This window comes from Phyllobates terribilis, unplaced genomic scaffold, assembly GCF_046119375.1.
Source record: "Phyllobates terribilis strain yellow unplaced genomic scaffold, ASM4611937v1 Scaffold_11__3_contigs__length_659146591, whole genome shotgun sequence".
NCBI classification, from domain to species: Eukaryota; Metazoa; Chordata; class Amphibia; order Anura; family Dendrobatidae; genus Phyllobates; species Phyllobates terribilis.
This window is the reverse complement of record NW_027362771.1, coordinates 482,275,994-482,420,172: the sequence shown is the minus strand read 5'-3', so window position 1 is coordinate 482,420,172 and position 144,179 is coordinate 482,275,994. Positions and strand designations below refer to the sequence as shown.

Genomic DNA, 144,179 nt, shown 5'->3' with positions numbered 1-144,179 from the left:
CATAGGGTCAGGGAACCCAGAGGAGGTTTGACCACTAAGAGACCCGAGGGAGCCGGCCAAAGGTGGATCCCTGGTGGGAACGGCCAGGAGAAAGAGAGGGAGAAGGGAGCTCAGGACCACGCTCCAGAACTGCCTGGGGGTTAGCCGAGTCCAGGACCTGGTGGACGCAGCACGGCTCGGGTGGTCACTCAAGGCCAGAGTGACTGAGAGAACAACCGTGAGTAAAAACCCTGAAACTGCACCTCAAGTCTCTGACTCTCCTTTCTACAACATAACTACACCCATCATCCACACCTGCTGCCCTGAGGCCATACCCCTCCCGTTGGGGGTTATACCATCACTGCTGCACATATACCACCGGCCTCAGCGGACTGCTCTGCAGCGGCGGCTTCAAAGCCGCACTCAACGGGTGGCGTAGTCGATCAAATTAACATCTACTGCCATAGACTGCCACTTAGTTTGACACCCTGGGCACGGACCGGGTCACCGCCACAAGGACTACTACCCCTACCCAGATCCGGCTCCGGATATCCCCTGAACATGGCCCAGGGGGTGCGTCATTGGCACTTGGCGATAAATAAGTGGGTTTTGGATTGCAGTTTGGGCACCCAGTCTCTAAAAGGTTCGCTATCACTGAACACAAGAATAAATGACAAAAGAAACAAGGGATCTATCAGGTTTGGACAATCATAATCATAAGCAATATGCCGGGTTCAGATGGCCATGTGAAAAAAAAACAACAACTAACCAGTCGCATCCATCCTTGCTGGTTCGCATACCTGATAGATGCAAGAGCTGCCATTGAATGGACCAGATTAGTGTATGCCACAACTTTTTAAATTTACACCTTGTATCCATGTGGAAAATCACTAGTGTGCACTGACACAATGGTTATTATTGGATCAGTGTGTTGTCCGTTGGGCACAGAAACAGCACACTCACCTGTGCCGGGGACACGGTTCACCCCTATTACTGAAAGCCTGAGGCTGACAGGAGGAATAAAGTTAATTTCTGCCTGGCAGCGGGATTCTCAGTGCAGGTGCCAGGTAGCTTCAGAACGCTATTTACCTGTGGATTAACCACATATGTGTAGATTAATAGCAGTTTTTATATGACAGGTTCCCTTTAAATAACTTGTTTCATTTTTTAGGCATACCATGTGACCCACAATAATGTATGCAGTGTTTTTAATGCCAACACAATACATTTTTAGTGCAGAAAAAAAGCAGCAAAAAAGCACTATGTGAACATACCCTTAAGATAGTTATCAATTGACTCAAGGTAGGTTGTGTCAGGAAAATGTTCTTCCATATTTGCCTGACATAGACGTTCACCCCCCTCCCCACTTGTCAGCACTGAGCTGTCCCATTTTCCTCAGCACAAAAGCCCCTATTAACACACGCCTGAGTGTAGCAGGGCAGGAGGCAGAGACGCTGTCCCACCTTACCGCCGCGGTCCTGCTCCGGCGTTTTCTGGCCTCCCTGCAGCTGCTGCTGGTGCACGCAGCTTCTCGGGCTCTGTGCTTAGGGCACGCGCGCGCACTCCCTCCCTCTTAAAGGGGCCGCGTGAGCCATCCTAAAAAGTCCCCGGCCAATGGCTAGAGGACTTCCCCTATAAAAGGCACCTCCTCCAATATGGAGGTGCCCGTGCAAGGTTGTAGCTTTGTGTGTTATACTCTGCTTCAGCCCTCAGGTCCCGCTGCTAGCTTGACTACCAGTCCAGCCCGCCAGCCAGACTACCAGTCCAGCCCGCCAGCCAGACTACCAGTCCAGCCCGCCAGCCAGACTTCCAGTCCAGCCCGCCAGCCAGACTACAAGTCCAGCCCGCCAGCCTGACTACAAGTCCAGCCCGCCAGCCTGACTACAAGTCCAGCCCGCCAGCCTGACTACAAGACCAGCCCGCCAGCCTGACTACAAGTCCAGTCCGCCTGCTTGTCTACTCTCCAGACCGACAGTCTGTCTTCAGTCCAGGCTGCCAGTCTGTCTAGGGTCTCTGTCCGCCTGCTTACCTGCAAGTGTGACACCCCAGGGGTCTGGTTGCCACAGTGATAGAGATATTACGTCTGAGAGCAGGTGGGAGGTCCTTTGGTCAGGGATCCTGTGCATGCCACACCTCCTGCCCAGTCTTGGGAGGGGAAGGACTTCCCCTATATAAACCCGGGGCTGAGGCAGGGTTAGGGAGAAAGAAGATCGAACAAGAGTAGAGAAGAGAAGCAGCATAGCAAGAAACATCAGGAGCTCTGTGGGGAGCAGTGTTACAACGAGTCAGGGGCTGGCAGCTGCAGAGCTCGCCCTGACTGAGAAGATTTCTTACCGGACCCGGAGTCCGAGGCTGTGGGGACTAACTCCTACCCAGCAGCAGAAACCGTCCGGCAGAGGATTTCAGGTCCTCTGGCCCAGAAGCCCGAAGGCACGGTCACACGCGTGGGACCAGCACCGCCATCATGGAGCGGAAGCCATTAGAAGGCCCCGAGTCACCGGCCATACGGGTGAGCACCACACGGTACACTCAGGGACGTGGGCTACTTATTCCCGCCTCTAGCAAGGTAGCCAGAAGAGTACAGTTAGTTGGGAAGGCCTACAACTCCGCCTGGCCAGGGGAGATCCCATCTGCTCAAGGACTGACCAGGCCCCAATTGCTAGCAAGTACTCCGGGAGGGTCTATCGTTGTTACCAGTAAAGACCCTGAATTACACCGCACCGTCTCTGAGTGGTTCCTGCTACCCCCATCATCCACATCCGCTGCCCTGAGGCCATACCCCTCCCGTTGGGGGTTATACCATCTACGCTGCACCATCCATCCACCGGCCTCAGCGGACTGTCCTGCAGCGGCAGCTCCATAGCTGCATTCAACGGGTGGCGTAGTCGTTCTACATCTACCGCTGTTACCTCGCCGCTCAGTTTGACTCCCTGGGCACGGACCGGGTCACCGCCACGAGACTACAACCCTCAAGAGATCCGGCTCCGGGTAAGCTCCCGCGTGCGCAACGCAGCGCGACACAGGCCCAGGGGCGCGTCAACTTTGGCGTAGTCGGCAGGATTTCGTGCCCGCAACCACCGGGTACTGCGTGCCTGAAAAGCAAAGACTGTTCAAACTTACCAGTGGTGAAGATTCCCGCTATCCGTGGAGGTTTCCCGCCATCCGGCGCCATCTTCTACCTTCTTCCCGCCATCCGTGGAGTTTTCCCGCCATTGGACGCCATCTTGAGGACGCCGCGCGGGAAGAAGAGGGGCGTGGACTCCGAAAGCGCGCGAGAACTGAAGCCCCGCCTCACGTCCGGACGTTGCGTAAGGTCCTGGAAGGAGCCCAGCAGACGCCGACGTCACCGGAGCGCGACGGAAGGTCCTCAACCCTGACGATCCACTGCGGAGCCGCGGCCTACGGAACAGGATCATCGCAAGGTAGGCCACGGTCCACTAGGGGGGAGGAAGATGTCGGATACGGAGGAGAGCTTCACTGCCTCAACCCCCGCCAGCGCCACCGCTGCTGCAGTTATGCCCTTCACCATGCCCTATATCCCGGGAGCAGCTTGGCTACCCCAGTACTCAGGGGAGTCACATACCCTGCATGACTTTAGAGAAAAGCTGGATAGCCTCTTCCAGGTGTACCCCCTCACAGAAGAGCAAAAAGTGAGCATCCTGGTGGCCCAACTAACTGGGGCAGCCAAAAGGGAAGTAAAATCCTGGCCACCTGGGAGGAAGACTGTCGCAGGGATACTAACCCGGCTGAAGGACACCTTTGATACCCGCACCTCAGCCGAGATTAAGCTTAGATTCTACGGGTGCAAGCAGCGAGCGCATGAGAGTATAAGGGACTATGCACTAAACCTACAAGAGGCCCTGAGGGCCATAAAGCAGACCGACCCTGATGGGGTGGGAAACGAGGACAGGCTGTTGACTGAACAATTTATAGAGGGTTTATATTGCAATGCCCACCGAACCCAGTTGCGGGCAATGGCCATACAGGATCCCCATCTGGACTTTGCACAGTTCAAGGACAGAGCCATCCGGGTGCTCCGAGAACCGGCACCGGGTGGCGTTGTGACCCACAGGCGCCCAGCTATCACTTACCACCAGGAGGCGGCGCCCTTGTCGGCAGGGCCTGTGGGAGCTGATGCGCAGGCTTTGGACAATGACCCGGCTCCAGACCTACGCCATCAGGTCCAAGAGCTAGCTAAGAGCGTTGCTGCGCTAACCCGAACTGTGCAGTCTTTACAGGTTTCCACCCCAGGGAAGATCCAGCTGGCATCCGGACCGGAGGACATCCCGTGACGTCGACCAAGGAGGACCCCACCGGCCAGAGGAAGACCCAGTGACCGATACAGCGAGGACGGACGACCCATCTGCCGCCGCTGCAATCAACCCGGACATATGGAAAGGTACTGTTCTTTAAACGGGCACAACCTGGGGTAGAGGGCCAACCCCCAGGAAAAAGATCACCAGGACCATCGAACTGGCGCGACAGATATGTGGGAGGACGTCCAGTCTTGCCTGTGGTACTGGATGGCATTCCCATGAGTGCCCTACTGGACACCGGGTCACAGGTCACCACCATCCCGTACGTGCTCTTTAAGCAGTACTGGAATGACTCGGATATTACCCGCTACCCTGACGACGACTTGAGTATCATCGCCAGCAATGGCCAGCCCGTGCCACAGATCGGATTTAAAGAGGTGACCATCAAAATCGGTAGAGTCGAACTGGCAGCACAGGGACTGATCATTGTAGACATTGACAAACATGAGAGCCACCCAAAAATAACTCTAGGAACTAATGTAATTGAAAATTGTCTTGCAGAGGTGATTTTCCTTCTACAGCAGGTTGCCAAGAACGCCAGCTCCGGCGAGCAGCGAGTGCTCCAGAAAGAGATCCGGGCACTGATGCGACGGCAACAGGTGGAACTCTCCGGCGGTGAGATTGGTAGCGTAAGAATGTGTGACCCTTTCCCTATTGCCATGCCCCCAAAAAGTGAAATGATGATTTGGTGCCGGGCAGCTATTGGTCTGAGAGGTAGAGATTACCAGGCAATGGTAGAACCAGTTTACTCAGACAGTAGGCCCACCATTTTGACAGCACGGGGGGTGGTCAATGTACGCCATGGGAGGGTGCCCGTTCGCATAATCAATATCGGGGAGAGGGAAGTGTACCTGCCCCGGTATGCCACGCTAGCAAAATTATATACCATCAACCAAAACTCTATACAGTCTGTGGAACCCTTGCCTCCATCTCACCCGGAGGAAGGTAACGGCTCTAAGAAAGTAATGGAGGATTGGTGTCAGCAACTACACTTGGGAACTGACTCCACTCCCTCCCACCAGAAACAGGGAGTCTACCGGGTGGTTCAAGAGTATGAGAGAGTGTTTAGTAAACACCCGTTAGACTTCGGGCGAGTCAAGGGGGTAGAACACCGCATCCCCACGGGAGATCATCCTCCCATAAAAGAGAGGTATCGACCCGTACCCCCTGCACATTACCAACACGCCAAGGGGATGCTTAGAGACATGAAGGAGGCTGGGGTAATCCGGGATAGCTGTAGCCCCTGGGCAGCCCCGCTAGTTTTAGTCAAAAAGAAAGACAACACCATGAGGATGTGTGTAGATTACCGGAAAATCAACCGTATCACACACAAGGATGCGTACCCCTTACCAAGGATAGAGGAGTCATTGGCTGCTTTAAGGTCTGCTAACTTCTTCTCTACCTTGGATCTCACTAGCGGGTACTGGCAGGTTCCTGTAGCAGAGGCGGACCGGGAGAAGACCGCATTCACCACCCCGATGGGACTTAGCGAGTTCACCTGCATGCCGTTCGGACTCTGCAACGCCCCAGGAACCTTCCAACGATTAATGGAGTGCTGTTTGGGCCACAGAAACTTCGAGACGGTCCTGTTGTACCTGGACGATGTCATCGTATACTCCAAAACTTATGAGGACAACCTGAAACACCTGGCGGAGGTGTTCGAAGCTCTGGCGAGTTACGGCCTAAAGGTGAAACCCTCCAAGTGTCACCTCCTGAAACCAAAGGTGCAGTACCTGGGACACGTGGTGAGCGCTGACGGAGTGGCTCCCGACCCCGATAAGATCACCGCAATTAAGGGATGGCCAAGCCCCTCCAGCGTAAAAGAAGTGCGGCAGTTCCTCGGGTTGGTAGGCTACTACCGAAGGTTTATTCCCGGTTTCACCAAAAAGGCAGCGCCTATGCAGGACCTCCTGATAGGCCAGTCCCGGAAGGCCAAGAACCAGAAGCCGCCCTTCAAATGGGAAGAGCTAGAAGAAGAGTCCTTCCGCCAGCTGAAGATGGCCCTCACGGGGGATGAAATCTTGGCGTACCCGGATTATAGCCAGCCCTTCATCCTCTACACCGACGCCAGTAACATCGGGCTAGGAGCCGTACTGTCCCAGATCCAGCAGGGGAAAGAACGAGTAATCGCCTACGCCAGCCGAAAACTGCGACCCACCAAAAGGAACCCCGAGAATTATAGCTCATTTAAGCTAGAGTTCCTGGCCGTGGTATGGGCAGTCACTGAGCGCTTTAAGCATTACCTTGCTTCTTCCCGGTTCACCGTGTACACGGATAACAACCCGTTGACACACCTGGACACGGCAAGACTCGGTGCCCTGGAGCAGAGGTGGATGGCCCGTCTGTCCAACTACGAGTTCATAATCAAATACCGGGCAGGGCGCTCCAATACTAACGCGGACGCCCTGTCCAGGATGCCCAACCTGCCGGACGAAGGAGAAGATCCGGAGGGACTGGAAGAGATTGAACTCCCTGCGTTCCACCGTCATGGGACTATCCAGTATTCCCACCGGGTAAGGAGTAAGCAGGCTGCTACGTTGAACCCCTTACCTCACTACAACTGGGCGGAAACGCAAGACAGCGACCCTGCCGTCCGACTGGTGAAGGAGATGCTGACTCGGCCGGAGGCTCGCCTTGAACCAGACGCTCCGGAGGAAGCCAAACAACTATGGGCAGAGAAGAGTCGACTGTTCCTTTACAAAGGGAAGTTGTGCCGCAGAATGGTTAACTCCCGGACGCATGAATTACTCTGGCAAGTAGTGGTGCCACGAAGAGACGCAGCCATGGTGATGGAGGCATACCACGACGGAGCTGGACACTTCGGGTGGAAGAAGCTGGAGTTCCTGCTGCGCGAGCGATTCCACTGGGTAGGCATGAGGGGAACCATTGAGAAGTGGTGCAGAGACTGTGGCCCGTGCAACCTGAGAAGGAAGGACCGCGCCAGCCAGAAGACTCCCCTGCAGTCCATCGTCACCCGTTGGAACTGGTAGCCTTGGATCATGTAAAACTGACCCCAAGCAGAAGTGGCTACGTCTACGCGTTAACCATCGTGGATCATTACTCCCGGTTTCTGGTTGTCGTCCCCGTCAAGGACTTAACGGCTCAAACAGCAGCTAGAGCCTTCCAGCAGCACTTTTGCCGTCCACACGGGTACCCAGACCAAGTGCTGACGGACCAGGGACCTGCCTTTGAAGCGGAGGTCTTCCAGGAATTCTGCAATCTGTATGGCTGCCGGAAGATAAGGACGACACCCTACCATCCGCAGACTAATGGACTTTGTGAAAAAATGAACCAGGTGGTAATGGATCTTCTAAAAACGTTGCCCCTGGAAGAACGCAGTCTGTGGCCTGAAAAGTTGCCCGATCTGGTGGACCTATACAACCACATCCCGGTAGGTTCCACCAACTGTACCCCGGCTTACCTAATGAGGGCAAGACCTGGCAAGTTACCTGTTGACCTGGAAATGGGAGTCCTGACACCCGAGGACACTTCACCAGAAACAGACTGGGACACAGAGAGGCGGCAGCAGTACCGGAGAGTACAGGAGAGCGTGGAGCGAAGTCTCTGTCAGGCTAGGGAAAGACAAGAGAAAACTTACAACCAGTATGCTCCCGCTGTTCCCCTGGTACCCGGAGAGCAGGTCTTGAAGAGGAAGAGACGGCTCCACAAGTTGGACGACCAGTGGGAGAAGGACCCGTACACCGTACTGCCCTCAAGCCACGAAAACCCGAAGGTCTGTACCATCAGTAAAGACGGAGGGGAAACCACAGCCATTGTATCCCGGGACCACCTGAAGAAGTGTCCCGAACAACTGAGGAACCCTGAAGAGGAACAAGAAGACCATCGACCCGTAGAGGAAAGGGAAGATATGGTTAGTACCGTGCTCGGGGACTTCCCTCGGTCTTGGACTCAAGTCAATGGTGCAGTTGTGGTACCCGTACTCACCTTCCTCCAACCATCATCCCAAGAACCTACGGAGCAACCGGTAGAGCTGGAAGAACAGCCGGTCCAGGAGGCAGAAGACTCTACACAAGCAGACCCGGAAAATCAACCCTCTGCTTATAGTGAGCCTGCCATACCCCTAGTGAGCCAGAGGGCCCATAGACAGCTGCCCAGTTTACCCTTGACAGCTCCTACACCCTGTAGTTCAGGGCCAGACAGTCAGCTCCGTAGGTCCACTAGGGCCACTAGAGGCCAGCTACCCGCACGTTGGAGGATCTAAATGTTTAAGCTATCTTATAATGTTTACTTGTTTATAGTTGCTTGTGTATAATTTTGTGTTTCTAGTTCTTTTTAGGAGTCCTTGGTGGATTTACCGGGAATCCTTGTACATAGTTGGAGCGTAACCCAGGATGGACTAAAGACTGTTAAGGACTCGGGGCAGGACAGGCCCCTACCTGGTTACGTCTCCCTGTTTTGGTGAAATGGACACCTTGCTTTTCAAAACTGCACCCGGTTGCGGACACGCCGTAACCATCTTATGTGTTTTTCTTATTGTATTGTTATTGTTATACCTTGTTATGTTTTTCTAAAAAAAAAAAAAAAATATATATGTTTAGTCCCGGAGTACTAAATTTCACTAGGGGGGAATGTGACACCCCAGGGGTCTGGTTGCCACAGTGATAGAGATATTACGTCTGAGAGCAGGTGGGAGGTCCTTTGGTCAGGGATCCTGTGCATGCCACACCTCCTGCCCAGTCTTGGGAGGGGAAGGACTTCCCCTATATAAACCCGGGGCTGAGGCAGGGTTAGGGAGAAAGAAGACAGAACAAGAGTAGAGAAGAGAAGCAGCATAGCAAGAAACATCAGGAGCTCTGTGGGGAGCAGTGTTACAACGAGTCAGGGGCTGGCAGCTGCAGAGCTCGCCCTGACTGAGAAGATTTCTTACCGGACCCGGAGTCCGAGGCTGTGGGGACTAACTCCTACCCAGCAGCAGAAACCGTCCGGCAGAGGATTTCAGGTCCTCTGGCCCAGAAGCCCGAAGGCACGGTCACACGCGTGGGACCAGCACCGCCATCGTGGAGCGGAAGCCATTAGAAGGCCCCGAGTCACCGGCCATACGGGTGAGCACCACACGGTACACTCAGGGACGTGGGCTACTTATTCCCGCCTCTAGCAAGGTAGCCAGAAGAGTACAGTTAGTTGGGAAGGCCTACAACTCCGCCTGGCCAGGGGAGATCCCATCTGCTCAAGGACTGACCAGGCCCCAATTGCTAGCAAGTACTCCGGGAGGGTCTATCGTTGTTACCAGTAAAGACCCTGAATTACACCGCACCGTCTCTGAGTGGTTCCTGCTACCCCCATCATCCACATCCGCTGCCCTGAGGCCATACCCCTCCCGTTGGGGGTTATACCATCTACGCTGCACCATCCATCCACCGGCCTCAGCGGACTGTCCTGCAGCGGCAGCTCCATAGCTGCATTCAACGGGTGGCGTATTCGTTCTACATCTACCGCTGTTACCTCGCCGCTCAGTTTGACTCCCTGGGTACGGACCGGGTCACCGCCACGAGACTACAACCCTCAAGAGATCCGGCTCCGGGTAAGCTCCCGCGTGCGCAACGCAGCGCGACACAGGCCCAGGGGCGCGTCACAAGCACCTGTCCTTTACCTGCCGTGCCTGCCAGCCAGCCTACCTGGAGGCTCCTGCCTGTTACCTGCCGTGCCTGCCAGCTCGCTTACCTAGAAGCACCTGGCTGTTTCCTGCCGTGCCTACCAGCCAGCCTACCTGGAGGCTCCTGCCCGTTACCTGCCGTGCCTGCCAGCCAGCCTACCTGGAGGCTCCTGCCTGTTACCTGCCGTGCCTGCCAGCCCGTCTGCCCGGATCACCCGTCAGCCTGCCTGCCGTGCTCATCTGCTGTACTGGTCAGTCCCTGCCTTCTGACCCGTGGGAGTCACCTGCTCTCATACAAGGTCGGTACCCAGAGTAGCACCTGGTCCCTCTGCTCGGTCCTTCCCTGGTCACGGAGTCGATTGAACCGCCGTACGACCTTGGTCGGTCCGAGTTCATACCTAGTTACGCCCCTCTGGTCCCTCCTTGCACCGCAGCACAGAGGTTCCACCACCCGGATCCGTAACATTGAGAAATAGCTTATGCAAACAATACCAGCCAAGGAGTGTTATAACTTCATCAGGATGCAAGCATCTTGTCTCTGAAAGACGCAGGAGGTAATTAAAACGCTGGCTTGCACTAATTTGCGTGTAACCGTGAGGCTGCTTCCCGAGCCTCAAAGGGAAATTTGCAGACATACTGACTCTGATATGAACTATGAAATATTGTGAGTTCCATACGTCCGACAGTAACGGGACCCATATGTTTAGTGACTAAATCAGCCCAGGAATGTATAGGTAGTTTTACAGGGCTGTAAGCAAAATCAGGGAGCTGTAGCGCAAAAACACCAGAATAGCAGACTGCAGCTATGCAAAGTGTGGTCTCTAAATAAAGATAAAATCATAAGGGAAAACATGGCGTCGTTTGCAAGCCTCTGCGATCAATGAGCGATAAGTTAACGACAAAGTTAGCGTTTTTAATAAGAAATGTACAGGCTGGAGACCAGCCACATGATGTCACCACAAGGGGCATGTGGCCAGATCTCCCCTTAGGTATAAGAGAATCCATGGAAAAGACAGGAGCACCCATTGCCAGGGGGGGAATAAGAATTATAAGCAACGGGTCCTGTTCAATAACAGCATAATCCAACTGGGGAGCCCCTCCTCCACCTATATTGAATAGTCTCCATGATCGTATAGTGTAAGTTGTCTTCTTTCATCCTGTTTATTTTATGTAACTGCGTATGTATTTTAATGTCTCCCTTGTAACATCCTTATGTATATATTTTTCCTAAAGACTGCCTCCCTTTTGGATTAAACATAAAATGTAATAGTTCTGTTTCTTTTGTTCTGTAATCGTTCCCTTCCCCGAAGCCATATACGCTACCAAAACGCAGGTGTCCGGCCAGGCCTCTATTATATTTCAAACTCGGCCGGTGGTGGCAGCGAATATTATTAATTTGGCTATCGTGAAGCTGACAGTGACCGTACGGAGGGCGTTAAACATGGGATCCAGGTTTTGGAATCCCTGAGGTGTGACACCATACGCTCACTTGTCTCTTGCCAATATCCACGTAGCGAGTATTCTGGATCTCGTGCTCGCGACTCCGGACGAAATACGGACAGCGTGACGGCACGGTGAGATATTGCGTGATCTCCCCGGTGTCATCCCTCGGTGTGTGTTGGGATCCCTGACAGGTTGGAGCGCAATTTACCTAATCTGCCTAGGGCACCAAAATACATTGTCCCGACCCTGCACAGAGATATATTGCTTCTTGCTCTACTTTCTCAGTAGCACACACACAGAAGCAGCATCATATAGGACACTATAAGACAGGACTGAGCTGTGTAACTGAGAAATCAGCACTAAAGTGAAATACATTTGCTGAAAGCTGCAGCACGATCTGCCTGTGTCTGTCTGGTCTCTCCGTGTGCTGAGGGCTCCTCCTCTCAATAAAGTGTAATTGGCCGTGTAACATGATAGCTCACTGTTGTGGCAGTCTGTCCTTGACCAGGACAGATTTAAAGGAAACCGGTCAGGTCAGGATTGCCTATCTAAGTAAATAATAATCAGGATAGAGGTTAGACCACGTTCACACGTTCAGTATTTTACATCAGTATTTGTAAGCTAAAACCAGGAGTGGGTGATAAATACAGAAGTGGTGACGTGTTTCTATTATACTTTTCCTCTGATTGTTCCACCCCTGGATTTGGCTTACAAATACTGATGTAAAATACTGACCAAATACTGATAGTGTGACCATAGCCTTATAATTAGCATCCAGATCATGTCAGTGTAGTAGGTAGCAGTCAGCAGCGAAAGGATAAAACAACATAATAGTTCCAGTAATAAGAGCGGGGCACAGCACTGAGCAATCACGGCCGTTCTCCAATCATGCCAACTGTCCATTTCATTCCGTTCCGCTAGTCCTAGCCTGCTCTGCCTTTACTTAGATCTGACAGACTTTAACCCCTTACTGACCTGTGTTGTACATTTCTGTTGCAGGTTCCTGTAGGGTCCGTTTAGCTGAACCCACTTCATACATGGCAGAAGCTGGCTGCAAGCTCTAATCCCTGCTGTTAGTCATTTAAATGCCGCTGTCAATCATTGACAACAGCATTTAGATGGTGTGTTTTCCACCACCGCCTGTGATCTGATCGTGGGGAGCTGATGGGTCACAATTACAGCCAGGGGTTTGCTGAAGGCCCCTGTGGCTTCCATCTCAGTCCTCTTGTGAAGCTCAGCCAGAAGCTCGGTTTCATATGAGAACCACAATTACACTATACAGACGTGGAAAAAAAATTGTTGGTACCCTTCTGATAAAGGAAGAGAAACCAACAATAGTCACTGAAATAACTTGAAATTGACAAAAGTAACGTTCAATTTAAATTTACTGATTATAAACTAATGAAAATCAGATATTGCTGTTCAACAGATAAATAAATGTAAAAAAAAATAATGAAAGTGGCTTGGACAAAAATGATGGTACCCCTGGAAAAGATTTAAAATAATTTGACCATAGGGACATGTTAAATTAAGGTGTGTCCAGTAATTTGTCTTACAGGTGTCTACAAACTTGTAATCAGTCAGTCTGCCTATTTAAAGAGTGAAAAGTCACTGTGCTACTGCCACTGAACATGGACCAGAGAAAGTTAAGGAGAGATCAGGAGAGAGTTGTCTCAAGAGATTAGAAAGAAAATTATAGACACAAGTTAAAGATAAAGGCTAAAAGGTAATCTCCAAAGAGCTTGATGTTTCTGTTATTACAGTTACACATATTATTCAGAAGTTTAAGGTCTATGGGACTGTAGCCAACCTCCCTGGACGTATGGAAAATTCTTGAGAAATTGAAGAGATGGATAATAGGAATGGTAAACAAAGAGCCCAGAACAACTTCCAAAGAGATTAGAGGAGAACTCCAAAGTCAAGGTACATCAGTATCAGATCGCACCATCCGTCGCTGGCCAAAGTGGACTTCATAGAAGACGACTGAGGAGGAAACCACGGATTAAAGCAAATAATAAAAAAGTTAGCCTGGAATTTGCCAAAATGAATATTAACATGACACAAAGCTTCTAGGACAATGTCTTTTGGATGGATGAGACAAAACTGGAGATGTTTGGCTAGTCACATCAGCTCTATATTTACAGACGTGAAAATGATGCATATAAAGAAAAAAACATTGTACTTGTGACACTGAGTCACTTACTCACAGGCAAGCTGTGAGGCATGGTAGTCCAGAGGTCCGGGGTCAGATACCAAGAGAGCTCGTCATAAACAGATGGGTGAAACAAAGGTGTAGTTAGGTCACAGTCTGGGGTCAGAATTCCAAGAAGGTAGTGGATCAAGACAAAGGGGCTAAGCAAACAGATGGTCAAAGGCAAGGTCCAAGGTCAGGCAACAAAGATCAGAAAACAGGAACTTAGAGCCCATAGCAAACGCACGCCACTTGAGCTTAGCTACAAATTGCAAGGTCTGACAATAGCTAAACAGTTAAAAAGCCAGGTAATCACCCAGAACAGATGACACCTGGAAGACCCTGCAGGCCCGACCAGATTGGGCAGATGGCAGCACGCCCCTGCCTCAGATGATTGGCAATTGGACTGTCACTCACAATACTGACCGCTCAGCAGTTCCCTATCCAAAAGAGCGGTTGAGCTGTCACTCACAGCGTGGTGGAATCGTGACAGTACCTACTGTAAAACATGGAAGAGGCTCGCTGATGTTTTGGGGCTGTTTTGCTTCATCTGGTACAGGTTGTCTTGAATCTGTGCAGGGTACAAAGAAATCTCAAGACTATCAAGGCATTCTGGAGCAAAATGTGCTGTCCAGTGTCAGAAAGTTTGGTCTGAGTCGCAGGTCATATGTCCTACAACTGGATAATGACCCAAAATACATTGCTAAAAACATCCAAGAATGGCTAAGAGCAAAGCATTGAACTATTCTAAAGTGGCCTGTTATAAGCCCTGATCTAAATCCTAATAAACATCTGTGGAAGGAGCTGAATCTTGCAGTCTGGAGAGGGCACCCTTCAAGCATGGCACAGCTGGAGCAGTTTGCTCTCGAGGAATTTGCCAAAATACCTGTGGACAGGTGCAGACATCTCATTGACAGTTACAGAAATTGTTTGTTGCAGTGATTGCCTCAAAAGGTTGTGCAACAAAATATTTAGTTAAGTGTACCATTATTTTTGTCCAGGACATTTTCATTAGTTTGTTGTTTTTTAATTTTTACTTTGAAACACGATTCGAAAGCAATGTCTGATTCTCATTAGTTGATATTCAGTAAATTTAAATTGTAAATTAAATTGTAAATTACTTTTGTCAGTTTCAAGTTATTTCAGTGTCCATTGTGTGTTTTTCTTAGTTTAATAGAAGGGGACCAACAAGTTTGTCTACGTGTGAATACTGCAATACTGTGATATATAAGCGAGCAAACAAATGCAGACTCATGTCTTGTAAGGGAACTAAAAATTATAGTAAAAGAAAAAAGAAAAGTTTGAAAAAATATTTAAAAGAATAAAATATAACAATTTAAATCACCCCACTTTTCATAGGTTCAAGAATCCCAGGAAGACTAAGACATATAGTAAAAAAATGGTTAAATGTGGAAAATATAAAAATAGAGATTCCAGAATTGCAGATTTTTAGGTGTGACACTTCCCTAAAGAAAATACAATAAAAAGCAATCAAAATGTTGCATCTTCCTCAAAATTGTATTAATAAAAACTACTGCTCAGTTCTCGCTCAGCTGCAAAAAAAAAGAAAAAAGTTATGGTAACAGGTCATTTTTACCATACAATTAATGCCAAAAAAGAAACAAACCCCCATTTCACCCCACTTGGATTTTTTTTCCTGTTTTTTTTTTTTTCAGTGCATTGTATGGTAAAATGAATGGTAGTTCAAGACTACAACTTGTGCCACAAAAAAATAAGCCCCCATATGGCTATACATTGGCTTGCGAAAGTATTCAACCCACCCCCCTTGGCTTTTTAACTTTTTTTTTTATATTACAACCTGTGTTTAGATATTTTTGCAATCCAATTTGTGTGTGATGCATCAGCACTAAATAGTCTAAGTTGGTGAAGTGAAGTGAGAATAATATTGGCATAAATTAAATTTATGGGATCAAATAACTTAAAATTGTCATGTGCATGTGTATTCATCCCTTTTGCTATGAAGCCCTTAAAAATTACTGGTGCAAGCAATTGCTTTCATAAGTCACATGATTAGTGAAAGGAAGTCCACCTGTGTGCAATCTAAGTGTCACATGGTCTGTCAGTATATACACACCTTTTCTGAAAGGCCAGAGAGGCTGCAAAACCATGAAGCAAGAGGCACCAATAACCAAACAACACCATGAAGACCATGGAGATCTCCAAACAAGTCAAGGACAAAATTGTTGAGAAGTACAAGTCAGGGTGGCCTATAAAAAAATATCCCATTATAAAAAAATATCCCAACCTCTGATGATCTCCCATCAAATCCATTATCATCAAATGGAAAGAACATGATACCACAACAAACCTGCCAAGAGAGGGCCGCCCACCAAAACTCTCAGCCCGGGCAAGGAGGGCATTAATCAGAGAGACAGCTCAGAGACCAAAGGTAACCCTGAAGGGTTCCCAAGCAGAGACTGGAGTATCTGTCCATGTGACCACAATAAGCTGTACACTCCATGGAGGTAGCCTTTATGGAAGAGTGGGCAGAAAATCCTTTACTTACCCACAAAATCTATAAAGCTCATTTTCATTTTGCCAAAAGACACGTGGGAGACTCCCAAAATGTATGGAGGAAGATGCTGTGGTCAGATGAGACCAAAATGTAACTATTTGGACACCAAGGTAAATGCTATGTCTAGTGCCAAAACAACACAACTCATCACCCCAAGAACACCATCCCCACAGTGAAACATGGTGGTGGCAGCATCATGCTGTTTGGATCTTTTGCGTCAGCAGGGACAGGGAAAATGGTCCGAATTGAGAGGAAGATGGATGGAGCGAAATACAGGGATATTCTTGATCAAAACCTGTTTCAGTCTGTCAGTGATTTGAGTGAGACTGGGACGGAGGTTCACCTTTCAACAAGACAATGACCCAAAGCATACTGCTAAAGCAACAGTCAAGTGGTTTAAGAGGAAACATGTAAATGTTTTGGAGTGACCTAGTCAAAGCCCAGACCTTAATCCAATTGAGAATCTGTGGTCAGACTTGAAGATTGCTGTTCACCAGAGGAAACCATCTAACTTGAAGGAGCTGGAGTAGTCTTGCCTTGAGGAATGGGCAAAAATCCCAGTGGCAAGCTATGGAAAGCTCATAGAGACTTATCCAAAGCCACTTGCAGCTGTAATTGCAGCAAAAAGAGCCTCTACAAAGTATTGAGTTTAGGGGGGTGAATAGTTATGCACACTGAAGTTTTCAGTTATTTTGACGTATTTGTTGTTTGCTTCACAATAAAATATTCACAGTTGTAGGCATTTTATTTACATGAACGGATGCAAACCCTCAAAAAAAAAATAGCGAAATTCCAGATTGTTAAGTAGCAAAACTCTCAAAAGGCCAAGAGGGGTCAATACTTTCACAAGCCACTGTATTGATGAGAAAAAAAAACAACAACTCAAAAGCAAAAAATGTCTGTCTGCTTAAAGGGTTCTCCAGTCATATGATTATGCAAGTAAAATAAATGAATATGATAATGAGGATCTCCTCTTTGAATAGCTATCTAATGGAAGCATAGATAGATGTCACCTCTCATGCTGCAGGGTTTTAGTGTATCCTAAGTGATGCAGTTTCACCTAGTCTCCTCGCATCCCGCTTGTGATAGGTTTCTCTCTGTCAGTTCTTACAAGCAGGAGGCAGACAGACAGACTAAAGTTTCATCAAGTAGCATACACAAAACACGCAGACAGTATACACAATAATGTGTCATGGGAATAATTGTTGTATGGACTCACATATTATATAACTTCTCTCTTATATGAAGCAGAAATTATATTTTCACCTGTCTGGGAGACATACATGGCAGTTAGAGCTGGGTGAGAAGGAAAGGGGATTGAGATCTGCCTTGAGAGATTTGATGTAGTCAGGTAATGATGATGTCATCCTGTACTTGAGAGGAAGTCAGAGACTGATTTTCTTTATATGCAGGGCCGGCGTCAGCACCTGGCGCACCTGGGCAAGTGCCGGGCCCTGAGCAAGCAGGGGGGCCCACTCGCCATCAGGGACTCGGGCACGCTATGGGACTAGTGAGTTGGGGGAGTGCGGTTCCAGCGCCCACATTTCCACCCCCCTGCTTTGCTAAGGGCCCCGGCACTTATACTTACCTCTCCTCGATCCTCCACAGCTCCAGCATCTTCTGACACTGTAACGTGTCAGGTCAGAAGGCGCGATGACGTCACTACAGCGTGCCCTCTGCCCTGACAGTGCAGAGAGCCGGAAGACACTGAGGAGTCCTGACCTGCCGTCAGCGAGGAGAGGCGAGTATTTGATTTTTTTTTTAAATGTATGGAACATTATGGGCGCATTCTCTATGGAGCATTATATGGGTTCCATTCTATATGGAGCAATATATGGGGCCCATTCTCTATGGACCATAATATGGGGCCCATACTCTATGGATCATAATATGGGGCGCATTCTCTATGGAGCATTATGTGGGGCCCATTCTCTAAGGAGCATAATATGGGGGCCATTCTCTATGGAGCATAATATGGGGCCCATTCTCTATGGAGCATTATATGGGTTCCATTCTATATGGAGCAATATATGGGGCCCATTCTATATGGAGCAATATATGGGGCCCATTCTCTATGGAGCAATATATGGGACCCATTCTCTATGGAGCATAATACGGGGCCCATTCTCTATGGAGCACAATATGGAACCCATTATAGGGCCCATTATTCTGTATGGAGCATTATATAGGGTCCATTATTCTATATGTAGTATTATATGGGGCCCATGATTCTGTATGGAGCATTTTATGGGTTTCACTATACTGTATGGAGCATTATATGGGGTTCATTATTCTGTATGGAGCATTATATGGGGTCCATTCTGTATGGAGCATTATACGGGGTCCATTCTGTATAGAGCATTATATGGGGTTCATTATACTGTATGGAGCATTATATGGGGTCTATTATTCTGTATGGAGCATTATACAGGGTCCATTATTCTGTATAGAGCATTATATGGGGTTCATTATACTGTATGGAGCAATATATGGGGTTCATTATACTGAATGGAGCACTATGTGGAGCCCATAATACTGTATGAAGGACTATGTGGTGCCCATAATACTGTATGGAGGAATATACTGTCCTGTCTAAAATGAAAACGTTTGAATCCCCCCAGGGCATGCACTGTGCGCTGCGAGGATTCGCCGGTTTCTAAACCTATTGTAGAATTTACAATAGATATCACTAATATAATGTAAGTAGTAAGTAGTAAGTGAAATATTTGGCACTGTACTTATTCCTATATTTCTCTGCTGTATTTGTGCATCATGAATCGTGGTATCCCACTGAAACTCACTCGCCCGGGCCCACTAAATCCTGGAGCTGGCCCTGTTTATATGGAGAGGATCGTTTACTGATTTAAAGGGTTTGTCCATTACATTAAAAAAATACTCAAACTAGTTAAAAATAATTAAGGAAGGAATCTTCCCTGCAGCACTTGTTAAAAACTCTGATTTGATTTATGCTGATCTCTACTTCCAGGGCTCATTTTAGAAATGAAAAAGTGATAACCGTGTAAGCACTGTAACAGGAGCTGTGGGGGATCATTGATGGTATTAGTGCTTTTTTTCCTTTTAAAAAACATTTTATCCCCTAGATAACACATTGGAACTATTCACTAGTTTGGCAAAACAACAACGAAATTTACATTTTCCAGGTTCAAACCCTTTCCTTTAGAATCTAGGATTAGACATCTCAGATATGACAATATGAGAACCCATGACTGTATTCACACTGTCCATGCACCCCTCCCAGCATCCTCCGCATTACATTCTGTGGGCTTCAGCTGATTCATCCAGCCTGGATAGTTCTGTTTTGTTTGGAGTTTTGCTGCAGCAGAGGGACGAGACCCTTCTATGGGATTTTGCTAGGTAGAGCAGAAGTGGTACTGTTTGCTTTTGGTGCAATTTATTGGATGTGATTTTATGGTAACAACTGCATGAAGACATCACCGAAGATTGCAGGTAAGTGAATGCTCATCACATACACTGACTTGATTTACTAGACTATTTTGATCAAATATGATAAGATAGTGTAGCTGCACGTAAGGAGACCACACTAAACATTAAAGAGCTGTCATAAACTGAAAGGTATTGTTCCCATTCAGAAAACGTTTCCCTAAGTGCAGTTAGTTTTATAAAAGAACCAAACTGTTTACTTACCTTCACTGGGTCCAGCGAATTGTCTCCGTCGCTGAAATGTCCATTGTTTGGTTTCAGCAACTCTGTAGATGTAGACAGCACAAGCCGCTACGCTCAGTGATTGGCTGCAGCGATATCCACATGATATCTCTACTACAGCAAAACAGTGGAGATCGGGGAACAGTGGAGACACAGCTCTGGACCTGGGGAGGGCAACTAAAGCACAGTCTGTTTTTTTACAACAAACTATGCATACAGGGAAAAGTTTTCTGAAAGCGGACAACCCCTTTAACTTGCCACAAGTTTTGGTCTATAGGCATTTGTTCTCCATACTTCAGATGTTGAATTTAATTGGTATCCACTAGACAAATGAAATCATGATTATCTAGACCAATTTGCAACATCAGAAGCACCGACTTAATATTGTAGGTCCTCCTTGTTGCCCCAAAACAAATCTGACCCTTAGGGACATGGGCTCTTCAAGACCTCCAAAGGTGTCCTTTAGTATATTGTACAGTAGATCCCTTGGGCTGTAAGATTGGGCCTCAATGGATCTGGCATTTTATTTTTATTTTTTTGAGCTCATGTCACAGATGCTTGTTTGGATTGAGATCTGAGAGATTTGGAGGCCAAGTCATTATCTTAAAGTCTTTTGTCATGTTCCTCAAACCATGCCTGAACAATTTTTGCAGAGGACTCAATATACCTGTAATACCATTAGGAAATATCATTCATATGAAGTGGTATAATTGGTCTGTACAGTGTTTAGGTAATTGGTATGTATCAGCGTAACATTCACATGAATGCCAGGACCCAAAGTTGCAGGCATCACACTGCCTTCCCCAGCTCACCTTCTTCCCATAGTCCATCTATGTACATGTGCTAACAAGATCATATATCAAAAAGTTAATCATATATGAAATTGAGTGAAATTGATGGGGATAAGTTTGTCTTTCTGTTTTTCACAATGCCTTGAAATAATATAGACATTTTATCTGATTAATTAAGCCCAGCTACTTGTTCACACCTAGTAGAGGAGCCAGTGGCACAACTAGCATAGTCATACTTCAACAATGTTTTCACATACACATTAGTCTAAAGTCAGTCGAACCTGATAATACTGGTGGGATTGACCAACAATCTAAGGTGTATGGAGGCCTTATGACTTTCCCTTGACAGATGATGTCAGGGAGAGAATTTCCACTGATTGCTTCTTTATGTTTTCTGGAAAATAAGCCAATACCAGAAGAGTCTGGAGAAGTTGGAGGGAGATAGCTGTTGGCTGAATGATCGTTCTACCTAAAGCTATCTAATGTGTAAGGGAAGCTGAAGACGTTGGGGAACTCAAGTGCAAATTCTACATTTTTTAAATAATGCCCATTTCCTGCCCCACTGATGATCTGCAGGGCTGTGTTGCCTGGGTAGGCACAGAGATCAATGATCTGGGGCACAAAAGAAGACGTATGCATTAATATTTTTCTATGGAGACCTCATTCCATGTTGTACCCTTCTGATGGGAGAAATCTGTCCTCTACCACACAATAAGAAGTGAGGTGTGTGAGTGAGATTTTGCAATATAAACATTTCCCAGCTGCATTATGGCTTCTTACAACTAGCGGCCAAAGCCCTATAAACAGTGTAAATTAGAAGGCCCTATAAAGAGAAGCTTGACTGCAAAGTCTTACTGCCCATAATAATTCCATCAAGGAAATTCATTTTAAAGCCACTATCCCCAATGCTACCTACATACAAGTAGTAAGAACATTTAGATGGGATTTCCTTAAATCATCAACCCCTTTTTCTTACATCAATCTCTTTCATGGAACAGTAGTTCAGTTGAGAAGTCCTGACATCTTAACCCAATTCTTTGTTAGGAAATGAGTTCTTGGCAATAGTCCCTAAAAATATTAATTATTCCATTACCCTTGATAATCCTGCGAGAGATTAAAAATTCACTGACATTTCTGTATTTCAGGCTGCATACATTATCCATAGGAGTTTAGGTGGAAACATGTAATGAGAGCTTTGTAATCTCATGGACATTCCTCAAACTTATGAAACTAGGAGCCGCTGGATTTAAAAAAGGTGTTCCCTCTTACTTACATTGATATCCTAAAAATCATTTTGCTTGTAATTGTTTATAACATAAAACTTTTTACACTTGTTTAGTAATTTGTTCCATAGCGAAATACATGGGAAGGGGGGAGAATACATCTTTCCCTTTAGGCCAGTTTTCTGGCATCAATAAGTAGCAAAATTTGGTGTATGAGATATTTGTGCTAAAATTTGTGAATTTTTGCTCTTTTGCACCTTCCCTGTCACTTTTCTTAAAAATAGCAGAGTGACATGCCTGACATACCAAGGTCAGGAGACTTATAGGCCATGCACTGCTCCTCTGGGAAATGAAGTAAATTGTCTCTTCAGAGAGGAAAAGGACTTGAACTATAGTGCCACCTATTGGAAGTAGCAATCCTAAAAGCCAATATCCACCTTTAATGAGCTTTGCCACATAACATAGGATAAAAGCCAAACCAGAATCTCAATTTGCAGACATGTGTTTTGGGATGTTGCCCCTCCTCGGTGCAAAGCATGAGATGTGATTTCGCTAGGTGAAAAACCTGTGATTGGGGTTAAAGGGTTGATATTGACTTTTAGGATTGATACTTCCTATAGGTGGCACTAGAGTTCAAGTGCTCTTCCTCTCTGAAGAGACAATTTGCAAGTTTACTACAATTTATGCTAGAACATTGTCATACATTGCAGTTTAAATCTATTTCAAATTACGCTTAATAAATTTGTCGCACCTTACTCCAGCTCTTGATCAAGAATGATACATTTCCTCCATAGTGTCCTTGAAATAGTTTTTTTTTTTTAATTGCTGTATTTGAAAATTAAACATATTAGGTAAAAATCAGGAACTATCTGAAACTAAAAAAAACATGAATATAAATAAATCTTTATCGGGGAACCTGTCAGTAGGATCAACCTTCCTAAGCTGTCTGTATGGACATGTAGGCTATAGAAAGCCAAATAAAATAATACCTTAAAATATGCGATACAGTGTTTTATTCCAGGGAAATCCACTTTTTTTCTTAGATGAAAATGAGCTGTTCCAGGCTATGGGCCGGACACTGATCTGTATGAGAATCTGCCTCCAGAGATTATTTTAAATGAAAGGAGACATTACCAGTGTGAAACAAGTAACTAACACAGAACAGCAGAACTGAACGTTGTCTCATAACAAACACGTTAGCAGCTGCAGCTGTCACAGCTCTGCTGTATTACTACACTGTCTGCCTGTGAGCTGGAAGCTGAAAGAAACCTGCAGATGTGTCAGGTATAATCACACACAGCTCTGCAGAGAGATCAGGAGAGCAGAGAGCGGCCATCACACATAACACTGGTAACCATTACACATCACACTAGTAACAGTTCTTTTTATTTATAATAATCTCTGGAGGCAGATTCTCGGGGAGAGCTATGTCTGGCACATAGATCTTAACAGCTAATTTACATATAAGAAAAACGTGGATTTCTCTGGAATAAGATATCGGATCTCAGATATCAAGGTGTGACTTTGCTCAGCTTCCTATGACATCCATGCCCATATAGACGGCTTAAGAGGTTTCATCCTACTGACAGATTCCATTTAAGGTCCCTAAGGATATGTGCGCAATATTTATTTCAGCAGTTTCCATTGTAAAACCATTCATGCTCAGTGATTTGAACGTTTTGTTTCTGCTTCAGGTCTTGTAAAAATACCTGGTGAAAATAAAAAAATACCTGCCACTTCTTTGATGTGGCTCCTGAAGCAGTCCTCCAAACCAGTCACAGTCCAATCAAAAGGCTGCAAAAAAAAATGCTTCAAGGGGGAAAAAAAGCTCTTCTAAAATGCTTCTTCAGAACTGCTTTAGGAAGCAGAAAAACTTCTCTAAAAATTCCCCAAAAATAAAGAGGTTCATGAAGCGGTTTCTACTTGAAAAAATTGTAGTTTTTGACTACCTCAAAAAACTTCAAAAATAGCCTTAGAAGGAGAGTGCATAAATGCTTTCTTGGCCAACAGCTATCTTTCCCTACTCCCCCAAACATAAGCATGCCAGACACCTCAGGTGGTAGCTTGACTCCTGCGGAAACAAAATAATCAGGTGTTTTAATTCAAACTGCCTGGACTGGACCTTCTCTCTTTTTATCAGGGGAGACTCCGAAGGCTCCATACACATTAGATTGTGGTCAGTTCTGCCGAAATCCTTTTAAATTCATTGCCTTTTCAGGTGACAGTTCCCACTACTATTCAGTGATCCTTGTAATGGGGCAAAGTTGAAACAAATTTTCAATAACTTTTTCTAAAAACAGGTTGTTACAATTGAGTACGAGAGAAGTTTCGTGATATTTTCATGATATCATAAATTATCAAAATCTATGGTGAATCCATGAATATAAAACAAGAAATTATGTAATTTACCTAAACTGTCTTTTTAATATCACAGATACGGAACAACTAAAAAATCTGCAGTTTAAAGATCCTGTGATCCAACCGTCAGCCGTCATAGAAGGATGTTTCCAGTGATCTTTGTGGCTCAGCTGCTGTTCCTGGCACTGTGTAGCGAGGAGGAATTTCAGTGGACACAGACCGAAAGGGGATCCTTTTATTATGGAACTTTTCCACCCAGTAAGTTTTAAGTCATGCATCTACCTGTGACAAGCACATAACTAGTGTTGAGCGAGCACTAAAATGCTCGGGTGCTCGAAGCTCGGGCCGAGCTCACCGTGATACTCGGGTGCTCGACCCGAGCAACGAGCCCAATGTTAGTCTATGGGAGACCCGAGCATTTTTGCGGCTGCACCCCCGGCAGTCTGTAGAAAGCCTATAAAGTGCCCAAAACGATAGTGACAGTGTTCAAATGACATGGGGACAGCATGGAGATCACCCCAGGAAGCATTTCTGACCCCCAGATCACTGCTGTCAACAACGTGGTCAGAGGTATTAAGCCTCTTTTACAGGCTCACAATAACACGTTCAAAAACAAAACTGAATCTGTTTTCCTGTGAAATATGTTAAGGAACATCCTTTCCAGGGTAAAGACTTGTGTATAAGGTAAAATAAATAACCAAAAACAAAAATACTCCTCCACACCTTGGGCTATGATCACAAGTAGCATTTTTTATGCGTTTTTGCACTTTCGTATTGCTTTCAACCGTGACAAATGCATTCACCGGGAAATGTCATTTTTATCTGGCCATGTGCTGTGTGACACATGCATACAGTGCTGAAAAGACATGGGAACAGCATGGGGAAGACCCCTGGAAGCATCTCTGACACCCAGGTCACTGCCTAAAAGTGCTCATACTCAGTCCGCAGCCGCCCGGCGGCTGGGTGTCCATACTTGGTCCCCAGCTGCCCCTGCGGCCGGGTGCCCACACACGGTCCCCAGCCGCCTGGGGGCGGCCGGGTGTCCGTAAACGGTCCCCAGCCGCCCCTATTTGTCCCGGTGCGCCTTATACACAAGCGCGCATACCAAAACATTACCTGTGCCCTCCCCAGTGCATTTAGTGTGAAGGATAGCTTAACCCAAAAAACGTGGACAAGTAAATGTGGCCAGGGATGGTCCATCTCACTGACGCCTTCACACTGGGTTAATATTGTGGAAGCCAGGACACAGTTGGACACTGGGATGCAACACGTCCTCCAGACATAGAGGATTGCGGGTCCTGGGTCAATCAGGCTTCAACACAAAGTTCAGAAGGTAGACAGCAGCAGTGGTCGGCCTCCTACACAACGAGTAAATTATTCATGATCATGAGGCCATCCATCTCCTTAGCTTTCTGTTCCTTGGAATGCAAGCGCATGTATGTAGTAGCAGCTAGGCCTGAGGTGGTCAGCGTTTTGGCGCATATCCTACCTCCTCCGATGATTGCTGGATGTTTTCCTGCTACTAGCTCAGTTCTATGACTCCCGTTAAAACAAAGCTTCAGGTGACGAATGATGGATGAGGTGGTGGCAAAGGAGAAAGAGCAGGAGGAACAGGGACCATTCACATCAATATCAGGCCAGTCAAGTTACCACACATGTCTTGTAGGATATGTTTCTGTACCAAAAGGAGCGGTTCGGCTACACAGTTATAGGGCATACAGTGAGTGCAATGCCTACCAAAAATTTTGAGGCACTCCAATACCCCTTGGAAGTGACATGGAGGTCAGAGGGCCTTAACTAAACCGTTTTCTCCATTTATAGCAACTGGATCTCCTGTACACTGTTGGCCTAAGCAGTGAATGGAAGGCTTTCCAAAAATTATGAGGAACTGCAATGCCCCTTGAAACAGATGTGGATTACAGCGTACTAAAAACTTTCTACCCATTATTGGGGAGTGGGTCTCCCTTAGTGTTCGCCTATGCATTGAAAAGCAAAAGCTGACTAAAATTAGGAGGAAATGCAATGCCCGTTGGAAGAGTCGTGGAGGTTAGAGGTAAATAAAAACAACATTTCAATGCCCCTTGGAAGAGCTGTGGAGTTCAGAGTGGTTTAACAAGACGGTTTTAATGCCCCTTGGAAGACTGGTGGAGGTTACAGTGGAATAAAAAGACAATATCAATGCCCCGTGGAAGAGACGTGGAGGTCACAGTAGCTTAACAAGATGATTTTAATGCCCCTTACAAGAGCCATGCAGTACAGCATATTAAAAACATTATTCTCATTATTGGGGAGTGGGTCTCCCATAGTCTTTGCCTATGCCTTCCAAGCAAAAGCTGTCACAAATTAGGACGGAGGAACTTGCAATGCCCCTTACAAGAGTCATGCAGTACAGCATATTAAAAACATTATTCCCATTATTGGGGAGTGGGTCTCCCATAGTCTTTGCCTATGCCTTCCAAGCAAAAGCTGTCACAAATTAGGACGGAGGAACTTGCAATGCCCCTTACAAGAGCCATGCAGTACAGCATATTAAAAACATTATTCCCATTATTGGGGAGTGGGTCTCCTATAGTCTTTGCCTATGCCTTCCAAGCAAAAGCTGCCAAAAATTAGGACGGAGGAACTTGCAATGCTGGAAACACGGACCAGGGTCACCCTGGTGGTATAGTGGTGGTGGAGGCTGAGGATAAGGAGAAGAGCAAAAAAACAGCCGAAATGAGGAAGCGTATACCCATGTGTGGGTGTGAAGCGGTACATGGGAATACACCTCCCGAAATAACACAGTGGATTTGACTTTATGTTACTCTGCTGTCATTTGGTGGTGATGAGAAGTCTGGCCCAATCCAGCCCTTGTTCATTTTGATAAGGGTCAGCTTGTCAGCATTGTCAGTTGACAGGCGAGTGCGCTTATCAGTTATAATTCCCCCAGCGGCACTAAAAACCCGAACCGATAACACGCTAGCGGCAGGGCAGACCAGGACCTCCAAGGCGTACAGAGCGAGTCCATTCCGAGTGTCCAGCTTGGATACCCAATAATTAAAAGGCACAGAGGAATCACGGAGGACGCTGGTACGGTCGGCAAGGTACTCCCTCACCATCTTTTGAAACTTTCCACTCCTTGTGAGAGTACTCCACGCCTCAGGGCCTGTAAGCTGGGTGGGTCTGAGAAAACTGTCCCAGAACGTTGACAGTGATCCCCTGCCTCTGCTGGATTGGAGTTGCGTCTTTCTCGCCTGTACGCCTTAGTTGGGCAACGAACTGTGACCTCTGCCGCTAGTGTGTTCAGATGGGAATTTTTTTAACAGTTCTGCAGCAAGGGCCTTCTGGTACTGCCCCATTTTTGTAGACCTCTCCACCTCAGGAATAAGAGAGTGAAAGTTCTCCTTTTAGTGGGGGTCTAAAAGTGTCACCAACTAGTAATGACTGTCACCCAACATTTTCACAACGCGATGGTCATGGTTAAGGCAGCGTAACATAAAGTCAGCCATGCGTGCCAGACTGGTAACGGACAAGACTTCCGTGTCCTCACCAAGATGACAATTGCAAAAAGAACTTCGGCACTCCATACATGAAAATATAAGAAATATTGTATCTGGACTAATGTCACTTTGAAAAATGAAGGTTTTTTGCGCATAATTTGGCCAATTTATGTGTGCCCATCAACCACGACAAGGTCACCTTCGTATGATGGGAAACTACGCTACACTACCACTGGATATGCCACTCTTGGGCTGTAAGCCTGTATGGACAATATGTCTCTGCTTGGGCTTTTAACCTACAATGTATGGGCTGGTAGAGCTAGTTAAAACCACCTGTGACTGAATGGGAGGGACACATGGTCAGAAAAAAGGCTGTCAAACTTCTAACAGTGTGAACACGTACCTGCTGCAATGCTCCAGGAGCGGGATCCCAAAAATGATTAATAGAAAAAAAGAGAGGGGTCGCTCACTGGTCTATTCGGGTGCTCTGAAGAAAAAAGTAATCTCAATTGCAAAAAGAACTTCGGCACTCCATACATGAAAATATAAGAAATATTGTATCTGGACTAATGTCACTTTGAAAAATGAAGGTTTTTTGCGCATAATTTGGCCAATTTATGTGTGCCCATCAACCACGACAAGGTCACCTTCGTATGATGGGAAACTACGCTACACTACCACTGGATATGCCACTCTTGGGCTGTAAGCCTGTATGGACAATATGTCTCTGCTTGGGCTTTTAACCTACAATGTATGGGCTGGTAGAGCTAGTTAAAACCACCTGTGACTGAATGGGAGGGACACATGGTCAGAAAAAAGGCTGTCAAACTTCTAATAGTGTGAACACGTACCTGCTGCAATGCTCCAGGAGCGGGATCCCAAAAATGATTAATAGAAAAAAAGAGAGGGGTCGCTCACTGGTCTATTCGGGTGCTCTGAAGAAAAAAGTAATCTCAATTGCAAAAAGAACTTCGGCACTCCATACATGAAAATATAAGAAATATTGTATCTGGACTAATGTCACTTTGAAAAATGAAGGTTTTTTGCGCATAATTTGGCCAATTTATGTGTGCCCATCAACCACGACAAGGTCACCTTCGTATGATGGGAAACTACGCTACACTACCACTGGATATGCCACTCTTGGGCTGTAAGCCTGTATGGACAATATGTCTCTGCTTGGGCTTTTAACCTACAATGTATGGGCTGGTAGAGCTAGTTAAAACCACCTGTGACTGAATGGGAGGGACACATGGTCAGAAAAAAGGCTGTCAAACTTCTAATAGTGTGAACACGTACCTGCTGCAATGCTCCAGGAGCGGGATCCCAAAAATGATTAATAGAAAAAAAGAGAGGGGTCGCTCACTGGTCTATTCGGGTGCTCTGAAGAAAAAAGTAATCTCAATTGCAAAAAGAACTTCGGCACTCCATACATGAAAATATAAGAAATATTGTATCTGGACTAATGTCACTTTGAAAAATGAAGGTTTTTTGCGCATAATTTGGCCAATTTATGTGTGCCCATCAACCACGACAAGGTCACCTTCGTATGATGGGAAACTACGCTACACTACCACTGGATATGCCACTCTTGGGCTGTAAACCTGTATGGACAATATGTCTCTGCTTGGGCTTTTAACCTACAATGTATTGGCCAAATTATGCGCAAAAAACCTTCATTATTCAAAGTGACATTAGTCCAGATACAATATTTCTTATATTTTCATGTATGGAGTGCCGAAGTTCTTTTTGCAATTGAGATTACTTTTTTCTTCAGAGCACCCGAATAGACCAGTGAGCGACCCCTCTCTTTTTTTCTATTAATCATTTTCGTGATCCCGCTCCTGGAGCATTGCAGCAGGTACGTGTTCACACTATTAGAAGTTTGACAGCCTTTTTTCTGACCATGTGTCCCTCCCATTCAGTCACAGGTGGTTTTAACTAGCTCTACCAGCCCATACATTGTAGGTTAAAAGCCCAAGCAGAGACATATTGTCCATACAGGCTTACAGCCCAAGAGTGGCATATCCAGTGGTAGTGTAGCGTAGTTTCCCATCATACGAAGGTGACCTTGTCGTGGTTGATGGGCACACATAAATTGGCCAAATTATGCGCAAAAAACCTTCATTTTTCAAAGTGACATTAGTCCAGATACAATATTTCTTATATTTTCATGTATGGAGTGCCGAAGTTCTTTTTGCAATTGAGATTACTTTTTTCTTCAGAGCACCCGAATAGACCAGTGAGCGACCCCTCTCTTTTTTTTCTATTAATCATTTTTGGGATCCCGCTCCTGGAGCATTGCAGCAGGTACGTGTTCACACTATTAGAAGTTTGACAGCCTTTTTTCTGACCATGTGTCCCTCCCATTCAGTCACAGGTGGTTTTAACTAGCTCTACCAGCCCATACATTGTAGGTTAAAAGCCCAAGCAGAGACATATTGTCCATACAGGCTTACAGCCCAAGAGTGGCATATCCAGTGGTAGTGTAGCGTAGTTTCCCATCATACGAAGGTGACCTTGTCGTGGTTGATGGGCACACATAAATTGGCCAAATTATGCGCAAAAAACCTTCATTTTTCAAAGTGACATTAGTCCAGATACAATATTTCTTATATTTTCATGTATGGAGTGCCGAAGTTCTTTTTGCAATTGAGATTACTTTTTTCTTCAGAGCACCCGAATAGACCAGTGAGCGACCCCTCTCTTTTTTTCTATTAATCATTTTTGGGATCCCGCTCCTGGAGCATTGCAGCAGGTACGTGTTCACACTATTAGAAGTTTGACAGCCTTTTTTCTGACCATGTGTCCCTCCCATTCAGTCACAGGTGGTTTTAACTAGCTCTACCAGCCCATACATTGTAGGTTAAAAGCCCAAGCAGAGACATATTGTCCATACAGGCTTACAGCCCAAGAGTGGCATATCCAGTGGTAGTGTAGCGTAGTTTCCCATCATACGAAGGTGACCTTGTCGTGGTTGATGGGCACACATAAATTGGCCAAATTATGCGCAAAAAACCTTCATTTTTCAAAGTGACATTAGTCCAGATACAATATTTCTTATATTTTCATGTATGGAGTGCCGAAGTTCTTTTTGCAATTGAGATTACTTTTTTCTTCAGAGCACCCGAATAGACCAGTGAGCGACCCCTCTCTTTTTTTTTTTTTTTTCTTTTTTTCTCACCAAGATGACGACTGACCATGCTCTCCTCCTCCTCCCCCCTGTCCTCAGGCCACCCACGCTGAACCGACGGTATGACAGTTGTACAGGTACTACCGTCTACAGTGCAGGATACCAGCTCCTGTTCTTCCTCCTCCTCCTCCTCCTGCTCCTCTTCCTCATTGTCCCCCAATGCACATTGGGATGAGATGAGGCTGGGCTGTGTGTAATCGCCCGCTACGGCTTCTTGATCCATCTCATCATACTCTGGCTGCAATGCCTCCTCTTTAATTCTCTGCAGAGAGCGTTGCAAAAGACAGACAAGTGGGATGCTGATGCTAATGATGGCGTCATCGCCACTCACCATCTTGGTGGACTCCTCAAAGTTTGTCAGGATGGTACATATGTCAGACATCCAGGTCCACTCCTGAGGTCTTATGTGTGGAGTCTGACCTGAATATCGACGGCCTTGTTGCAGCTGGTACTCCACAACTGCTCTCTTCTGCTCACAAATCCTTTGCAACATATGGAGGGTAGAGTTCCAACGTGTGGGGACATCACACACCAGTCGGTGTGCCGGAAGCTGCAAACGCTGCTGCAACACAGCAAGGGCGGCGGAAGCTGTAGCCGACTTCTGAAAATGAGCTGACAGGCGGCGTACTTTGACGAGCAGATCTGGCAACTCGGGGTACGATTTAAGAAACCACTGAACCACGAGGTTAAGCACATGAGCCAGGCATGGTACGCGTTTGATCTCGCCTCGCCTCAGAGCCGCCACCAGGTTATGGCCATTGTCACACACGACCATGCCTGGATGTAGGTTCAGCGGTCTCAGCCACAGATCTGCCTGCTCTTTCACAGCTGTCCACAAGCAGTGTGAGGTTTATCACCTAAGCTTAGTACTGCAGTGCTTCCAGCTTGTAACTGATGTGGTGATATCTGAGATGGAGGCTGAACATGAGGAGGAGGAGGAGGAGGAGGAGGAGGATGATGATGCGCAGGAGATGCACACTGTGGGGGAAACTCTGACTGACATAGGGCCCGCAATCCTCGGTGTGGGGAGGATGTGTTGCGTCCCAAGGTCCGACTGGGTCCCGGCTTCCACTATGTTTACCCAGTGTGCAGTCAGGGAGATGTACCGTCCCTTGCCACAAGCACTTGTCCACGTGTCCGTTGTCAGGTGGACTCTCCCAGTAACTGCGTTGTTGAGGGCACGGCAGATGTTTTGGGACACGTGCTTGTGTAGTGCGGGGATGGCACACCGGGCAAAATAGTGTCGGCTGGGGGCCGAGTACCGAGGGACGGCCACCGCCATAAGGTTGCGGAAGGATTCCGTCTCCACCAGCCTAAAAGGCAGCATTTCCAATGCAAGCAGTCGTGAAATGTGCGAATTTAGGACTGTGGCCTGTGGGGCGTTGGCTGCGAATTTACGCTTTCGTTCAAAGGTCTGGGATATGGACAATTGAACACTGCGGTGGGACGTGGACGTGGATGCTGTTTCTTGAGAAACTGCCATAACAAGTGAAGACTGAGAGGAGGGGGCATCTTTGCATGCAGTATGGACAGGGGATTGCCTTGCACGCACAACAGGGCGTTCTCTTACACGCACAACAGTGGAAGAAGCAGTGGTGACACCCGCTGACACTGGTCGTGGACACTGGGGTTCGCCCCACAAAGTCGGGTGCTTTGCTGACATGTGCCTGATCATGCTGGTGGTGGTCAGGCTGGTAGTTTTGTCACCCCTGCTGATGCTGGCCTGGCATGTGGTACAAATGGCCTTTTTGGGGTTATCAGCAGAGTCTTTAAAAAAATTCCAGACTCTGGAAGACCTACCGGTTGTACTGGCAACGTCCCTCGTGTTGGTGTTACGGGGAACGGTTGCCCGCCTTCTGTCTGCAGCCACCACACTGCTTCTTCCTGCCTGTTGGGGTACTCTGCCTCCCTCCCACTGTGTGCTGCTGGCCTCGCTCTGCTTGTCCTCCTACCACGTTGAGTCAGTTACTAGATCATCCACCACCCTCCTCCTCTTCCACTTCCGCACCACGGTCCTCCTCCTCACTTCGTGGCAATTGTGTCTCGTCATCGTCCACCTCTTGTGACATATTGCCAGCGTCGCCTTCCTGTGGCTGTGGCTGTTCAAATATTTGGCCATCGCTACATGGGATCTCCTCTTCCACCACTTCAAGCGGAGCAGGTGAGGGGCCCAAATATGGAAATGGACCAGTGAACAGCTCTTCAGAGTGTCCAACTGTGGAATCAGTTGCTGTCTGACGACACTCGGCATGGTGGGAGGAAGGAGCATCAGGGTGAGGAGGAGTATGCGGTCGAGACTCACGGCTACTAACACTTGACCGTGTGGAAGACAGACCGGAGGTGGTGGTGCCCAGGTGACTGGAACTATTATCTGCTATCCAATTAATAACCTGTTCACACTGATCAGTTCGCAATAGTGGTGTTGTTGTGTGCCTCCATAGTAATTCGGTCAAGAACTGGGAGCGAGAAGATGTGGTTGTTGGTTGTGGCACATTTTCACCTTGGCCACGGCCCCGTCCTCTGCACGCACCATCACCAGAACGTCCAGTTCCACGTCCCTTGCCATGCGCCTTGCCCATTGTAAATGAAGTAAAATAGCTTACACTCGCACTATCAATGGCAAAAGGGTAAGAAAAAGGAGATTTGAACCGTGGAAGAGGAAAACCACAGTTCTGGTTCTCTGGCCTACACCAGAATCTTTTAAACAGATACAGTACAGACCAAAAGTTTGGACACACCTTCTTATTTAAAGATTTTTCTGTATTTTCATGACTATGAAAATTGCACATTCACACTGAAGGCATCAAAACTATGAATTAACACATGTGGAATTATATACTTAACAAAAAGTGGGGAACAACTTAAAATATGTCTTATATTCTAGGTTCTTCAAAGTAGCCACCTTTTGCTTTGATGACTGCTTTGCACACTCTTGGCATTCTCTTGATGAGCTTCAAGAGGTAGTCACCGGAAATGGTCTTCACTTCACAGGTGTGCCCTGTCAGGTTTAATAAGTGGGATTTCTTGCCTTATAAATGGGGTTGGGACCATCACTTGCGTTGTGCAGAAGTCTGGTGGATACACAGCTGATAGTCCTACTGAATAGACTGTTAAAATTTGTATTATGGCAAGAAAAAAGCAGCTAAGTAAAGAAAAACGAGTGGCCATCATTACTTTAAGAAATGAAGGTCAGTCAGTCCGAAAAATTGGGCAAACTTTGAAAGTGTCCCCAAGTGCAGTTGCAAAAACCATCAAGCGCTACAAAGAAACTGGCTCACATAAGGACCGCCCCAGGAAAGGAAGACCAAAAGTCACCTCTGCTTCTGAGGATAAGTTTATCCGAGTCACCAGCCTCAGAAATCGCAGATTAACAGCAGCTCAGATTAGAGACCAGGTCAATGCCACACATAGTTTTAGCAGCAGACATATCTCTTCAACAACTGTTAAGAGGAGACTTTGTGCAGCAGGCCTTCATGGTAAAATGGCTGCTAGGAAACCACTGCTAAGGACACGCAACAAGCAGAAGAGACTTGTTTGGGCTAAAGAACACAAGGAATGGACATTAGACCAGTGGAAATCTGAGCTTTGGTCTGATGAGTCCAAATTTGAGATGTTTGGTTCCAACCCCCGTGTCTTTGTGCGACGCAGAAATGGTGAATGGATGGACTCTACATGCCTGGTTCCCACCGTGAAGCATGGAGGAGGAGGTGTGATGGTGTGGGGGTGCTTTCCTGGTGACTCTGTGGGGGACTTATTCAAAATTGAAGGCGTACTGAACCAGCATGGCTACCACAGCATCTTGCAGCGGCATGCTATTCCATCCGGTTTGCGTTTAGTTGGACCATCATTTATTTTTCAACAGGACAATGACCCCAAACACACCTCCTCCAGGAAGGAGAGTGATGGGGTGCTACGCCAGATGACCTGGCCTCCACAGTCACCAGACCTGAACCCAATCGAGATGGTTTGGGGTGAGCTGGACCGCAGAGTGAAGGCAAAAGGGCCAACAAGTGCTAAGCATCTCTGGGAACTCCTTCAAGATTGTTGGAAGACCATTTCCGGTGACTACCTCTTGAAGCTCATCAAGAGAATGCCAAGAGTGTGCAAAGCAGTCATCAAAGCAAAAGGTGGCTACTTTGAAGAACCTAGAATATAAGACATATTTTCAGTTGTTTCACACTTTTTTGTTAAGTATATAATTCCACACGTGTTAATTCATAGTTTTGATGCCTTCAGTGTGAATGTACAATTTTCATAGTCAAGAAAATACAGAAAAATCTTTAAATGAGAAGGTGTGTCCAAACTTTTGGTCTGTACTGTATATTTATGTCTGAACAGTCAGCGAGACACTCAAACTGTTTTTTTTATGGAAAAAAGGCAAAAAGGTGGATAACACCCAGATTTGAACCGTGGAAGAGGAAAACCACAGTTCTAATTTCCTGGCGTATACCAGACTTTTTAAAATAGATATATTTGTGTCTGAACAGTCACCAAGGCACTCAAACTTTTTTTATGGAAAAAAGGCAAAAAGGTGGATAACACCCAGATTTGAACCGTGGAAGAGGAAAACCACAGTTCTATTTCTCTGGCCTACACCAGAATCTTTTAAACAGATATATTTGTGTCTGAACAGTCAGCGAGACACTCAAACTGTTTTTTTTTATGGAAAAAAGCCAAAAAGGAGGATAACACCCAGATTTGAACTGTGGAAGAGGAAAACCACAGTTCTAATTTCCTGGCGCATACCAGACTTTTTTAAATAGATATATTTGTGTCTGAACAGTCAGCGAGACATTCACACTGTTTTTTTTTATGGAAAAAAGGCAAAAAAGTGGATAATACAGAGATTTGAACCGTGGAACTGCAAAACCACAGTTCTAGTTATCTGGCCGAAACCAGACTCTTTTTTAAACAGATATTTTTGTGTCCGAACACTCACAGACACACTCAATTTATTATTTTTTTTTTTTGGGGGGGGGGGGGGGGATACCAAAAGGTTAATAAGACAGGTATTTGTACAGTCTGACTGAGGAAAGAAAAAAGAAAAGAGGATTTAGATGAAAAAAAAAGGATTTTTCCTGGCCCCTGAGACTTGGGGCTAAGTCTAGCAATTTGAGCAGCAGCACACAGGACTGTAATGCAGTGTTTGCTGGTATAACTACTGTGTCTCCTATACAGCCTGCCTGACTGTCTGCCTGATATCTGGTATGGATATTAGTCCTCAGAAGGACTGTTTGTTTGATTTGGCAGGCTTTAGAGACCCTACACTACCTATTTCTCAGTATAAATCTCTCCCTAGCTCAGCAGCACTCTCCCTACACTGTCTGATCCGGAGCGACTGTGTCCAAGATGGCGGCGCCCGGTTTTAAATACTCGAGGTGACGCTGTGCGGCCAGCCAATCACTGTAATGCCCACAACCAACATGGCTGCGGCATTACAGTGACTGGCTGGCAATCCCTGCATGTTCATAGGCTCTGTAAAGAGCGCCAAACATGCAGGGCGGAGACCCGAGCTCCCGCCTGAGTAACCAGAAAATGCTTGGTACTCGCCGAACATCCCGAGTAGTGAGATGCTCGGGCGAGTACCGAGCAGTGTTGAGCATGCTCGCTCAACACTACACATAACCAGTACGCAATAGATGAACAAGCTCTTTTGGTGATTTTTGGTCCCAGATGATCATGATAGTTGGTAATTTAATTGAAATCCTTAATGTTCTTTTTCATATAGGGAAATTTAATGGGAATGGAAATAAAACGGTAGAACATTTTTGGAAATGCATAAGTTGTGCTGCCCCCTTCAGTGCTGCACTAGGCAACTGCCTACTTTGTCAACCCCTCATTTGCACCTGTCTGCACTATGTGACTGTGTATCTCTACCATACAGCTTTCATGTGGGGAGTGGGCAGCTCTGCATACCAAACTGAAGGAGCATGGGACAAGGATGGAAAAGGACAGAGTATTTGGGATGTGTTCACACATAAGAAAGGAAAAACATTTATGAACCAGACAGCAGATTCCTCATGTGATGGTTATTATAAAGTCAAGGTGAGAACATTTCATAACCACGCTGCTGCTTTTAGCTCCATCATCATGCTTATTTGAAAGAAAAAAACATGGCTGCTTTCTTCCAAAAACAGTGCCACACCTGTCCTCAGGTTGTGTGTGGTATTGCAGCTCAGTCCCATTCACTTCAATGGAGCTGAGTTGCAATACCAGATATAGCTCATGAGCAGGTGTGGAGCTATTTTTGGAGGAGCGCAGCCATTTTTTTTCCATACATCTCCTTTAATCAGGCCAATAGTCCAACATTGAAAGCTGTTCTTCACTTCAGGATTGCAGAATTACACATCTACATTGTATGTTATGTATCGCAGGATGACATCGAATTACTTAAGGAACTGAAAGTTTCTCATTACAGACTTTCTATCTCTTGGCCTCGCTTAATTCCTACAGGCATCAAAGGTGAGAGTTTATTTACTTTAATGTAATTTTATGGGAGTTCCTACAGAAAAAAATATTATCCATTTTATTAACTTTTATGCATATTTAATCCAGCAGTAAACTTTACTTTCTAATAACATATTGCTGCAATAAACCTAAGTAAGATGCTGCATTTCTGTACTGTTCTGATATACTGATTTACCATTATATGAGGTTTCTTCTACATGTATAGTTGTGTGAAAAAGTGTTTGCCCTCTTCCTGATTTCTTATTCTTTTGCATGTTTGTCACACTTTAAATGTTTCAGACCACAAAACAAATTTAAATATTAGACAAAGACATCACAAGTAAACACAAAATATAGTTTTTAAATGAAGGTCTTATTATTAAGGGAAAAAGAAATCCAAACCTACAGGCCCCTGTGTGAAAAAGTGATTGCCCCCCTCCCCCGTTAAAACATAAATTTACTGTTGTTTATAACATTTTTGGGAAGCTGAGTTAAATTTCCCTAGTCATACACAGGCTGATTACTGCCACTCCTGTTCTCAATCAAGGGATCACTTGAATAGGACCGGCCTGACAACGTGAAGTAGACCAAAAGGTCCTCAAAAGCTAGACATCATGCTGCAATCCAAAGAAATTCAGGAACAAATGAGAAGCAAAGTAATTGAGATCAATCAGTCTGGAAAAGGTTACAAAGCCATTTTTAAAGCTTTGGGACTCCAGCAAACCACAGTAAGAGGCATTATCCACAAATGGTGAAAACATTGAACAGTGGTGAACCTCCCTGGAGTGGGCAGTCCAAATTTACCCCAAGAGCGCAGCTATGACTCATCCAAGATGTGACAAAAGACCCCACAACATCCAAGGAACTGCAGGCGTCACTTGCCTCGGTTAAGGTCAGTGTTCATGACTCCACCATAAAAAAGAGACTGGGCAAAAATAGCATGCATGGCTGAGTTCCAAGACGAAAACCACTGCTGAGCAAAAAGAACATAAAGGCTTGTCTCAGTTTTGCTAGAAAACATCTTGATGATCACCAATACTTTAGGGAGAATACTCTATGAACTGACGAGACAAAAGTTGAACTTTTTGGAAGGTGTATGTCCCATTATATCTGGCATGGAAGTAACACAGCATTTCAGAAAAGGAACATAATGCCAATAGTAAAATATGGCGGTGGTAGTGTTATGGTCTGGGGTGTTTTGCTGCTTCAGGACCGGGAACTTGCTGTGGTAAATGGAACCATGAATTCTGCTGTGTACCAAAAAATCCTGAAGGAGAATGTCCGACCATCTGTTCGTGACCTCAAGCTGAAATGCACTTGGGTTATGCAGCAGGAAAATGATCCAAAACACACCATTAAGTCCACCTCTGAATGGCTTAAGAGAAACAAAAATAAGAGTTTGGAGTGGTCTGGCCAAAGTCCCGACCTTAATCCGATTGAGATGCTGTGGCATGACCTTAAAAAGGCGGTTCATGCTCGGAAACCCTCCAATGTGGCATAATTCTAACAATTTTGCAAAGATGAGTGGGTAAAAATTCCTCCAGAATGTTGTAAAAGACTCACTGTTAGTTATCGCAAATGCTTGATTGCAGCTGTTGCTGCTAAGGGAGGCCCAACCAGTTATTAGATTTAGGGGGCAATCACTTTTTCCCACAGGGCCCTGTAGGTTTGGATTTCTTTTTCCCTTAATAATAAAGACCTTCATTTAAAAACTGTATTTTGTGTTTACTTGTGTTATTTTGTCTAATATTTAAATTTGTTTTGTGGTCTGAAACATTTAAAGTGTGACAAACATGCAAAAGAATAAGAAATCAGGAAGGGGGCAAACACTTTCTCAAGTAATGGGCAGTTCCATCCACTTGGCCATCGCTTGGAATCCTGCTCTATAAGCCAAAGCTGAGAGAAACTAAGTAAAATCAGCTCACTGTCTGATGGACACAGGCAATCCAAGTGTGATAGGATCAGCCGGTATTTGACAGCATAACATGTAATACTATACTTGCCCTGTAGTGGGAGTTGCGGGGTACATGCAAGTTTATACAATCCTTTCTTTGGCTGCTGATAACAGGGGGTTTCAAGAGTCGATGCACAATGGTCAGCCAAGACTGCTTCCTAATGATCAGTGACTTGTAGTGGCTTAGATATTAAGGCTGTGTGCCCACGTAGCGTTTTTCAAGCGTTTATGCTGCGGAATTTCCGCAGCGGAAACGCTTGTGAAACGCTAGGTAATCCGCACCCCATGGTCCCCAAGGGGATTCCGCATGTTCTATGCACATGCTGCGGATTTTTCCGCAGCGTTTATGCTACGTACAAAAATCCGCAGCATGTCATTTAATTTTGCGGAAGTGCAGCGGAACTCCCGCCATTGACTTGCATTGAAATGCATAGAAACCGCGACTGTACATTTTTACAAGCGGCTTCTATGCGTCTCTATGTGCGGATGGTACCCAGTTCTGGAGGAGAGGAGACTCTCATCCAGACCTGGGTACCATTGTACCTGTAAAAAAAGAATAAAATAACAAATAAAGTTTATACTCACCTGTCCGGCGTCTTCTCTCTGAATGCCAGCAGCGCTGAAGGACCTTCGGTGACGTCACAGTCATGTGACCGCAGGCCCTTCACCGCTCTGTCTCGCGATATGCCGGCAGCCGGGAACCAGCCAGGAAGCAGCGCTGCAGCACTCGCCAGGGCCACGGGGGTGAGTATAGCTTTATTTGTTTTCATTTTTACGGTTCACACTGTATAAATCCATGCTGTTTGCATGGATTTATATAGTGTGACCTAGTTGTCAAGCACTTTCCAAGTGATGCTATCGCCTGGAAAGCGCTTGTCAATCTGCATGCGGAAACGCATGTGAACCCGCATGTGGATCCGCATGTATTCTGCAGGAAAAACGCATGCACAATCTGCATGCGTTTTTTTCTGCCAGGGAGATGCAGAAATGCTGCAGAAATTTTCTGCTTCATTTCTGCATCGTGGGCACATAGCCTTACAGTGAGACCTACAAACGGGAGACATTGAATGTCTGCAAATACGTTCAAAACAGTACAGCAAATTATATGCTTACTTTTCTGTAGTCATCTCAGTATATGGGCTCATACTCATATGCGAGAAAAACAGACGAGTGCAATCCAATAAAAAATCGGATTTCACTCGGACCAGTGTTATTCTATGAGGCACATCTCATCTGTGATTTTTTTCTCAGCTAAAATCAGACTGAGAAAAAAAATTGCAGCCTGCTGCGTATTGCTGCGTATCTCGGACGAGACTCGCCAATGCAAGTCAATGGGTGCGTGAAAAAAAATCGCACAGCACACAGATCATGCGAGTGCCGTCTGATTTTCATGCACCCGTCTCCTTGAAAACTAGCAATTCATCAGCCGCGTACAGTAAAATCACAGCGGTACCCGACATTATAGAATAGAGAGAATAGCTATACACACATAGAATAGTTAGATAGAAAGATGTCAGTAATATATACAGTACAGACCAAAAGTTTGGACACACCTTCTCATTTAAAAAATGTTCTGTATTTTCATGACTTTGAAAATTGCACATTCACACTGAAGGCATCAAAACTATGAATGAACACATGTGGAATTATATACTTAACAAAAAAGTGTGAAACAACTGAAAATATGTCTTATATTCTAGGCTCTTCAAAGTAGCCACCTTTTGCTTTGATGACTGCTTTGCACACTCTTGGCATTCTCTTGATGAGCTTCAAGAGGTAGTCACCGGAAATGGTTTTCACTTCACAGGTGTACCCTGTCAGGTTTAATAAGTGGGATTTCTTGCCTTATAAATGGGGTTGGGACCATCAGTTATGTTGTGCAGAAGTCTGGTGGATACACAGCTGATAGTCCTACTGAATAGACTGTTAGAATTTTTATTATGGCAAGAAAAAAGCAGCTAAGTAAAGAAAAATGAGGGGCCATCATTACTTTAAGAAATGAAGGTCAGTCAGTGTGAAAAATTGGGCAAACTTTGAAAGTGTCCCCAAGTGCAGTTGCAAAAACCATCAAGCGCTACAAAGAAACTATCTCACATGAAGACTGCCCCAGGAAAGGAAGACCAAGAGTCACCTCTGCTTCTGAGGATAAGTTTATCTGAGTCACCAGCCTCAGAAATCACAGGTTAACAGCAGCTCAGATTAGAGACCAGGTCAATGCCACACAGAGTTCTAGCAGCAGACACATCTCTTCAACAACTGTTAAGAGGAGACTTTGTGCAGCTGGCCTTCATGGTAAAATAGCTGCTAGGAAACCACTGCTAAGGACAGGCAACAAGCAGAAGAGACTTGTTTGGGCTAAAGAACACAAGGAATGGACATTAGACCAGTGGAAATCTGTGCTTTGGTCTGATGAGTCCAAATTTGAGATCTTTGGTTCCAACCACCGTGTCTTTGTGTGACGCAGAAAAGGTGAATGGATGGACTCTACATGCCTGGTTCCCACCGTGAAGCTTGGAGGAGGAGGTGTGATGGTGTGGGGGTGCTTTGCTGGTGACACTGTTGGGGATTTATTCAAAATTGAAGGCATACTGAACTAGCATGGCTACCACAGCATCTTGCAGCGGCATGCTATTCCATCCGGTTTGCATCAATTGGACCATCACTTATTTTTCAACAGGACAATGACCCCAAACACACCTCCAGGCTGTGTAAGGGCTATTTGACCAAGAAGGAGAGTGATGGGGTGCTACGCCAGATGACCTGGTCTCCACAGTCACCAGACTTGAACCCAATCGAGATGGTTTGGGGTGAGCTGGACCGCAGAGTGAAGGCAAAAGGGCCAACAAGTGCTAAGCATCCCTGGGAACTCCTTCAAGATTGTTGGAAGACCATTTCCGGTGACTACCTCTTGAAGCTCATCAAGAGAATGCCAAGAGCGTGCAAAGCAGTCAAAGCAAAAGGTGTCTACTTTGAAGAACCTAGAATATAAGACATATTTTCAGTTGTTTCACACTTTTTTGTTAAGTATATAATTCCACATGTGTTAATTCATAGTTTTGATGCCTTCAGTGTGAATGTTCAATTTTCATAGTCATGAAAATACAGAAAAATCTTTAAATGAGAAGGTGTGTCCAAACTTTTGGTCTGTACTGTATAATTAGTACAGTGACTGTGCTGCTTACTGTACATGTAATTTATTGTTAAATTAAAGAATTTAAAAAAAAAAATGGCGTGGGGTCTCCCGTAATTTTATTCTCTAGCACAGTTTAAGCGGACAGCTGTGGGCAGATGTTTGTAGCCTGGGAAGGTGGTAATAACCATGGAGCTTCCCAGGCTACTAATATCAGCCCCCAGCTGTATATTTAGTCTTTACTGGCTATTAAAATGGCGGACACCAAAAAAATTGACGTGGGGTCCCCCTATTTTAACAGCCATCAAAGGCTATGCAGACAGTTGGGGGCTGATATTATTAGCCTAGGAAGGGGCCATGAATATTGGCCCCCTCCCAGACTACAAACACCAACTCTCAGACGTCCCATAAATGGCGCATCCATAAGATGCGCCTATTCTGGCACTTAGCCTCTGCTCTGCCCATTGCCCTGTGGTGGTGGCAAGTGGGGTTATAGAGCTGAGGTTGATGTCAGCTTATAATGCCAGCTGACATCAAGCCCAGGTTGGTAATGGAGAGGCGTCTATAAGACGCCACATTACTAACCCCATAGTGAAAGTGAAATGTGAAAAAAAAACACCCACACACAGAATGAAATATTTTATTTGAAATAACACTCTGACTCCTTTAATAGTTCTAAATTAAACCCTTCTTACCATTACGCCCATTCCTCTGAATCCCATGTCAGCTGTAATAAAAAATAAAATAATATACCAACCTCGTCCTTACCTTTCCAATGTGAAGAACATAATCCATTTGTCCCGCAATGGCTCCAGCTCTGCTACATCTAGATGGCAGGCTGCATAGTAGCTGGACGCAACCATCCAGCCTGCCATTCTGCAGAAACACTGAGGAGCGCATGCTTAAGCACCTCAGTGACTCGCAGTGCCATCATCAAGTTGAGTGGGGTTCATATCATATGAACTTCGTTCACTTCACGGACGTCAGCGCGAGCGTGGGAAAGTTCTCACCATGCATGCGCTGACATCATTTGACGGCACCGCGAGCTTGAAAACTTTCCCAAAGGCTAAGTATACAGATGGGGGCTGATATTAGTAGCCCGGTAAGCTCCATGGGTATTACCCCCCTCCCAGGCTACAAACATCTGCCCCAGCTGTCTGCTTACCCTCTGCTAGAGAATAAAATTACGGGGGACCCCACGCCATTTAAAAAAACAAACTTTAATTCAACAATAAATTACATGTACAGTAAGCAACACATGCAAAACTCAGAATATATATCTCACTCACATATTTATAACTATGTATATATATATGTCTGAATTTGTGTATGTATCATATATATATATATACACAGTACAGACCAAAAGTTTGGACATACCTTCTCATTTAAAGATTTTTCTGTATTTTCATGACTTTGAAAATTGTACATTCACACTGAAGGCATCAAAACTATGACTTAACACATGTGGAATGATATACTTAACAAAAAGTGGGAAACAACTTAAAATATGTCTTATATTCTAGGTTCTTCATAGTAGCCACCTTTTGCTTTGATGACTGCTTTGCACACTCTTGGCATTCTCTTGATGAGCTTCAAGAGGTAGTCACCGGAAATGGTTTTCACTTCACAGGTGTGCCCTGTCAGGTTTAATAAGTGGGATTTCTTGCCTTATAAATGGGGTTGGGACCATCAGTTGTGTTGTGCAGAAGTCAGGTGGATACCCAGCTGATAGTCCTACTGAATAGACTGTTAGCTGCTTTTTTCTTGCCATAATGCAAATTCTAAGTAAAGAAAAACGAGTGGCCATCATTGCTTTAAGAAATAAAGGTCAGTCAGTGTGAAAAATTGGGCAAACTTTGAATGTGTCCCCAAGTGCAGTTGCAAAAACCATCAAGCGCTACAAAGAAACTGGCTGACATGAGGACCGCCCCAGGAAAGGAAGACCAAGAGTCACCTCTGCTTCTGAGGATAAGTTTATCCGAGTCACCAGCCTCAGAAATCGCAGGTTAACAGCAGCTCAGATTAGAGACCAGGTCAATGCCACAGAGTTCTAGCAGCAGACACATCTCTACAACAACTGTTAAGAGGAGACTTTGTGCAGCAGGCCTTCATGGTAAAATAGCTGCTAGGAAACCACTGCTAAGGACAGGCAACAAGCAGAAGAGACTTGTTTGGGCTAAAGAACACAAGGAATGGACACTAGACCAGTGGAAATCTGTGCTTTGGTCTGATGAGTCCAAATTTGAGATCTTTGGTTCCAACCACCGTGTCTTTGTGCGACGCAGAAAAGGTGAATGGATGGACTCTACATTCCTGGTTCCCACCATGAAGCATGGAGGAGGAGGAGGTGTGATGGTGTGGGGGTGCTTTGCTGGTGACACTGTTGGGGATTTATTCAAAATTGAAGGCATACTGAACCAGCATGGCTACCACAGCATCTTGCAGCGGTATGCTATTCCATCCGGTTTGCGTTTAGTTGGACCATCATTTATTTTTCAACAGGACAATGACCCCAAACACACCTCCAGGCTGTGTAAGGGCTATTTGACCAAGACGGAGAGTGATGGGGTGCTACGCCAGATGACCTGGCCTCCACAGTCACCAGACCTGAACCCAATCGAGATGGTTTGGGGTGAGCTGGACCGCAGAGTGAAGGCAAAAGGGCCAACAAGTGCTAAGCATCTCTGGGAACTCCTTCAAGATTGTTGGAAGACCATTTCCGGTGACTACCTCTTGAAGCTCATCAAGAGAATGCCAAGAGTGTGCAAAGCAGTCATCAAAGCAAAAGGTGGCTACTTTGAAGAACCTAGAATATAAGACATATTTTCAGTTGTTTCACACTTTTTTGTTAAGTATATAATTCCACATGTGGTAATTCATAGTTTTGATGCCTTCAGTGTGAATGTACAATTTTCAAAGTCATGAAAATACAGAAAAATCTTTAAATGTGAAGGTGTGTCCAAACTTTTGGTCTGTACTGTATATATATGTAATGAAGAATATTTCAATAGCAAACTATGTGTAAATAACCTAGACAATTCCCATATGTAAAAGCTCATGTTAAAATCGCATGGCAATCGGATGTAAATCGGATGGTAGGAGAGAAAATCGCATAGCACTCGCATGAAAATCACATGACACTCGTCCGTTTTTTCAGTCCAGAAATCGGAACTTTTTTTCTTACATATGGGTATGAGCCCTAGAAGTGATCCTCACTGCTCTCCTCCTCCCCGTCGCTGCACAATGACCTCTGCACAGATCACAGAGCATGCTTAGAAAGCTCTCCTCTCTATTGCCATCTCTGGTCCATGTGGCTGCTGTAATACTTATCTCTAAATGCTCAGAAACTGCCCCCATAATCATATAATAAAAAATCTACAATTTTAAAATAAAAATAAGTATGTACAAACATGGGAGAGCCCGGTAAATCAACTGGAGCAGGGAGAAAAGAAGCTGGCCGTGGGACGCACTTGACTAGCCTCCTCTCTCTAGTCGCCGGGTGACTCTTCTGTTTTCTCTGAAATGCCAAGGCATGATTGCAGCCAGGCTCCGATTCATGCTGCCCATAGTTTGGGTAACAAATCTATTGACAGGTTCCCTTTAAATGTATTTTAATAAATCATACCAAATATAGCACAGTGACTATAAGGCCTCATTGAGACGTCATCAGTGGTGGATTTGCATCAGTGTGTTGGATCCGATTGTTATCAGTGTTTGTCAGTGTGTCAGTTTTCTCCTGCATCTATTATAATAAATAAATAAATAAAACAAATATGAAAATCGGACATCCCACAGATGTCACATGGATGGCTCCCAGATGGCATGTGAGTGTTGTCTGATTTGTTTGAATGACCCAGGATATTGATTAAAATGGGATAGGTCTCTGTGTTTTGGTGCAGACCAGTCGGTCCGCAGAAACAGACGTGAACTGCATCATAGGCTATAATGGCTACAAGTTCTGTGAAAAATGCAAACAGAACTCATACATGAAAAACTGATGTCTGAATGAGCTCCAATGGTGATTGGGGAGACTGAGTAATTTCCCCACATCTGTTTCCACAGCTGAAAGTGTTAATGAAAAAGGAATAAAATACTACAGTGATTTGATCAATGTTCTACTTGAAAATAATATTACTCCAGTAGTCACCCTATATCACTGGGACTTGCCACAGGTAAGACAATAATGTGCGCAGTACATTGTTGTCAATATGATTTTTCTTTTTTTCTTGATGAATTTTTCAAAAACTGTAAAGACATTCTTTTCCGGACAAACTGGAAAATTAGTCATATAGGCGATAGTTTCTGGTATTTGGTTTGACAAAACTTGACGTTCTGATTACATGTGTTTACCTGTGGATTTTCTGCATCTAATGTAATTCTATGGGGAAAATGTGCACATAAAGCTCAGCGTATCCACAAGTGAAATTGACATGCTGCGGATTTGAAGCACGCACCGCAGGTCAGATTACACGGAGTAGAAAAAAGCACAGGGGGCATGAGATCTCTACAGATCCCATCCACATTGCTGGAACTGTTAGACGCAACGTTTTTGACACAGTGAAAATATGCAGCGTGAAAAACTCAACAAAAGCTCATCATGGGAACACAGCCTAAATGAACAGGCCAGATAAGTATTAGGCCATGCTCCTATTTGTGAAATAGTTTTTTTTGTACTGCTGATTCTTCTGCAGGTGTCTGCACCAAAATCTGATATGATTGCGTTTTTGCATCTTCCCTTTTTTTGAGTGTTTGCTTTTTTAAGCTACTTTCCCACAATGAGCTTTTGGTGAGTTTACAATGTTGCAGATTTTTGGCACAATTTCTGCACCCATTAAGTAAAATAGGTTACTTGAATTTTTTTGAAAATAAAAACTCATCAAAAACTGATCGTGGGAACGTAGCCTTATGCTTCTTTTAGTGCAGAACTGCTGGGATTCTGCACTTAAAAATGCAATTGCATTTTTCACAAGCATTTTTTTAGGCTACGCATAGAAACCTATGGGTAAAAAACACAAAAAAACCACAGCTTAACAGCATCTTTAAATGCACAACGCGCATGAGTTTTTAGAAAATCACATTCACTTTGCTTGAGCCGACAATAGAAACAAATGTTATTCACAGAAAAAGCAGCGTTTTTGTTATATGGGAGCATGACCAAAGTTTTATGGTTTTTTTTCGGAGATGGGGCAATATTACCTAATAAAAAAAAATGTCCCTCGTTGTGCTATTTATGTAGGAGCACAAAAGGGACAGACTAAAAAAGAATAAATGGCTTATTGCCAGACTCTAGAGATTGTCCTTGGCAATGACAATTTGTATCATTGTTACAATATTATATATGTTGTAAATGATAAAGAAAAAGAGGGGAAGCGTAGATGGAACACTTGAAGGTGATATTACTCACCCTGTGAAGTTGTGCTCACAGGCACAATTCTGCACACATAGGAAATAAGATGCTCTTTGAGGGCTGCAGCTTCACCCACTGGGTTCCAATGGGAGTTCAGAAAATCGGATGACAGATGGTGGGAACGGGTGATCGATAGCGCTGTCAAGGAAACAGAGGAGTAATCTTTAAAATCTGTATTTATTTTCTACGCGTTTCGAGGCTGTTCATCAGGTAAAAAAATATATATAAAAACACCTTACTTGCAGACTGTTAGGGTTCTTTCACGCGTCCTGATATTTCCGGTACTGGAGATGTCCATGTGCACCTGTGTGGCACACATGTGCCGCCCGTGTGCCTCATCCCCTTGGAGGTTACTAACATAAAGAGCCCCAGGTTTTGTAACGTTTGATGGAATAAGACATATATACATGTATTTGAAATGTAACATGAAGTTCTTGTGACTCCTTCAGTTGCTATATTTCAAAATTGTGTACGGTATAGATCTTATTGCCCAGTGGCCAGTATATTCATGTAATGAGCACATTTGGATTTTTTATACATTAGCATTTTAAGAGTTTATGGTTCATGTAGAGACATTCATCCATTCATCATAGCTGAGCACCTGAATGTGAGCACCTAATTTGTCAGGGAAAACCCAGGTGGGTGTATATAACAGTCTGCAAGTAAAGTGTTAAATATATTTTATTTTCCTGATGAAGAGGCTTGAACAGCCTTGAAACGTGTGGCAAATAAATACAGGTTTTAAAGATTACTCCTTTGTGACATCGGTTTTCTGGGCAGCGCTATCGACCACCCATTCCCACCATCCGTCATCCATATATGTTGTATAAGAATTTATTATCTGAACATGAATTATTGTAAAAGCATAGTCTCCATAGATGAGGACAAGAAGTACATATGTAAATGGCAATTCTTACAAGCTTATGACAATAAGTATCTTCTCTTTGATCTGTTAGACCCTGCAGGAGAAGTTCGGTGGCTGGCAAAACATCACCATGATCACTTACTTTAATGATTATGCTAACTTGTGCTTTGAGAAATTTGGTGATCGAGTGAAATACTGGATCACATTCAGCAATCCCTGGGTGAGTAACAGCTCTAGAAAATAGGAACAGCGACAATTGCATACAGTGCATTGTGAAAGTATTTGGCCCCCTTGAACTTTTCTACCTTTTGCCACATTTCCGGCTTCAAACATAAAGATATAAAATTCTATTTTTTTTTAGAAGAATCAACAACAAGTGGGACACAATCGTGAAGTGGAACAAAATTTATTGGATATTTTAAACTTTTTTAACAAATTAAAAACTGAAAAGTGGGACGTGCAATATTACTCGGCCCCCTTGAGTTAATACTTTGTAGCGTCACCTCTTGCTGCGATTACAGCTGCAAGTCGCTTGGGGCATGTCTCTATCAGTTTTGCACATTGAGAGGCTGAAATTCTTGCCCATTCTTCCTTGCAAAACAGCTCGAGCTCATTGAGGTTGGATGGAAGGCGTTTGTTAACAGCAGTTTTCAGCTCTTTCCACAGATTCTCGATTGGATTCAGGTCTGGACTTTGACTTGGCCATTCTAAGACCTGGATACGTTTATTTTTGAACCATTCCATTGTAGATTTTGCTTTATGTTTGGGATCATTGTCTTGTTGGAAGATAAATCTCCGTCCCAGTCTCAGGTCTTTTGCAGACTCCAACAGGTTTTCTTCCAGAATGGTCCTGTATTTAGCTCCATCCATCTTCCCATAAATTTTAACCATCTTCCTTGTCCCTGCTGAAGAAAAGCAGGCCCAAACCATGATGCTGCCACCACCATGTTGGACAGTGGGGATGGTGTTTTGAGGGTGATGAGCTGTGTTGCTTTTACGCCAAACATATTGCTTTGCACTGTGGCCAAAAAGTTCGATTTTGGTTTCATCTGACCAGAGCACCTTATTCCACATGTTTGGTGTGTCTCCCAGGTGGCTTGTGGCAAACTTCAAACGAGACTTTTATGGATATGTTTCAGAAATGGAGTTCTTCTTCCCACACTTCCATAAACGCCAGATTTGTGCAGTGTACGACTGACTGTTGTCCTATGGACTCTCCCACCTCAGCTGTAGATCTCTGCAGTTCATTCAGAGTGATCATGGGCCTTTTGGCTGCATCTCTGATCAGTCTTCTCCTTGTTCGAGATGAAAGTTTAGAGGGACGGCCGGGTCTTGCTAGATTTGCAGTGGTCTGATACTTCTTCCATTTCAATATGATCGCTTGCACAGTGCTCCTTGAGATGTTTAAAACTTGAGAAATCTTTTTGTAAACTTCGCCACTGCAGTATCTCGGACCTGCCTGGTGTGCTCCTTGGTCTTCATGATGCTCTCTGCACTTGAAACAGAACCCTGAGACTATCACAGAGCAGGTGCATTTATACAGACACTTGATTACACACAGGTGGATCCTATTTATCATTACCAGTCATTTAGGACAACATTGGATCATTCAGAGATCCTCACTGAACTTCTGGAGTGAGTTTGCTGCACTGAAAGTAAAGGGGCCAAAAAATATTGCACACCCCACTTTTCAGTTTTTAGTTTGTTAAAAAAGTTTAAAATATCCAATAAATTTCATTCCACTTCACAATTGTGTCCCACTTGTTGTTGATTCTTCCCAAAAAAATTAGAATTTTATATCTTTATTTTTGAAGCCAGAAATGTGGCAAAAGGTAGAAAAGTTCAAGGGGGCCAAATACTTTCACAATGCACTGTAGCTATAGGGATCAATGCAGTTGCAACTGGCCCCCTAATACTGGGGGCTCACAGGTTACCCTCACCACACTATTGGAGCCCATACACATTAGATTAAAGATCAAAGAAAAGGTTGATTATAACCATAAGGGATTATAGTTCCTTTCAACTACTGAATGAGTGTTTGTGATCGCTCACAACAATGGTTCAGTATTGGCTGACTCATCGGCTGAAAAAATCCAATATCGGTCAATGTAGTGTGTGTAGCATTTATGTTACATTTATTATTGTGTAGGAGCACTGTTAAGCAGCAAAGACAGGGGCTATTGGGAGTAGCAGCAAGATGGGAAGGTTTTATGCAGTGATTAGTCATAAATAAAAGTCATCATGGTGGTCTGGGCTTGATAGAAAGTAAAAGATTAAAAAAAGATTTATTAATGCCCCTGGCTGCATTTATGGATCATTTTAAATACTCAACGATGCAGCTTAAGGCTAGGACTAAATGTCTTGCATGACACTAAAATCGCAGCTACACATTGCTACATTGGATGTAATGATTTTCTATGTGTCGTAACTTGTGTCATAGTCGCAAATGTTTCCGAATTTGTTGGATTTTCCGTACTTGGGTACATGTCACACAACCTTATCACCGACTTCAATATAAGCGCTAAAATGTCGTGCAACAAGTCACATAAATGTTTTTATCGCTCAACTTTTCAGAGATTTGCTGATGTCCGACACAAGACACCATGTTGCTCCAGCCTAAACCACCAATAGGTAGTGGCCAGCAAGTGACCTGCACTACCTTAGGTAGTGCCCTAAGTTTGCTTAGGGAAGCCCATTAGCCTTTAGTTACTTCCCTCAACAGCAAGTATATGTGAAATGCTTTCTCTAAATGTGCAGCAGGCATTTTATTATATCACTTTATCATAAGGTTCTAAGCCATAAAATTCAGATCCTGCAACGTTAGAATTCTTCACAGGTAGATGGACTGTTTTTTTTCACACAAAGTGTTGCTTTATCTTGTAGTCAATCGCTGTTGAAGGATATGAGACAGGAGAACATGCACCAGGCCTAAAGCTAAGAGGAACTGGAGTATATAAGGCAGCCCATTACCTCATTAAGGTTCGTCACTGACTATGTGTATTACTATGTTACCCAAAGATAAAAGGCTAGAAAGAAATACATGAAAAACGCTATATATATATATATGTTAGCTGAAATCATTGTATCTGTTGGCACCTTATGCAGCTTTCAGAGAAGGCAGAATGATGGTGGTGACAGATTGCCTTTAATTACACACAAGTCATATGGAAAATATTCATATACATCTACATACTGTATACAAGGAAAATAAAAATGATGGACTATGCCTTGGGCCTCTTTTAACCATATCTTTATATACTGCAGGCACATGCCAGGGTATGGCACAGTTATGACAAACATTGGCGCGGCAGGCAGAAAGGTATGAACCATTTATGTTCTACTAAAAATTAACTGGTCTGTTCTCACTAATTTGCATAATATGGTTAATAGATAATGAAAGGCATAGATGATTGGTTCATAGGGACGCTCTACTTTGACAACCCCATTGAAAAACTGGGGGTTTGACAAAGTATCACAAGTAACCAAACTTTCAGATGTGACGCTTCTACTTCTGGTAAATAAAGATGCGTTCAGACGGGCTGATGAGTACTGATAGGAAGCTGAGCAATCATTAATAGAACGATCGATCGTTCACTCTCCGTAGTGCATCAAGTTAGTGGCAGCACATCTTTTTTCACAGGGTGATGTGTCACTGATAACAATGATTTTAATGTCGGCATAAACAATCCAATCAGCCGACATTCATCAGGCGATTGACGGCAGGTTTATACTGGTAGATAATTGAGAACAATCATTCTTGCAATCGATTGTTCCCTGATTCTTGGCATGTCTTAATGCACTTTTATTTATTGTTATTGGTGATTATTGGAGACACAAATACTCTGTTCCTTAAGGTTAAGTACCTACGATGAGGTTTTGATGCTGCATATTTTCGCTGTGCAAAAAAATAGCATCTTACAATTCCAGTAAAGTAGATAGGATTACTAGAAATCTCATGCCCATGCAATGTAAACTGACCTGCGGTCCAAGTTTGAAATCCACAACATGTCAATTTCTCTTGCGGATAACAGGTGTGGGCAATATGAAAATCACACCTGAAACCAGATGAAAAAGTTGACTCAATCTTTGCATTGTGTGACTGTGTGTGCCGCACTAAGCATAGAGAACAGAAAGAGGAGAAGAGAACTGTCTGAGGACCTGAGAACCAAAATTATTGAAAAACATCAACAATCTCAAGGTTACAAGTCCATCTCCAAAAATCTTGATGTTCTTTTGTACTTGGTGCGCAACACAATCAAGAAGTTTACAACCCATGGCACTGTAACTTATCTCCCTGGATGTGAACAGCAGAGAAAAATTGATGAAAGGTTGCAATGCAGGATAGACAAGATGGTGAATAAGCATTCTCAATCGAGTTCCAAAGAAATTCAAGTTGTCCTTCAGGGTCAGAGTGCATCACTGTCTGCACGAATTATGCGTCGACATTTGAATGAAATGAAATGCTATAGCAGGAGACCCAGGAGGACCCCACTGCTGATAGAGACGCATAAAAAAGCTAGACTGCAGTTTGACAAAAAGTGAGTAAACCAATCGTTCTGGGAAAGCATTTTGTGGACAGATGAGACCAAGATAGAGCTTTTGGGTAAAGCACATCATTCTGTTTACTGAAAATGGAATGAGGCCTACAAAGAAAAGAACACAGTACCTACCGTCAAATATGGTGGCGGTTCAAAGATGTTTTAGAGTTGTTTTGCTGCCTCTAGCACTGGGTGCCTTGACTGTGTGCAAGGCATTATGAAATCTGAAGATTACCAAAGGATTTTAAGTCGCAATGTAGTGCCCAGTGTCAGAAAACTGGGTTTGCATCTTAGGTCATGGATCTTCCAGCAGGACAATGACCCCAAACATACTTCAAGAAGCACCCAGAAATGGATGGAAACAAAGAGCTGGAGAGTTCTCAAGGGGCCAGCAATTAATCTGCATCTAAATCCCATTAAACACATGTGGAGAGATATTAAAATTGCTGTTGGGAGAAGGCACCTTCACATACGAGACCTGGAGCAGTTTGCAAAAGAGGAGTGGTCCACAATTCCAGATGAGAGATGTAAGAATAAAGCTTGTTGATGGTTATAGGAAGCGATTGATTGCAGTTATTTATTCAAAAGGGTGTGCAACCAAATATTAAGTTGAGGGTGCCAACAGTTTTGTGTGAAATGATGTCCAATTTGCCTTTTTTTCTCTTTTTTTGTGTTGTTCCAATACACACAAAGGAAATAAACATGTGTTTAACAAAAGGTGTAATTGCAATAATTTTCTGGGAGAAATACTTCATTTTCTGGAACAATTTCAAGGGTGCCAACACTTTCGGCCATGACTGTATGGTTGGAAATAGTATACATTGCCTTGCCTATTTCTATTATGTTTCCATAATTTTAGAATCTTACCAAATTGAATATACAGTATGTGATATATTAAATGTAGAAAAACGCAGACCGTATTGCCCAATAAAAACAGTCCATTGTATTCACTGCTTCCGCATTTATTCTGTCTGTACATTCCCTCTTCTTCAGGAATGGTAGGGATCTCATTGACTACAGAGTGGGGAGAGCCAGTAGATATCTCCAGCCAGAAGGACATTGAAGCCGCAGAAAGATTTGTACAATTTAATTTTGGATGGTTTGCCAATCCTCTCTACAATGGAGACTACCCACAAATCATGAAAGAATATATAGGCAAGTCAGCCCATCGGGATGGGGGGAATTAGACTGGCAAAGTCCTATGTTCTGTTGGTTCAGTTAGGAAACTGTTTACCCAATATTAGCTTTGCCACTCTCATGTATGATAAATCTCCCACTTATAGGACAGAAGAGCATACAGCAGGGTCTGGGGATGTCCAGACTTCCTATATTTACCTCTCAAGAAAAGGCCTTTATTAAAGGTACAAGTGACTTTCTTGGGGTAGGTCACTTCACCACCAGATATATCACAAGCAGAAACTTCCCATCCACACAGGGGCCAAGTTACTTCACAGACAGAGATCTGACAGAGCTGGTGGACCCCAAGTGGCCTGAGCCAGAGTCAAAGTGGCTGTATTCTGTCCCATGGGGTTTCCGCAGACTGCTAAATTTTGTAAAGGTAATTTGGATATGTTATTATTGCTTGCCATTTCTAATGCAGTAAAGAAAGAATCCAACATTCATAGAGTTGCAGAAAAATAATGTCAGATTTATTAACAATGCAATCCAAAAACAGTGACGTTTTGGTCGAAAGGACCTTCTTCAGACAGACTTCATATGGTTCATTGCATGTAACCGCGCTAGGGAAATAGGGATTCAATGCATATAGGATTTAAGCTTGGGCATTGAATCCCTATTCCCATAGCGCTCTTATATGCAGTGAACCATATGCAGTCTGTTTGAAGAAGGTCCTTTCGACCAAAACATCACTGTTTTTGGATTCCTTTGCTAACAAATCTGACATTTTTCTGCAACTCGATAAGTGCCAGATTCTTTCTTCACTGAGTATATGGAGTGGTATCCCATCCAGGCACCATATTTTTATACAGAGTGACGTACATCCCATCTATATCTAATTCAGTAAACATAATCCTTATTTTCCCATAACGGTCTATTTAAGAAAAAAAAGGAGGATTTTTTTTTCCTGTTGGCTACCCACACACTTTTTTTAAAAATTCAATTCCTATAGACAAAGTGCCAGAAAAAAAAACTTTTATAAGGAAGCGTTATCCATTTATTTGACATTTATTTCTGCTTATGGAAGTTCAAAATGTAAAACTATGTAAAAAAATGTTTTAATGTAGCCTAAAGCCTCATTGCACTGGGCCAAATTACAGACCCATACAAGTAACGAGTCTTAGTCCTGAAATAACAACCAAGGAGGTCATTCTATATGCTTATAACATCATATGGAGGATATATAATCGTGTCATATGATGTAAATATTATTGCCTTGAACCATTGCTTATAGGATTGAACATCCTGCAGTAGTCAAGAGGCAGCACATGTAGTGCTTATGGCTGCACAATATATACTGTAGGCACTTGTGCCACTGGACAGGTTAATTGAACACGGCTATATCACTACATGTGGCCTTGAAGTGACTTTTTTAAAATCTTTTTCTCACCTCCATTTGATCAGTTATACTATCATATTTATTAATCTAGCACATTGCATTCAATGGATTAATTTTATTGCAATATTTTTCTGCTAGACCCAGTATGGAAACCCACTGGTGTTGGTAACAGAGAATGGAGTGTCAGAGAAAATGCAGTGTGCCCAGCTGTGTGATGAATGGAGAATACAGTACCTCAAAGGTTACATCAACGAGATGCTGAAAGGTGAGACAGGCATGGATGGAATCTGGAAATTTATTGTTCTATACGACTCCCAATTTTACCATTCAAACCATATAGTGTTCCTTATGACAGTGTAGAATGTGAAAAACACAGAATGCAGCATTTATCATGTACAAAACATGCTACATGCAGAGTGGCCATGATGCACAGGGACATAATAGAGACATATGCCGCAACTAGTGCCATGCAGGAGTCTAATATTAAGATTTGAGAGTCCTGAGTGGTTGATACCTTTTAATGGCGAACTGAGAAGATGGTAACAAATTGCAAGCTTTCGAGACTACTCAGACCTCTTCATCAGGCATAGAATAACACAAAGGCTGAAGAATCACATTTATACACAACTGAGCCCAAGAATGATACAATAGATGAGACAAGTGACGTGAAGCAGAACTATGAGTATTCATAGATAAGGAGTGTGAAAGTTTTATTGTCCTGTGATTGAAGTCTGGTCCATGGTTCGGATGACCCCACAGATCTGAGGAGCACATTCCTTAGTTTATGTAGAATGACATAAATCCATGTGACACATTCATTCCTGCACTGAGTGTGTCAAAGGTTATCATGAGTTTGTATTCCCAAATTTTTCTGTCTGAGATTTAAAGTTACCTTTTAATACCAGTAACTTCTTTTGTGTGACGCTGAGTCTATAATGTTACACAGTGGAAATGAGATGAAAAGTCAGAAACTTTGTGTAGTGAAAGATGTCTCTCTTTGTGGCAGCTATAAAGGATGGTGTTCACATCCAGGGATACACAGCTTGGTCACTGCTGGATAAATTTGAGTGGGATGAAGGCTTCTCTGAGAGATTTGGACTCTACTATGTTGAATTCAAGAGCAAAAGCAAACCTCGTTATCCAAAGGCATCTGTACAGTTCTACAAAAAGATCATTCGAGCCAATGGATTTCCTAATTTCAGAGAGGTAAGCGTTTCTCCACTGCTCTAAAATTATAATTTAATCTGACCCGTCACATACAATTAAAAAGGTTGTCTCAAGTTCTTAAAATACGTAAAATTGCAACGTGCTATAAAAAGACAGCAACTTTGTAATTTACCCCCTAATAAAAATCCTCTCTGTTCTCAAGAATGGAGCCATGTTTAATTTTTTAAGTTTATATACAACTAGGTACGTAGATAAGGTGCACATGCCGCTTGCAGGCTCTATGCTTTAGAGCAGTGTGTCCCAAACTCCAGTCCTCATGGTCTGCCAACACGTCATGTTTTCAAGATTTCCTTAGTATTACACCAGTAATGTAATTATTATCAAAGCATCAGAAATTGCCTCAGGTTCTATCACCTGTGCAATAGAAAGGAGATCCTGAAAACATGATCTACTGGGGACCCAAGGACTAGAGTTTGCAAAAAATTGATTTAGACTCTGCTCCCTGCACCCTGAAACTGGCCAAAATGCTGAATCCAACCAGCTTCAGTCCCCCAGCACTACTCCCATGCTACAGAGGCAAAGCTACCCTGACAGCTATGATAGTGCCCAATTCGGACTAGCAGAGGAGCTACGCTATTGGTGTCAATTGTTAATTTTCAGGAGCGCACCGCCACCACAAAGCAGGAATCCTGGGATGGTGCACTCCTGAAGCTAAAACATTAGAACAATCCAAATAAAATATCTGTAACATCAGTTTGAAAAGACAAGAAAACTTAGCGACAACCCGTGTGAGCCATACTATAAGCTCATATCTCAAAGAAAGATACAATAACTTTATTTATAAAGTGCCTACAGATGTAGGGCAGTGCAGCACTATGGAGAGCTTTGTAGGTGAGTGTGATAACTTTATGTTGAATTCTATAGTGGACAGATAACCAGTGCAATGACTGGCACAGGGTGGAGGCATCGGGATAGCAGCTGAACATTCAGGGTAGATTGGAGGGGGTAGAGTTTAGTGAGAGGAAGACCGATTAGTTAAATTCGTGTGTGTGTGTTATGTAGGATGTTTTGTTTTGCGTGACAAATCTTAACAGAGAAGGAAATAAGGTTGTGATCAGAGAGCAGGAGAAGAGAGTTAGTAAATTCTTACACTGAGCAGAACCGGGAGAAGACCACGTCCAAAGCATTCCTGCCTTCATATTTAGGAGAGTTTGTAAGTTGTGAAAGGCGTAGAGAAGAGGTCAGAGACAGAAGATGACCGGCCAATGAGGAGAATGGATTATCAATGGGAATGGTAAATTCCCTTATGAAGAGAATGGAAATGTCACTGGAGAGAAAGTGGGGAAGACAGGTTGCAGGTGATCCAAGAACTGATGGGGCTAACCTGTAAGACAGTCAACAACCGCAACACACAGGGAGAAGGGATGGAAGAGTCTGACTGTGTGGACCTCAAAAGAGGAGAATGGAGAGGGTACTGGGTGAGGGATGACTTGAAAAGCACATTGTGAGGAAAGAAAAAAGCCAACACGTCGCCTTTGTCTGTTCTCAGATCGTGGAGTGTGAGAAAAGTGTAACTCACCATACAAGAGAGCAACAAAGGAGTTATTGCCCAACTGTTCAATACAAGTTTCAGCCAGTAGGTTAAGAGAGAGTGTGGAGATCCATAGTCAACATAATTGTAATAGATTTTTTCACTTCTTATGACCAATTGATAGGCTCCTAACTTTGCGCTAACAGCAAGCGATTTGGTTCTGACACCAGTGCCATGTTCTAATTATACTATATCCTCCCGGGTGTGACTAATCCACAATAGAATATCAAGCTGCATACAACATGAGAGCCAAATGCAGCAGGTTCAAGAACCACATGCGAGACTATGTTTATATCTCATTTTTGTGCACCCTTAATCAGGATTATTCCCAGATATACCGTACATTTCCAACATATCCGTAGGTCCCCATGCACTGAGCTTATGCAAATACTATCATTTTGGTAAAATCTGAATAAGTATGGGTTGACAATTTTCTTTAAGCAGATGGATCACATATTAAGTTACTAAAATTTAATTTTGTCAGGTGGAAAACTGGCATCGGATCTCTACAGAGACGTGTTCTACTACCAACCAACTCCTAGCGGAAGGTAAATGGATATGAGCTGTGTATATGTCTGCAGGTGTGCCACTACTCAATAGTGTGGGGGGACCATGTAAAATAACGTCTTAAATTGAGGACCTTCTCTGTGGTATAGAAAATAGAAAAATGGTCATAGAACTCAAAGCAACAAAATCAGCAAAGCAAAAAAAAAAAAAAAAAGTACTCCACTTGGCAAAAACAGATTATAAAATATTAAAAGGACAGCGCTCACCGGGGTTGCAAAAGTAGAATTTTTATTACTCCAAGCCCGTGAAAAAAAAGCAATGTTTTGACTGTTATGGTCTTTGTCAAGCAGGGACAATAAAATGTTGAAATATTGCTTTTTCATATGGCTGGAGGAATAAAAGTTCTTTCTACTTTTGCAACCCTAGTATTTTCCCATTTATCCTCTGCACTAAATCTACTAACATTAAAGGGGTCCCGGCTGCCCCACCGGGCTGTTTACGGAACTATCATAGCAGTGAAGGCAGCCAACATACTGTATCTGTCACAGCCATTGCACACCAGATAGAATTCGGGATTGGTGCCGAACCCAGAAGTGTGACCCACATCTTATTAGACATTCATAGCAAATCCTATGGTGGTATCACAAATATTTGTCATGAAACAACCCCTATAAATAGGTTTTCAAGCTCTATAAAAATTGATTGTCTATTCTTATCTTCGGATAAGCCATCAATATCAGATTGATCAAGCACCAAATAGTCACCGCCAGTGTGAGGAGGACTCGCAGCTTGCATAGACATCTGCCTGGATCCAGACTTCAACACCAAACTTAAATAGTCCAGCAATGCAGGGATGATCCCATAAGAGTGACCTACACGTTTCAGGAGGTGATGCCTTATTTATGGCCAACATTTCCGGTATGTTTTGATATCTTGTTTTAACTAGAATAGAATAAATGTTAAGTCTTATGGGATCATCTCTGCATTGCTGGACTTTTTCTAAGTTTGGTATCAATATCAGGTTGGTATCCGGTCGCACAGTTAGTATCTACAGTGGCATGTAAAAGTTTGGGCACCCCTGGTCAAAGTTAGTGTTATTGTGAACAGTTAAGCAAGTTGAAGATGAAATGATCTCTAAAAGGTCTGAAGTTAAAGATAACAGATTTCCTTTGTATTTTAGGCAAAAAATATATATTTTTAATCTTTTACATTTTAAAAATGACGAAAAAGGAAAATGGACCAATGCAAAAGTTTGGGCATCCTGCATGGTTAGTACCTAGTAGCACCCCCTTTTGAAAGTATCACAGCTTGTAAAAGCTTTTTGTAGCAAGACAAGAGTCTTTCCATTGTTGTTTGAGGGATTTTCATCCATTCTTCCTTGGAAAATACTTCCAGTTCTCTGAGATTCCTTGGTCATCTTGCATGCACTTCTATTTTGAGATGTAGCCAGATTTTCAATGATGTTCAGAAGAGGGGACTGTGAGGGCCATTGTAAAACCTTCAGCTTGCACCTTTTGAGGTAGCCTATTGTGGATTTTGAGGTTTGTTTACGATCATTAACCATTTGTAGAAGCCATCCTCTTTTCAACTTCAGCTTTTTTACAGATGGTGTTATGTTTGCATCAAGAATTTGTTGAAATTTCATTGAATCCATTGTTCCATCTACCCGTGAAATGTCCCCTGTACCATCGGCTGCAACACAACCCCAAAGCATGATTGATCCACCCCCATGCTTAATAGTTGGCGAGATGTTATTTTCCTGAAATTTGGTGGCCTTCTTTCTCCACACATACCTTTGATCATTGTGGCCAAAGACTTCTATTTTAACCTTTTCGGTCGACAGAACTTGTTTCCAAAATGTATCAGGCTTGTTTAGATGTTCTTTTGCATACTTCTGATGCTGAATTTTATGGTGAGGCTGCAGGAGAGGTTTTCTTCTGATGACTCTTCCATGAAGGTCATATTTGTGCAGGTGTCTCTGAACAGTAGAACAATGAACCACAAAGCTAGAGCCTGCTAAATCTTTCTGTAGATCTTTTGAGGTTAAGCGGGGGTTCTGATTTGCCTCTCTAGCAATAGTACGAACAGCTCTCACTAAAATTTTGCTTGGTCTTCCAGACCTTATCTTGACCTCCACTGTTTCTGTTAACTACCATTTCTTAATTACATTTCAAACTGAGGAAAGGGCAACTTGAAAACACTTTGCTATCTTCTTTTAGCCTTCTCCTGCTTTATGGGCCTCCACCATTTTCATTTTCATTTTCAGAGTGCTAGGCAGCTGCTTAGAAGAACCCATGGCTGCTGTTTTTTTGGCATAAAGTTAGAGGAGGCTTGGTTTTTATAAAGCTGGGAAATTTTCATCACCTGGCATTTCCTAACGATGGTAGTGAACAAGCCATAACCCTAACAGACTAATTAAGGTCAGAAACCTTGGTCAAAATTATCAAAGCACACAAATCTCCAAGGGTGCCCAAACTTTTGCATAGGCCCATTTCCCTTATTGTAATTTTCTAACATGAAAAAAAAAAGACTATATATTTATTTGCCTAAAATACAACTGAAATATGTCAGCTTTAACAATATGCCTTTTAGAGATCATTTCATCTTCAACTTGCTTAACTGTTCACAATAACAGTGATTTTGACCAGGGGTGCCCAAACTTTTACATGCCACTGCATATCGATCTCTCAGTGTAAAGAGGCAGCGGAGCAGGAACTCTGTTATTTCTTCATTGCAGTTTTGGGTATTGCAACTTTGTTCCAATCACTTGAATGGTGGACAATGTACAGAACAATGAGGTAAAAGCGTGACGGTGCCGACCCCTACCTATCCAACATGCATAAGGATCAGGCTGGGTGTACCTATACATATTAGATTGACAGCCTAACGCACCAAACTAGTTGACTCATCTCATCGCCATGGGTCTAGAGCCAGTGTTTTTTTTTTTTTCATGTCAGTACAAAAACCCTAGAAGCAACTCAATACTTCAGTTTCCTGGACCATTGTAAGACTTTAGGAAGAAGGGGGTTTGCCTGTCTGTGTGGGTATCTTATGCCTAATAAATGATGGAAAAGTATAAAGAGGCAAAGAACAAAGCCCTTGATGATTACGTTTAAAATATTGTTGGATCTCAGTGCAGTGTATGAATTGTATATTACTAATATTAATTACATCCATCAGACTTTATGTTTGTTTTTTTATTAATATTGCAAATCGGATACTGGATTCAAATATATAAAAACATCAAAAAATATGAACAGTGTATTTCACATAGAAGCAAGAAAAACAACAACGTCATAAGTAGAATTGGACAAAAACAATTGATTCACATCTACATACATAACAATTCAGCTTTTCCAAACCACAAGATCTACTTCTGAGCTGTTGCATCTACATGGGATCAACTCATTCTCAGTCATGCCTTAATATTCATCCCAATACAAAACAATCCAAATCAGATCATAAGAATAGAAACCTGAAAACAGTTCCTATAAGTCAGTGAACATCTCAAATTCCAAATCAGGAAAAGGAGGCTTTACATAGCCATATTTTCTGCATCATCCATTTATTCCTTGCCAAAAAATTGGAGTATGTCCCACCATAGAAAGGTTTTTAAAAGTTTTCCAACCTCACTTTGAGATGTGCTCCAGGTTTTTGGATGGAATATAAAGTGTCAAAATATGACTCGAATATGTTAATATGCAGAAACGCATAAAAAAAAAATAATACGGCTGTTCTTCAAAGATTGATATGAAGTTGGGGTAGTTTATACTTAAAATTGTGTTAGTGTCTGCTCGAAAATAATTTTGCAAGATAAATATTCGTTCTATGTGCAGTTTGGAACAGTACTCCATATCCATATGAGACAGACCCTTTCATAAGCCGCTGTGTTCTCCTGTAGAAGATTAAAGGGAATCTGTCAGCAGGATTTCACACCCCAAACTATTTATATGAACATGTAGCTCTTCCAAAGACAAGTCTGTAAATAAGTTTACATGGTCACGTTTGTTCCTCTGTAAGGGCTTGCTCTCACTTGCGATTAAATCGGACGAATGCAATTCGATGAAAAATCGGATTGCATTCGGACCAATTTAATCCTATGTTTCTGTGCTCAGTTGCGTTTTTTTTCTTCCAGTGCCAATCAGATTGTGATCGGGCTGGAAAAAAAACGCAGCATGCTGCGATTGCATGCTGGAATCGGATCGGACGCACCCATATAATCTATGGGTGCGTGTGAAACATTGCTCTGGACTCGGATATTACCAGAGTGCAGAGCGATTCCACTGATGCCAGCAACAGAGGAGATGGAGAAATTACTTTCTCCATCCCCTCTGCAGCTGTGCTGCGATCCTCGCTGTGCGAGCCGAATGTCATTAGCATATCGCTAGTGGGACCCCGGCCTTACTGAGAAATCGGCGTTTGAATTGATATGCAAATGAGGGTGAATAACTATGGAAGATCTGATGACTCTGTCACTCCAGCTCTATTTCCTGTCTACCGCAACCTCAAGCGGCAATGGGCAGGGATAGAGCTGGAGTGAAAGAGGCTACAGATCTACCAGAGTCCTTCAGCCTCATTTGCATATTAATTCAAATGCTAATTTCTAGGTCCTGGATGAAGGAAATGGCCATGTGAAGGTACTGTTGTACTTGTCTTTGAAAGATCTACATTTGCATATAAATAGTTTGGGGTGTGAAATCCTTCTGATAAACTCCCTTTAAGATAAACAGAGAGCTAAGACACGGCATTACCACTCTAGCAATGAGATCACGGACATTAATACGAACATTGTTGAGTCCAATGCTATAATATAAGACATATTCAAGGAATGTTCATTCAAGCAGTGGATGGTGAAATACTTTATCATTCTCCAATGTGGGAGAGAACTGTGGGACCAAGCTGCTTCTACCAAAAAGTTAAAATGGTGGTGCTGTATGGAACAAGTTATAGTAAAATGATGTTTGGATTTAGAACCTTCTGCATTGTTCTGGTCACCTCTGCTAAGGATGCCAAGCCATTACAGAAAATCCCTGTATGTAGATGGTTAAGATGTAGGAGCGCCTGTGTAAACTCACAGCACACCAAGCCGCGTGTCGTGGAGCTGTAACAACTTGGAATTGTGCGGGATTTTACGTCATCAGATTTCCATGCTCACTCCACTTTTGTCTCTTTTCTTCTTGAAAAATCAGAGGAACAGAGGAATGCGGCTGCAAATTTACTGCGGCTAATTTATGGTAAGATGTGCTTTCAAAAACCAATATGGTATATATGCCCTAAGTGAAAACTCGTCTTTTGTACATGCACCAGATCTTGGTGAAAAATAGATTGTTAGTCCGGTTGAAATATAATCTAGGGATATCCTCTTCTACAGCTTTATGAGATATGAGACACTGGGGCTGCCCATAGCATTACCATGTAGCTTCAGACATGGTACAAACATGTTGGAAGCATGATATGGGCCATCCTGATTGTCAGTAATTATTCTATGTCTATCACCATCTTGAACCAGGATCCCTTGACCTTCTGTCATGCTAAATAATGTTATTACTGGAGGGAAAGGCATGGTGATAAATTTGTTAGGATGTTTTGCATGCAAGTCACATAGCAGTCAGGAATATCTAATGAAGTATTATATAATAACGAGGAAAGCTTGCAGGGCTAGACCGTCCAATACTGTTCATATGGTGGAATTTTCTCATCCTAGACCCACTGACCAGTCACATGGAGATGGTGACTGAGATTGTGGTGCCCACGGTCTGTACTCTGTGCATTCTCATCAGCGCTGTACTCTTGATGATCCTCCTGCGCAGAAAGAACTAGGACAAAGAACATTATACACAGAAAATCACCATCTGATGAGTGCTATCAACTCCGCCCAGAACAAAGACTTAAAGACCTCTTCATCTGGTTCTCTACTGAAGAACAGGCATGCAGTGATAAATGGAGCTCAGACATGGCCTTAACAGAAGAGGACTGCGAGTATGTACACTTGATGGGTAGTGATTTTTAGATTGTAATGGATTTTTCCTATAGTTTATTGAGCTTAATAATTCAGAAAGGAATCAGATCACAAAACTGTATTAACTATTGTATATTCCAAGATGCAGCGCCTTTCCAAAGGTTTACAGCAAACTTTTGGGGCACAGGGATAAAAATGCTGAATGTTTTGTGTGCAGTTCATTGGGCTGATCTTCATGATGTTGTAGACTTTGATGAAAAGCCTTTGGATGTAGACTATGGACAATGCTGCTGGTGTAGTAGATACAATGTGGAAAGTGTTTATTTTTTGCAAATTGTGTCAATAAATCTACAGTAAAAAGAATGATGACATTTCATTCTTTACAATTTCTCATTTCTAAGAATAAAAAGAATAGAAAGAATAAAGGGTGGTTGGTAAGTGATTTTGTCTAAGTGCAAATGTGTATTTAAAGGTAACCTGTCATGCAGGGCTGTGGAGTCAGTAAGCCAAACCTCCCACTCCTCAATTTCCATGACAAAGACTCCACAGCCTTGCTGTAACGTCCGATGACACAATTAACCTGCAGATTAACCCTTTATCTGCAGAGTGTAAGTACACTCTGACACTGACTGACCGCTCGCTCTGCACTGATGCACTGCTTAGCTGACTGTCAGTCAATGCTGGGGTGTATTTACAGCCACTGTTCTGCGTGCTGTGAGCGGTGACTGTAATTACTCTGGGCACGCCTGCAGGACTGAAAGCTGACGCCTTCCAGGAGAAAGTTAATTTACTCCCGGATGCAGCATTTACCTTGGCTGGGCACCTCCATAACACTATTAATCTGCAGATTAACCTTAGTGTTATCAGACATGACAGGTTCCCTTTAAGTGCCCACCCCATTACAATAACACAACAGCATATCACCTACAGAACAGAGCCTATACAGAACAATATGCAAGTAAAGTAATGTGACCTTCCAAAAAAACATCAGTTAATGGATTAAAATATTATATTTGGCAAATGTCTGATAATATAAGTTCCCCATAGACGTTAAAGTTGGCATGCTTTTGAATCAGGGCCTAGATGGTCCCACCAAAATTGAAAAAAAAAGTGTGGAGTTTTGGGCGTTTTCACTCCACTTTTGGCCAGCTCTGCAAAATTGGGTATGGCTAGGGAGAAGCAGGGAAGGAATAGGGCATGAAAATGCCTGCCTGTCAAATCAATCAAAAGTGGTGTCATCCCTGACTGGAGTAACATTGCTGGTGAGGCGCATGCCCCTGATTCACTCTTCATGAATACAGCGCATCTTATTCCTGCACGTCCCTTATTAAGACTAATGTATGAAATGCCAATCTGAAAAAATAGGAGCCCTAATGTGTATGGGGCCTCGAGTTGCCCACAACAGGGAAATTTGGCTTTAGACACCCGATCCTTTCGTTCTCTCTGAAGAGGAGCTGAAACCAGTGGAGTCTGGCAGCGGCTTACTCTCCTTTCCTCATTAAAAACACAAACGCTGGGCCGAGCATTCATGTGTATGGGGGAATTGGGAGAGAACGCTTTTGGTCAACAGTTATCTAAGGTTTGTGGCATCTTTAAGCCTTATTCACATGACCATGTTCATACTTTGTTTCTGTAAAAAACAAAGCTCACGGAGATAAAACTCAAGTTTATGGAGATCCACAAAATGGATCAGAATACGTCATGAACAGGTTTCCATTAATGTGTGAACAGCTCCATGAAATTGCATGGGACTTTTTTAAAAAATGGACAGCACATGAATGAGAAAGATGGTTGTGTGAATAAAGCCCAAGTTGGACCAAAGACATAACTAAATGTCAGAGGAAAAAAAGACACCATTTACAAAGTGATATCGCAATGGGATGCATGTGGCATTACCTGACTGCTCATTTTCATAAGAAGTGCACTTGACTGCAGCTGATCTGTGACTGGTAATAAGGAATATCTTCACTTTCTCCGCTCGTTGTCATGTCATTCTGGACATCTAGCAACACAATAATATAGTATCAAATCAACTCCATAAGAAAACACGTTCAAGACAATAAGCATTACCACATATACACAGGCGTGAAAGAGAACATAACAGTAAACGGACCCTGTATGTAGACAGAACCGATGAGCGCTCTTCCTATCTGTAGTAAGAATGCATGCTCATTTCCAAATATTTGCTTTCAACTAAAATCTAATGTCTACGTACGGCATTCCTCTGACAACATTGAGGACTTGCACATTTTCACATTTTGTAAATTAAATCTTACTTGATAAAAATGAACATTGGTTTCTAAATATTCCATACATTTTTAATAAACAGTAAATTTCTAATATATGCAATAAATTAATGTCTGGTGCATATTGTCCAGAGGGGATGTTATTTCTGCTGCTCAAAATCTTCCAGTAATGATCTGGTGGCACAGCATCAAATATCAGGTCATTTAACTCATGGCCATTGCTTTTACACCCCATTAAGTATATACCTCTACACACCTCAACACTGAAACTGCAACAACAAGAGGAAGACGTGGAATTGTGAAAATCACAGGATCGATACACATGTTAATAGTAAACAAATGATAAAAAATGGAAACAAAAATTTTCAAAACATCTCAATGTTTGCATTTTTTCATAACATTAATATATCTATAAATCCCGTGATTTCCATAATTCCATGATGTCTACATAGGTTGAAAAAAAAAAAAGACATTTTTTTGTCACTAAATTATCTATAACTCACAATGTTTTGTGTGCTGAGTAAATCATCCAACCCTTTTTTTTTTTAATCTGTTATAGTAACGACAATTACCACCTCTTGTGGTTGACATTCCACATTCTGACTGCTCTGACTGTAAAGAACCCTTTCCTGTTTAGGTGCCTGAATCGCCTTTCTTACACCTGTAATGAGTGCCCCCTGGTTCTTAGTATGGTCTTTGGAAGGAATAAGTCATGTGCCAGTCCTTTGTACTGACCACACATATATATTTATACATGTAATTGAGATCCCCTCTGAGGCGTTGTTTTTCTAAGCTAAACAAGCCCAACTTTTCCAACCTCTCATCAGATGAGAGACCTTCCATCCCTTGTAATAATTTAGTTTCCCACCTTTGCACTGACTAACTTCTGAATATCCTTTTTAAAATGTGGAGCTCAAAACTGAATCCCATAATCTAGATGTGGCCTCACCAGCGATTTATAGAAGGGTAACAATACGTTGGGATGGCAGGATTTTATCTCTCTTTTTATAAGCCCTAAAATTTTGTTTGCTTTTGTGGCTGCTGCTTGACATTGAGTACTGCTGCTCAGCTTACCAGTAACTCAGCTAACTAGATTTCAGGAAGAAATTTCAGTAGGCTCATTATGACCACTGGCAGGATTACAATGACAGGTGACACCAACATTTCTGAAGCTTCTTAACATTTCTATCCATCCATCACCGCTTACTGAACTTCTGCTGCTGAGCTCTCATCTCTGCCGTCTGGTATTTTCTATCATGTAAGAATGTGAAACAGAAGGTAAAATATGGATTATCACAGATTGGGTTCAGTACCTGGAACATCGAATGACACGTGGTCTACAGGGGGTCTGGCACTTAGCTGCCACATAGTTTTGACTTCCTTCTGCCCATGTCCACTGAGGATCTCCACTCTCCATGTCTGTGGGTGAGAACTGTAGGAAGACATTGGATTTAAAGTGATCTACTATAACATCTCCTGGCATTGGACTAATCATACATCATGATACACATGTTATAGGCACAGCGTCAATCAATCAAGCATGTCTGTATACAACGAGAGGTGCGGTTTCTCCCTGTGACAGTCCAGGGCACATAGACAGAGAGTGAAGGAAACTACAAGTTATTAGAGGACAGGAAAGGGCCGGGCAACAAAAGCAAATATGGTCAATAATTTGGTATGTGCTAATCTCCTCTTCACGCTTGTCCATAGGCAAAAGGTTTTTGAAAAAAAATGGCAGCAAACCCTTCTTTTAGTCATTGACAAACACTTCAAACAACTCTATAGCATGTTCTTAGGGACCTTAACTATTTCCGAACCACCCATAGACTTTAAACGTCCAGGGGGGTCCGCACTTTATTTACTCTGCACTAACATTCTAAAATGTCAATGCAAATTAAGTTTCTTTCACGTGATCATGTAGTTGCAGGAGCCATCAGACAAAGCTGGACTTTCCACAGAGAAGGCGGAGATGGTTTACTACCAGGGCTGCCTCCCTGATTGCTGTATACACAGAGCTGAACAAGCAAGTCTCCTCCAGACCTAGCTATCATGTGATCACTGGGTGTGGGGAGAAGGAGCTGCTGGGTCCTAGGAGACCCAAGTAGTTCTGCTATCTTGGCAGAATCCCGAATTTCCCCAGTAAATGGGGCTAATATATCAAGGAAGTCAGCAATGAAAAGAATAATATGTTAAAATGCTTCTCCAAAAGGTCTTAATACCTTATGAGGGGGCACAGTGTGTGAAATAAATTAAAAAAAATATTAAAAAATAAAACAAAACCTACAGACACACTCCAAGACAGAGTTCAAATCACGGTTTATAGCTCTGCCCTGTGAGGAAAAAAATATGCCCAATATATAAAAATAATTTCTATGGAAAGGGGAAAGCAATTTAAAATGTTTAGTTGTCCTTTGTGGTCGTAAAAACATTAAAAATATCCTATTTTGTGTTACTTTTTCCTTATATTTGGGGAAAATGTAATATAAAAATGAAATAAAAATTAAGCTCCGCATATTGCATAGAAAAGAGGCAAAGGATTTTTGAATATCCGAATGAGACATTTTTTTTTTAGAGTTGTTAAAAGTATATGTATTAAAAAACCTAAACAATATGCCTGGTCAGGAAGGGAGAAAATAGTCGGGTCTGGAACTGGTTAAAAGGGTAGTCAACCTTTGGAAGACAGTTTTTTTGTGTTTTTGTTTTTTTACTTAAATGCATATGGTTGGGACTTAAATCATTTTTGCAATTGGGTTTTAGTAAAAATTTTGCACAACTTGCAATCTATAGCCTCTGTGTTAATAATAATAATCTTTATTTTTATATAGCGCTAACATATTCCGCTGCGCTTTACATACATTATCGTCGCTTGCACTAATGTTGGCTGAAAAATGAGTTAACTGAGAATCCATCAGTCAGCCTGCTATGACTCTCTGGCAAGTTTGTAACTCATTCATCTGTTAGTTTGTTTCCGAGCTCTAGTCAGCGGATTTATGATCACAGACCACATCAAACTTACAGTAGTGTTCAAAATAATAGCGTGTTCAAAAACATGAGTTAAGCACAAAATCGTTATACTAGTTTTTATTTCCAAGCATTGGGAACATTGCACACTGTTTTCTAATTCAAAACATAAACAGAAATGTATCTAATTTTTTAACTACTTTACAGAAAAGATGAACTTTGGGCAATAAGTCGGAAAAGATGCCTATACCAGATCCATTGTAGTGAGTGGAAAAACACTCAAAAATCTATAAACATACATAGAAAAACTGAGTGCCACCTCAGTTACAAAAATAGAGTGAGAAATTTTCCAATTAAAATACATATTTTATTATTAAAAACATGAATACATGTACATATCAATAAAGCAAAGTACCCTCAAACAAATCAACTGATGGGTGTAAAATGAATGAGCAAATAATGTCTAAAGCATAATACTCTAATGAGCAATAAGGTAATGAATATACTAGAAGTCAAAATGTCATTAGACAATGTATCAATAAGTATCCTATAAAGTTCTTATAAATCACATACCCAGGAAAAACATGAAAGAATATAAGATGTGGTAATAATAGACATTGAGAACATGCCACACAACTAGCTGCTGGTGCAAACTACCAGGCCTGCATGCAGAGTAATCAAGAAAATAACAACGTGGCATACTTACCTCTATGTGAACCCATCAGATGAACGCCCCAACGTACGTTTCCCTACTTCTTCAGGAGGCGATGTGATCATCTCAGTGTCCGAATTTGTCTTTACAAATCACTAACCTAATATTTAGTTGTATACCCACAGTTTTTTAGAACTGGTTAACATCTATGTTGCATAGAGTCAGCCAACTTCTAGCACCTGTCATCTGTTATTCCAGCCCAGGATGCTGGGCTGGAATAACACAATTTTTTGGCATTTGTTGGCTTTGCCTCAGAAACTGTATTTTTGATGTCACCCCACAAGTGTTCTATCGGATTAAGGTCTGAGGATTGGGCTGGTCACTCCATAACCTTAATTTTCTTGGACTGGAACCAAGATTTTGCTCTTTTACTGGTGTGTTTAGGGTCATTGTCTTGTTGAAACACCCATTTCAAGGGCATATCCTCTTCAGTGTAAGGCAACATGACCTCTTCAAGTATTTTTATGCAAACTGGTCCATGATCCCTGGTATGCGGTAAATTGGTCCGGCTCAATAGTAAGAGAAACATGCCCATATCATGATGCTTGCACTACCATACTTCACGGTCTTCAGAGTGTACTGTGGCTTGAATGCAGAGTTTGGGGGTCATCTGACGAATTGTCTACAGCCCTTGGACCCAAAAACAACAATTTTACTTTCATCAGTGCGAAAAATATTTCACCATTTCTCTTTCGATGTGTTCGATTTTGATGTGTTCTTTGGCAAATTGTATCCACTTCAGTACAGGTCTTTTTTTTTTTACCGTGGGGACTTTTTGCTAATAGATTAGCTTTCCACAGGCGTCTTCTAATGGTCACAGTACTCACAGGTAACTGTCTTTGATCATCCTGGAGCTGATCATTGGCTGAGCCTTTGCCATTCTGGCTACTCTTCGATCAATTCGAATGGTAGTCCTCAGTTTTCTTCCACGTCTCTCTGGTTTTGCTTTCCATTTTAAAGCATTGGATATCATTTAAGCTGAACAGCCTATCATTGTCTGCACTTCGTTATAAGTTTTACCCGCTCAACATTTTAATCAAAGTACGCAGTTCTTATGGACAATGTCTCAAAAGACCCATATTTCTCAGGCTTTCAAGGAGAAATGCATGTACAACATGTGCTGGCTTCACTCCTAAATAAGGGCCACCTGATTCACACGTGTTTCTTCACAGAATGAGTGACCTCACTAATTGAACTCCACTCTGCTATTATTTTGAACACACCCTTTTTCAATTAATCATTCAAAAACACAGACTCAAAAACATGCAGATAATGAATGCGGAGCCTGGTGGTTTTCTTAGAATCTGTTGCACCAACTGGTAAATTGTTTGACATGTGGTAATATAATTTATACCAAAAACAGTGATTAATCTGGTTAGTCATATTGGACAGCTATTATTTTGAACACTACAATATTAGCAATTAGTAGCTATTGGCATATTCTAGTGATTTGCCACCAAATGAGCTGTAAAAAAAAAAAAATTATAATAAACCTTGTTATATAACAATCCTATTTTTCAGGTAACCGTGAAATACAAGTATTCACATTTTCACCAAAATCTGTCCATGTACAAAATCCTCCGATCCTATTAAATCTAATGTAACAACAGCACGACACTGCTATTAGCACATCGTAAAGGATATTCTATGTAGTATTACATGGCAGTCATTCAGATAAATGGTCAGCCATGTAATTTATGGAGAGGCCAAAGCAGAAGTTGTTTTTTTCTTTTTTGTGGGGCTCTTCCCTCTATCTCATTCAGGTGGTGTTGGGTTATTAGACACTCAGTTAATATTATCCATCACACTACACATCATTTCTTCACTTCTGGTTACCTGAGAACATCTCTACTTACTTCTGGTAGAAGCTGCTGATGACGCTAGGTCGGATTGGGAGCCGGAACACGTGCTCCTCGTTCCACGGGTTCTCTTTGTAGTATTTCAAACAGGACCTGAGGGAAGGGAATATAGAAACATTTAAGATGTAAGTAATGCCTAAAGAGCTTTGTTTTAATGTGGCTGGCTATCCAAGCTGTCAATCACTATACTCCAACACAAGGTCCTGAGACTGCTGTGCCCCCACTTACAGCGGAAGCCGAGCACATTGGAAAACACACGTCGGGACATAGTCCTGATGTTTAGTTTAGGGAAAAATCAATTGAGAGACAGACATGATTAGGGCATAGGGGAATGTGCCCAGCAAATCTGTATGACACGCTGTTAATGCGAGATGAAAAATGCCTCTTCCGAGAGGAAGAAGACTCGTACTCTATAGCGCCACCTGTTGGATGCAGCAATCCTACAAGTCACTTCTTCCAACAGGTGGGGCTATAGAGTTCAAGTCCTCTACCTCTCTGAAGAGGCAATTTGCATATTAAATTTCCCAGAGAAGCATGCAAGGAGAATAAGCCTCCTCACATTGGCATGCCAGCGCCGGTATGTCACTCCTTAGACCTATGTTAATGTGAGCTAGCTTATTTACATATCTATATTACACAGAAGCTGACAGCACACACTCCAATAACCCATGTGGGCATGAGAGGTTGTCCACCGATGAATAAAGGCAATGGTCAGATGATCACTCTTAAAGTGGTAACTCGGTATTCCCCTAACCCATATGTTACATTAAAGAGGTTGTCCACTACCTTGACTTGGTTTCTGTTATTGTCATAAATATTTAAGAATAATGCACCTAAACATCCCCATATACCTATATAGTAGGTTTCATGTTTTATGCCTTTCAGCCTCACTTCAGAAGAACAGCAAAATGATTCTTTACAATTAGATGATCTTGTTGAAGCTGCTTCACACCTCTCTCCTATTTATCACATGCGCTGTGTTGTGCAGCTGGCAATAAGAGATAATTTGCAAGAGGGACATGCTGCAACTCAGATTAGCAAAGTGAGGAAATTGGCTATTGCTGCCAGAACCCCTAAAATTGATTCCATCTTCCAAGAGACGTGCTGGAAAAGGAGCAATTGTGGAATTACAAAATTTTTTCACTTACTCTCAAAGAAGTAGAGTTCAATCATTCATCAAAACCAACTGTGCACGAGGCAATTCCTTCATACCCTGAAATTGTTAGAGACGTTGCCCATGTAGAGAGGTTGTTCTCTAGCCTTAAAATAATTAGGGCAGATCTGAGGTCATCTATGAAGGAGGCGATACTATTTATCAGAACAAATTCATAGACTGCACAAATATTATTCAGTACGTTTTTGTTGAAAACTGTTTTTTTCACTTACTACATAGTGTATAATAAATTGTAAATATGAAAAGTTTTTTTGTTCTTAAGTTGCATTCCAATAAATATATTTTATGCTCTATTTAAATAGCTAGTTCACAAGAAAGGGACTTATAAAGTAGAGTCCCTTTTTAGAGAGGACATATAGCAGCTGATCGCAGAAAAAATGAACTGATGCTAAAGTGTAGCTATTAATACAATAAATACCTTCAATTTTTTTTTACATTTTTCGTTTGCTTCCTAAATGGTTGGGTAAGAAATAGTGTTGAGCGAGCATGCTCAACACTGCTCAGTACTCGCCCGAGCATCTCACTACTCGGGATGTTCGGCGAGCACCGAGCATTTCCGGGTTACAAGGGCGGGAGCTCGGGTCTCCGACCGGCACGTTTGGCACTCTTTACAGAGCCAATGAACATGCAGGAATTGCCAGCCAGTCACTGTAATGCCGCAGCCATGTTGTTTGTGGGCATTACAGTGATTGGCTGGCCGCACAGCGTCACCTCGAGTATTTAAAAAAGGGCGCCGCCATCTTGGACACAGTCACTCCGGATCAGACAGTGTAGGGAGAGTGCTGCTGAGCTAGGGAGAGATTTATACTGCGAAATAGTTAGTGTAGGGTCTCTAAAGCCTGCCAAATCAAACAAACAGTTCTTCTCAGGACTAATATCCATCCCAGATATCAGGCAGGCAGGCTGTATAGGAGACGCAGTGGTTATACCAGCAAACGCTGCATTACAGTCCTGTGTGCTCCTGCTGGTCAAATTGCTAGACTTATCCCCAGGTCTCAGGAAAAATCCTTTTTTTTTTCATCTAAATCCTGTTTTGTTTTTTTTCCCCTCAGTCAGACTGTACAAATACGCGTCTTATTAAACCTTTTGGTACCCCCCCCCCCCAAAAAAAAAAAAAAATTGAGTGTGTCTGTGAGTGTTCAGACACAAATATATCTGTTTAAAAAGAGTCTGGTGTAGGCAAGATAACTGGAACTGTGTTTTTCCTCTTCCACGGTTAAAATCTGGGTGTTCTCAACCTGCGTGCCTTTTTTCCATAAAAAAAAAACAGTTTGAGTGTGTCGCTGACTGTTCAGACACAAATATATCTATTTTAACAAGTCTGGTATACACCAGGAAATTATAACTGTGGTTTGCAGTTCCATGGTTCAACTCTCTGTATTATCCACTTTTGTGTCTTTTTACCATAAAAAAAAATATTTTCAGTGTCTCGCTGACTGTTTAGACACCAATATACTGTATCTGTTTAAAAGAGTCTGGTGTAGGCCAAAGAACTAGAACTGTGGTTTTCCTCTTCCACGGTTCTAATCTCCTTTTTATTATCCTTTTGCCATTGATAGTGCGAGTGTAAGCTATTTTACTTCCTTTACAATGGGCAAGGTGCGTGGCAAGGTACGTGGAATTGGACGTTCTGGTGATGGTGCGTGCAGAGCACGGGGCCGTGGCCAAGGTGAAAATGTACCACAACCAACAGCCACATCTTCTCGCTCCCAGTTCTTGACCGAATTACTAGGGAAGCACAGAACAGCACCACTATTGCGAACTGATCAGTGTGAACAGGTTATTAATTGGATAGCAGATAATAGTTCCAGTCACCTGGGCACCACCACCTCCGGTCTGTCTTCCACACGGTCAAGTGTTAGTAGTCGTGAGTCTCGACTGCATACTCCTCCTCACCCTGATGCTCCTTCCTCCCACCATGCCGAGTGTCGTCAGACAGCAACTGAACCCACAGTTGGCCACTCTGAAGAGCTATTCACTGGTCCATTTCCATATTTGGGCCCCTCGCCTGCTCCGCTTGAAGTGGTGGAAGACGAGATCCCATGTAGCGATGGCCAAATATTTGAACAGCCACGGCCACAGGAAGGCGACGCTGGCAATTTGTCACAAGAGGTGGACAATGACGAGACACAATTGCCACGAAGTGAGGAGGACGACCGTGGTGCGGAAGTGGAAGAGGATTAGGTGGTGGATGATCTAGTAACTGACCCAACATGGCAGGACGACACGCAGAGCGAGGCCAGCAGCACACAGGGGGAGGGAGGCAGAGTACCCCAACAGGCAGGAAGAAGCAGTGTGGTGGCCTCAGACAGAAGGCGGGCAACCGCTCCCCGTAACACCAACACGAGGGACGTTGCCAGTACAACTGGGAGGTCTTCCAGAGTCTGGAATTTTTTTTAAAGACTCTGCTAATAACCCCAAAAAGGCCATTTGTACCACCTGCCAGGCCAGCATCAGCAGGGGTGACAAAACTACCAGCCTGACCACTACCAGCATGATCAGGCACATGTCAGCAAAGCACCCGACTTTGTGGGGCGAACCCCAGGGTCCACAACCAGTGTCAGCGGGTGTCACCACTGCTTCTTCCGCTGTTGTGCGTGTAAGAGAACCCCCTGTTGTGCGTGCAAGGCAATCCCCTGTCCATACTGCATGCAAAGATGCCCCCTCCTCTCAGTCTTCACTTGTTATGGCAGTTTCTCAAGAAACAGCATCAACGTCCAATGGCAGCGTTCAATTGTCCATATCCTAGACCTTTGAACGAAAGCGCAAATTCGAAGCCAACGCCCCACAGGCCACAGTTCTAAATTCACACATCTCACGACTGCTTGCGTTGGAAATGCTGCCTTTTACGCTGGTGGAGACGGAATCCTTCCGCAACCTTATGACGGTGGCCGTCCCTTGGTACTCGGTCCCCAGCCGACACTATTTTGCCCGGTGTACCATCCCCGCACTACGCAAGCACGTGTCCCAAAACATCTGCCGTGCCCTCAACAACGCAGTTACTGGGAGAGTCCACCTGACAACGGACACATGGACAAGTGCTTGTGGCAAGGGACGGTACATCTCCCTGACGGTACACTGGGTAAACATAGTGGAAGCCGGGACCCAGTCGGACTTTGGGACGGAACACAAACTCCCCACACCGAGGATTGCGGGCCCTATGTCAGTCAGAGTTGCCCCCACAGTGTACAGCTCCTGCGCATCATCCTCCTCCTCCTCATGTTCAGCCTCCATCTCAGATATCACCACATCAGTTACAAGCTGGAAGCACTGCAGTACTGCCTCCGCCAAGCGGCAACAGGCTGTGCTGAAACTCATAAGCTTAGGTGAGAAACCTCACACTGCTTGTGAGTTGTGGACAGCTGTGAAAGAGCAGGCAGATCTGTGGCTGAGACCGCTGAACCTACATCCAGGCATGGTCATGTATGACAATGGCCGTAACCTGGTGGCGGCTGAGGCGAGGCGAGATCACACACGTACCATGCCAGGCTCATGTGCTTAACCTCGTGGTTCAGCGGTTTCTTAAATTGTACCCCGAGTTGCCAGATCTGCTCGTGAAAGTACACCGCCTGTCAGCTCATTTTCGCAAGTCGGCTACAGCTTCCACCGCCCTTGCTGTGTTGCAGCAGTGTTTGCAGCTTCCGGCACATCGACTGGTATGTGATGTCCCCACACATTGGAACTCAACCCTCCACATGTTGCAAAGGATTTGTGAGCAGAAGAGAGCAGTTGTGGAGTACCAGCTGCAACAAGGCCGTCGATATTCAGGTCAGACTCCATACATAAGACCTCAGGAGTGGACCTGGATGTCTGACATATGTACCATCCTGACAAACTTTGAGGAGTCCACCAAGATGGTGAGTGGCGATGACGCCATCATTAGCGTCAGCATCCCACTTGTCTGTCTTTTGCAACGCTATAAGCAGAGAATTAAAGAGGAGGCATTGCAGCCAGAGTATGATGAGATGGATCAAGAAGCTGTAGCGGGCGATTACACACACCCCAGCCTCATCTCATCCCAACGTGCATTGGGGGACAATGAGGGAGAGGAGGAGGAGGAGGAGGAGGAAGAAAAGGAGCTGGTATCATGCTCTGTAGACGGTAGTATGTGTACAACTGTCATAACGTCGGTTCAGCATGGGTGGCCTGAGGACAGGGGGGAGGAGGAGGAGGAGAGCATGGTCAGTCGTCATCTTGGTGAGGACACGGAAGTCTTGCCCGTTACCAATCTGGCACGCATGGCTGACTTTATGTTACGCTGCCTTAACCGTGACCCTCGCGTTGTCAAAATATTGGGTGACAGTCATTACTGGTTGGTGACACTTTTAGACCCCCGCTATAAGGAGAACTTTCACTCTCTTATTCCTTAGGTGGAGAGGTATACAAAAATGGGGCAGTACCAGAAGGCCCTTGCTGCAGAACTGTTAAAAAAAATTCCCATCTGAACACGCTAGCGGCAGAGGTCACAGTTCGTTGCCCAACCAAGGCGTACAGGCGAGAGAGACGCAACTCCAATCCAGCAGAGGCAGGGGAACACTGTCAACGTTCTGGGACAGTTTTCTGAGACCCGCCCAGCTTACAGGCTCTGAGGCGTGGGGTACTCTCACAAGGAGTGGAAAGTTTCAAAAGATGGTGAGGGAGTACTTTGCCGACCGTACCAGCGTCCTCCGTGCCTTTTAATTATTGGGTATCCAAGCTGGACACTTGGATTGAACTCGCTCTGTACGCCTTGGAGGTCCTGGCCTGCCCTGCTGCTAGCGTGTTATTGGAGCGTGTTTTTAGTGCCGCTTGGGGAATTACAACTGATAAGTGCACTCGCCTGTCAACTGACAATGCTGACAAGCTGACCCTTATCAAAATGAACAAGGGCTGGATTGGGCCAGACTTCTCATCACCACCAAATGACAGCAGAGTAACATAAAGTCAAATCCACTGTGTTATTTTGGGAGGTGTATTCCCATGCAGAGCTTCACACCCACACATGGGTATACGCTTCCTCATTTCGGCTGTTTTTTGCTCTTCTCCTTATCCTCAGCCTCCACCACCACTATACCACCAGGGTTACCGTGGTCCGTGTTTGCAGCATTGCAAGTTCCTCCGTCCTAATTTTCGGCAGCTTTTGCTTGGAAGGCATAGGCAAAGACTATGGGAGACCCACTCCCCAATAATGGGAATAATGGTTTTTAATATGCTGTACTGCATGGCTGTTGTAAGGGGCATTAAAACAGTCTTGTTAAAACACTCTGACCTCCACGTCTCTTCCAAGGGGCATTGATATTGTCTTTTTATTCCACTGCGACCTCCACCACTCTTCCAAAGGGCATTGATATTGTCTTTTTATTCCACTGCGACCTCCACCACTCTTCCAAGGGGCATTAAAACCGTCTTGTTAAGCTACTGTGACCTCCACGTCTCTTCCAAGGGGCATTAAAACCGTCTTGTTAAACCACTCTGAACTCCACAGCTCTTCCAAGGGGCATTGAAATGTTGTTTTTAATTACCTCTAACCTCCACGACTCTTCCAACGGGCATTGCATTTCCTCCTAATTTTAGTCAGCTTTTTCTTTTCAATGCATAGGCGAACACTAAGGGAGACCCACTCCCCAATAATGGGTAGAAGGTTTTTAGTACGCTGTAATCCACGTCTGTTTCAAGGGGCATTGCAGTTCCTCATAATTTTTGGAAAGCCTTCCATTCACTGCTTAGGCCAACAGTGTACAGGAGACCCAGTTGCTATAAATGGAAAAAACGGTTTAGTTAAGGCCCTCTGACCTCCATGTCATTTCCAAGGGGCATTGGAGTGCCTCGAAATTTTTGGTAGGCATTGCACTCACTGTATGCCCTATAACGGTGTAGCCGAACAGCTCCTTTTGGTACAGAAACATATCCTACAAGACATGTGTGGTTGACTGGCCTGATATTGATGTGAATGGTCCCTGTTCCTCCTGCTCTTTCTCCTTTGCCACCACCTCATCCATCATTCGTCACCTGAAGCTTTGTTTTAACGGGAGTCATAGAACTGGGATAGTAGCAGGAAAACATCCAGCAATCCTCGGAGGAGGTAGGATATGCGCCAAAACGCTGACCATCTCAGGCCTAGCCGCTACTACATACATGCGCTTGCATTCCAAGGAATAGAAAGCTAAGGAGATGGATGGCCTCATGATCATGAATAATTTACTCATTGTGTAGGAGGCCGACCACAGATACTGTCTACCTTCTGAACTTTGTGTTGAAGCATGATTGACCCAGGACCAGCAATCTTCTATGTCTGGAGGACGTGTTGCATCCCAGTGTCAAACTGTGTCCCGGCTTCCACAATATTAACCCAGTGTGAAGGCGTCAGTGAGATGGACCATCCCTGGCCACATTCACTTGTCCACGTGTTTGTGGTTAGGCTGTCCTTCCCACTAAATGCACTGGGGAGGGCACAGGTAATGTTTTGGTATGCGCGCTTGTGTATAAGGCGCACCGGGACAAATAGGGGCGGCTGGGGACCGTGTGTGGGCACCCGCCCGCGGGGCGGCTGGGGACAGAGTATGGACACCCGGCCGCCCCCTGGCGGCTGGGGACCGAGTATGGATACCAGGCCGCCGACGCAGCCATGACATGGTGGCCCGCGTCTGCCTCCACAAGCCTAAAAAGCCTCATTTCAAGTGCAAGCAAGCTAGCAGTATGGTATTGAAGTCTGGGGGTGAGTGGGTGGCAGGCTGCACACTTACGCTTGCATTCCAAGAAAACAAAGCAGATGCTAACTTCTATCATCATCATCATCATGCTCCTCACCTTGGCACTCTCAACTCCCCTGATGGAGACGCCAGGGCCCACCGGTGGAGTCTGGTGGGCTCGGCCAATGCTGCCCTAAAGCAGGCCAGGCTAAGAAAAGTGTGGGGAAGGTTACCAGGACAAATAGGGGCGGCTGGGGACAGAGTATGGACAACCGGCCGCCCCCTGGCGGCTGGGGACCAAGCGTGGACACCCGGCCGCCGGGCGGCTGGGGACTGAGTATGGATACCAGGCCGCCGACTCAGCCATGAAGTGGTGGCCAGATTCTGCCTCCACATGCCTAAAAGGCCCAATTTCAAGTGCAAGCAAGCAAGCAATATGGTATTGCAGCCTGGGGGTGGGTGGGTGGCAGGCTGCATACTTGCGCTTGCATTGCAAGGAATGGGGGAGGTACAATTGAACACTGCCCTGGGACAAGGACTTGCACGGGGATAGTTGCAAGTCTGCATCTTCTGCGGCAAGGATCACTTCTGATGGGCACACTTTTAGGCAGTGACCTGGGTGTCAGAGATGCTTCCAGGGGTCTTCCCCATGCTGTTCCCATTTCTTTTCAGCACTGTATGCATGTGTCACACCGCACATGGCTAGATAAAGTTGTAAAATGTTAAAATGACATTTCCCGGTGAATGCATTTGTCACGGTTGAAAGCAATACAAAAGTGCAAAAACGCATAAAAAATGCTACTTGTGAACATAGCCAAAGGTGTGGAGTGTATTTTTGTTTTTGGATATTTATTTTACCTTATACACAAGTCTTTACCCTGGAAAGGATGTTCCTTAACATATTTCACAGGAAAGCAGTTTCAGTTTCGTTTTTGAACATTTTACTGTGAGCCCTTAAAAGTGGCTTAATACCTCTGACCACGTTGTTGACAGCAGTGACCTGGGGGTCAGAAATGCTTCCTGGGGCGATCTCCATGCTGTCCCCATGTCATTTAAGCACTGTCACTATCGTTTTGGGCACTTTTTAGGCTTTCTACAGACTGCCGGGGGTGCCGCCGTAAAAATGCTCGGGTCTCCCATAGACTAACATTGGGCTCGTTGCTCGGGTCGAGCACCCGAGTATCACGGTGAGTTCGGCCCGAGCTTCGAGCACCCGAGCATTTTAGAGCTCGCTCAACACTAGTTACCAACTTTCTAAATAGCCTCCACTAAAACTTTTCTACCACTTTGCTCCAGCACATTGTCTGTTAGTCCTTTATCTAGCTGAGTACTTTGCAAAAATGTTACAAATCTAAAAGAGTTGGCTACAAATCTAAAAGAGTTGTCTCTCAACCCCCTCCCTCCTCTATGTTATGTTAAATTTAGCAGCATGGATGAGGAGAGGGTAGCTCACAGATCTCCAAAACATGGAAAGGGGAGAAAGTATCTACAGTCACAGGGAGGGCAGAGAACGCAAGCTGCAGATAATGTGGAAATGTGGCCATATAGGAGCAAATGGACACAGCAGCACCCTAGATACACACACAGACCTCACATCCAGCCTATATTACTGGGGGAGACACTGCCACAAGAGAAAAATCAGAAACAATCTCTGAAGGTAACAAAACCTACAAGTTAACTCGACGATAAGTCAAATGTAACTTTTGCTGAATTATGCTGTACTGTAGAAGATCAGATTGCATAAATGATTGTGTTTTTAGATAAGATTGCCTAGGACTTCAGTATACGTCTAGTAATGACTCACTGTGTGAGTGGAAAGAGGTTCTCATGCTCCAGGCTCAGGAAGGCATTGCAGTTTACAATCACCTCCAGCATATGATGCAGCTTCCTGACACGGTGCACCTGCTCCTGTAGATCCACTGATGTGCTGATGAAGTAATCCTCGGAAACAAAGAACAGGATTACAACAGGTCTTTTATATGTCATAGAACTAGGGGAAAAATGCAGATTGTGGTATAAGCAACTAATCAAAATGTAGCTTCCAGCACCTTAATATATAAAAGAAGGAATCTGATTAGTTGCTAAAGGCATTTATCCAGCTTTGAGCTAGTATTAACATCTAACCGAACAGAACAAGGGGAAAGAAACGGCGGGAGGAATATATTATGAATTAGCAAAAAGGGGAGAACCCCATATTAAGATCCCTCTCTAAAAAGCCATAAAACTTAACTTTTATTGTATTTAAAATACATATGGGGTATTATTAAAATATTGTCCCTTATCTGCCTATAATTTATTGATTTTAGGGTAACCACCTATATTAATTCAGTTGATGACATGCCGGGGTGCCATCACTTATAGGACAAGTAATATTAAAGCACACGTCCCCCCAACATGTTTCACCGCATAGGCGGTGTCATCAGGGAATAGGACACTGGCATGAATCCCCTGATGACGCCGCACATGCGGTGAAACATGTTAAGGGGGACGTGGGCTTTAATATTACTTGTCCTATTCTGCTATATAAGTGATTGCACCCCAGGGTGTCATCAACTGAATTAATATAGGTGGTTACCCTAAAATCATTAAATTATAGGCAGATTAGGGAAATATGTTAATACTACCCCATGTGCATTTTAAATAAAACTTAACTTTGATTGTTAATTGTATGGCTTGTTAGAGAGGGATCTTAATATGGGGTTCTACCCTTTTTGCTAATTAGTATTAACATCAGTGCAGTAATACTTATTATATATTTTAAAGTCATGACACCGAAGATCTTCTTGGCCGTTGAAGAAATATGTTAAGTTCTTATATATGTAAGGAAAGTAAAGAAACTGGCAACAACCTTCAAGATAAATCGAAAAACAGTTGCATTATCTTGTTAACTTACCAGATAATTAAATGTTGCCAGTTCTCGACCTGTGAAGACAAGTGAGCCGTAAGTCCACCAAATTTGCATACTGGCTCCTATTTTGGAGTCTTTTTATGTTCCTACATGGAAACTGTGAACAAGCAGGTTTACTGCTGATAACAAATTCAATTATGGTTACATTTTTATGGTTATCATCTGTTATACAGAGATGGATATGTGGCTGCCATACATTTCTGGCCTCACAGCCAGGAAAACTAAAGGGATTAGTAAATTGGGCCAAATCCACTGAACCCTTTAGGAGTGTACCAAATTCTATTGACCTTGCCATTAGCTAGTAATTGCCACAAATGTGTGACTGGTGGGCAACCAACCACAGTGACCTTTACGAATGCTAAAATGCATTGGCAAATAAGACCATGGTGGCACATCTCATCTGTATGTATTTGAAAAAACCCTTTGGTTTGGGCAGAACCTTTAGAATAAGAAAAAGGCTGTAGAAATTGCTGCCACCATATAAATTGTTACAATTATTAATTTAAAAAAAATACACACTCCTCAACATTGAAATTGCAACACAAAGAATGAAAAGTCGTGGAATTATAAAAAATCACAGGATTAATAGACATATTAATGATATGCAAATGATGAAAAAATGGAAAGAAAATTACAAAACATCTCGATTTATTCAGTATTGAGTATGAATGCCACATGCAGAAATCCTCACACTTACACGCTGCTATCAATTACATGATTAATGATTGTCTGAGGAAAGTTACGTTACGCTAAATGCACTTGGGCAAATCATCAAGATCCGCAGCTGGCAGCACCTTTGCAATTGCTGACCAATGGCATCCCAGAAGTGCTAGATGGAAGACGCTGCAGGCCCATGGTAGCATGTTTAGGACATGCAGGCTGCTCACAGTAACACAAGCAACATGCGTCCTGGTGTTGTTGTGTTCGAAAATGGCTCTTGGTACACTTTACATTGGAGGAATGGCTGTTCCATGACCAATTCAAAGTCAAGATACTTGTTTACCCTGAATGAAAACTTGAGGGGTCTGGCTACAGTATATTTTGTCACCCCCCACCATATCCCGGGGGTAGGACATTCTTTATAGATTCATCTACCACTAAGCACATTGGGGACATCATTGGTCAGCAATTACAGAAAGATCCAGATGATTTGTGTACTCAAGTACGTGCAGGCAGATACCTATCCATCATGCAATACCATCAGGGATGCTTCCAATTGGCTCCAAACATATTGAGCAGCAGGACAACGGCTCCAAGCATATAGCCAATGTCATGGAGAGCTATCTTCAACGGAAAGAACAACAGAGTCCTGGAAGCGATGATATGGCCCCACAGAGCCCTGATCTCAACATCATTGAGTCTATGTGGGAGTAGAAGGATTAGCACAAGTGACATCCACAGATCTGTGATTAGTTCTCCAAGATGTTGGAACAACCTCCCTGCAGAGTTTCTTCAAACACTGTGTGCCTAGGAGAATTGAGGCTTTGATGCGGTTTTGAAGGCAAATGGCAGTCACACCAAATGTGAATTCCTCTTTTCTTCATTCACTTTGCATTTTGTTCATTGACAGAAATTCTACTATTAAGACTATTTTTTGTAAATAATTCTAAGGGTTTGCTCATATTAGTGTAGATTCTCTCATGTGAGAGAATCGGGCAGATTATGCTAATGATACTCTGCTCAAACTCTGTCAAGAGTTTGAACAGTGTCACCTTAGTGTGATCCAATTTGCTCTCATGAATCAGATCACAGGTGCGGAGAAGACAAAGAACTTAATTTCTCTGTGGTAATTGGACTGCTCTCTGAGGACATCCAAGTGCACTCCGATGTTTCACACGCACCCAAAGACTTGTATGAGTGTGCGTGGTCCGATATACGATGCACTGGCAACATGCTACAATTTTTTTCTGAAGCTGAATCAGCATGAGAAAAAAAATAATGGCAGATCTGCCCCATTGTATAACATTGGCCTGATTGCTATCCGATAAAACATTGTATAGCACTCGGCCATGTTTTATGGCATTGTGAGCGTACTCTAAAGGTACCGTCACACTTAGCGACGCTACAGCGATCCCGACAACGATACGACCTGGCAGGGATCGTTGCTGTGTCGCTATGTGGTCGCTGGTGAGATGTCAAACAGGCAGGCTCACCAACGACGCAGCAACGATACGGCGACCCGTATAACGATGCAACGCAAATGCACGCCTATGTGTCTCAGTTCTGAGTCGCCAACGAGGTCGTTTGTAAGGTGTCAAACACACGGATGCACGCTACCCAGCAGGACCTCAACGATCAAAAAATGGTCCATGCCATTTCGACACGACCAGCGATCTCACAGCAGGGGCCTGGTCGCTGCTACGTGTCAAACGTAGCGAGATCGCTGCTGAGGTCGCTGTTGCGTCACAAAACTTGTGACTCAGCAGCGATCTCGCTTAGTGTGACGGGGGCATTACAGATTTTTTCCACACCTGTCTGTCTAAGACTATTGCACAGTACAGTATATATTTAGTTTTAATTACTAATGGTAATAAGTTATATGGTAGCAGCATATTCTACAGCCTGATATACTGTGTAATAAATATGTATATAAAATACATGCTGCCTTCAAGTTCTCTCATGCCTAACAGGATGAACATAACTTACACTGATTATAGTCTTCAAATAAAATAGTAAAAAATATGTTAAACAGTCTATATTAATTTTCAACCTGAATGGCGTATTATGAGTGAATAATGTCGCAGTAGGAGATCTCAGTAGCTGCCAACCTATAAAGCAGTTGATATAATCTTTTTTCATCTTGTCCAAACCAATCTCTAGCAGCATGCGGATAGGAGTGAGGCCTGAAAGGGAGATGCTTTGCATGTTTCCGTGGTAGGACTGCTGAATTAGCTTGCTCAGTGTGCTGCTGCTCCCATGATGGATCTAGAATAGGCAAACAATTATTCCGTGAGAACAGGAAAAAGCTAATTCAGTCATACTCTATACCAGTAGAAACTGTGTAACTTTTTATTATCATCTCTTATTTTTCATTCATTGTAAGTATAAAAAATAATAAAATTACTGTCGACCTCTTTCACTCGTTTTTGCCACTAGTGATTTCTAGGATGTCATTGACTTCCTACTAGTTTGTCATTAATGTATGGTTTTACACATCAGCTGCCGAGGGAGGTAGACAGCAAACTGAACCAATCATGAGACAGGAGGTGCGTCTCAGACTACCGCAGACATTGCAGCAAAACCAAAGATCACTGAAGTGCCCCAATAAAGCATAGCTAAGATGCAGCTACGGAGCTAACAGGTAATCATCCACTAGGGCAGTGTACCCCAACTCCAGTCCTCAAGAGCCACCAACAGGCCATGTTTTCAGGATTTGCTTAGTATTGCCCAGGTGATGGAATTGCTGTCTGTGCAGGTAACTGCAAATACCACCTGGGCCATACTAAGGAGATCCTGAAAACATGGCCTGTTGGTGGCTCCTGAGGACTTGAGATGGGGAACATTGCCCTAGGGTCTGGCTTGCATATAATGTTTGCAGTCAACAATTTAAAGGGATTGTTTGAGATTGGAATAAATGAACATCATGTCCTGTTCATTGGCTTCGATAGGCCATGTAAAGGGTAAGATTCCAGTTCTCCTATTTTTTTGGGTGACATATGAGGCTTTTCGTGTGAAAATGATTGTTATCAATCCTGTCCATTTAAAAAATTACTAAAATGCTTAAACAGCTGTTAGCACTGACAAATGGAGAAGATGAGCACAATATCAGAAGTGCATCCGCCTGTGCTAACTTCTCCCTGGTCATCGGCTGAGGGAAACAATACCTAGATGATTGATTGAGATGATAAAACAGGACTTTAAAATGTACAGCCCAAAATTGTATTCGGGAGGCTTTTCCATGTCTGTAAAACTTTATTCTGCATCTCCTTTCCATCTTATTGTGATTTAAAAAAATTAAAAAGTTAAAAAATTAAACGATCATTTCCTAAAATTTAGGAGCAGAGAACCTGAAAATCTTGCACTGCAGAGATCCTGAACTACACTCCATATGCTTAGTGATTACCATCTAATGGGAAAATACTGTATAGAATAGGTCATCTTACCCATGGGTGCACATCCCCATATTTCAGCGATTGTATGACGAGTGAGAAACAGTCTTGAGCATCTTGATAAGAAAATACACCTTTATAGAACAAACACAAAAACACTGATATTATATCTTAGTCCAGGATCAACAGATGATGTCTGTAACCCATTAATATCCAGATAGCGCCTTTTTGCAGAAATCTAAAAATAAAGCTTTATCCATGTCATAATTCTGGAACATCCTTTCTCATAAATCAGTATGTAAATGTAAAAACAGTATGACAATTGGGTGTTCCAATTCACCAAATCAAGGGGGCGTGTCCCTCTACAAGCAACACTGATTGGACAGTGACTGTGTGTGGACACACCCCCAACTGGAAATTTCTGATAGGAATAACAGAGGAACCAGAAAATGATGATTACTTACCGGTAATCAGATTTTCCAAAACCCACGACAGCACCCATGGAGAGAGGGATCCCCCCCAAGGACAGGAAATCCTACAGGTTTAAAACGCGGAGCCCTCTGCAATGCCTCAGTGGTTTGCCGAGCATCAGACGAACCCCGTTGGTTAGTTTAGACAATATATACATACATAGGTGGAATCTTCCACACTTAAGAATTCAGTGCAGAATATCGCCAAACTATGGCGAATATACAAGAGAAGGTATACATAAATTTCTGTATATTCATTTCATATGTACGCTCCTTTTTCTTTTTGTGACACCCAGTGATTTATGTGTGCATCCTCCACCATAGTGAGAGTGAGAAGGGAGGGAATAAGTGAGGGTACTGTCGTGGGTTCTGGAAAATCCGATTACAGGTAAGTAATCATCATTTTTCCCATTCCCCCACGACAGCACCCATGGAGAGATTACAAAGGAATCCCTTTAGGGAGGGACCACTGCTTGTAGGACTTTCCTACTGAAGGATAGATCACCAACACCTAGATCCACCCAGTAGTGCTTGAAGAAGGTGGAGGGTGAAGACCACGTGGCAGCCCCTACAAATCTGCTCCAGAAAAGCATTTGCCCTTTCTGCCCAAGAAGTAGAGACAGCCCTCGTGCAGTGCGCTTTAATTTTATCAGGAGGGGAGAACCCCCCCTGAGGTGTAAGCCAGAGAAATCCCCGTCCTGACCCATCTTGCTATGGACCCCTTGGACGCTGTCTGGCCCTTCTTGGGACCCTGAAAGAGAACAAGGAGGTGGTTTTCCTAATACCCTTGGCTGACTCCAAGTGTTGTAACAGACATCTCCTGACATCTAGGGTATGGTACTCCCTTTCCCCTTCATTTTTAGGGTTCTCACAGAATGAAGGTAATACTATATCCTGTGCCCTATGGAAGGTGGATACTACTTTCGGAAGAAAGGCAGAGTCTGGGGAAAGAATAATGCACCTGTCACACTAAGCGAGATCGCTGCTGAGTCACAAGTTTTGTGATTCAACAGCGACCTCAGCAGCGATCTCGCTATGTTTGACACGTAGCAGCGACCAGGCCCCTGCTGTGAGATCGCTGGTCGTGTCGAAATGGCCTGGACCATTTTTTGATCGTTGAGGTCCTACTGGGTAGCATGCATCGGTGTGTTTGACACCTTTCCAACGACCTCGTTGGTGACTCAGAACTGAGACACATAGGCGTGCATTTGCGTTGCATCGTTATACAGGTCGCTACGGGTCGCCGTATCGTTGCTGCGTCGTTGGGAAGATCTAACTGTCTGACATCTCACCAGCGACCACAGTGACGCAGCAAAGATCCCTGCCAGGTCGTATCATTGTCGGGATCGCTGTAGTGTCGCTAAGTGTGAAAAATACCTTAACTCTGTCCGACAGGAATTGAGTAAAGGGCTGATTTATATATAGAGCCTGAATCTCCCCCCACCTGTCTGGCCGATGTAAGGGTTAACAGGAGGGCCGTTTTAAGGGTTAAATTTTTTAGAGAACAATCTGATAATGGCTCAAAGGGAGGCTTAGTAAGGGCTCTGAGGACCAGGTTTAAGTCCCAAGGGGCTGCTCTCCGACGAGGGGCAGATTCCGACCAACTGACTGCTCTGAAAAATTTTACTTTCAAGGGATGGGATGCGACGTTCTCTCCGAAGAGGGCCCTGAAGGCTGCAGAGTGGACCTTAAGGGTGCTCTTTTTTAGCCCCAATTCCCAACCATTCTGTAGGAATTCCAGAATCTCCACATATGGGACCCTCTGATTCGTTAAGGGCTTTATTCCTGAAAAAAATCAGGAATTTACTCCATTTCCTGTAATATATAATACATGTTGTTTTCTTCATCGACTTAAGGGTGCATATTACCTTTTCTGAACACCCCTTATTTCTCAGAAGCTGCCGCTCAAGCGCCAAGCCGTTAAATGAAGATTCTTTATATCGGGGTGATGAATGGGGCCCTGGGATAGGAGATTTGGAATCTCTGGAAGCACCCAAAGAGTTGCTAATGAAAGGCGACATAGCCAGGTGAACCACGTCCTTCTGGGCCAGAAGGGGGCCACTAGAATTATCTCGACCCTTTCTGTGAGTATTTTCCTGAGAACCGCAGGAATTAGATATAGAGGGGGAAAAGCATAAAGAAGACCTACTGGCCATTCGTGGAGCAGGGCATCTACCCCCCCGGGGAGGTCTTTTGGATTTAGTGAAAAGAATTTCTGGACCTTCCTGTTCGATCTGTTTGCAAAAAGGTCTATTTTTGGAACCCCCCCAGAGATCTACTATTTTCTGGAAGACTTCTGCGTTCAAAGACCATTCATCCTGGTCTACCCTGTGACTGCTCAGGAAATCTGCTTTTACGTTTTCTGACCCCTTTAAATAGCCTGCCGAGATGGAACTTAGATTACCTTCTGCTAGCATCATAATTTTTTGTGCCTCGGCCATCAGGCCCTCTGACCTTGTTCCTCCCTGCTTGTTTATATAAGCTACTGCTGTTTTGTTGTCTGAGTATTTTTAGGTGTTGATTTTTGACAACTGGCAGGATTTTTTGTAAGGCCAATGCTATGGCTGCTAATTCTTTCCTGTTGGAAGAAGCCTTTATTAGGTCTTGTGGCCATCTCCCCTGCAGAATACTACCGTCTACGTGGGCCCCCACCCCCAGGGACTTGCGTCCGTGGTGAGTATTACAGGGTCTTTCTTCTCCCATGGAACTCCCTGGGATAGATTTGCCTCGTTTGTCCACCATGTTAAAGACAGCTGAGTATCCTTTGATACCACTATCTTTAGGTCTAAGTTTCCCCCTAATCTTTCTTCTATTCTCAGACTGTCCCACTGGAGAGATCTGAAGTGGAACCTTGACCAAGTCACTGCTGGGATACATACGGTTAGAGACCCCAGGATGGACGTGGCTCTTCTTAATGTAGTTCGTGGGTAGTTTATCAGTTCTGAAACTAGGGCCTTTACTTTCCCCTTTTTTTCTTCCGGAAGAAAGGACATTTGCTTCTCCGAATCCAACCAGATTCCTAAAAAAATTTGTTTTTGTCTTGGCTCTAACTTGGACTTTTTTAAGTTTATTAGCCACCCTAAGGAGGCTAAGATTTTTAAGACTTTTGATACCGCTTGATTGCATTCGGACTCCGATTTTCCTACCACAGGAAAGTCGTCCAGATACGGGATAAAAATGATGTCTGATTCCCTTACATGTGCTGACATTTCTGCCACTATTTTGGTAAAGACCCTTGGGGCCATGGACAGTCCAAAGGGGAGGACTTGAAACTGTAGATGTGTTAACTGCCCCTTGATGTAGACTGCCACTCTTAGGAATCTTTGAGGACCTTGAAAGATGGGGACATGGTAATAGACATCTTTGAGATCTATAGTTGCCATGAAACATTTTGGGAACAGGAGTTTTATTACTGAATAGATGTTTTCCATCTTGAACCGTTTTAGTGCCAGAAACTTGTTAAGGTTTTTTAGGTTTATGATAGTTCTGTATGATTTATCCAGTTTTTTTCTTAGGAATAAGGGTTAAGGGTCTGTAAAACCCCTTCCCCTCTTCCCCTTCTGCGACATAGGGCAGTGCTCCCTTTTGGATTAGAGACATAACCTCTAGCTCTAGGGAATTTTGAACCAACCCAGAAGGTTGGTGTCTGGTGACGATATAGGTATCTGGAGGAGTGGAAAGGAATTCCAGTTTCAGCTCCTCCCGTACTGTGTCTAGAACCCAGGGGTTCTGGGAAATGTTTTCCCAGGCAGGGAGGAAGCGCTTCAATCTTCCACCTACCTGGGACCTGGCGTCATTGTCTTCCTGATTTTTTTGGGAACCCCGACAAAAAACACTGCCGCTGGGAGGCCTTATCCAGGATCTCGTCGAGAGTGGGCCTGAAGAGGTAATTTCCTTCAAAGGGAATATCGCAAAGCCTGGACTTTGAATTGAAGTCCCCTCTCCAGTTTTTTAATCAGAGGGCTCTTCTGGCTGAATTTGACAGGGCACAGGTTCGGGCTGTCAGACGAACAGCATCTGCTGAGGCGTCAGCAAGAAAGTCTGCTGCTTTAATTATATTTGGCAAGCATGCTAGCAGCTCGTCCCTAGGGCATTTGTTCCGGATCTGGTCTTAAAACTGAGCCAGCCATACACTTAAAGATCTCGCCATGCATGTTGCTGCTATATTCGGCTTGAATGCTGTGGCTCCTGTTTCCCACGCTCTTTTTAGAAAACTCTCTACTTTCCTATCAAGAGGGTCCTTCAGGAGCCCCGCATCATCAAACGGGAGGGAGGAACTTCTGGAGACTTTGCAGACTGCCACATCTATCTTGGGTGCCTTATCCCAAACTTCAGAGTCCTCTGCCCCAAAAGGGTATTTTCTTTTCATCAGTTTGGGGCTGTAAGCCTTTCTGTATGGTTTTCCCCATTCCTTTTTAATCAGCTGGGAATGTTTTTGTGAACTGGAAAACACTTGTGTTTCCTACTTTCTAGACCTCCAAACATTTGATCTTGTACGGACCTGGGCTCCTTTGTGTCTTCCACTTTCATGGTAGCCCTAACTGCTTTCGCCAGCCTACTAATTTCGTCAAGCGGAAAACAAGAGGGGTCTTCATCGCTATCTGAAGAGGATGACGATGCTGTGGAGCTTGTATCAAATTTTCCTAGCTGGCCTTCCTCCCAACGTCTTCTGAACTAGAGTTGTCGCTAGCCTCTTTTGACGCTGCGCCTGCCTTTAACCCTTTAAATGACTTTTTAATTTCGCTTCTAATCATGGACCGCATGTTATCCATCAACGAGGGGGACTCTTCTGACAAGGTTCTCTCAATACAATCTTTGCATAGCTTTTGGGTGTATGTGGCATCTAATCTACTTTTGCATAGTGCACATTCCTAGTGCTTAGATTTTGCTAGAGTTTTTCTAGGCCTTCCCTAAGCGCAAAGTGTAAAAAAAGGTAAACACATTTAATAAGGCTTTTCCAGGGTTTCACCCCGACTTACCCCACCTGACTCAAGACTACCGAGTTTGGAGGGGCTGCTTCTATGGGTTCTCCGGCCTGAACTGTGTCCTACATTCTTGAAATGCAGCAGTGAATGGAGGAAGGGGGAGAGTTTTTATCCTCTTCCTGCTCCTTACACCCTTGTCCCCTAGGAATCCCATTGGTCTTCGCTGGGCAAGCACTCTGCCCCTCAGGCCGTGCCCCCGGGAGCCATCGCTGTCAGGCTTCCAGCGATGTCCCGCAAGACACCAGCGGGGGTTTCGGGGAAGCACTCTGCCCCGACAGGCCGTGCCCCCGGAACGGACGTCACGCCGGCCCAGAGATGCTTTGCGCTCCATGCACGCGAGTCACTGGCTGGCATCTGGAGCAACGTCACGCATCTCCCAGAGAAGGATCCGGACACCCGGACCCCCCAGGAAGTCGGCACGCTCAAGGTAATCTTCACTCCCCCGGCAGCGCCTGGGAAGCTGTAGGGTTTCCTCAAGGACAGGAAACAACTGAGGCATTGCAGAGGGCTCCGCCTTTTAAACCTGTAGGGTTTCCTGTCCTTGAGGCAGATCCCTCTCTCCATGGGTGCTCTTGTGAGGAATGGGAAAAAAGTGTACTTATAAGGAAAGATAATCCAGAACTGTTGTCTTATGAAGAATACATGCTTCCCAGATACAGCACTGGTCTCGACCAGGAGCACTGCCATGAATTGTAGCTCAGCACTATCCAACTAAATATAGGATAAGTTGTAATTCTAATCACAGAACTTGCACAAGAGCAATTTAAAAATAAATGCAAAAGGAACTCTGCTGGCCATTTCACTCTGGCAAAATGGGAACTCCACCAGCTTGCCTTTGCTTATATATACCACAATCAGTACTGACATTACTGCAAATTGTGAGGGTATACTATTAACAGCCCTGTGGAGCAAAAGTAGCAAAAATATTGTAATGCATGCTTATAACAGATAGCTACAAACTCCATCATCTTCAAATAAAAAAACAACAACTTTATTCTAAAAGTTAAAAATATGTATACAGGAGCTAGTGAAGTTGGAAACGTGTTCCTAATGCTTATCCCTAGAGAAGTGTCTGGTCAGTCTGTGCGGAAAGCTGAACTGCGCCTGTTTAGGTTACGGTTCTTAAAATGACAGCACCCAGTGCATATAGGCACCAAAATACCCCTGTGGATATTATCCAAAGAAAAATATACATTATATAATAAAATAAGCAGATGATTAAATAAAACATTGGAAGTGGAAAAGTTTTAAAATAATCAATTGGGTGCAGATATTGCCAATTTTGATGGGATCCATCAAGATTCTCTTTTTGATGTTCTTTTTATAAGTATTTTTAACATTTATAAAGGTAGTAATGAGACATTTATCCTTTTAAATACAACCTCAAGTTAAATACACTAGTCTATAGGAATATGCTGATGTAATGGTATGGATATAGCATATTTTCAACTTATAAATAAAAAGTAAAAACACAAGTAATTTCATTAATTTTTATGCAGATCATCCTAGCTGTAAGAAAGGTTTTGTGATTAATAAAACCGTTCTTAAGCAAAAATCAGGAAGCCATACTTCAGGTAAATGTATCTGTATTCCCATCCCAATATGTAGTAGGTGTAATAATAAAAATAATAATATTAGCAAATACCCCCAATTAGAAATGTAATATTGTTCTTCTGATTCACTATGTCGCCTACCTCATGTGCAGGGCATTGCAGTAGCTTAAGTATCCGTGGTTACTGTGAGGAGCTGCCCACTTACTAAAGACTACGATACTTTTCCAGCAACAGACCACCATTTTTGTCAATATTATTATTGTGTTTTATTAGTAATTTACTTATTATGTTTTATATAGTTCTGCTAACTTGTCAGTATGTGCACTAGATTCACTTGTAAAATGTCCAGCATTCCACTAATCTGTTTCTCAGGATATCTGTATCTCAGGAGTATCTAACCATTGTTCCAACAGCCAATAATCTCATTAGGTGAGTGTAGATTGTAGACACAGTGGAGCCGTCGCCACAGGGGGTCTTACATGCAGTCTCAGATGAAGGCTTCAAGAATATTCTTCATTGTTTTAGCGAACAGTGAATGTTTAAGGGGGAGGGCGTGATCACTTCTGACCTGGGAGGGGACTGATTCCAGTGGAAGAAAGGAGAGACATGTTTTAGAAATAGTTGGGTGGAAGGATTGAAGGAAGAGGATGGAGAAAGTGGACTTGGAAGGATGGGTGGATAAACATGTTACCATTATGGATTATGTCGGTTGGATTTAAACTTTCTTAAAAGGACTGTTGCTACTGGATACTTGTGCTTTCATCATTTTATCTGCCGTCTAGAGGATCATGGACTGTGGCTACATATACGAAATCTGTGGGTCAACCAAAAGTTGGGAGACAGTGAGTATGGCTTTATACAAAGCCAGTGGAACTTCTGAACCCAGATTGGGAACTTAAGGACTGAGAGAACTGTATTTTGGCCATTTACCTGGAATTGCTTTATTACCATGGCTGTGATCAATAAAATATTGCTGCATTGTTAACCTGCCTAGGTGATTACTTACAACCCACAACCTCAGATCTCTACAGTTATCACCATTCATATAGTGACAGTTAGCTGGTAGTGGTCATAACAAAGGATATCTAAGCTATTGCAACACCCTGCACATCAGAATCAGAAGAACTATACTACATTTCTAAATTGGAGGTATTTGCTATTATTATTACACCTACTACACATTGGGATAGGATCTTGGGGATCGGAATATCCCTTTAAGTCATTATGGCAAGTTTTAATGTGTCATGGGATAAATGTACACCTTGTGTTCTTTTAAGTGTAACACCCAAAACAGATTTTACTTTACTGATACAAAGTATGTAATGAGTATAAACGAAGTGGTGTAGGTCTCACGAAAAAGAAGGGAGAGCTTTGATGGGGAAGGTTATGCTGAGATGACTACTGATTGCCATAGAATCCACCATGGTTCTAATACAGTAATGGACAACCTAATGATTGGGTTTTAACTACAGTTGTGCAAAAAGATTAGCAAAACCCTGGTCCAGCGGCCACAACAGTTATCTGTGGTCGCTGACCAGAGCACTGCGAACCTCCTACTTGCGGCATACTTTGCACCTCTTCTGATTTGCATGCCCCTACTATGTAACGTGTACATCGCACCATGACATAACGTTGCGGGGCCTACTAATCTGAAGAGGCACCGTGCATGCTGCAAGTAGTAGGAGGTTTGCAGTCACTGGTCTTGCAGCCACGGACTAGCAATGTGACCACATGAATCTTTTTGCTCAACTCTAGTTTACATATTTTGTTCATGAGAAAACTGTACGGTAGAAGCCTTTCCTTGTATTATTATAAAATAAACTAATTCTGACAGAGGCCCTTCTTTTCGATAAATATATACACTGCATGTTCGAAGTAGTGTATTAATCTACAGACAAAGAATAAACATTTTTTTTTTAAATCACCTACTTCTCCTCATTTTACACCACAACATCTCTGCAAAGTCCAAATCTCCGCGTTCCGTGATAAAAGACTGGATGGAGCTGTCCACTGCGGCAGTATCACTCTTTACTTTCTAGAAGAGAATAATGAGTAGCGTCAGCCTCCCGTGCCGAAGTCATTCACACATCGCTCCCACAATACAAAGAAACTTGTGTGATTGAATAGTAACCAGCAGACCGATGATCAATCATGATGCTTCTCCTTGATGCCAGTCTGGCTGCACCTTCTTACTAATTTTAAAAGGGCAAAAAAAAAGGGGATAGAAGAAAAGAAAAAAAAAAAAACCACAAGAGCAATATTTGCTCAGCCGTAACAATGTAACCAATTCATCCATTGTATGATTAATTAATTAAGAGCTGGAACAAGCCCTCCAGCACTAGACGGTATATGAATGACAGCAAAGCGTGACAATAATGTGTAAATACCCATTGTTATGCTCTTAATAGGGGTTAACTGGAAGACGTCCAGCACTGCAAGCGTTAACAGGCCCACTCAGCACTTAAATGGCTTAGTCACCTGTTTAAGAGCCGTGCATATGAAGAACGGCTGAACGAAATTAAGTGTCGGCATCCATCATGTGTGCAGCGAGACTGCTGTATACATAATACATGAGCGGAGCAGAATGACTGGGAAATCATTTTATCGAGGCTGTTTGGATACCCTTCAAGCCTCAGGAGTAAATCCTCAGCAGTCTACAAGCAATAGACCTCGACATGAAACTATTTCCCCCTAGGCCCGCTTGTTGTTCGTGGCTTTCTATCAATTTTTATTTAGGTTTCCTTTTTATTTTATGCACCCTCAGGCAACGCAGCTGAATTGTGCAGTCGCAATGTGCATCACTCAGTGTAATTGCCATGTTTAATAATTGCAATATTCCTCCTGAGTATTACCTACAATGTGCAGCCAGGAGAGAAATCGCTTTATATTGACCTTGTCAAGGCGCGCACACCTCGCTGCTGGAAGAATAAAATCACAGCCGTTCGGTAAATCATTCATATCAAGTGAACTCACCTCTGCTTCCTTTTTAGAAGCTGAATTATTAACTCCATCTAGTTTATTCTTTAGCTCTGGGAGAAAAAAAAATGTTTATTGTATTGTACAGCAAATTACAGCAGGAAATTACAAATACAAATGTAATGGTAAAATGTAAATATTCAGCCTTTATAGCAGGAGGAGGATGGTGCTCATAGGAAGGGCATGCGTTTCTTGTATCCTCCGCATAGGTCACAGGTCAGCAACACTTATGTCAAGTTTGCATACAACACAGATCATACATGAAATTCACAGATGGTGGCAATTACACTAAACACGTCACTCAGGGGAAATAGTGGAGCTATTTCCCAAATGCTGTAATAGCTACACCGGGCCAGTTAGTAGGGATCAGCAGATGAAAGGAATGCTGCTGTGAACTTCTGACAGCGACATGTAAGGGGCACAATCCTAGGGGGGCACTGTTGCATGGCGACTCCGGGGTGCTGATGGCCTGCCAAGAGGCCGGGGGATTACTAAGGTTCCCCATTGCTGCCATGTTGGTACTCCAGTGACGCCAACCATAGTGATTTTAACTACATAAAGCAATACAGTGGTACTGGAGTATATAAAGCAAGCAAACAAACACAGGTTCAGATACCCTAGAGAAGGGATATCAAACTCAAATACACAGAGGGCCAAAATTAAAAACTTGAACAAAGTCACAGGCCAACCTTGATATTTATTAAAAAAACATGTCTACAATTGAGGAAGTTTTTCCTCATCATTCCTTACAAAATAATGGGCCCCACATAGTCCTCCATACAGAATAATGGGCCCCACATAGTCCTCCATACAGAATAATGGGCCCCACATAGTCCTCCATACAGAATAATGGGCCCCACAGTCCTCTATACAGAATAATGGGCCCCACATAGTCCTCCATACAGTATAATGGGCCCCACATAGTCCTCCATACAGAATAATGGGCCCCACATAGTCCTCCATACAGAATAATGGGCCCCACATAGTCCTCCATACAGAATAATGGGCCCCACATAGTCCTTCATACAGAATAATGGGCCCCACATAGTCCTCCATACAGAATAATGGGCCCCACATAGTCCTCCATACAGAATAATGGGCCCCACATAGTCCTCCATACAGAATAATGGGCCCCACATAGTCCTCCATACAGAATAATGGGCCCCACATAGTCCTCCATACAGAATAATGGGCCCCACATAGTCCTCCATACAGAATAATGGGCCCCACATAGTCCTCCATACAGAATAATGGGCCCCACATAGTCCTCCATACAGAATAATGGGCCCCACATAGTCCTCCATACAGAATAATGGGCCCCACATAGTCCTCCATACAGAATAATGGGCCCCACATAGTCCTCCATACAGAATAATGGGCCCCACATAGTCCTCCATACAGAATAATGGGCCCCACATAGTCCTCCATACAGAATAATGGGCCCCACATAGTCCTCCATACAGAATAATGGGCCCCACATAGTCCTCCATACAGAATAATGGGCCCCACATAGTCCTCCATACAGAATAATGGGCCCCACATAGTCCTCCATACAGAATAATCTGCCCCACATAGTCCTCCATACAGAATAATGGGCCCCACATAGTCCTCCATACAGAATAATGGGCCCCACATAGTCCTCCATACAGAATAATGGGCCCCACATAGTCCTCCATACAGAATAATGGGCCCCACATAGTCCTCCATACAGAATAATGGGCCCCACATAGGCCTCCATACAGAATAATGGGCCCCACAAAGTCCTCCATACAGAATAATGGGTCCCACATAGTCCTCCATACAGAATAATGGCCCCACATAGTCCTCCATACAGAATAATGGCCCCACATAGTCCTCCATACAGAATAATGGCCCCACATAGTCCTCCATACAGAATAATGGCCCCACATAGTCCTCCATACAGAATAATGGCCCCACATAGTCCTCCATACAGAATAATGGCCTCACATTAAAAATATACATCTACCCCGGTCCCCCGCTGCTATGGTCATGATGCCAGTACAGCTCAAGGTGCAGAGTCGAGAGGGTGTGGGGCTGTGCTAGTGTCATGGGTCAAATATCACCCTGAGGGACAAATTTGACATATGTGCCCTAGAAGAACTATAATAATAATAAAAAAAATATTTGGTATCACAGCATCTGTAAAAACATTGTAAAGTAAATAATAAATTGAAATGCCAGAAGTGTTGTTCTCCAGTCGCCATAACCCCTCCCCAAAAAAAAAAACAAAAAAAAAAACAACCAATATAAAAACAATGTACCCCAAAATCAAAATCAATAAAAACATCAGCTCACCATGCAATAAACAAGACCTCATACAGATTCATCCACTTAAAAACAAATGTAATGGGACTACAAACATGGTGACACACGACAATTTAAAAAATAAAAACAAAAACTACTCTATAAAGATTGGTATCGCCGTGATTGTAGTGATAGACCATCATGGTGCTGGGCCATTTTTACCACATAATTATAATCATAAAAACAAAACCCAAGAAACAATGGTGGAACTGTGGGGTTTTTTTTCACCATGGTTTGGGTAAATTATATGGTAAAATAAATAGTGTCATTCAAAACCTCTAATTGTCCCACACAAGAAAAAATATAAGTCCTATGACGAGGAGAAAACAGAAAAAGTTATGACTCATGAAAGAAGGGGAGAAGCAAAAATTGTCCGCAGCAGGAAGGGGTTAAAGATATTGAAGGCAAGAGAGTCTTCTAAAGAATGCTAAGGGTTAATGTAAGGCCACATGGATGCCAGGTCGCATGCAGACAAAGCTCTGCCCATCGGTGGAGACAAATGATCGCCAAACATCCATCCGATCTCACATGGACCACTCTTCCCATTTTACAAATTGCTCTTTAAGAGAGATTGATGCCCCAAAATAGTTCTATTCTGTGAACCATGCAGCATGTGATTGCCCAAAACCTTTCATATGGCAAGTACCACAGATGCATATGGCAGAAACATTTTGGCTAACAGGGAATAATAGTTACCAGTTAGTAGAGTCACGTCATGATTCCGGATGCAGCCGGAGGTTCCTCTTCTGCGTTCCACACCACTGATTGCCAGCTATGTGTGTACACTTAGCTTCAAAAGATTTAGAAAAGTCGGGACTACCGATACAGTGTCCAGACAGTAGAAATATCAAAAATTATATATAAATCTCCGTGCAGCAAACAAAAGCAGGTGGTGCTCAGCAAGTGCACAGTAAAATACTTTAGCTTTATAGAAGGAAAAACGATAAATGCGGCACTCACCATCAATTCAAATAAATTGTTTTATTATTCCAAACTGGAGTAGTTAGACATTGGGCTGGACTGGACTCCCTCCAGCTGACACGGCACGATGGCAGTTTTGCGTCACTGATGACACTTCATCCGTTGTGCCGTATTAGGAGAAGGGAGCTGGCTCCAGCCCTACTGTTTGTCTAGCTACTCTGGTTTGGACTAATAAATAAGCTCTTTCAATGTGTGGTGAGTGCCGCGATTATCCTTTTTCCGAGTACTGTCCATAAGCGGAAAGCTGCCAATCAGTGGTGGGTGCAGAGTTGGACTACCTGGCAGGTTTACTAGTACTCTAGTAATAATCTCCTGATAATACAGTGATTTTATGAAAAATTATATCAAGCATGTGGATCGGCTGGATGTTTTAAATCATTGGGCTGATCCTTGAATAGTTAATGGGGCTCGCTGTTTGAAACTAAGGCAAAATATCATGCTAACCTGTGATTAATTAGATTCACCTGTCCCCACCATGTCAGTGCTAAATTACTTTAATTAGACTATGAATGATGGCTTTGATACAAAGAGGCCAGTTCGCTTGTTCACAATGGCAAAGACAAAAGAGCTGTGCGACCAGATCAGAAATGCATTTATCACCAGGCACAAGCAGTCTAAAAAGTAATAAAAGACTCATTTCTAATGAGATTGGCATCTTACAGAATATTTCCTTTCCTTGTTCTTTATTTGCATGGTTTTTGGCACTTGATTTAGGTGCAATTGTACCGCATTAAAAGCACGTCCATTTTTTTCCTTTGTCACATGTAATTTTTTTTGTAGTGTCAAGGGAATTGTTTATGAAGTTTTTCTTCTTGAAATTAAAAAAAACAAAACAGATTGATTAAAGATCCTCCTAGGATGTGAGGGAAAGAGGAAATCTGTTGAGAACACCCTACAAAAGTTGACCCACAATGTGAAAATAACAACTCATGTGCAAAAAAAACAACCAAGTGCAACATCCAAAAAACTTCAGATCGGGAGTGACTGTTCCAACCCATATCACATGCAGCCCACTGAACAAAACAGTACTTTATAGGCAAAGAAGACCATAAGAAATGAGTAATTGAACTTTGACAAAGTTACAGACAAACCACAATTCAGAGAAAATGTTATACGGACACATGAAACCAAACTAGAGCTCTTGGATAATAGGTGAAAAAAAGAAGCCTGTAAAGAAGAGTGTACCAACCATCCCTACAGTGAAACATGGTGGAGGATCCATAATGTTGTAAGGCAGCTTTGCTGTCCCTGGGTATAAAGGGTTTTGAGGAGTTATGGGAACAATTAAATCAGAGGATTATCTCAGCAATTTAGAGAGAAATGTTCACCCAAACCTAGCTGTGAGTCGAACAAAAGGGGTCAGAATAGTGACCCAAAGAGCACATCCAAAAGTACAAGGAGGAAAAAAAGGAGGGGAAAAATGACTGTTTTATACTATACCAGCCAGCGATGAGTTCTGATCTCAAGTGAACTGAAAATATATGTGTCATCAGTAAATCATGTCATTAGTAAATCAGATGACTTCACTCAATGAAGTACAAGGACACACACATTACTTTCATTTTGAGAATGAAATAAAGTTTGGTGAGATTTTATTTTTTTAGGAGATACAAGATGTAATACAGAGCCAATTCTATACAGCATCAATGCCATATGGGGCTTTGTGCTCATATGTGGCAGAATGAAATTCAATATGCCAGCCTAGCTGCTTTGTCAACAGCGCAGTTGCCTCGACTGATGACTTCTTTGCATAAAGTCACACAGCATAAAAGCTGTTAAATCAAGCAGGAAGCTGCTGCACTGCGCGAGGAATAGAGCTGGAGTGACAGAGGCTTCAGATCTTCACCCTCATTTGTATAGAAATTCAAACCCTGTTTTCTCAGTAACAGAGGACCAGACTGGACATGTAGAGGTATTTCTGGGCTTGTCTTTGAAAGGGCTACATGCACCTATAGTTAGTGGTGTGAAATCCTGCTGACAGATTCCCTTTTATCTACTACAGAAGACCATAGCGGCTCATAGGAGCACATGGCAGCTCATCTCCTTTTCTGTCTTCAGTACAGCAATGCTCCCCAGCCTTTTAGCTTTCCTGCATGCTGTTGTCCTCCTGAAGATTGACAGTTTGGACCAGCGACATGGACACTGCTGTGACCTGTGCCTCTCTCATGTTGTATATACAGGCAGTTTTGCCTCAGTAGCATTGGAGTGCAGCGATCTGACCAGCTTCAAGCAACAGCAGGAACTGGAAGTCTTACACAGCTGTGAAAATAGCAGTGATAACTTCTGACTTAAGTCTCCTTTAAAAAAAAAAATACCTTTTCCTAATAATATTTGAGAAATATTTCCTATTATGGTCTGTTTAAATATCATGATGTTTCCTAGGAAGTAATGGGTTATTTTCAAGAGATTTTCATAGTCATATGTACTTACCATTTAGGAGCTCCTGAACAAGCTCCACAGCCGATTTTGTCTCTAAAGTCTCCGGCCACTCTGTCACTCCCGTTTTCAGACCTTCTGCCAAAACCTGTAAGATATAACATAGATTTTATGTATCTGTTCTTCTGATATTAAGCATAAACATGCAGTTGGAAGAGCGGACTTTTTAGAAGGGATTCATTCATGTGAAGGTTTTCCTTCTAGTAGCATTTCCTAAGGCCGTCTCCTCCTATAATGGTTGAAGAGCAGCTATAAACACAATAATCCGGCTTCTGAAATAAGTTGGGTTCTCCGCTTTATTTGCCAACACAGAGGAGCTGGAAAGAGCCATTTACAATCAGTACGGCTCTGGGCACCATATTAGGCTACATTACACAGATATTGTAGGGTTTTTCAAGCCAACCTAGGATATCTTTTGAGGTGGGGTCGCCTCAAGCAAAATCCCTCTCAAAATTTTTATCCCAAGTGAATGTTCATTTTTATTGTGCAATTAGGTGAATTAGCAGATGTTTGGGGTAAATGCAGCTTTAACAGCTATCTCTTTATCATTACAGGTAGGATTAACGGCAGATAATGCATAGTCAAAACATAATAGGTGATATGTAAAGCTCACCTCTTCCTCCTACCTACACAGGTCACAAAACAGGTCTAGAAATCTCAGTGAACATTTCCAGTCTACCGTTTTCTATGCGCCACATGACTGCTGTAAAGTATACCTATAAATGATGTTAACAGGAGCAAAGGCAAGATGGCCGCCCTAATAATCATGTACAGAAAAAGAAAAAAATATCATGAAAAAACAAAAAGATTCACTTAATAAACAAAATATATAAGTGATCCATTCCCTTTAATTACCAACTTTATGTATTAGACCAGTGTTTCCCAACCAGGATGCCGTTGAAACCCTCCAAAGGGCGCTGGGGCACTCTGATTAAAGCGCATGGCTTCCCGCAAAGCCGCTGATTAATTCAATTGTCTCCACATTTTTAAAACACGGATACAACAAAATAAAGAAGTGCCGCTGCAGGAAGCCATGTTCAGTATCCTGCCAAGCAACTTATGACTTCTCTACGATGATGCTGGTGGCACATGAATGCCATTGTTCTGGAAGCATCGCTCAGCAGGAGATGGGAGCGTCTTATGTGGGCTTTTTGTTTTATTCTAGGGGCACAGTATATATTCATTCATTGACTCAGGGTGCCCAGAATAACGTATTATATATTCAGTGGGCACAGTGTACGGTATATTTTTTCATATTGAGGGCCGCAGTATATTTTTTGGCCATGTGTAAAAAATTATTTGGTAGGAGTGCCCCAAGGTTATTTTTTTTCTGCCAAGGCTAAAAAGGTTAGGAAACACTGTTCGATTAAGGTATAATGCATACAACATAGAATATAAAGAGAGTCAGGGTCAGGACCTTGGTCCAGTTCACCATGTAGAATAGACCTATAATACATAGTAAAATATATAAAAAAGATAGTTGACCTACCAGAAGGAAATCCAACTCTTTATACACATGGTACACAGGACTTCGAAGATCTCCAGACTCCACCTTGATGTTCTAACAGATTAAAAAGCAGAAATTAAATGGTGTGAAATGAAAAATAAAAGAAAAAATAATGCAAATAATACAAAGTACTCTGTTTCTAAAAACTAAATATCCAAGACATACCAGAGTAGAAGCAGAAGTCAGAGGTGGCATGTGAAGGATACGGTCTACTCCATTCCACATAAAGTCCACCGTGACGCGGGTTTGTGATTCTAGAATTGAATTCTCCACTGTGCTGGGGCTGAATAAATCATAGCGAGCAAATCCTCTTGTTTGCATCTAGGAAAAAGTAGGAGTAGGGTTATTTTTACAGGTCTACGTAAACAAATGATCCCCGTTTTCCAGCATAGCATAGAATACATTAATGATCTCATATCTAGAGTTCATGGATATCACTGATCAGCTAGAACATGAATAAGGTGGACCGCATCTGGTATCCCATCACATTGTCACCTGTCAAAGGATGGATATATCAGGCAGCACAATAACAATTAATCTTTAAGATTAATGTGTTGGACGATGGAAAAGTAATCAATTGTAAGGCTCTGAGCAACTGTGACAAGGACCAAATTGTGATGATTACATAACTGAGTCATCCCCAAAATGGCAGGTCACGTGGGGTGGCTTCTCCTTGTTATCATTTTCCAAAATTGGTCCAAGGAAGAAGTGGTGAATTGGCAACAGAACCATGGGTGCATAAGGCTTATTGATGTGTGTGGGGATTTAAGGCTGCACAAAGGAAGGCTACACTCTATTAGACTGGTGATTTTAAGGTTATGGCTGATCAGTGTATAGCTATAGGAATGGCTTATTATTATTTTTGTGGTGGTCGCTGATTTTTAGGCTGCATGGGAGCCGGACAATCATAATGAACAGAAATGAAGCTAAAGTAACTAAGTGTAAAACGTAATCTGAATCACAAACTTACTGCAGAAGAATGGTGTCTTTCCTTGTGGGATTTCTTCAGCGCTTCAAGACTTGGAAAAGAGGATTTGTCAGTCGTTGGACCTGTAATTAACAAGAATGTGTGAAGTACCTGTGTGTATAGGAGTCGGTATAATGTGTCAGCCAAAACTCAGTTTTACAGTCACACAGCCCTGCAGACATCTGGAAGAAGTCAGCATCAACCCCTCACGTCTGTCTCTATTGCACATCATGCAGAGAAACATGGAGGGAAATTATTAAAGGCTTTACACCAGTTCTCTGGTTTAGAAATGATAAAAAAAACATACTATAGCAGTGCAAACACATGAGACCCTTTACTTCTCATGATGCTTTTAAAAAGGGGCAATACAAATGGTGTGGCACTAGAAGACAAAGCTAAAAGAGGTCAACTGAATAACTAGAAGGTATGCCAGGATTTGGCACCATTAAGGCTGTGTGCCCACGATGCGGATTTAAAGCGTTTCCGCGGCGGAAATGCATTAAAATAGTTTGTTAAGATGTCTGCCATGTTTCCCAATGATAATCCGCATGTGGTGTGCACATGCTGCAGAAATTTCCGCTGCGGATTATCATTGCGGAAAAAATCCGCAACACAACCAATTTGGGCACAATTTTGCGGTGAAATCGAGCCCATTGACTTGCACTGAACCGCATAAAATCCGCATGTATAGATTTATAAATGCAGATTTTATGCGGTTCAATGCGCGGATGGTACCCGGGTCTGGAGAAGAGGAGACTCTCATCCGACCCAGGTACCATTGTACCCGCAAGTTAAAAAAAGACTTCTAAAGTAAAAAATAAAAAAAATTATTCATACTCACCTCTCCGACAGCCCCCAGTCTCCTCCCGGTGGCGATCCTCGCTCCTCGGCGAACCGCGGTGTACTGGCAGGACTTGCGGTGACGTCATTTGATCAGCTGATGGTCACGCGACCATCACCTGACCGCTGACGTCAGCGGTCGCGTGACCATCAGCTGACTAAATGACGTCACCACAGGTCCTGCCAGTACACCGCGGGCCGCCGGGAGGAGACCGGGGGCCGCTGGAGAGGTGAGTATAAGGTTTTTTTTTTCGAATTCTTTTTTTTTAGTATAGATGTACCATTTGTAAGCAGAACTCTCCTCATAAGTTGGTCACACAATATAAATCCATGCCAGTTGCATGGATTTATATTGTGTGTCCAACTTATATTGTCAAGCCCTTTTCCAAATGCATTTGAGTGATGCTGGGAAAACCGCTTGAAAAAACGCATGTAAGGCTAAGTGCCCACGATGCAGAAATGCTGCAGATTTTTTTCCACATCTCCCTGGCAGGAAAAACGAATGCGGATTTTACATGCGTTTTTCCTGCCAGGTAGAAGCTTTTGTCAAGCGTTTTTGAATGCAGGTTATCAAGCGCTTTTCCAAGCGATTTTAGCATCACTTGGAAAAGTGCTTGACAACTTGGTCACACTATATAAATCCATGCAACCGGCATGGATTTATATAGTGTGACCAAGTTAATGGTTAAAAAAAAAAAAAAAAAGGTAAAAAATAAACATTATACTCACCTTCTGATGTCCCCCGGTCTCCTGTATGGCTCGCGATGGCCTAAAAGGACTTGCGGTGACGTCATTTAGTCATGTGGCAGGTCACACGACCGCCGACGTCAGCGGTCGCGTGACCTGTCACATGACTAAATGACGTCACCACAGGTCCTTTTAGACATTGCGAACCGTACAAGAGACCGGACGCATCGTACAGGAGACCGGGGGACATCAGAAGGTGAGTATAACGTATTTTTTTATTTTTAATTCTTTTTTTTAACAGGTACTATGGTACCCGGGTCTGGAGGAGTCTCCTCTTCTTCAGCCCTGGGTACCATCCGCACATTGAATCGCTTAATATCCGCATGTGCACATGTAGTCATGTGGATATTAAGAGATGCAATGCAAGTCAATAGCGGCAATTACGCTGCGTTTCTGCAAAATTAATGGACATGCTGCGGATTTTTCCGCAATGATAATCCGCTGAGGAAATTTCCGTAGCATGTGCACAGCACATGCGGATTATCATTGGGGACCATGGGCCAAGTATTACCAAGCGTTTTTTAAGCATTTTCGCTGTGGAAATTCCGTGGCAAAAACGCTTGAAAAACGCATAGTGGGCACGCAGCCGAAAAAAACGCTTAAATAACGCATGTAAATTCCGCATGCGCTTTTTCTGCCAGGGAAAGGAAAAAACACTCAGGAAATTTCTGCTTCAAATCTGCATCGTGGGCACATACCCTTATACCTGCTCATTGCAGGTGCAAATTTGTATTTCTGGCCCATGGACAGTCCAAGATGTGCCAGTTTTACATTAAAATCATGTTATATTGCAAGAGAAGTGGTGAGTTCTCCTTCAATGGAAGTCTTCAAACAGAGGCTGGACAGACATCTGTCTGAGATGGTTTAGTGAATCCTGCATTGTGCAGGGGGTTGGACACGATGACCCCAAAGGTTCCTTCCAACTCTAATATTCTATGATTACTTTATAATTCCTTTATGTGTATTCAAATAAAAGCACAAATCCCGGGAGGATGGTGATTGGCTGCAGCCTTCAAGTGACTGGAACAGGACATCATCAAATGCATTTCTAATGATGTCCCATGCCAGTCATCTCCCAACAGAACAATGGAAACTACTTATTTGTTTTTTTCAAGTACCATTAATAAGGACTAGATCATAGTTGCCCATATTGTGCCAGATTCATTTTTATAAATAGAGCTTAGTGAGTTTGTCCACCAGTAACTATTACACTGACCTGCGCATGTCACCATATGGAAGCTCATTCCTGTGATCTCATTCCTGCTGGTTTTAATAGAATCTGCTCCAAGCCAACAGGTGCTTTCTAAATCTGTGCAGTCACAGCGTACCCACAACTGAGGAAGAACCTCAACTGGTTTTCCATTCCAAAACCGCGCCATGTTGGGATTATGTGTCAAAGCGTAGCTGGAAATGAGTTGCCTACAGAGAAAAACTAGGGTTAGCCCATATAAAGTTAGTGTATCTGGTGCAAAATTGTACTTTATTTGAACTTTTTCACATTTTTTTCACATTACACCCACAAACGTAAATGAATTGTTTTGGATTTTATGCTATGTTAATAACAAAAACTATGTAGCAAGTATTTGTGAAGCGTAAAGGAAATAATACATGGTTTTCTTTCTAATTTTTTGGGGGTCTTTCTCTACCAGGTTTGCACATCTAGAAGCTAAAAATTTTGCCCATTCTTCTTTGAAAACTAGCTTTAGCTCAATGAGATTGGATGGAGGCATCTGTGAACAGCAATTTCCAAGTCTTGCCACAGATTCTCAAGGGAATTTAGGTCTGGACTGTGACATTCACACCCATGAATATGCTTTGATCTAAACTATTCAACTGTAGTTCAGGCATTATGTTTAGGGTCGTTTTCCTGCTGGAAGGTGAACCTTCACCCCAGTCTCAAGTGTTTTGCAACCTCTACCAGGTTTTACAAGGATTGCCTTATATTTAGCTCCTTCCATCTTCCCATCAATTCTAACCAGCTTTCCTGTACCTGCTGAAGAAAGGAATCTCCACAACATGATGGTGCCGCCACCATGTTTGACAGTGGGGATGGTGTTTTCAGGATGATATGCAGTATTTGTTTTCTGCCACACATAGAATTTTGCATTTAGACCAAAAAGTTCTACTTTGGTCTCATCTGACCAGTCTGATCAGAGCTCCTTCTTCCATATGCTAGCTGAGTTACCTACATGGCTTTTTGCGGTTTGCAAATTGGACTTATGACCTGCTTTCAAAAATTGCTTTCTAATTGCTAATCTCCCATAAAGGACGGATTTGTGGAGTATATGACTAAGGTCACGGCCCGACTATCAGTATTTGGTCAGTATTTTTTCTCAGGAGTAGGAGCCAAAACCAGGTGAGGAACAATCAGAGAAAAGGTATAATAGAAACAAGTCACCAATTCTGCATTTATCACCCACTCCTGGTTTTGGTTCCCACTCCTGAGAAAAAAATATTCACCGAACACTGATCAAATACTGATAGTGGGGCTGTGGCCTAATAGTTGTCCAAAGACAGATTCTCCCACCTGAGCTATGGATCTCGGCAGCTCCTCCAGAGTGACCATGGGCCTCTTGGCTGCTTATTCTAATTAGTGCTCTCCTTTGGATGAAGCAGATGAACTGCTACGTCTTGGTAGGTTTTTAGTTGTACCATACTCTTTCCATTTTTGGATAATGGATTAAACAGTGCTCTATGAGATGTTCAGAGCTTGGGCTATTTTTTTTTTAAACCTAACCCTGCTTTACTCTTCTCTACAACTTTATCCCTGACCTGTCTGGTGTGTTCTTTAGTTTTCATGATGCTGTTTAATCCCTTATGTTCTCAAACAAATCTCTGAGGCCTTCACAGAAGGGCTGTAGTTATAATGAGAATAAATTACTCACAGGTGGCCTCAATTTACTAATTATGTAACTTCTGGAGGCAATTCATCACTCAGGATTTTATTTAAGGGTACCAGACTACAGGGAGCTGAATACAAAAGCATGTCACAATTTTCAGATTTATATTTTTTAAATATTAAAAAAAACATGAATCATTTCCTTTACACTTCACAAATACTTGCTACTTAGTGATGGTATATTACATAAAATCCCAATAAAATACATTTAAGTTTGTGGGTGTAACGTGAAGAAATGTGATAAAGTTCAAGGGGACGAACACATTTTCAAGTCACAGTGTGTGGGAAGTATCTATATATACAAGTGCTTCTCACAAAATTAGAATATCAAAAAGTTCATTTATTTCAGTTCTGTTTCAGTAGGCTCCACAATCATAAGGAAGACTGCTGACTTGACAGATGTCCAGAAGGCAGTCACTGACACACTCCACAAGGAGGGTAAGCCACAAAAGGTCATTGCTAAAGAAGCTAGCTGTTCAGAGTGCTGTATTATTATTATTTTATTATTATAGCGTCATTCATTCCATGGCGCTTTACATGTGAAAGGGATATAGATAGCACAAACAATTACAATAAATTTGAATAATACAAGTTGGCGACTGGTACAGGAGGAACGAGGACCCTGCCCGCGAGGGCTCACAATCTACAGGGGATGGGTGAGGATACAGTAGATGGGGGTAGAGCTGGTCGTGCAGCGAATGGTGGAGCGAGGGTTACTGCAGGTTGTAGGCTTGTTGGAAGAGATGGGTCTTCAGGTTCCTTTTGAAGGTTTCCACGGTAGACGAGAGTCTGATGTGTTGGGGTAGAGAGTTCCAGAGTAGGGGGGATGCAAGGGAGAAATCTTGTATACGATTGTGGGAAGAGGAGATAAGAGGGGAGTAGAGAAGGAGATCTTGTGAAGATCGGAGGTTGCGTGTAGGTAAGTACAGGGAGACTAGGTCACAGATATATTGGGGAGATATGTTGTGGATGGCTTTGTATGCTGTGGTTAGGGTTCTGAACTGGAGTTTCTGGGCAATGGGGAGCCAATGAAGGGATTGACAGAGAGGAGAGGATGGGGAATAGTGGGGGGACAGGTGGATCCAAGCATATTAATGGAAAGTTGACTGGAAGGAAAAAGTGTGGTAGAAAAAGGTGCGCAAGCAACTTGGATAACCGCAGCCTTGAAAGGATTGTTAATAAAAGGCCATTCAAATATTTGGGGGAGATTCAGAAGGAGTGGACTGCTGCTGGAGTCATTGCTTCAAGAGTCACCACACACCGACGTATCCAGGACATGGGCTACAAGTGTCGCATTCCTTGTGTCAAGCCACTCATGACCAACAAACAACGCCAGAAGCGTTTTACCTGGTCCAAGGGGAAAAAGACCTGAACTGTTTGCTCAGTGGTCCAATGTGTTGTTTTCAGATGAAAGTAAATTTTGCATTTCATTTGGAAATCAAGGTCCCAGAGTCTGGAGGAAGAGTGGAGAGGACACAATCCAAGCTGCTTGAGGTCTAGTGTGAAGTTTCCACAATCAGTGATGGTTTGGGGAGCCATGTCATCTGCTGGTGTAGGTCCACTGTGTTTTATCAAGACCAAAGTCAGCGCAGCCGTCTACCAGGAAATTTTAGAGCACTTCATGCTTCCCTCTGCCAACAAGCTTTTTGGAGATGGACATTTCATTCTCCAGCAGGACTTGGCCCCTGTCCACACTGCCAAAAGTACCAATACCTGGTTTAAAAACAACAGTATCACTGTGCTTGATTGGCCAGAAAACTCGTCTGACCTTAACCCCATAGAGAATCTATGGGGTATTGTCAAGAGGAAGATGAGGGACACCAGACCCAACAATGCAGACGAGCTGAAGGCTGCTATCAAAGCAACCTGGGCTTCCATAACACCTCAGCAGTGCCACAGGCTGATCGCCTCCATGCCACGCCCCATTGATGCAGTAATTGATGCAAAAAGAGCCCCGAACAAGTATTGAGTGCATTTACTGAACATACATTTCAGTAGGCCAACATTTCGGATTTTAAAATAATTTTTCAAGCTGTTGCTATAAAGTATTCTAATTTACTGAGATAATGACTTTTGTGTTATCATTGGCTGTAAGCCATAATCCTCAACATTAACAGAAATAAATACTTGAAATAGATCACTCTGTTTGTATTGACTCTATATAATATATGAGTTTCACTTTTTGTATTGAAGAACCAAAATAAATTAACTTTTTGATGATATTCTAATTTTGTGAGAAGCACCTATATGTAAGTATGTATGTACAGCACAGACCAAACGTTTGGACACACCTTCTCATTTAAAGAGCGTGCAAAGCAGTCATCAAAGCAAAAGGTGGCTACTTTGAAGAACCTAGAATATAAGACATATTTTCAGTTGTTTCACACTTTTTTGTTAAGTATATAATTCCGCATGTGTTAATTCATAGTTTTGATGCCTTCAGTGTGAATGTCATGAAAATACAGAAAAATCTTTAAATGAGAAGGTGTGTCCAAACTTTCGGTCTGTACTGTGTATGTATGTATGTGTAATATATATATATATATATATATATACACACACACACACACACACACACAGAGTAAGGTGGTATTCTACAATTCATTTCACCTTTTCACTTATGAACCTAACAAAACAGGACTTGTAATTCCTAAATAATGCATGAAACCCATAGCTTGGCTGCAGGCATTGTATGGTTCAGTGTATATCTTAAGGTAGCCATATACATTAGATAGTTGTTAGCAAAAGAAGCTTTTGTCCGAGAGCTCTTTCCCGATTCCCCATACACATGGATAGTCAGCCAACCTTTCACAGCAGAATAGCACATTTGACAAAGCCTCGCGATGCCCTGCCCATATGTGCATGGAAAGGCATTCTTTACCCCGATTACATAGGTGCAGGACAGCTCCAAGCTTTGACAAATGCAAAACAGCAATCCTGTGGTTATTTATTAAACTGCACTAACTGGTGATCAACTACAACTTCCATAAGCCGGAAAAAATGCTATAAAGTTTTCTTGTCTGGACGAGGATGACAGGTACCTGGCTTGCAGAGATGACACGGGCAGCGGAGCACTGGATTTTTCTACAGAAAGATTGAATGAGTAGCTGTCATTGGCATCAGATTCTTCGGTGTTATCTTCCTCCAGCTTCAAAGTCTACAAACCAAGAGTTACATCTGTCACAATTAGGTCTTCAAGGTGGTTCTTAGCTTTGTAAATTACATATGAATGGTCAGAGAATGCCAATTTTTACTAACTTGGTGCATGAGTATATTAAGAACATAAACCAGATAATGGGAAAGATACAAGTTCAGCACCAATACAACAATATCCAATATAGATTAGGCTATTTTATTCAAGTCTAAAAAATACAGAGTGGCCCATTCCAGACTTCTGAAGCTTGTCATCATAGATGGCTATCCAAGCGACTTTCTGGAAGTCTACCTCACTCATCTTTACTAACTTACCTTGTATCCCAATGAGGGATACATCATCTCAGACCATCATACCTTGTAACACAATCAGTGTTCATATACCTTTCTCTCCATCACAAAAGCCATTCCGTGCCCGCTCCAGAAACTCTCCAATGACTGGCACTGACCAGGACTGACCAAATGAACCTGAAAATCATCCTTATAGGAAAGAGAAGAGGAGGGGGAATGTAAATCTCATCTACAAATCTATAATAGTCATTCAGATGATTAGAGTTTTCTCAGCAGATCCTGACAACTGCATTTGGATCTATTAAGGCTGTGTGCCCACTATGTGTTTTTTAAGCGTTTCCGCAGTGGCAATTCCGCTGTAGAAACGCTTAAAAAACGCTTGATAGAAGGCCTGCCATGTTCCCCAATGATAATCCGCATGTGCTGTGCACATGCTGTGGAAACAAACTTCCGCTGCGGATTATCATTGCGGAAAACTCCGCAGCACTACCAATTATTTTGCGTAATTGCGGCGTTTTCGCCGCCATTGACTTGCATTGAATCGCATAATATCCGTATCACTACATGTGCACATGCGGATATTAAGCGATCAATGTGCGGATGGTACCCGGGTTTGGAGAAGGGGAGACTCTCCTCCAGATCCAGGTACCATAGTACCTGTAAAAAAAAAAAAAAAAAAATTAAAATAAAAAATATACATTATACTCACCTTCTGATGGCCCCCGGTCTCCTTAGCGATCCGTCCTGTCTCTCCGACAGCTCGCGATGGTCTAAAAGGACCTGCCATGACGTCATTTAGTCATGTGACGGGTCACGCGACCGCTGATGTCGGCGGTCGCGTGACCCATCACATGACTAAATGACGTCATGGCAGGTCCTTTTACACAACCGAGAGGCATCGGATAAGGAGACCAGGGGCCATCAGAAGGTAAGTATAATATTTATTTTTTTACCATTCTTTTGGTCACACTATATAAATCCATGCCGGTTGCATGGACTTATATAGTGTGACCAAGTTGTTAACCACTTTCCAAGTGATGCTAAAAGCTTGGAAAGCGCTTGACAACCCGCATGCGAAATCGCATGTGCAAAACGCTTCAATTACACTTGTCCCTGGCAGGAAAAACGCAAGTAAAATAAGCATGAGTTTTTTCTGCCAGGGAGATGCAGAAACGCTCAGAAAAAATCCGGTGCATTTCTGCATCGTGGGCACTTAGCCTTTGGCTAGGGCTTCACAGCGACATGTGTCATGCAACAAGTAAATTGCAGTGCCACATAGCGACATGACATCTAATGATTTCCTATGGCGTCACACTGAACTGCGAAACAGACGCAGGTTTCCAAATATGCTGTAATTCTCTTGCTGGTCACACTATGGACTCACTTGACATAGGCTTCAATGCAAGTTACACATGACTGCGACTTCTCTGATTTGGCTATTTATTTTTTTTGTTCAACAAAATCACAGCAACTTGTCTGAGAATTGCTGTCATGACATGTTGACGCGTAGCCCCAGCCTAAATGTTTAGCACAATCCCAATTTACTATAAGGTTAATCCTCATCAGTACACATATTGGTGTAGACACAGATATCATTCAATCAGCAATCAGTTGATTAAATTGGACAACCAGTATATTGGTCAGTTGGACATGACCAGTGTAGGTTTTCTGGATGTAAATTTAAAAGGTTTCTATTCAATGACAGCAAGCGGATCTTCAAAATTATGGACCCTTGAAAGTTGTATAACACTACTTGTACGAATTTGTCAGATCATAATATATTGATGACCTGTAGGATAGCAGATCAATATCAGATCAGTAGGGGTGTGACACCCAGCTCCATTTAATGTGTAGCAACTGCTGCCAGTACTGCAAATCAGCTCCTATCAAAATAGGCGAGGTCCTGCAGTACCCGACTGCAGCCGCTACACATCAAATGCAGTTCTGTTCACAGTATTAATGTCAGCGGGAATAAAAAACAACTGGTAGGAGGGAGTGCCATGAGTCAGACCTCTACTGATCCCATATTGATGGCCTATCCATATGTTGTCACCGGAAAAACCCTTTAAATAGGTTATATTTAGGTGACATACCTGATAAGAAAAGGGGCCGCATTCCCCCTTCTTGACTTGCTCAAGAACACTATAAAAAGCAGAATATTGGAAGATTATTAGCAGCGCACACCAATGGATCCATATCATACCCTAAACACTTAAGTCCATATCAATAGATGAGAAATAAGTAAATTAACAATACTCTACTCTTTCCCTCCAGAGTTGCTATCACGGAGATCACAGTTAAAAGGGGTTTTCCCATGAACAAAAGTACAATTTAATCAATACATCTTGGAATGATAAGTTCCACAATTAGAGGTGTTTAAATAAAATGTTCCTGTGCTGAGATAATCTTACAAATGTGCCACTGCTGTATACTATGTGTAATGGCTGTGTCTGACTGTACAGGAACATGGTCTGATCATACCACAACTACTGGGCAGGGGAGGAAGCAAAAGAATATACAGACATTACAGCAGAGGATCGCAGCGGATTCTTTTTGTGAGGTAAAACATTTCCCTGACTGTTTTTAATCAATGTTTTACTTCAAACAAAGAATAATTTGTAATCCCCTGCTGTCCTGTCTGTATACTCTTTTCCTCCCCCCCCTGCCCAGGAGATGTGGTATGATCAGACCATGTCCCTGCACGGTCAGACACAGCCATTACACAGTACATGACATATTACTTATGTCACCATTTTCTGAGCCCTGTAGCATCTCCATCTTTCGGGATCTGGGCCTCGGTGAGGGCTTATTTTTTTGCGTCCCGAGCTGATGTTTTTATTGATAGCATTTTGGGGTAGATACGTTTTCATCGCCCGTTATTGTATTTTATTGCAATGTTGCAGCGAGAAAAAAAAAATGTAAAAAATCATAACTCCGGCGTTTTGATTTTTTTCTAGTTACACCGTTTACCGATCTGATTAATTTACTTTATATTTTGATAGATCAGACATTTCTGAACACAGAGATACCAAATGTATTTTCTAACTGTTTTATTTTCAATGGGGCAAAAGGGGGTTGATCTGAACTTGTGTTTTTTTATTTAAAACTTTTTTTTTTTTTTTTTTTTTTACACTTGTTTCAATAGTCCCCTTGGCAGACTTGCAGCTACGATCATCCGATCACCTGCGCTACACATAGCAGGGCTCCAGCAGTTTATATGGCACCAACATATTCTGCTAACCAGTGAGCTGAGCCATGCCACACTGCAAACCTTGCACTGGTTTACCTCTCACTGTGTACAATTCATTATTTCTGTAGAAGAGAATTATCAGTAAAGTTATAGTTACACTGACAATCCTGCATATATTACGCTCCTCAGAAGTAAAGAGCAGGTTATTAATCTGAAAAAAAAAAAGTAAAGTTCAACCATTAAGTCTGTCCCCTGCATTACTACCGAGGTGACCGTGATGGTGGTAATGTACAAGTCAATTGGGAAATCTCCAGTAAAAGCACCAATAACCCTCCCCAATTCACAGCTGGACACATCATTTACCCTCCTGGAGGTGCAGACTCAGCATCTAACATCACACCATGTGTAAACCACATATATCACGTACGCAGAACTACAAGTCCCAGCTATACAAGTATCAAAATCTGTGATATTGAATTACCATTATAGCAGGATTAATGATAATAATGGATTGCATAACAGTATTAGTAGAGGTAAAGCACTAGCCTCATCACCCCTGGAGGACTAAAAGTCTCAGCATAACAAGCAGTAATGCAACCTGCTCCTCTACACTTATCTGTGTTGAACTACAGGTCCCATCAATACAAGCAGTCTGACAGATCCACTGACATGTTTGTACACTGGATTATAAACTCCCCGATATGACAGGAGAGCGCGTCTATCTGCAGCACTGCAAGACCCAGCAGTTGCTCGTCTCCCCCCTGTACGTGTGATGGACACGACCTGGTGAGCGCCTTGCGCAGCGCCTCTGCCTCCCGCTGTCTGAGCTGCGACATTCTCCTCCTGTCCCAAAACCAAACTGCGCGGGCAGCCGCCGTCACCAAGGTCACCGCCCCGGAAGTACAACCGGCTCCTGCCAGGCAAAAACCGCTAATACGGCGCAAAACACCATTCCCTGCTCCCATTATCTCCCGCACACACAGTACAAACTTCTACTACAGCGCAATGTCTGATTTATCTAATTCTCATAAGACGCTCATACACGTCACTGCAGATATCGTCTTTATATCAGTGTCCTTCCGCGACGTAAAATAGTCCCCGTACAAGTGACTGGATTATCGGCATTGTTCACACATAACCGTCAAAGCCTGAGTACTGTCACGATATTGGGCGGTTTACGATATTTATCGTGGTGTAATGTTCCTTTCTGGTTGTTTTCTATGACATTTGTTCGGATGGAATCAGGTTCCGTCGCCACTCCTCTTCCCGGCGGGGGGATATAGCTACGCCGTGCGGTATCTCCTCCCTTTTCTGTCTGTGGCCGCCATCGAGCAGCAGCCCGGAGCCGGCGGTCAGCATGGTGAGTCTGTGTGCGGGCGCTGGTCTTATGCCGGCAGCCTGGGATTATGGGCACGAGTGACGGGTGGTGCGAGGAGTGCGCCCGGGGTGTGCGGGGCTGGGGGCCGCCGGGATGTGCTAGGCCGGAGCCACGTTACTGCCGCGTGTGGGGAGGCCGGGACCGGCCATGGGCTGTGAGGCGGCACATGCGGGCGCTCGGTGTACACGTGGTGGGGGGCGGCCGTGTAGTGTTGGGGCTTATGGGACGTGACATGGAGCGGAGCACATGACTCCCGCTATCATTATATATTGCAGAGGGGGATTCTATTATTACTTTTTAACCTTCTGGACAATATTAAATAACAGAATGGAAAGTTTAAAGAGACCCAATATATTAAATCCCTGACAATCTGTGGTGATTGTGCTCAGTGCATCCACATGATCGCTGCAGCCGATCACTAACCTCAGTGTGATCCTTGGGCGTACTAGTCTTTTTTTTTCCCCCATTTAATTGCTTTCTTGCTCAATCCCCCTTTAAATGTGTGGAGGGGGATCACACTTGTTAAAATCCTCTGCTCACAAGAACTTTGTGGTCTGTAGTTTTGCCTTTGGCCTGATCATGTTTACCAGCTCCTTCCCATAGAGCTTGTAAGCGCTGCTTGCTGTGAGCTCCCAATCCTGTCTGTTTTCAGTTGTTGTTCGCTGCTGCCTCTAGTCTGAACTATCAAGCAGGAGCAATCTACTCCCTGCTTCTGGAATGAGAGGGTTGTGTTCCATAACACTTAACATGAGATGACCCCTTTAAGTTTCCATAAAATAAATTTGTAAAACTTTCCTCCGTTTGGTCACTTTTGTATATGCCCTTTATGCGGTGATGGTGTAATTTGCGTCTTACCTGGCATCCAGCGACAGTTGCCTGCTGTCAGTAAGCTGGTACCACGGACTGACGACACTGGAGTCTGAGCATAAAGCGAGCTGTCCTGTGCGTCAGTACATGTGGGATATTGTGACCTGAACTCCATTCTGTCCCCCCTCTAGGCCTGCACTCGTCCTCTGATATCGGTGTACTCCGAAAAGGGAGAAGCATCTGGCAAAAATGTGACTATGCCCGCTGTGTTCAAGGCTCCTATACGCCCAGATATTGTCAACTTTGTGCACACCAACCTGCGCAAGAACAACAGGCAGCCATATGCAGTCAGCGAACGTGCCGGTATGTATGTTAATTAGAGGGGGGTAATGAAAGACTATCACATTAATGGCTTTTTTTTCCATGTATGCGCTGGAAAAATCTCCGCACATACAGGCTGTGATGTATCCTACTGCTTCATGATCACAAGACATTGACATTGAGCGAAAGCCGACTCCTAAGGCCTCATTCAGATGGGTCCATTCAATGGTCTTGTGTTCTTGACCTAAAATATGAACTTGCGGATCCCTTAGGGGCTTTTAATTCAGGGAAAGCCTGCATGTAACATGTGGAATACAGCGGCCGTACTCCTACCTGGGAGGCCTGACAGTACCAGCCTGTTATGTGATGGGTAATTTCTTTAGATCCTGTCATTATGATGAGATCCACTTCATTGGTCCGTGTTTCTGAAACTAATGATAATTGTGGAAGTTCTGATGTGAAATGGAAGACTATAAAGAAGCTAATGTGTTGTGAAATTATAAATGTTAACTCAGCTTTTATGTTTCCAGGTCACCAGACCAGTGCCGAATCATGGGGAACAGGTAGGGCCGTCGCCCGTATTCCCCGTGTCCGTGGGGGTGGAACGCACCGCTCCGGTCAGGGTGCATTTGGAAACGTATCCTTTAGCGTCACTAACTACTTTTAACTTGCAATGATGTCGTAATTTGCGTCTTACTCCACATTCTGCGACAGTTGCCTGCTGTCATAAAGCAAATGTGGCTGACTGACGACAACCTCACTTCTGAGCGAGAATGTTTGACAATAGCCTTTTGAACTCTTAGATCTTGTATGTTACAAAGTTTTTCCCTTAACTCGTGCTTATAGATGTGCCGTGGAGGGCGAATGTTTGCCCCTACCAAGACCTGGAGGCGCTGGCATCGTAGAGTTAATGTAACTCAGAAGAGATATGCCGTTTGCTCTGCATTGGCTGCCTCTGCCCTGCCTGCACTTGTCATGTCTAAAGGTTAGTAATCTGGGTAGATGGTTTCTCCAATATAGACCACTGGTGCTTTGTGTGATTACCCATCCTGTGCCAGTATGCAGGATGGTGAGCGAAAACTGCACGCTGACCTCCCATCGCTAGTCTTGCAAATGTGGGCAAGTTCTCCAGCATCATGACCATATACAACAATGTTAGGTAATGAAAATCTCCTCATTGATTGTGAACTAGTAGCTAGTCCCTTCTGTGTAACCTGCTGCTACAACGTAGCCTAAACTGAAGAGCTACAGTAGTGATTGCAATTGTTAAAGGCAATCTGTCACCAGGTTTTTCCCAATATAATCCATTGTCTCCACGTTTAGACTTTATAAACCTAGCCAGGCATACATCGAATGCCTTCTACATGTGTTTTGCTGTAGGCGCGGAGTGGTTCAGTAGAGGTCTGGACCATACTCTGTGCCAGCAATTTTTGCCCCTCTGCCTTTGATGTAGATGCTGTTGACGAGAGGAGGTTTTTCCTTCAACGGGGAAGAGCCAGTTTCGCCTTGCTGGGTTAGATCAGATCTGCACGGGTGTGAGATTGTACGCGCTGTGTAGATGACGTAACAAATGTCACCCACATTAAAGGGGATTACCGAGGTAAAGGGCACTCTTTGGAGCTGTGCACAACGTGGGGAGTGGGGTTCGCAAAATACATTGAGGTATTCATGGCAACTAGGTTTATATAAAGAGGTTGTAGGGTCCTTGCTACTTCACTGTATATGGGGGTTGGGGTCCTCTGTAAGTATTATCGTATGGTCGCTAAAAGATGCACTAAAATCTGCTGCAGACCGGTTTCTTAATGGCTTCATTTACTGTATTACACTGGATTATGACCACACATTTTACCTTCAGGCCACCGTATTGAGGAAATCCCAGAGGTCCCACTGGTTGTAGAAGATAAAGTTGAAAACTACAAGAAAACAAAGGAGGCAGTCCTGTTGCTAAAGAAACTGAAAGCCTGGAATGACATCAAGAAGGTGAGGGACTTGGCATGATGAGTCAAAGCCTTCTTTCTTCACCAGTTTTCACTGCCTCCAAAAATTCTGTAATGGTAAACCAGTGGCCTTACAGAAACTCCATTTGGTTATGCACCATGGCTGTGCAGTCGGTAAGCCAAACCTCCGACTCCTCAATTTCCATGACTCCAACTCCACCACTCCCTCATATATGGCTCATGTTTAAAGTGATAAATTTACTGTAGCACAGATTCATCTCGGCTAAAAGTCTAGACCCTTAGATCAGGAATAGGACAGACATTTCATAACTGCGAAATTTTTATGAAAAAATATTCCCCACAAACTGCATTGAACTGCTGTACCCAATTTATTATATATTTTAGCAGTTGGAGTCAGTCCATTTTATACTGACTCCACAGCCCTGTAATATGAACTCGTTATCTTCTGCTCAGAAGAACTTGTGTGGATGGTAGCGGTCTGCACACTCCTCATTCCCACCCCAACAAATGTTCTTCAAACTAGAATTGAAGATGTGATTCCCATTACTTGTGCTGGACGTTATATATGAAGGGCTCCTGGTAAAGAACTAATGGCTGGCAGGAAAAATCCTGATTTTGCTTGTTCCACTTATTTTCGGATCACTCTTATTTACAAATATCTACTTTCCTGGTCACAGATGTTAAAGTGCGGTAACTTGGTGGATAATATGCTTATATTGAGATTTTTTTTGCCTTCACCTGCATGTTTGTGCCCCTGGAAGATTATGATGAAGCATATCTGCCGCCAAATGTCATAAAATGAGCTGCATACACAAGATAAATCTTGGATTTGATGAAGCTGGTGTAGTTACTGTGAAATCTCATATAGGAATGACTATTACCCTGACATTGAAATGAGCATTCTAGCTAGAGCTGGACTCCTAAAATGTAAACGTTCACAATATTATGTACCCATTCGGACCTCTATTTCTAATGTGAGTATACTAACCTAATCAGGTCTGAGATCTTTATAATGTATACAGTTTCCATTGTGAGTTCTGGTGACAGATCCGTAACACCTTTGCACACCTTGCCATATACATGGATATCACGTCCAGGGTGCGAGAGTATGGAGTGGGGCTCAAGCTGTGTCTTATCCATGCAGGGCAAATGTCGGCACCTTCCCTGTATGGATCTGGCAAAACTCCTGAGCTTTCAACAGCCGCAATCTAAACTAGCAGAGATCGCTGCTATTTAACTACTTGAATGCTGCCATGAGTCACCGACAGTGGCATTATAATAGTGCTACTGCCGATGCACGCACCCACTGCTATACATTCGTGATGGTCCTGTGTGTTTCCATAATGGCTAGGGCCCTGCTAAAGGCTCTCATTACCCCAGCTATTGCAATTTAAAGTCCCTAAGGGTAACTAATGTTTAAAACTTTATTTTTATGTTTTAAAGTTTAAAGTACCCCTCCTCCCCATTCCCAGTTATAATAAACATAATTGGTATTGCCACATCCACATAAATCCAGTCTATCAAAGGGTTAAATTATTTAAAACATCTGATGGAACACCGAAAACAAATTCTAAACGCCAGATTTGCAGTTTTTTGGTTACCAGTTTCCCAAACCCCCATAAAATCTGAAAAACTGTGGTGGAACTTCGGATGTTTTTTGTTTTTTTCTTCTCCCCCAATTTTAATCTTTCACATTTTTAGTACATATGATACAATCATTGATGTAATTGAAAACTACATCTCGTTCCCCAAAAAACATGCATAAAAAATTCTTATGCCCCTTGGGAAAAGGTGAGGGGAAAAAAACTAAATCTCCCTATCCCAGAGAGGTTAAAAACTCACCAAGTGTTTTTTTTACCTTATTTGAGAGGGCATAATTCAGGGGCAGATGCCCTGATTCCAGCAATGTGTCACTGGGCTGCTTACTGTAGATTTGCTAAAATGGTGTCTAAACATCAATGACTGCATTGCTACTGGTTTACTAGTCTTGTCCTCTCAACGGTCTGTCCCACACCACTGACCGCTTTTGGCTTACACAGTGCGTAGGCAGAAAGCAGACCATGATGGTGGACAGAGGTTATACAGCTTGAGAGGACAGGCAGAGCTGCAGCAAATGCATAGTTTTTCTCAAAACTACAACAAGAAGTGCAGTAATTGTGAAAGCTCTGGATTCCGTAACTGTCTCCACATTATGCTGCTCTCAGATGGGGCAGCAAAACCCTGAAGAGATTCCATTTAATTAAGCCAGTCTGTACACACTTTCTATGATCATTTGTCAGCTAAGACAATGATTGACACTGGGTAAAAGGGTTGTCTGGTGGTCTAAAAAGCCTGCAGTCACTGTGACTGCACACTCCATGCAAGTGGCATTTATGCAAACTGAAAGCCTTTAGTAATCTGCCTATCCCTCTGTCAAACAGATTTGGTTGAAACCAAAGTTTCATTGTTTTGCCATCTTCATCATTAACACAAAGCTCTTCCGCCCAGGTCTATGCTTCCCAACGTATTCGTGCTGGTAAAGGTAAAATGAGAAACCGTCGTCGCATCCAGCGCAGAGGACCTTGTGTAATTTACAATGAAGATAATGGCATTGTTAAAGCCTTCAGAAATATCCCAGGTACAGTGAATGCTCTACTATGTCCGCTGAGGAATGATGATCTTCCACTTCATTGGTCCGTGTTTCTGAAACCTGTGATTTTATGGAAGTTCTGACCCTGCTGGAAATCAACAAAATGTTAAATGCACCCTGATAACTGTGTCCAAATGGAATAATATATATGTATACCTTCTAGGAATCACACTCCTCGGTGTCAACAAACTGAACCTTTTGAGGTTGGCTCCTGGTGGTCATGTTGGACGGTTCTGCATTTGGACAGAAAGTGCCTTCCGCAAACTGGATGATCTCTATGGCACATGGCGCAAACCAGCTTCCCTGAAGGCAGATTACAAGTATGTGATGAACATTTTCTTAGGCTTCATGTAACCTTTTACTATATTGCTACTGGCAGGATCGAGATTTGTGGCATATCTGATTTTATATATATCTGTGGCATATCTGTTTCATGATGAGCAACACTTCTATGGTCCGTGTTTCTGATACTCCATGATATTTGTAGAAGTTCTGAATAACAGCAGGCTGCCTTCTTATTCCATAAAAATCTCTAGAGCAATGCTATTTTTAATGTGTAATTCTTTACCTGCAGCCTTCCTATGCACAAAATGTCAAACACAGATCTCAGCCGTATCCTAAAGAGTCAAGAGATCCAGAAGGTTCTACGTCGTCCAATGTAAGGAATCCTTTTTTGTTTTTATTGAAGCACTTAATATTTTTATAGTAACATTTTCGTTGTATGATGATTTCCACTTCATTGGTCCGTGTTTCTGAAACGTTGTGACTTGAACGGAAGCTCTGACTGCTGAAAAGTAGACAAGGCCTTGTCTATATATAAAGGATAAAACTGACCTTGTATGTACTTCAATTACAGCAAGAGGGTGAAGCGCAGAGAACTCAAGAAGAACCCACTGAAGAACTTGAGAATTATGATGAGGCTCAATCCATATGCAAAGACTGCAAAACGCAACGCCATCCTGCGCCAGGCTGAAAATGTGAGTATTGGACCTTCTTGCCTATAATTTTGGCATGCTCAGCTGTTCCCAGTATACATATACATTTTTATTTTATTTTTGCAAACTTTCTTGAACCTCACCGATTGACACTTGTTAATTTGATTTTTTAGTTTAAAAAAAGACAGGACAAGCGTAAAGCCGTATTAACCAAGGCTGCAGCAACCAAGGCGGCGGCAGCAGCAGCAAAGGAAGTTCCAGCAGCCAAGCCTGCAGCAGCTAAACCTGCAGCAGCCCCCAAGGCAACAAAAGCAGCAGCAACCAAGGCCAAAAAAGCTGCAGCAGCAAAGAAATCTTAAATCTGACATGCTGAAGTTCAGCACTTTAGATTCAGTCTCAATAAATGCTGTTTAATATGAAATATTTGTGGTTTTCGTTTAAAATTTTTTTTGTCCTATCAGCAGCCTGTAGAATAATACAAATTATGTAATAATAAAATCAATATTTATTGAAGCTACTTTAACCCCCTTCATGACCGGGGCATTTTCCTTTTGAGTTTTCGTTTTTTGCTCCCCTTCCCAGAGCCATAGCCTCATTATTTTTCTGTCAATATGGCCATGTGAGGGCTTGTGTTTTGCGGGACGAGTTGTACTTTTAAACGCCATTACTAGTTTTACAATATCATGTACTAGAAAACAGGCAAAAAAATTCCAAGTTCTGCGAAATTGCAAAAAAAATTTGCGTGCCGGGCTGACGTTTTTATTGATACCATTTTGTGGTAGATCCGATGTTTTGATTGCCCGTAATTGCATTTTATTGCAATGTTGCAGCGATAAAAAAAACAACGTAATTCTGCCATTTGGAATTTTTTTTCTCATTAAGCTATTTACCGATCAGATTAATTTCATTTTTTATATTCATTGGGCGATTCTGAACGCGGCGATGCCAAATATGTACGCGGGGTTTATTTTTTATTTTGAATGGGGCAAAAGGGGGGTGATTTTAAACTTTTTTTTAAATATTTTTTAAAACTTTTTTTTTTTTTACTCTTTTTGCATGCTTCAATTGTGGAGAGTAGAAGCAGCAACTGTCTGATCGCCTCTGCTACATAGAGGTGATGAGCAGATCACCTCTATGTAGCAGAAATGCTCCTGTGCTAGGAGTACTGAACACTAGGTGGCGCTCATAGCAATCTTTACATGACAACCACTGGGGTCTGCTGCAGACCCAGGGTTGTCATGCCCACCCATCAGTGACCCATGATCACGTGATGGGGTCACCGATGGGTGGGGTAAGTGATGCGCTTCCGGCTCGGCACTGTTAAATGCCACTGTCAGAGATTGACGGCGGCATTTAACCAGTTAACAGCCAAAGGTGGATCTGCTGTTGCAGGCAGATGTCAGCTGTAATAATCAGCTGACATGTGCTCGGTTCAGTGTGGGCTCAGCGCCGGAGCCACCGCTGAACCGGCCTTTCCGACGTGCATACTATTTCTGACCACGTCGGAAAGGGGCTAAGGTGATGAGAGCATTTTACCCAGTTGTTGTGTTCGGAGTATAAGATGGGTCCATAACATACTTCCCACTCTAAATGAATACTGTAAAGTAGCTTCTTAAAAAAAAATCCTATAGCAATAAACTCAACACACATCCTCATGCACAACATCCAATCATAGCCATTCCCTTACCTATCCAACCCCCTCCCTGATGTCATTAAGGCCACAGCCCCACTATCAGTATTTGGTCAGTATTCGGTCAGTATTTTTTCTTGAGTGGGAGCCCAAACCAGGAGTGGGTGATAAATGCAGAATTGGTGACTTGTTTCTATTATACTTTTCTCTGATTGTTCCTCACCTGGTTTTGGCTCCCACTCCTGAGAAAAAATACTGACCGAATACTGATAGTGGGGCCATGGCCTTAGTAACCTCTTCTGCAAATATGATGGAACTAACTATGCGGAGAGCTCTGCTGGGAAATGCTATTGGGCAGTATTTGCTATTGCTGATCACCTTCCCCATATCTTAACAAACTTGTACGCACGTATATTAGAGGACTTTATATAGTGCAATATATTTGACCAATTGCTGCTAACGGAGCATACAGGTGACTCCTGTGGATTTCCATGGCATTATAATTTTCCTAGCGCAGAAAAATGGGACATAAGACCCTTCAGTAACTCATCTGTAATACCCAGCAGGCACACTTTATTGGGCACCACCCATGGAAATTGAGTGTTCATGAAGAAACAAGTAGCCCATACCAGAATGAAGGATTTGCTCCAAACTCCTATGGTTTGTGTACATTTCCTTGCCATCTACCCAAGTTTTTAAATTCATTTTGAGAACTTGTATAACAATTCATGGTAAATCTATTTAGCGCATGACAAGTTCAGTCACCTATGACATTACATTCAGTAAAATATAAGAGATTACAATTTTGACCAAGCTTGTACATTCAATAGGAAACATGCTATTGACAAAGCTGATATATTATGAGCAGTGTAAGGTGGGAGTCATACAGGGCACAATGGGATTATAGGTTGACTACCCCTCTGTCCATGTTTTCCTGGTCTGGGACCTGACTTTGAGCCACTAGAAAATTGGGTGACATTGTAACCTTTATTGCATGTACTGGCATCACTGAGTACTTCATATTTGTGTATACTTCATTTACTTATGGTTTCTTTTGAGCATGAGCTCTTTTAACTGTTATTGTTAAGTTAGATTTTGCCTTCTGCTGTATTATAATAGTCTAACTGGAGTTTTTTTTTTTTGATGCCATCTCCATTGTTGGACTTCTTGCTCTTGACAGCTATGAAAATACCCTTAATTAAAGGAGAACGAATGGTTATTGCTAGAGCGGCAATAGCCTAAGCCAATAAGGCCAGGATAGGGGACAGCCCAGTTAGATTCCCTTTTTTAATGAAAATGATGGCATATTATTCACCACGATCCTGGCTCTTAGGGATACATATAACGTGGATTTCATCCCAGTGAAAATGAAGTGTGGGGACTCCGTCAACATTTTGTGAAAGCCTGGGGCTTTCCACTGCCGAACAACCCCTCCTCCCAACCTGGGGCCCACAGCATTGCCCCACTCCTGCAGCAGCGACCCTGCCTCCTGGGACTCCTCTCCACCGCAACCATTCCTCCTCACCCCCGGTTGCTCTGTATTCAGATTATAAGACACCCCCATTTTCCCATCAAATTTGGGTGTAAAAAAGTGCATCTTATAGTCTGAAAATTACAGTATTTTCAGTGTAAATTTACTTAATATCAGCTAATGAGAATCCAACATTGCTTTTGAATAGTGATGAGCGAGTATGTTCTGTTAACCCTTTCACCGAGTATGCTCGGGCCGAGCGAGTATTTACAGCTGCTCGGTGATATGGTTGAATCGCTCCCGTGTGCATGATTTGCGACTGTTTGACAGCTTTGATACATGTGAGAAATGTCTCCTTACACATTCCTCACATGTAATAAAGCTGTCAAAACAGTTGCAAATCATGCACACGGGAGCGATTCAACCATATCACCGAGCAGCTGTAAATACTCGGAGCTCGGCCCAAGCATACTCGGCGAAAGGGTTAACAGAACATACTCGCTCATCACTACTTTTGAATTGTGGTTCAACAGAAAACAAAAATAATGAAAATGGACTGGACAAAAATTCTGGTACCCTTGAAAAAGATTTAAAAGAACTTGACCATAGGGACGTTAAACTAAGATGTGTCCAGTAATTAGCATCACAGATGTCTACAAACTTGTAATCAGTCAGTCTGCCTATTTAAAGGGTGAAAAGTAGTGATGAGCAAGCATGCTCGGGTGTTTCTTGAGTATCTTCAGCGTGCTCGGGTGTTATGTTTTAGTCTCGCTGTGTGCATGATTTGCGACTGTTTGACAGCTTCAATACATGTGAGGAATGCCTGTTTCTTAGGCATTTCTCACAAGTAGTAAAGCTGTCAAACAGTCGCAAATCATGAGCACTGAGTGATGAAAACATAACAACGAGCACTGCCGAAGATACTCTGCGAGCACCAGAGCATGCTCGCCGAAAGGGTTAACAGAACATACTCTCATCACTAGTGAAAAGTAGCCACTTTGCTGTTTATGGTATTTACCACATTGATCATGGACAAAAGAAAGGTAAGAGGAGCGTTGTCTCAGGAGATTAGAAAGTAAATTATAGGCAGACATGTTAAAAGTATAGGCTATAAGACTATCTCCAAACAGCTTGATGTTCCTGTTACTACGGTTGCACATGTTATTCTGAAGTTTAAGGTCTATGGGACTAGCCAACCTCCCTGAATGTGGCCTCAAGAGGAAAATTGATAGACAAATTGAAGTGACTAATAATACGAATGGTAACCAAAGAGCCCAGAACAACTTTCAAAGAGATTAGAGGTGAACGCCAGGGTCAAGGTACATAATTGTCAGATAGCATCAAGCATCATGTGTTGCTGTCTTGTCCTCAGTGGACTTCATGAAAGACAATCAAGGAGGAAACCACTGAAAGTAAATCATAAAAAAGTGAGACTGGAATTTGCCACAATGCATATTGACGATTCACAAAGTTACTGGGAGGATGTCCTTTGGACAGATGAGACAAAACTGGAGCTTTTTGGCAAGTCACATCAGGTCTATGTTTACAGATGCAAAAATTGCAGTATACAACGAAAAGAAAATTGTACCTGCTGTGACACATGGAGGAGGCTCGTTTATGTTTTGGGGCTGCTTTGCTGCATCTGGCACAGGGTGTCTTGAGTCTGTGCAGGGTACAATGAAATCTCAAGACTATAAAGGCATTCTGGAGCGAAATGTGCTGCCCAGTGTCAGAAAGTGTCACAGGTCATGGGTCCTCCAACAGGAAAATGACCCAAAACACAGCTAAAGACATCCAAGAAAAGCTAAGAGAAAAACATTGGATGCTTCTGAAGTGGATTCTATGAGCCCTGATCTAAATCCTGTTGAACATCTGTGGAACAAGCTGAAAGCTGCTGTCTGGAGAAGGCTCCTTCACATCTGATCCAACTGGAGCAGTTTGTTCCTGAGGAGTGGACAAAATACCTGTGGACATGTGCAGACGTCTCATTGAGAATTACAGAAATTGTTTGTTTGCCTCACAAGGTTGTGCTACAAAATATTAAGGTTCCTATCATTTTTGTCCAGGACATTTTCATTAGTTTATTTATTTAAATTTTTCCATTGAACCACAAATCAGAATCAATGTCTGATTCTCATTATTTGATATTCAGCAAATTTAAATTGAAAATGACTTCAGTCAGTTTTAACCACTTCGCGCCAGAGCCTGTTTTTGCCTTCGTGACCGGGCCAATTTTTTCAATTCTGACCACTGTCACTTTATGAGGTAATTACTCTGGAACGCTTCAACAGATCCCTCTGATTTTGAGATTGTTTTTTTGTGACATATTGTACTTCATGATAGTGGTAAAATTTCTTTGATATCACTTGCGTTTGATTGTGAAAAAATCGGAAATTTGGCGAAAATTTTGAAAATTTTGCAATTTTCAAACTTTGAATTTTCATGCCCTTTAATCAGAGAGATATATCACACAAAATAGTTAATAAATAACATTGCCCACATGTCTACTTCACATCAGCACAATTTTGGAACCAAAATTTTTTTTTGTTAGGAAGCTATAAGGGTTAAAAGTTGACCAGCGATTTCTCATTTTTACAACAAAATTTACAAAAACATTTTTTTTAGGGACCACATCACATTTGAAGTGACTTTGAGGAGCCTTTATGACAGAAAATACCCAAAAGTGATACCATTCTAAAAACTGCACCCCTCAAGGTGCTCAAAACCACATTCAAGAAGTTTATTAACCCTTCAGGTGCTTCACAGGAATTTTTGGAATGTGGAAGAAAACAATGAACATTTAACTTTTTTTCACAAAACTGCTACTGTAACCTCAAATTTTTAATTTTCACAAGGGCAGCCAGAAAAAATGGACCCCAAAATGTGTTGTGCAATTTCTCCTGAGCACGCTGATACCCCATATGTGGTGCAAAGCCACTGTTTGGGCGCACGGCATGGCTTGGAAGGTAAGGAGCGCCATTTGACTTTTGGAATGGAAATTTGACTGGAATGGATAGCGGACGCCATGTTGCATTTGGAGAGCCCCTGAGGTGCCTAAACAGAGGAAACCCCCAACAAGTGACCCCATTTTGGAAACTAGACCCCTCAAGGAACTTATCTAGATGTGTGGTGAGCACCTTGAACCCCCAGGGGCTTCACAGAATTTTATAATGTTGAAGTGTGAAAATAAAAAAACACATTTTTAACACAAAACTGCTACTTTAGCCTCAAATTTTTAATTTTCACAAGGGCAGCCAGAAAAAATGGACCCCAAAATGTGTTGTGCAATTTCTCCTGAGCACGCTGATACCCCATATGTGGTGCAAAGCCACTGTTTGGGCGCACGGCATGGCTCGGAAGGTAAGGAGCGCCATTTGACTTTTGGAATGGAAATTTGACTGGAATGGATAGCGGACGCCATGTTGCATTTGGAGAGCCCCTGAGGTGCCTAAACAGAGGAAACCCACAACAAGTGACCGAATTTTACAATCTACTCCTCTGTATAAATTAATCTAGTGGTGGGAAAATAAGTAGATAGGTAAATGGTCACTAAACCCATAGATGAATTCCCACAGAGGTGTCATTTCTATAATGGGGTCACTTCAGGGGGGATTATGCTGTTCTGGCACTTTTCAGAGTACCAGAGCTAAAGAATCCCCCCTGAAGTGACCCCATTTTGGAAATGAAACCCCTCTGGGAATTCATCTATGGGTTTAGTGACCATTTTAACTCAATGGATGATTTCCAGAAACAAGCACGCAATGGAAGGTTTAGATTCTGGAGAACCCCCCCTGGAAATTAAGTGAGCTCTACTCGAATGTGTCATTCACTAAATGAACCAAATGTTTGAATGACAAATTGGGATACATTTTTACAGTTTAAAAACGTGGTTCTGTGTGGAAGATTTTAAAGCAGTCAGTGACGCATAAGGCTGGCAATGATGGGCATTGTGGGCAATAGTAGCGGGTATCACGCCTCATTCCTCTCTTAGTACATACACGACATCTTTTCTGGGGGTTCCTTCTTGTTTCCGTTGCTGGAATAAGTGCAATAAAATGTCGCTCAGTGAGTCTTTTCACATCCTCAGATTCTAATGGATGAGCGGGGCTAACACTTTGAAAGACAAGATTTTCAATTACCTTTTCTTGATAATCAAGAAAAGGATCTGAATTTCCTGCTTTTTTGTACAACACAAAAGAATTGTATGTGGCCACCTGAAACAAATAAATAACCAACTTTTTATACCAGGTATAGGACTTTCTTGATACCTGGTATGGCTGTAGAACCTGGTCTGCAAGGTCCACACCCCCCATGTGTTTGTTGTAGTCAATGACTGACACAGGTTTTTGCTTCGGAGTGGTGGATCCTAGTTCTACAGTGGCCCTTGTGGCATGTGTGGATTGAGCTGAGGACAAAAATATCCCTCTTATCCCTATATTTCAGGGCAAGCAGCTCTCCGTTGCGTACAGCCCCTGACTGCCCCTTTTGAAACTTTTGGTTGACCAATGGTTGTGGAAACCCCTGACGGTTTTTACGGATGGTCCCACAAGCCCCGATGTTGTGTTCAACCAGACTTTTAAATAGGGGTATGCTGGTGTAATAATTGTCCACATATAGATTGTAGCCTTTTTGAAAAAATGGACTTATCAGCTCCCAAACAATTTTTCCAGATGTCCCCAGATAAGTAGGGCATCCTGGTGGGTTTAGTTGGCTATCTTTCCCCTCATATATGCAAAAAGCGGATGTGTATCCGGTTGAACTTTCGCACATTTTATAGAGCTTTATTCCAAACCTTGCCCTTTTAGATGGGATAAATTGCTTGAGGTGCAGTCTTCCTTTGAATTTTACAAGGGACTCGTCTATAGAAATATTTTGTGTTGGGGTGTAGAGGCTTAAGAATTTTTCTGACAAATTTTCAATGATGGGTCTAATTTTATATAACCTGTCATGTTCTGGGGCATTTCTGGGCAGGCATTGACTATTGTCGTTAAAATGCCAAAACCGCATGAGCATTTCATAACGGGTCCTAGGCAGAATGACTGAAAACATAGGGGTGGCTTGAACAGGGTGGTTGGACCAGTAGGATCGAATGCTCGGTTTTTTAACAAGCCCCATGGCAAATGTAAGTCCTAAAATTTTTTTTATTTCCGGGACATTAGTTGGTGTCCATAAATTTGCCCTAGCATAGTAAGATCAGGGATTCTGGCTTATGCATTGGGACGCGTATAAATTTGTTTGCACGACAATATGCTCTAGCAAGCTGTCTGTAAAAAACAAATTAAAAAAATGAATTGGTCCAAAATCTTCCACCTCCACATTTATACCAGGAGTGGCGTTGAAATCAGGGCTGAATGGAGCAGCCGAATCTGAAGCCTCCCATCTGGGAAATGCTAGATCATGTGGCAAAGCCCCTTGTACACTGGCGTGCGCCAATTCACTAGTAGCAGGGACAGCGCTTGTACTGGGCAGTGTTCCCTGATTTGGAGACGTTTCTCCAGTAGCGCTATTTGCCCCTATTGCTGTACTGGTCCTTGGGCTTGAGGATGGACCAGAATCACTGCTCATTTCTGAGCTCTCAGTGTCGCCGCTACTAAAGCCCTCAAAATCCACATCTCCATCTGAGATTGCGCTGTCATCAGTGTCAGATCACAGCAGGGCATACACCTCCTCTGCGGTATAAGTCTGACGGGCCATTTTATTTTTATATTTTTTGACTGGACTGAACGGACCGGACTGAAAGGACGGGACCGGACTGGACTGACCGGACTGATCTGACAGGACTGACTGACTGATGTGACAGGACTGACTGACTGATCTGACAGGACTGACTTACTGACAGATCTGACAGGACTGACTGACAGATCTGACTGACTGACAGATCTGACAGGACTGACTGACAGATCTGACAGGACTGACTGACTGACAGATCTGACAGGACTGACTGACTGACAGATCTGACAGGACTGACTGACTGACAGATCTGACAGGACTGACTGACTGACAGATCTGACAGGACTGACAGATCTGACTGGACTGATCTGACAGGACTGACTGACTGACAGATCTGACTGGACTGATCTGACAGGACTGACTGATCTGACAGACTCACTAACCCTAACTCTTACTTTCTTTTTTATTTTATTTTTTTTTTACTTTCACAGTGGCAAGGCTGACAGCTCTTGTCACACTGTTTCTCCTCTGCTCTCTCACTGAGATCGGAGGAGAAACTGCATTTATCAGGCAGATCGCCCGGGAAAGTTTGTTGCTAAAACAAACTTCCCTGGTGATCTCTCTGATTGGCTGGTGTGACGCTGACATCATCGAGACCTGAGCCAATCAGGTCTCGAAGATGTCAGAGGTCACAGCACCGGGATCCCCGCCGCTGACAGGTATGTGGGGGGTCCCGATCGCCGACCACCGGCTGTCCCTATCTTTTAAATGCCGCGATCGCTATGGATCGCGGCATCTAGAAGATAGGAACAGGTTAACATCATGGGGACCTGATCCAATCAGGTCCCCATGATGCCACATGTCAGAGCTATCGCTCTGAACCGGTACCGCAGCGCTAGCAGGACCCTGGGGGTCCTGAGCGCTGCGGGACCACCCACCGTTTTTAAACGTCGGCGCTGCACAGAGCCCAGGCAGCGCCGACGTTTATGTACAGTGGGCGGTCCTGAACCGGTTAAGTTCTTTCGGAGACTACAGCGAGTTTTCTAACTTTAACAGAAGGGGATCAACAATTTTGTCCACTTCTGTAGATATTATCCATGGGGTGAATAGCAGCAGCTCCTACTATAGTGGAATTGAGAATCAATTTTCTTGATAACAGTGGCGATACACAAGGAGTAACTGGTTTGTATGGTGTCACTCCCTGGTGCTAGATGGAAATGTAAATGCTAAAATACATCGCTTGGAGTGGTAAAGAATATAGAGAATCCTTCATGTATGATTCGGAGACGAGCATTGTAGAACATTGTGTTAGTAATGTTTCTGACCTTGCAGGGCATGCATATACTGATGGAGCAATCCCACATCCGACCTCAACTCCCCAATTTTTCAGATCAGGGAGTGTTTACATGAAGAAATGGCCTGTAGTTGTAACGTGGCGCATGGTGGTAGCCATGGGTGAAATACTCGTCTGTTGCGCCCCGGCACGTTACATGAAGGTGGGGGCCCTGGCTGGGTGTGTGGACTTGTGCTGTGAGGGCGCTATGCCTGTGCAGGCCTCATGTAACCGGTGACATTGGTTTGCCAGGACCATGTGTTGAACGGTTCAATGAGGGAGACCATCAGTCAAAAATAAACTTTTTACTCAAGGGTAACTGTAAAGGGATTATATACAGGAGATTGGAGCAGATATCTTCATGAACGTTTCTTTCAAAACAGAACATTTTCCACACACAGATTCCTTCCTCTTTTCTCTCTTGTCCTGTATCTTCACCTTCCCTCTTTACTTCACCACAGCCCAGCTCCGTACTACAGTTCAGTTTGTAAGAATCCTATGTTCAGTCCGTTCCACATCCTTTTCCCTTTGCCGCTATGGCCTTTACTTATCTCTTCTGTCTCTGACGCACATAGGCCCACTCTTCAAATCAATAGGGGATAGATATAGAGTACCCGGCCGCAGCCACTACACAGTAGACGGAGCTGCGATGTGCAGCTTCATAACTAATCAGTTCCGGCCACCGCCAACAGCCAGAACAGCTGATTGGCGGGGGTGCCGGGTGTTGCATCCCCACTGATCAGACATTTTTGTCCTATCCTAAGGATAGGCCATGAATGTTAAAGTAGTGTCATGGCCATTTTTAAACTGATGCTCCATGTAGAAAGACTGTAGCATGCACTAGTCAGTTTTTCAGACAAAACAATGCTAGTTTCAGTTCTGTTGACAGGCACAGGACACTCGTGAACAGACGCACATGTAGGCAGTGACATCTGAAACATGCAAATGTGACTGGCCCATAAATTACCATGTTAATCTGAGTGTAGCCGGAGTCCTGAGGATATTCCTAGATATTCCTACGTTGTGAATGGTAAAGTTGAGACTGCCCGTGAGATTCATAAGTGAATTTAAATTAAAGGGAACCTTTCAGGTCGGATAACCCTATTGATGTGCAGATACAGGGTTAATCTGACGATACTGATGTTGGTTTCTTATTCGTCCAGTTTCTTATTCGGCAATTTCTTTTTTTCTGTTTTTTACAGGTTTAACAACAAACATAAAAAATTGCAATCATAAAATATAATGCAGTGAGGTGTCCTGATGTGAACATGTTTAAAAGCAGCTACAAAATTTATAAAACTGGCGCAAAAATGAGCATCAAAGTGGGCACTGAAGGGCAGTATTGAAAGGGTTAAATGACTTTGGGCCACTGATCTCACACTGCAGACACATAGATCAGGGTGCCCCACATCAAATTCAGGTCACTCCATCCTGGTTTAAATGGATTATAGGCATCAGAACAGGCATCAAAGCGGGCAGACAGTCGATTTTGATGTTTTGAATAAGTGGTGTTTTTCAGGGGTTAAATGATGTTGGGCCACTGATCTCACACCATCAATACACAGATAGTGATTGCCCGCATCAAATTCAGGTCACTCCAGCCTGGCCCAAATGTGTTCTGGGCATCAGTACGGGCATCAAAGTGCAAACAGCCAATTTTCACAGATTTGAATAAGTAACTGGTATTTTTCACGGGTTACATGACTTTGGGCCACTGATCTCACACCAACATTACATATAGAGTGATGGCCCGCATCAAATTCTGGTCATTACATCCCGGCTCAAAGGGGTTCTGGGCATCAGAACAGGCATCAAAGTGGGCAAATAGCCAATTTTCACAGATTTGAATAAGTAACTGGTGTTTTTCACGGGTTACATGACATTGGGCCACTGATCTCATGCCACCATTACATACACAGTGATGGCCCACATCAAATTCAGGTCACTATCCTGGCCCAAATGGGTTCTGGCCATCAGAACGGGCATCAAAGCGGGCAAATAGCAAATTTTCGCAGATTTGAATAAGTGGTGTTTTTCACGGGTTAAATGACATTGGGTCACTGATCTCATGCCACCATTACATACACAGTGATGGCCCACATCAAATTCAGGTCACTCTATCCTGGCCCAAATGGGTTGTGGGCAAATAGCAAATTTTTATAGATTTGAATAAGTGGTATTTTTCAGGGGTTAAATGAGTTTGGGCCACTGATCTCACACCACCAATACACAAATAGTGATGACCTGCATCAAATTCAGGTTATTCCATCCTGACCCAAATGGGCTCTGGGCATCAGAAAGGGCATCAAAGTGGGCAAATAGCCAATTTTCACAGATTTTAATAAGTAACTGGTGTTTTTCAAGGGTTAAATGACATTGGGCCACTGATCTTATGCCACGATTACATACATAGTGATGGCCCGCATCAAATTCATGTCCCTCTATCCCGGCCCAAATGGATTCTGGGCATCAGAATGGGCATCAAAGTGGGCAAGTAGCTAATTTTCACAGATTTGAATAAGTAACTGCTATTTTTCACGGGTTAAATGACGTTGGGCCACTGATCTCACTCTACCGTTACATATATTGTGATGGCCCACATCAAATTCAGGTCACTCTAACCTTGCCTAAAGGGGTTCTAGTCATCAGGATGGGCATCAAAGTGAGCAAATAGCCAATTTTAACAGATTTGAATAAGTGGTATTTTTCAGGGGTTAAATGACTTTGGGCCATTGATCTCCACAACAGAGAAAGAAAAAAACCCAAGAGGGTTCCAGTAACCGCCAATGATTAGAAGTTTAAATCATGACGTTTAATGAAAAGCGATTAAAAAAAGTTTTTTTGCAAAAGCATGTCATTGAAGGGGGAGAACTCAAAGATTTAGAAACTACTATTTCCCAGCAACAGGAATCCATGAAAAAAATTGCTACAGAACCTGATTATACAACTCTCAAAGATAAACTGCAAAAAAAGTGAACATGAGGACGCCATCACAGCGATTAAAAAACGGAAATTTACCAGAGAGCTCTCAGACTATAAGAATAACCTAGTTTACACCTGGCAACAAGAACGGAAAAACTACACACCTAAATCTATCCTCAAAAACAACCGCTTTCACAAGAACATCAGTTTTAGCACATCTGAGTGGGATTCTTCAGACGCTACATCTGACAGCGCAGACGCAAGTGGTTCAGAACTTGATTTGTTTTACAATAATAACAAAACCAATGGGATATCCAACCAAGTTATGCCTCGCATACATCAATCAACACAGTCAAAAAACGATCAGGGCACAGGGCAGGCAAGAAACACCATAAGACCCCATTGATATTACATGAGAAGGAGAAAATACTAAACTGACTCCATACCAACCCCTGGGACGGACACTTACACAGTGGTGAACTTATCTGCTACAATTCTATCTGCAGAACAACTTAAAGTTTTAGCAATGGGCTTAAATTTTGTCCCCTCTAGAAAAGCAGACTTGTTCAGCACATTACTGGATATTAACAAATTTATGAGACTACTCACTGTAAAAAGGCATTTTTTTGACACAATCAATGCCCCACAGAGGACACAGCTCCGATTCAGAATACCAATGCCAACAATACTTCTATCATGCCTGCTCCTATCTTCAATTTTCAGGAACAATGTGCTGTGTCTACGTTGACAGACCTTATGATGGATAATACCCAGATAGTTTGCACCAAATTACCAACTGTCAAATTTCCTAATCCTCATTTTTACCCCCTACAATCAAGAGTTCCAATTATGGAGGAATTCCAACATATCATAGAGAGGGACCTCACCTATTTATTGTCAACTCGTAGATCTCACTCTTTCAACCTCACTCTGGAACATAAACATGCCATTTCTCAAATACAGGAAAATTCTAATATTATTATCCGTCATTTGGATAAAGGTGGATCTATATAGTCATTCTGGACAAAATATTGTACCACAAAATGGTTATGAACCTTCTCTTTGATGAATCCACCTATAGGAAAGTTGTGAAAGATCACACTTGTCAAGTTATCTCTGATCTATCAAATTTACTACAATATGGCATATCATCTGGCCTTTTGTCCACAAAGGATAAAGAAAATTTATTGGTGGATAATCCGGTGACCCCCATCTTTCATGCTCTACCAAAGACTCTAAAAGAACAGTTCCCACCCCCACTGCGACCAATTGTGGCGGGAATTAACTCTCTAACACAGAATCTTTCCCAATGGTTGGACAACCTACTACAACCCATGGTTATAACAGCATTAAGCCATATCAAGGAAATAAAACATTTATTGAACATTATGGACCGTCTTAAATGGGAACCCAATTACAACTGGGTGACAAGTGATGTAATGGCACTTTATTCAAGTATCCCCAAAACTCAAGCAGTTGTAGCCATCTCATACCATCTGCAAAAATATGGTGTCTACACTGGTCCACACAAAGACTTCATTCTTAAGATTGTGTTCTTTCTACTTGACAATAACTTTTTTTCTTTTGATAATGATTTTTATTTTCAGGTATTAGGTTGCCCAATGGGCGCAAGTTTCTCACCCTCGCTGACTAACCTGTACATGACTTGGTGGAAGGAGACAGTCCTATACCTGCCAACAAATCCATTCAAGTCATCTATCATTTGGTATGGCAGGTTTATTGATGACCTCCTGTTTATATGGTCTGACAACACCAATACATGCGCACAATCAAAATTTCTCTCTTTTCTCAACAACAATACGGTTTACTGTTGATTTCTTCTGTATCAATACCAGGTTTCTGGACGTCTTCTTAATGGGTAACCCCAATAAATGCTCCATTGAGACTAAACTCTACCGCAAGCCGACAGGTGGGAACTCTTTTCTACATGCGACAAGCTATCACCCTCAACATGTTATTAAAAACCTCCCAGTGGGAGAATTTGTCAGAGCCCGCCGTGCTTGTTCTGATGACATTACATTTAAATCAGAGTGTCTGACCATCAATAAAAGACTTTCCACCAGAGGTTACAGTAAACCATTTCTTACCAGATCTGAGATTATAGCTACGTCCAAATTACGTAAAGACCTTCTGAGTCACCCCTCTACATGTCCACAAAACAAGGTTTCAAAATCAATTACATTTGTTACTGCATACAGCACGGACTACCATACTATCAACTATATTTTCAACAAGAATCTACCAATTCTTTTCCAGGACAAGAAACTAGCAAACATTCTTTCATCAGGGGTAAGGCATTCAGCCCATGGGGCAAAATCACTAGGAGACATGTTGTCCCCCAGTCTGTTTCACTGTTCTCCTTCACCCCATAAAACTGGGCTGTCTTTCAAAGGCCATTTCAACTGTGGTACATCCAAATGTGCAATATGCAAATATATGCTTAAAATCCAATCTTTTTCGTCCCACAATAATAAAACGCAATATTGCATGAAATCCTTTATGTGGTATACCTGGCCAACTGCAATTTATGTGATAAACAGTATGTAGGATGTACCACAACGATAATAATATCTATGACATAACATCTACCACTACCAAAATCAAAAGATCATTGTCAGGTCTGTCTAGACATTTCTTGGAAACTCACCAAGGGGATATCTCCTCCTAAAGTTTTCGGGCATAGAAAAAGTCAACAGTCCCATGCAAGGGGGTGATTGGAAAAAGGCGCTCCTGACATGTGAAGCACACTGGATCCTTAAACTTGACACAAGGTTTCCCAAGGGACTTAATTTCAAAATGGATCTGCTATACTTACATTAAGAAGTTTTTCCTAACAACCCATGGCATCAGTCCCCTCTTCTTTTGCCTATCGTCATAATGCCTATCCTCTATGGGACTTTCACTTTTTTCACTTTGATCGCAGGCATAATGCATTGTAATTAGTCATGTGTGAATGTCCTCGGATAAGGGGTTAACCAATCACGTTCAAGTCCTAACCGAGTATCTTCGACTTGCTCGGATATAATGTTCGAGTCCCTGCGTCTGCATGATTTGCGGCTGTTAGTCAGCCTCAACACATGCAGGGATTGCTTGTTTGTTAGGGAATCCTCACATGTGTTGAGGCTAACAGCTGCAAATCATGCAGACGCAGGGACTCAAACATAATATACGAGCATGCCGAAGATACTCGGTTAGGACTCGAGCATGCTCGGATTACCCCTTATCCACGCATCACTAATTGCAATGCATTACACCTGTACAGAAGCTTCTTAGACCATGCTCTGAGCATGGTCTAAGAGGCTTTCCATGGCAACGATCGGGCCCCCGCGATGACGTTGTGATCGCTCTTGATCGCACCACTTAGGGTGTTAAACAGCCAGGGGTTGGTGGGGTTAAATCATAGATCAGTAGGTGATATGGAATAAAATAAAAAAATGTCATTTAAATAGGGACCATGAACTGAAACATGAGGCTGTGGGTTATTTGCAGTCTGCAATTTTTTGTTTTGTTCATTAATTAATTTATTTCCTGTTGTAAACTTGATACATAAAACGGCAGAGGCAGTTATGATGACATCACAAGGCACTTGACAGCACAGGGCACATGACATCATAGACCTCACATGACATCACAATTGCTATGGAATGTACTGTGTTCTATTCCTGAGCCATCTTGTGTCACAGCTTGAAGAGGATGAGTCCAGGTATGTAGCTCATCACTGAAGACTGAAGATCGGGTAACATCAGACAGGGAGGAGAAAGTACTCGCTGCACGGCATTACACACAGCACAAACAGCACAGCAGGACCAGGACGTGATCAACAGTGTGTGCTGTATCAACTGTGTCCTCATCATCCCCATGATGTTTCCAGATGAATACATTGTTTTCTTTTTTCCTGACCTCCCCCAAGGCTGCTCTGAGATAGGACCTGCAATCATCAAGTGAAAAGACTTTTTTAGGGTCCAGCATAGAAGGTAGGTGTGTGTGCATGTGCCTGTGTGTCTGTGCACACGCAATGGCGGACACTGACAGCTTGGGGCTCCTATGCAAGAAATGTGTCTGGGCCCCCCTCCTTTTGTGGCGACAAAGCTATATATATATGTAATATAATTTTACATAACACCCTCTCTTGCCCCTTACATATCGTATTCTCTTGTTATTTTTGTTAATTCTAGCGCCTTGTTCTTTATTGCATACCGTCCTATCTTGTTAGATATGAACTGCAATGACGGCTGATAGACCATGGGAAAGCTTCTTTTCTGATGGAGGAGCTGATGGACTGATCTTCTAGTCAAATTCTGCCCCATCTGCTGTCATTTTACATCTAACAAGAGACAAGTATGTGATAAAGAGAGGGTGCTGTGAATAAAAGTAACAAGAATACGCTATGTAAGGGACAGTGCTATATCTAACAAGAGATGATACTATGTAATAATGGGACAGCACTGAACATTATAGAGGACACTATATAATAAGGGAAGGTGCCATGCATAGCTAGAGAGGATGCTATGTAATAAGAGATGGTGTTATATATAATAAAGGAGGAAACTTTGTAATTAAAGGAGTATTCTTATCTCCAAGATCCTATCCCAATATGTAGTAGGTGTAGTAATATTAGCAAATACCTCCAATTAGAAATGTAGTATAGTTCTCCTAATTAGTTATATCGCTTACCTCATGTGCTTGGCATTGCAGTAGCTTAGGTATCCATGATTACGACCACTATGTGTCTGGCCATAACCATTAGATACCTAAGCTACTGCAATGTCTGCACATGGGGTATGCAATATAGCTAATCAGGAGAACTATTTTTCATTTCTAATTGGAGGTATTTGCTAATATTACTACACCTACTACATATTGGGATAGGATCTTGGAAATGGGAATACCCCTTTAAGAACTGTGTTATACATAATAAGTGAGTACACTATACACTAAGGGACGGCTTATATAATAAGTCTACATTTCTGTATCCGTGTGCTGCTCGTTTTTTTTTTTCTCAGACAGCACACAGACCCACTGAGTGCGTCCTATTCTGATCTTCAAAATCAGCTCAGAACAGGACATGCTGAGTCTCGCAGATCTCATTCTCGGATCCGTGATTTTCACAAATATGTGAATGGATCTATGACACAATGTCTGTGTACCTGTTAGCAGCGGATCATTCAGGATACTCTCAAAACGTGTTGACAACAGAACAAAGCTTTAATAAGCTATAAACTGGTACAGATATGATAGGCTTTGTGGAATCCGGAATATACATATCTGAAGTGTCTCTGTGCAGCATCAGCAGGCTGCTTCTCCTCTCATGCACAGACACAGGAAACTGAACACAGTCACATGGTCTTTTCTGTGTGTGAGCCTCTGGGAGTTGTTTTTTTTAACTTTATAGACAATACACAAACCTAGCAATAGAACATTTACATATACAGGAATGGAGTTGTTGCACTAAACATATTCCAACACCCCCACTCAACAACTACTTATACTGTTAGTCCCATTGTGGTTCTGAAGTCCTCAAACTTGGCTCTTGGCAATGGTTTTGTCATACCATCAGCTAACATCTTGTCAGACTCGCAATAAACAAACTCTAGTACACCACGTTCTACTAAGTCACGTAAGTGGTGATGTTTAACGTCAATGTGTTTAGTCCTTGCACTAATCTTCTCACTGCTGGCAAGTTTAATACATCCTTGGTTGTCCTCATAGATAACTGTTGGCTGAGCTAGTGGCTTGCCGAAATCTTCCAAAAGTTGTTTCAACCAAATAACTTCTTGACTTGCATAAGCAGGTGACACATATTCTGCTTCTGTAGAAGACAATGTGACTGACACTTGTTTTCTGCTGGACCAAGAAATTGAATTTTCTCCTAACTTGAACAAGTAATCACTTGTTGATTTCCGATCACTTGTATCTCCAGCCCAATCTGCCTAACATCTGAGAGTGAGATCTCCTGATGCAGATGTCTTAAGATTTAGCCTTTGAGTTTCCTTAAAATATTGTAGAATTCTCTTAGTTGCGTTCCAGTCCCTTTGGTGTGGCTTGTTTACACGTCGGCAGAGAATTCCAACTGCGGCTGTAATATCTGGACGAGTTGTGGTTGCTATATACAGAAGAACCCCCACTGCTTGTCTGTAACTCTCATTGGTGGGTAGCATACCTTCTTCTCCTTCCAACTTTAAGTAGGATGGATCCATTGGTGTTGACGCACCTTTGGCTTTTGACAGTTCAAATTGGTTCAGGATTGCGGAAATTTTAGAACTTTGATTGAGAAGAAAACTCCCATCTTCCTCTCTCTGCATTTGGATTTCCAAATA

At 43.1% G+C, this 144,179-nt stretch overlaps 3 protein-coding genes and 6 non-coding genes across 9 annotated transcripts; 8 read left to right on the top strand and 1 right to left on the bottom strand.

Annotated features, from left to right (window-relative positions):
- Positions 1-24,278: 24,278 nt before the first annotated feature.
- Positions 24,279-64,989, top strand: LCTL (lactase like). Its single transcript, XM_073653451.1, has 14 exons — positions 24,279-24,393; positions 36,692-36,852; positions 37,182-37,269; positions 46,404-46,513; positions 48,705-48,833; positions 51,497-51,592; positions 51,878-51,932; positions 54,145-54,306; positions 54,435-54,709; positions 55,805-55,931; positions 56,673-56,872; positions 58,909-58,972; positions 64,121-64,165; positions 64,636-64,989. The coding sequence occupies exons 1-14, from the start codon at positions 24,279-24,281 to the stop codon at positions 64,749-64,751; spliced, it is 1,743 nt and encodes a 580-aa protein (XP_073509552.1). The 3' UTR covers positions 64,752-64,989.
- ZWILCH (zwilch kinetochore protein) lies at positions 62,114-117,701 on the bottom strand. Its single transcript, XM_073653449.1, has 19 exons — positions 117,571-117,701; positions 115,691-115,739; positions 113,691-113,786; positions 113,195-113,310; positions 108,471-108,673; positions 105,671-105,750; positions 104,866-105,021; positions 104,683-104,754; positions 103,188-103,281; positions 97,449-97,504; positions 96,405-96,510; positions 87,522-87,601; positions 86,187-86,343; positions 83,404-83,432; positions 82,315-82,451; positions 72,666-72,761; positions 68,450-68,568; positions 66,787-66,892; positions 62,114-64,747 (listed from the first exon to the last, which is right to left on the bottom strand). The coding sequence occupies exons 1-18, from the start codon at positions 117,621-117,623 to the stop codon at positions 66,801-66,803; spliced, it is 1,791 nt and encodes a 596-aa protein (XP_073509550.1). The 5' UTR covers positions 117,624-117,701; the 3' UTR covers positions 62,114-64,747; positions 66,787-66,800.
- A 291-nt stretch (positions 117,702-117,992) lies between these two features.
- On the top strand, positions 117,993-125,236 carry RPL4 (ribosomal protein L4). The gene is made up of 10 exons (XM_073653452.1): positions 117,993-118,147; positions 119,164-119,335; positions 119,824-119,930; positions 120,140-120,278; positions 121,149-121,273; positions 123,739-123,868; positions 124,044-124,200; positions 124,455-124,538; positions 124,737-124,857; positions 124,989-125,236. Exons 1-10 carry the CDS (start codon positions 118,145-118,147, stop codon positions 125,172-125,174), a joined length of 1,224 nt encoding a protein of 407 aa, XP_073509553.1. The 5' UTR covers positions 117,993-118,144; the 3' UTR covers positions 125,175-125,236.
- On the top strand, positions 118,993-119,091 carry LOC141168037 (small nucleolar RNA SNORD16). Its single transcript, XR_012251793.1, has one exon. It is a non-coding gene; the product is annotated as a small nucleolar RNA SNORD16 (small nucleolar RNA).
- LOC141168029 (small nucleolar RNA SNORD18) lies at positions 119,683-119,753 on the top strand. The gene has a single exon (XR_012251785.1). It is a non-coding gene; the product is annotated as a small nucleolar RNA SNORD18 (small nucleolar RNA).
- LOC141168035 (small nucleolar RNA SNORD16) lies at positions 119,963-120,063 on the top strand. The gene has a single exon (XR_012251791.1). It is a non-coding gene; the product is annotated as a small nucleolar RNA SNORD16 (small nucleolar RNA).
- Positions 123,897-123,967, top strand: LOC141168030 (small nucleolar RNA SNORD18). Its single transcript, XR_012251786.1, has one exon. It is a non-coding gene; the product is annotated as a small nucleolar RNA SNORD18 (small nucleolar RNA).
- Positions 124,309-124,380, top strand: LOC141168032 (small nucleolar RNA SNORD18). Its single transcript, XR_012251788.1, has one exon. It is a non-coding gene; the product is annotated as a small nucleolar RNA SNORD18 (small nucleolar RNA).
- On the top strand, positions 124,597-124,668 carry LOC141168031 (small nucleolar RNA SNORD18). The gene has a single exon (XR_012251787.1). It is a non-coding gene; the product is annotated as a small nucleolar RNA SNORD18 (small nucleolar RNA).
- Positions 125,237-144,179: the final 18,943 nt, after the last annotated feature.

What these genes read in the sequence shown, in the direction of transcription:
- RPL4 (XM_073653452.1), top strand. An exon ending in GTCAGGGTGCATTTGGAAAC is followed by an intron (nt 119,931 to 120,139) that starts GTATCCTTTAGC and finishes TCGTGCTTATAG; the next exon opens with ATGTGCCGTGGAGGGCGAAT. An exon ending in TGCACTTGTCATGTCTAAAG is followed by an intron (nt 120,279 to 121,148) that starts GTTAGTAATCTG and finishes TTTTACCTTCAG; the next exon opens with GCCACCGTATTGAGGAAATC.
- LCTL (XM_073653451.1), top strand. Translation starts at nt 24,279, where the DNA reads ATGTTTCCAGTGATCTTTGTGGCTCAGCTGCTGTTCCTGGCACTGTGT. An exon ending in GACTGCTAAATTTTGTAAAG is followed by an intron (nt 54,710 to 55,804) that starts GTAATTTGGATA and finishes TTTTTCTGCTAG; the next exon opens with ACCCAGTATGGAAACCCACT. An exon ending in CATCAACGAGATGCTGAAAG is followed by an intron (nt 55,932 to 56,672) that starts GTGAGACAGGCA and finishes TCTTTGTGGCAG; the next exon opens with CTATAAAGGATGGTGTTCAC.
- ZWILCH (XM_073653449.1), bottom strand. Translation starts at nt 117,623, where the DNA reads ATGTCGCAGCTCAGACAGCGGGAGGCAGAGGCGCTGCGCAAGGCGCTC. An exon ending in CTGCGCAAGGCGCTCACCAG is followed by an intron (nt 115,740 to 117,570) that starts GTCGTGTCCATC and finishes TGCTTTTTATAG; the next exon opens with TGTTCTTGAGCAAGTCAAGA. An exon ending in CTTTTGTGATGGAGAGAAAG is followed by an intron (nt 113,311 to 113,690) that starts GTATATGAACAC and finishes CTTGGTTTGTAG; the next exon opens with ACTTTGAAGCTGGAGGAAGA.